Source organism: Dasypus novemcinctus, chromosome 19 (assembly GCF_030445035.2).
Source record: "Dasypus novemcinctus isolate mDasNov1 chromosome 19, mDasNov1.1.hap2, whole genome shotgun sequence".
Taxonomy (NCBI): Eukaryota; Metazoa; Chordata; class Mammalia; order Cingulata; family Dasypodidae; genus Dasypus; species Dasypus novemcinctus.
The window spans coordinates 11714468-11858134 of NC_080691.1; the positions used below are offsets into that span (position 1 = coordinate 11714468).

The 143667-nt window shown below is 51.4% G+C and overlaps 1 pseudogene; it reads left to right on the forward strand.

Moving 5' to 3' along the window:
• The first annotated feature begins 135714 nt into the window (after window positions 1–135714).
• Window positions 135715–135794, forward strand: LOC131274706 (U4 spliceosomal RNA; annotated as a pseudogene).
• The last annotated feature ends 7873 nt before the right edge of the window (window positions 135795–143667 follow it).

Sequence of the window (143667 nt, forward strand, 5' to 3'; positions counted from 1 at the left end):
CCCTCTACTAGACAAAGGTGGACCTAGCAACCTGGACCCACTCCTGGCTGCTCTTTAGAATCACTGGAAGGGCTATTAAAAGTAAAATGATCAGCTAACGCCATGCCCACCCCCAAACCAGCACTATCCACTGTCAAAGATCCTGATTCAATTGGTCCAGAGTAGGGCATGGGGATTGGAAGTTTTTAAGTTTTCCATGTGATTCTAACGTTTGGTCAAAGTCATGGGCTTTTTTCTCCATGGAATCTAAAACACAAGCACAGAGACAAGCAAATAAAATGGTAGAGACTCCTTTATCCCAACAGTGGCATCCTGAAGTAGTCAGACATTAATTATAAGCTCAGGAACCATGGATCTGGCAACTTCCTGCTCTTAGGAAACCTTCAGCTTTCCTTCAGCACCATGAGCTCCCAATCCCTCATTGCTTAGGTTGTGTGAAAATAAAGGCTTCCAGAGAATTCAGTCAAGAAGTGGCAGAATAAAAGCTCAAACTTCAGCCCCCGTTTCTGGATACCAAGCCTGCCTAATTAATCCAGAAGCGTAATTTCCCCATGTTGCTGACATGAGAGTGTTGGGGAAGAAAGAAAAACATTTGAGAGAGAGACATCATAATCTCCTTCAAGTTTTGGGCTGCTTTAGGATCCCAATCACCTTCGAGTGTGAACCTAAGTGGGTTCCCGATGGCCACACTCCTAATATGCCATTAGAAGCATCCTTAATCAGGAAAAAAATAATATGTACACACTGCAGAAGGCAAGAAATCAGTCACTCTGGGAGAATGACTTGAAGGCACTGTCTTGGAAATTTTACTATTTCAAAACTCTGGCTGAGTTGTAGTTTACCTTTGGCTTAAAATTGCCTTCCCCTGGAAGGCAACAATTTCTAAATACCAAGGGCACACAAACAGGACAGTTCAGCACAGAAGTTGGGGAGAATAAGGTTCTACAGAGAAAACAGTTTCAAGAATATTTTAAGTACTTACTCACATAGAAACATAGGCAATGTAATTAAACATAATTTTTATCCTTCATTAAAATATACACAGATAATCTGCAACTCATTTCTCTTTGCCATACTGAAGATGTAAGAGTGCATGCATATAAAATGGATATACATAGGTTACTGTGTAAAAGACAGGGAAAGGGAATTGGGAATACACTCTTTCAGGATTCTTACACAACATGAATCAGGATAGCATAATTTGAAAGTAGGCTTAGATTAATTTAAGATGTATATTGTAAAACCTAGGGCAATAACTAAAATTTATTTATTTTTTAAATTGTAACTTTTTTTAAGATTTATTTTTTTCTTTATTTCTCTCCCCCTCCCCCTCCCCCCATTGTCTGTTCTCTGTGTTCATTTGCTGCGTGTTCTTTTTTTTTTTTTTTGTCTGCTTCTGTTGCCAGCAGCACAGGAATCTGTTTCTTTTTTTAGTTGCGTCATCTTGCTGTGTCAGCTCTCCGTGTGTGCGTCGCCATTCCTGGGCAGGCTGCACTTTCTTTCACGCTGGGCGGCTCTCCTTACGGGGTGCACTCCCTGCGCATTGGTGTCCCCTGCACGGGGGAAACCCCTGCGCATCAGCACTGCGTGGCAGGGCACTCCTTGCGCACATCAGCACTGCACATGGGCCAGCTCCACATGGGTCAAGGAGGCCCGGGGTTTGAACAGCGGACCTCCCATGTGGTAGGCGGATGCCCTAACCACTGGGCCAAGTCTGCTTCCCTAAAATTAAATTTAAAAAGAGATGTAAATAATGGGCCAATAGTGGAGATAAAACAGAATCATAAAAATATACTCCAAAAGCAGGCAGAAAAAGAACAGCTAAAATATAAAGAAAACAATGAGAAAGAGAGTAGATTAATCCAAACAGATCAATAATCACATTAAAAATAAATGGTCTAAAATACAATTAAAAGATAGAGATTGTCAGATTAGATAAACAAACAAGATATAACTAAATGTTATCTATAAATAACCCACATTAAATATAAAGTCAGAGAGGTTGGAAGTAAAAGGATGAAAAAATATGTTACTATGCAAAGACTAATCAAAAGAAAGCTGAGCTGGCTATATTAATACCAGATGAATTAGACTTCAGAATAAGGAATATTTCCAGGAATAAAGAGGGACATGACATAATGATAAAGGGATTGATTTAACACAGAGCCAAACAATTCTAAATGTATGTGCAACTAAAAACACACTTCAAAATACATGAAATAAAATCTGACAGAATTGAAATGAAAGAACAGACAAACCCACAGTTTGGATGGAGACTTCAACACTCCTCTCAGTAATTGATAGAACAAATAGATAGAAAATCAGTAGGGATATAGGAGACGTGAACAACACAACACACACTTAGAGAATCTTCTGACCTTGGGTTAGGCAAATATTTTAAAAATGTGACACTAAAAGCATGATCCCTAAGAGAAGAAAAATTAATTAAACCTTATTAAAATTAAAAGCCTGTTTTTCCATTGACTCATACTGGTAGAAAATACCTGCAAAATACATATCTGATAAAGGACTTGTGTTCTGAATAGACAAAGCACTCTTAAAGATCAATAATGTGGAAATAAATGAAAAAAATGGGTAAAAAGTTTGAAAAAGACGCTTCAAAGAAAATATAAGAATGGCAAGTAAGCCTATCAAAGAATGTTCAAGTGCCAGTTAAAACTTCATTGAAATATCAGTACAAAACTATTAGAATGGTGAAACAAAAGCAAACAAAACAAAATGGATACTATCAAGTACTGACAAAAATGCAGAAACAATTGGAATTCTTACATGTTACTGGTGGAAATGCAAAAATTACAACTGTGTTTGAAAAGCGTGCACAGTGTCACACATACCACCCACTAGTCCCAGTTGTAGATATTTATTTACCAAAGAGAAATGAACAAAGTGTTCACCTGAAAACCAGTCAGTGAGTATTTAAACTTTCTTTATAATTGCCAAAAACTGAAAGTAATCTGAATGTCCCTCAGCCCTTAAATGAATACACACAGGGATGCATCCATTGAATGCAGTATTATTCCACAATAAAAAGAAACACACAACTGCTACACAGACAACTGTCAAATGCATTATGCTAAGTGAAAGAGAGCATACTGAAAAGCTGCACACCGCATGACTCTATTTATATAGCACTATCAAACAGGCAAAGGTGTCGGGCCAGAGGACAGTCAGTGGGTGTAGGGGCTTGGGCTGAGGGGAGGAGGTGGCTGCCAAGAGGCCCAGAGGAATTTTGGGGGGCGACGGAGATGGTTTTTACTTTGTGCTGGCATTTCCATGTCTATGCTTTTGTCAAAACTCAAAAGAGTGGATTTTATTCCATGTGAGTTATAATTTACTAAACCCAGATTTGAAAAAAAGTAGATGGCTGTAAAAATATTCTATAAATCAGGTCTTCCATTTCTTCCATTAACTCAGCAATACCCTCTTTCGCTGCCAATTAATATACTGAAATTTCATTTTTGTTGACCTTGACCTCTGCTTGAGGAGGTGATCCTTGCTCATGGAGCTGACGCATCTGCCTGATTCTGGCCTCACCTGTGATTCAGTGAACAGTGAGCGGGGAGCTGAAGAAGAACTGGAAGCAAAAACTCAAATGCCTGAGGAAAGGACCTGGGAGGTAAGGGGGGCTGGGTGGGTGGGGAGGTCTGGATAAACGTCCCACCCAGAGGGGGACGCCCCTCTCACCTACGCCCCTTGTAGCCAGGTAGGAATGTGTGCCCAAGGTCAGCAGCATGCACACATTGTTCAGAGAAGCTGGGAATCCTGATTTCTAAATGTGAAATCTCCCACCTGTTAAATACCGGGGCCCATCTATTGTTTTTTTAGCATTGTGTGGCCAAAAGATGCAATGATTGTTTGTAAGCATTAGTCAAGAGGGTTCACTGCAGAGAGGACCAGGACAGCGGGGCCCTGCGGTTTAACGGCTCCCAAGAAGCTGAAACCCAGCAGGGAGCTCCAACTGGAGGGACAGGAAGGGAAGGATGGAGAAAACTGAGGTGTGCTTTCCGTGTGCCAGGGCGCGCGTGTGCTGAGTGCGTGGCCCTCAGTGGTGTGGCGATCGCCAGTCCGATCGTGGGAGAGCCGAGCCAGGCCTGTCCACCCCGACAACCCACTCATCAGACTTGCCAGGCCCCAAATCTCTTACCAAAACCTCAGAATTTCCTGAACTCTGACATTCCAGATTCCTGCTCCCCCAAATTCATTTGTGGCTAATACTGACCTAAAGTGACCTGAGGCTATGTTGCATCTTAACCATCTCTCCCCCTTTACATAAATACCCATGTTTCATATACAGTCACCGATGTTTGCAATCACGGGGTAAACTCGATGTTTGCGATTACGGGGTGAACTCCAGACCTAGTTTGGGGTGTCATCCATAAGTGGATATGGCCCTATGTTGCTTTTCTTTCTTTTCTCTTCTTTGTCTCTTTCTCCTTCTCTGTGTTTCTCTTTCTATTTCTTGCCTCTCCAAAATTTCGATAATTCTGAATCTTGAAACACCTCCGGCCCCAAAGATTTCAGAAAAGGGGGTGTGGGCTTGCCTAGCGCCCCAGGGGTGCCATATGCAAATGGCAACCATCTGGAAACTTCTGAGGGTGCATCGGCCACCCCATGCCTGCCTCGCCAGGGTGGTCCATCAGCTCTAACTCCAGGAGGCTCTGCCCTCTCTGAGTCACTCAACTCTTACAGTGTAGGAGTAACTCCCTTCCTTCTACGTCCTGTCCTATTCGTGGAACCTGCTAAGAACAATTAAGTATTCTAAGCCCTGACGAACTGCAAAGCCTCTAAATCCGCAGCCTAAATATTCCTTCAATTGGTATTAAAAATTGATCAGCCGTTGCAAGGGCTCCAAATATCAGCACTTAAATCCTTGCCCAAGAAGAATCAGAAATGGCATTTCTTCCTTTTCTTTTTTTTTTTTTTTAAGGCAGGAGAAATTTGAACAAAGGTCCGAAAACTTTTCCCTCTGTAAGAAACCTTATGTAGCAGATGTTTTTTTTTAAAATTTTTATTTTATTTTATTTTTATTTTTTGAGAAGGAGGACTCAGAAGGGGAAGGAGCTGATGCTTTTAATCAAGAGAAAAACTGAAAAATATTTCACAGAGCATGAGGGCAGCTCCAATAGCCCCCGACTCAGGTGGTGAAAATTGTGAAGCAGAAGCAAGGAGAGAAAACCGCACCAAATCGAGGGTGCACGAAACCAGTGGGCAGGGTCGCGCTGGGGTGCCCTGTGCCGGCACCCCACTGCACCACCCCCTTTCTGTGCACGCGGCAGCCTCCAAACCAGCCCCAGCCCAGTTCTCCCATCAGACCGCCGCCCCCGGCCCCTTCCCCACGGAAATGTGGAAGAGCCGCTGCCCTACGTCAAAAGTAAAGTCCTCCAGGTAGGGAAAGAAACGACCGGCAGCTTTCATCAAGCCAAGTCAACAGCACACTTTAAAAAGGAGCTCCGGTGCCGCTGATTAAACCGCTCCAGGACGCCCGTGTCACCTGAGGAGGGACTCTCTCCGCGGCGCAATGTCCAATGACTCCACCTGCTTCTATCCGTGAAGTCACTGGATCATCAAAGAGCCGCGGCGAAGGGGTTTTTCGCAGGGCCACTTTACATTTGGGGAAACTGAGCCCTCGCCAGAAGGGAGCCCGAGCTGAGGGCAGGGGTCTGCGCGGGTTTTGCTGCTTCACCCAGAAGGGGCCGGAGCCCCAACGCCTCCCCCCACACACCTGGAGCCCCCGGGAGAAAGGGACACAAGGACAAACGGCAGTTGCATCTCTGGGCTGCCTGAGAACCTACAGCCTCTGGAATTTCTCACGGCGCTGGATGACTCCGGGGAGCGAGCGCTACTTTTTTTTTTTTTTAATTGATTTTGTAAAAATATTACATTAAAAAAATATGAGGTCCCATTCAACCCCACCACCCCCACCGCACCCCTCCCCTCCCCCAGCAACACTCACTCCCATCATCATGACACATCCATTGCATTTGGTAAGTACATCTCTGGTTATCTCTGCACCTCATGGTCATTGGTCCACATCATGGCCCACACTCTCCCCCATTCCATCCAGTGGGCCCTGGGAGGATTTACAATGTCCGGTGATTGCCCCTGAAGCACCATCCAGGGCAACTCCAAGTCCCAAAGGCGCCTCCACATCTCATCTCTTCCTGCCATTCCCCATACCCATCAGCCACCATGTCCACTTTTCCCACTCCAATGCCACTTTTTCTCTGTGGTCCTTGGATTGGTTGTGTCCATTGCACCTCTATGTCAAGAGGAGGCTCAGATTCCACATGGTTACTGGATGCAATCCTCCTGCTTTCAGTTGTAGGCCCTCTAGGCTCCATGGTGTGGTGGTTGTCCTTCTTCAACTCCATCTTAGCTGAGTGAGGTGAGTCCAATAAATCAGATTGTAGGAGCTGGAGTCTGTTGATGCTCAGGGTCTGGCTATCATATTGTCAGTAAAAAGATTCAATCCCCTAAATATATCTTAAACCCCAATACCAACTACAATTCCAGTAAAGTAGCATGATAGTCTTATGAAAAGAGATCCCCTCTGGGTCCAGTTTCATCACGCAGAGACACCAGCTCCAAAGAAGGGCCATCTGACATGGCAGTGAACCCTATCTGCCATGACCATAGAACCCATGGGTCCCTTTAGCCCTCAAAGGAACCAATACCTGGGGATTGTATCTACTTTATCTGTCTCTTAGACTCTGCTCAGTTGTGCATAAGGGCAATCCTTCTGACAGCCTCCAGACTCTTTTTTTTTTTTAGAGACTCATAGCCATATAAACTCATTTCTCCTTTCTATTTCCCCCTTACATTAGATCAAACAGCATTTTAAAGTCATATTATTCTGTGTAGACAGGGATATTCTGCTGATCCGCATCGAACCTTCAATTCAAGGTCATTTTCCAGTTGCATTATCAGTTGTTAGTTGATAGTGATCCCCTGGTGCCAGGGAGGCTCATCCCCGGGTGTCATGTCCCACGCTGGGGGGAAGGCATTGCATTTAGATGATGAGTTAGGCTTCGAGACTGGCCACATTTGAGTAACATGAAGGCTCGCAACTTGTCTCTCCCCATCCGTTCCCAGCCCGGCTTGGGGCGCTCTAGGCGGAGCGAGGCCCTGCTTTTCACCGGTGCGATTCGCGTTGCTGCAACTCCGAGCCCAGGCTGCGGCCGCCGACGCCCACCAGGCTGGGCGCAGACGCCCCTCGCGCCCACCCGGGTGAGCCCGGTGCACCCGCCGCCCCGCGGTCCCGGCGAGGGCGCAAAGACAGCGACTTTCTCGCTCCCGCTCTGTCCGGCCCCCACCCCTGGGCGCGCGGCAGCCGCGGAGGGCGCAGCCGCCGTGCCGGGAGGCGCGGGGCCTCCAGCCTCGGGGCCCGCGGGAAGGGCGCTGGGTGCCGCGCGCCTGGGCCAATATCGGGCATCAAAGAAATCCCAGCAGCTCCCTCTGGGGCGCGCTCTGGGCGCCTGCGTTGGCTCCCCACTCTCTCCAAGCTCGGGGGCAGCAGCATCCTTCCCATTACAGAGACCAGGACACTGAGGCTGGGGCTGCGAGGAAGCCCGATTCCCACCGCGAGGCGCGCGGAGCCCCTGCCCGCGATCGCAAACCGCACCGGCCCAATCTGGGGTGCCTGGAGTCCCGGATTTGTGCCAGGCCGGGGCTCCCTGTGAGCTGCGCTTCGAGCGAGCCTTCTCCTGGGCCGGGATCGGCTCTCTGCACCCCACGGAGGGAGGAAAGGGCGCAGAAACCCGGGTGTCCCTCCCTGGATTCCCAGTCCCCCAGCTGGATTGAGCTGGGCTGCGGTTGAGACCCCAGAGTTGGGAAGAGGGGGTACAAGGAGCCTGGCCCCCTGCTCCCGGGTCCCCAGCTCCCCGGCCTGACTGCTGGCGGGGGGAGATCCCCTGGACCTCGGGGTGGGGGGCAAGCAGGGTCCCAGCCACGCCTCCTCCTCATCGCGGGCCAGCACCCCACCGGCGAGCAGTCCCGGGCTGGGATCCGGAGACCCCCGCCCCGCCGGGCCCGCCCATGCAGGAAAGGGGCCGCCCCGCGCCCCGCAAAGGCGCTCCGGCGCTGGCCGAGGCCCCCAGGCCGCCCGCACGCCCCCGCCGCCCCCGTCCGAGCCCCGCGGCCCCGGGGAACTTGCCGCGCGCCCGCCTCACCTCTGCCGAGCAGCGCGCCCAGCACCAGGCTCAGCGCCCCGCACAGCGGCGCCGCCGGCCCGGGGGCCGCGCCCTCGGAGCGCATCCTCGTCCCGGCCGCTCACGCCGCCCGCGCGCCCGCGGCCCCCGCCGGCCGCCCCATGCCCGGGCCGACCCGGGCAGCCAGACGCGCGGGCCCCGCGCCGCCACGCCGCCCGCGCCCCGCCCCTGCCCGCCCCTGCCCGCCCCGCGCCGCGGCGGCTGCGCTCCCGCCCCGACAACTTTTCTCCAGACGCAGCTGCCGCCGCCGGCGCGGCCGACCCCGCCCCGGGCCCGCCCCCGGCCCCGGGCCCCGCCCCCCGGCCCGCCCCCTCCCTCCCCCGGCGGGAGGCGAAGTCGGGGTGCGGGAGCCCAGCGCGCGCCTGGCGGCGGCGGGGTCACAGGCCCTCCCGGCTGGGCCGGCAGTACCCGGGGAACAGACGGCGACCTCGCGCCCTGGGCGTTCTGCCCAGACACCCGCGCCTCCGGATGGAGAGCGTCCCTCCCCTGGCCACCTCCCCTGGCCACCGCGGGGCCGGGCGGGGGTCGCGCCCCAGCGCTCGCCTGCACAGCATCGCCTGCCTTTGCCCTGAGAGCAGGGGACCTTTGGGAAGATCTGGAGGTGCTGCCATGGGGCAAAGCGACGTGCACTGCAGGGGCTTGCGGGAGGGGCGGGGCTGGCCGCGGAGGCCCCGTCGCTGCGGGGCTGTGTGCGTGAAGACAGAGGAATCGGCATCCCCGGGGAGGGCGCTGGGGCGCTGGGGCGAGGTTAATTCTGCACTGTAAGTCCTTTCCTGGGGTGGCTCGCCCTCCGCAACGAGCTCCTGGTCCTGGGGGTAGTCTGCGCTCAGGCCATCGCAGTGTGCCTGCAGAATCCGCCAGGGCAGGGGTGTCCTGCCCGCACCCGCCTGGGGCCCCGGATCTCTCTGTTCTTCCCAACGCTGCCCTCTGAGCCACCTCCGGGCAGGACCTGGCCCTCTGGTGTCTGGAGTGACAGGCAGGGCGCGGGAGGGCCAGCCGCCCCTTCCCGGGCGCACTCCCCAGCCCCGCCGCCGCGCCAGGGCGCACCCTGCCTCGGTGCCCTTGGCCACCACCATCCCGACCCCGAGAACCAGGGGGGTTTCAAAAGAAAAGCAAAGCAAAACCCTTGATTGAATGGGAAGAAACCGAGTGAAACGGGAAGCACCGCTGCAAACCCAGTTTCTTCTCCCCCCACTCGGGGACCCCAGGAAACGTGGGCCCCGGGGACCGAGACGCGGCGCTGGGGCGGCGACCCCTCACGGCTTCCTCCCTGGCTTCTCTTTCCCGCAGTGGGAAACAGGACAGTCTTCACCCGAGGGTCCCTGCAAGAGCCACGGCTGCCTTCCTCCAGCTAGAGCAGACCCAATCTTGGGGAACGCCGGCAGGTAGACCTGGCTCTTAAAATGGAAGGCGTAGTTCCTTCTGTTTTTTAGCCTGAAATTCCCTCGAGAGAAATATTTCTCATTTCATTGTTTCTAGCTTCCCATGGCCAGTGAGAAAGAAAATATCCCATTATTCCTGACCTAGGAAGCGGGGCCTGCTTCACTCTCCCTCCCCTCAGTCTGATGATATGAACCCCAAAAGCCCCCAAATGTGCCCCCTGCCCTTCTTTGCAGGCTCATGACATCCCCCCCCCCCACACACACATCATTTCTTTCCTTTTGGGATAGAATAGTGCCCCCCCACTGCAAAGCCAGGGCTGGGCCTGGATAGCACTCCAAGGAGGAGAGAATATAAAAGAGGGGAAATCAGAACAAATTACAGCAAAGCACACAATTCAAAGTGAGAAAACAGCAGCGCATCCTCAGTCTGACAGGCCCACGTGCCTGTCCTCGGAGCACCCGCCGCTGTCCTCCCACCTTCCCAGGTCTCCGCTCTGAGGTCTCTCAGCATCACCTGCAAAAGGCTGCCTTGGGGGTCCCCCTGGAATGGAAACAGGAGATGCAGGGCTGGGTGCTTCTCTTCTCCACTGCGAGCCTCAGCAGAGGGCCCAGCTGCTCTGTCATGCTAGCACCCAGCGACGCTGTCATCTTAGGACTCAACTACTCGGTTGCAGGCTGGGACCCATCTACTCTGTCATGGGACCTTCTGAAAACCACTCAAGCCTACAAAACCAAACCAATGAAAGAGAAGCTGTGGCTGCTCATCTTTCTTAGGTGAGCCCACAAAAATGGAGGTGTGAACTCAGAGGTCCCTGGGTGAAGGAAGTTTCCTGTATTGATTTTTATGAAACCCATCTGTTGTGTAACTCAAAACTCCCCAATGCCTTAACTTCAGTGACCTCCAGATGCTCATCTGAATTTCACAAGGGACATCTGAGACCAGTAATCTCCTCAAAGGCTACTGCAGAAGTCCCAACTGGCTTTGGGCACATAGGGGCAGTTAACGTCCCATGCCCAAAGTTCCACAGCTGACTCGCAGCATATAAAATCAGCCTCGCCCTGGTCCTCAGGACGGGCTCTGCTCTGGAATTTCATCTCCCCTAAAGGAAGCCATTCTAAGTGCTCGGACAGCGTTAACCCATTTAATACTCGCACCAACCTGATGATATTCCAATTGCTCAGTTACAGAGGAGGGAATTGAGACACAAGGGCAGGTAACTCATCCGGGATCTCCCAGCTACTGAGTGGTGGAGATGGGACCCGACCCCAAGTCACCTGGCTCCAGAACCCCTGCTCCCACTTCTATGTGTAACAAGTCACCTAGTGCCATCGGGAAAATGGCGATTCTGACCCAGGCACCAGGGGCCACTACACTGCATTTCAAACAAGCCCCAAGGTGACGTGGCGCTGTGGTCAGAGAACCACACTTCGAGTAGCAAATGTCCTCACTCATTATCATATTCTGCTCCCTAATACTTGCTCAAAGTCATTTTAACCAAGTAATATTTATCTGAATATCTCACCAAGGTTGAATTCTTTCCTGCTTCTCAACACAAAGCCCTAAGAAGAACCTTTAGTGCCTTCTGTCGTCCCAGGAGATTGGTCACTTCAGTGTGCAATCAAGTAATCACATCTATTGAATACTTACCTCTCACCAAACCCAGTATTTGGAACGGGCTGCTCTGCCAACCAGGCAACCCCAGAGACCTCCAGGAGCAGAGTCCCCTGCCAATCAGCAAAGGGCACAAAAATTGAGTGAGAAGTGAATATTTGCTGTTTTAAGCCACAGGAATTTGGGGATTGTTTGTTACTGCACCATCGCAGAACCCATCCTCACTTAAACACCCAGGCATTTGCATTTGTCACATGATTCAGTCACTCAGCTGTGTCCCCATTCAGAGGTTTGTGTCCTGTGTCCTGCTTGCAGGTAGAGACACTTTCCTTGTCTAGTCACTTTTTAATTCAATAAGGCACTGCCACGGGGCTACCATGGGCAAGCACTGGGGAGGTGATGGGGAGATGCACGTATGCATGACCCTCTACTACATGTCAGAAAGCAGCCGTGACCCGAACCGTGTCAGAGCCCCGGAAGTTAGGGATGCTTCACCTGCCCTCCGTCCACGCCGACCTGTTCTGTTCCCCGTAGAGATGTGCCCATCTCTCCCCTCAGAGCCCCCGTACCCACTGTCCCCTCCTGAAGCCCTCTCCCTCCCCTTTCCCTCTCCACTCCAATGCTGCCCCCTCACAGAGCTCTTCCCCCACTGTCCCATCCACAGAGGGCAGGGACGTTCTGTTAGCCGTGGCCACATCCCAAGAGCCCAGAGAATGTATTAACACAGTGGTGGATAAATGCTAGACGAGAACAGCTTCGGGGAAGTAGGAGATTAACAGTCGACTAGGGAAGGAAGGAAGAAAGGAAGGAAGGAAGGAAAGAAGGCAGGAAGGGGTCTGTTGCAAATATAAGACAGGAAAACGGGGACAACCTATAAGGAGGAATGGAAACTGCTGCTCCCCATCTGTCCCCATGACCACCCGCCAGGAGATATCGATGTAACTAACATTAAATAGTTTAATAAATTAAATAACGCAAACAAAATACTTTATCATTCATAAAATTTTAATTGAACTTTGGCATTGGGGGTGGGTCAGCCATTCTACTGATTTAGTCCCCTCAACACGTAAGTCTTTGTTTTCGTTTTAACATTTTATGGTCATCACTCTTTAGGACCCCAGGTTGGAATTCTCAGCAGGAAATGACGCCATTTGAACACGCTCGCCCCTGTGGGATGTGAGATGTAGTGCGACACCGAAGTCACAAAGGCCACCTGCCTTTCAAGGGTCCCTCCCTACTGGCCCGGTCAGCCCTGGAGGCAGCACAGGGGCCTGGCCAGTTTCTGAGGCAGGCAGCGGCTGGTGGCTTCACCTGTGAGGGAAGCACCTTTCTCAGGTGCAGACAAGCCAGAAAACGGAGCATCCCAGCTAGCCCACCACACTGTGCTTGCAACCCGTACAGCTCTGATGGCCTGCTCAAAAAGATGTCACTTCAGATGAAAATCTACCATCATTTTATCATTTTGACACTAGGAACTAGGCAATGAGAATTCCTGTTATTTATTACAGGTGAGAAATACTGCCTGGTGGATGGTTCTAGAGTAGACAGTGCCCTTGGTGGCCATGACTGGCATTTGCTGCAGGCCCAGGAAAAAAAGAGGGAACACTCAGATTTCTGAGTCTAATCAAAAGTGACAAACAAATCATAAGAACGGCAGTGAGCTCAGCAGCATTTCACACTAATTAATATCCTTCATCTGCAGTCAGCAGTGGTCCTTCGTCTCTGGATATGATTTCAGTAGGCAGAGACTCCAGTTTAAATCAGCGGCCTTTGCAGAGCCGCAGGGGCTGACAGCGGATCTTTGCAGAGCATTCCCGAGGTTAGAGCCCAGGGCAGCGGTGCTAGGAGGAAGTTTGGTGAGAAGAAAGGGCGCCTGCCAACTGCAAAGGCATTAAGCATACATCCTTTAGGTGGTCATTGTCTCTATTGATGGAATTCAAATGCCACTGTGTTAGTCAAGGTTCAATCAGCCAAGCAGGATCGCTTTGCGTAAGGCATTTATGTTAGGAATGAGACCTTACGTAATTGTGGGAGGAGCTAGAGAAACAGCAATCCAGCAGGGGGAGATGGAGGATAAGCAAATGTCACTCATCAGCTTTCTAGACCTGGGGACAAGATGCAGGACAAGCTGAGCCTTCAGGATTGTTCAGGTGAACAAATCAGAACTTGCAAAGGAATTGGGGTAGCCAGAAGTGTCAGCGACCAGAGTAGGATGGCAGAAGAGGAACTGGCCAAAGGGTCTAGGAAGGAGTTCACTTTCTGGTGTGGCTAAGTAAACGCCTACTAATTTGACTTCACGCAGATAACAATATATATTCTGCATAAAATGAAAAACAAAAAGAGAAACAAAGCAAATGAGCAAGAAAAACTTCATGACGGTTCTGAAGAGGGCAGGAAAGCAGACAGATTCTGGCGGGGACTGACCCTTGGAGCAAGAGAAAGGCGTGGGTAAGTTTCTGTTTAGTCTGAGAACAGACCACAGCTACTGCTGCGTGGAGCACCTGAAACTCCGTGGAAACCACTGCCTTCTCTGCAGAACCAGAGGACAAAGTCTGGAGCAATCACAGCCACTGGAAACTGGATGGCAGGACTCCAGCAAGGTGAGCCCCAGAACTGAAGCCCCCCACGTTCTGGGTATACTTTGCCCAAGCCCCTGGGTGATTTCTGAACCACATGTCTGGGGGGCGCATTCTGAGCTGCACAGCTAAGGATCAAAGAACTGAACTGGTTTGAGCTGCCTCCCCCCCAAGGGGCATTCTGTCATTTGGGTCCAATCAAGTTAATTACCTGTCAAAATGAAAGTGTTACTAACATGCTTCAGAGGAATATAACAGAATCCGCAATTGCCACAGAATGCATAATCTCATACATACAATTTGCAATGTTTAGTGTATAACCCAAAATTATTTGACATTCAAAAAGCAGGAAAATGTGAGAGCTTCTCGAGAGAAAAGGCAGTCTGTGGAGGCCAACCCCAAATAACCCAGATGCTGGAATGAGCAGACCAAGATTTTAAGGCAGCTGCTGTAAGTCTACTCAATTACAAAATGAAAAACATGTCGACAGTGAATCAAAATATAGGTCTTGTCAGCAAAGAAAACAAACTGTAGAAAAGAGCCACATAGAGATGATCAACTAAAAACATATGATATCTAAATTTAAAAATAACTGGATGGAAGTAATGGCAGATTGCTGATGAAAAGTCAGTAAATTTGGAAATATATCCAATCTTTCAAACAGAGGAAAAGATGAAAGGAAAATGAACAGATGTGCTGTGGTGTGGAGATAGTATCAAGTAGTGTAACTAGCATGTACACAATCAGAGTTGTGGAAGAAGAGGAGAGAGAATGGATCAGAAAAATTATTTAGAGAAATAATGGTGGACATTTCCCAACTTTAGTGAACAACATCTACTTCCAAGTCAGGAAGCTCAGTGTAACTTAAGCAAGATAAATACAAAGAAGACCACACCTGGAAACACCAGAGGCAAACTGCTGAGAATCAAGGAGATCTTGAAAATCTTGAAAGCTGAATACAACACACTGCCTAAGAGGAACGTCGATAAGAATGGCGGCCAACTTCTTGTCCGAAAAAAAGTGGAGGTCATAAGACAATGGGATGACAGCTTCAAAGCACTGAAAGTGGAAAAAGTAACTATCAACCCAAAATATGTATCCAGTGAAAATATCCTTTTAATGTGACAGTGAAATAAAGTCATTTTCTGATAAACAAAAGCTGAGAGAATTCCTCATTGGCAGATCTGCTCTAAAAGAAATGCTGTACAAATGTCTTCAAGTTAAAAAGAAATTATATGAGACGGGGACTCAGAAAGCAATGAAGAACAATGAAATATCTTGGTAAATGTGAAAGATTGTGTTTTCTTCTTCATTTCTCTAAAATATATATGACTGTTGAAGCAAAACCAATGACATTGTCTTGTGGGACATGCAAGGCATGTGGACTACTATGTATTACAACAGCAGCGTATGGAGGGGGATTAAATACAATTTATCACGTGATATATTAGCTCTGCACGTGAATATTAGCTCTGGGTAGACTGAAAGGGTAACAATGTATATTGTAATCCTTAGAATGACCATTAAAAAATAAAGGAAGTATAACTTAAAAAGTCAATATGCAAATTATAAGGAATTCTACAATGATTTAACTGATCCAAAATTTGTCAGAAAAGAAGGAGCAGAGGACTAGTCATTAAAAAGTAATTACATGGAAGAACTTGTAACACTGATATAAAGGCAGTCACCAGAGATTCTCAGGGGAAGGAGAGGGAAGAATAGGTGTAGCACGGGCATTTTTGAGGCATTGGAATCATTCTGTATGATACTGCAGTGGTGGATATGAACCATTACACATTGTGTCAAAACCTATAAAATGGTGTGGTGCAAAGTATAAATCATAATGTAAACTAGAGACCATGGTTAATAGAAATGCTTCAATATGTTTTCATCAACTGTAACAAATGCACCACAATATTGAAAGATGCTGTTAATGGGGGACAGTGCGGGAGGGGGAGGCAGTAGGGGGTATAGGAGTCCCCTATATTTTTGATGAAACATTTATGTAATCTAAAGCTCCTTTAAAACTAAAGAGAAATAAAAAAGTAATTGTATTACATTTCAATAGAATAAACACTCCAATTGAAAGGCAGAGATTGTCAAAATGGATTGAAAGGAAGACACAGCTTGTTCATAAGAGACATGCTTTAAATTCAAAGACAAAGACACGTTGAAAGGAAATAGGTGGAAAAAGATATATCATGCAAACGGAAAGTATAAGATGGCAGAATAGCTATATTAACATCAGATAAAATTTACTTCAAAATAAAGACGAGAACCAGAGATCAAGAGGAGCTTTTGATAAATGTTAAAAGGCCAATTAAACAGGAGGACAATAATCATAAATATGTATGTACCTAACAGCAATGATTCAAGAAGCAAAAATTGACAGAATTAAAAGGACATATGAACAATTCCAAAATAATCATTGGAAAATTTAAATACCTCTTTATCAGTGATTGTGAAAGGATCCAGCAAAAAACTTTGTTTCAGCTGCAGAAGCTCCTCACGTCCTTCTCAGCCACCTTGATCTAAGCGATGGTTGCAGGACCCCGTAACTTGGAACCATAGAAAGCATGTTCTTTTCTTGTTCTTTTCAAGTGTCCTTGGTATGTTAGTCAATATAGGCCATTTGCTGAGCCATAGAACAAGTTTTAATAAATTCAAAAGAATTAAAGCCATTCAGGAAGTATAATCTGACCAAAAATGGAATTAAATTAATAATCAATTATAATGAGACATCTAGAAAAAGCCCACATATTTATACGTTAAACAATAACTTCCAACCAACACATGACCAAGAAGAAATCCTAAGGAAATTTAGAAAATATTTTGATCTGAATGATAATGAAAACACAATATAACAAGAAATTTCCATAACGAAATTTGTAGAATATGGCTAAAGAAGGACTAAAAAGGAAATTTATAGAAGAAAGATTTAAAATCAAGGAACTAAGGCTCCACTTTAAGAAGCTGGGAAACAAAAAGAACAAAGCAAACTTACAGTAGAAGTAAGGAAATAAAGATAAGGGCAGAAATCAATGAAAGAGAAATCTACAGAGAAAATTATATTTGACAAGGGTGCCAAGACTGTTCCATTGGGAAACAATGTTTTCTCAACAAATGATGCTGGGAAAACTGGATATATGCAAAATAATGAAGGTAGACTCCTGTACCAGTCAGGGTTTTCTAGGAAAACAGAACTGTCAGGAGATATCTGTAAACAGTAAGAAATTTTATGTAATTTTCTCATGCAACTGTGGGGATGCACAAGTCCAAATTCCACAGGGCAGGCTGCGGCCAGGAGCTCCGATGAAGGTCCTCGATGAGTTCCCCAGGAGACGCTGGTCGTCTGAAGCAGAGATGGGAATTCTCTCTCTGACTGCTGAAGTCACGTCTCCTTTTAAGGCCTTCAACTGATTAGAGGAGGTGACTCTCATGGCCGAAGGCCATCTCCTCCATAGATGAAATCAGCTCATTGATGATTTAAGTCCATGAAATGTCCTCACAGTAACAATCAGACCAGTGCCTGCTTGACCAAACAACTGGGCACCATCACCTGGCCAAGATGACACATGAGGCTAACCATCACAACCCCCACTTCCCATCACATGCAAAAATGTACTCAAAATGGATCAAAGACCTAAATATAAGAACCAGAACTATAACTCTCCTGAAAGAAAACACAGGAAACCATCTTCAGTACTTGTGTTAGACAGTGCTTTCTTCAACTTTACACCAAAAGTACAAGCAACAAAAGACAAAATAGGTAAGTGGGACTTCATCAAAAGTAAAAGCTTTTGTGCATCAAAGGACTTCATTATCAAAGTAAAAAGACAAGCTACAGAATGGAAGAAAATATTTGGGAACCACCTATCCAATAAAGGTTTAATATCCAGAATATATAAAGAAAACCTTTAACTCCCAATAAAAAGACAAATAACCCAATTAATTAATTAAACAAATGGGCAAAGGACTGGAAAAGACATTTCTCCAAAGAAGATATACAAATGGCCAATATGCACATGCAAAAGAGACACCACATCATTAACCATTATGGAAATGCAAATCAAAACCTCAAGATATCATTTCATGTCCATTTCTAATGACTGCTACTAAAATAAGGAAAATAACAAGTGTTGGAGAGGATGTGGAGAACTAGGAACGCTCACTCATTACTGCAGGAATGTAAAGTAGTGTGGCTGCTGTGGAAAAGCGTTTGGCAGCTCCTCAGAAAGTTAAGTATAGAATTACCATCTGATGTGGCAATCCCACTTCTTGGTATATACCCAAAAGAATTGAAAGCGGGATTCCCACAGGTATATGCACACTGATGTTCATAGCTGCATTTTTCACAATTGCCGAAAGATGAGAGCAAGGCAAGTGCTCCTCACCTGAGGAATGGATAAACAAAATGTGGTCTAGCCATGCAGTAGGATACTATTCAGCCACAGAAAGGAAAGCGGCTCTGACACATGCAGAACATGGATGAACTTTGAAGACATCATGTTGAATGAACTATGCCAGACACAAAAGAAAAATACTGTGTGAGCTCACAAATAGGAAATAATTTGAATAAGCAAAGTCATAGAATGAGAAGCTGGAATACAGGTTACCAGGTGCAGGGCTGGGCGTAGGGCATGGGCGTTATGCTTAGTGAGTACAGAGTTTCTGACTGGGGCTATGGAAAGTTTTGTCAGTGTGTGGGGGTGATGACGGCACGGCACTGTGGGAACAGCACTCAACTGCGTATCTGAATATGGTTAAAAGGGAAATCTTTGGTTGTATGTGTTTTACCTAAAGTTAAAATTAAAAAACAAAAGACAGTACAAACAGTGAAATGTCAGGGATGTAAATGTAAATGATGGGCCATAATTAATAGTATAATTATCATAATATTTTTGATCAAAGGCACCACACTAGAGCAAAGTGCTGACTGTGGGCGAAGGGGATAAATGGGAATTCTGTATTTTCTGCATGATTTTTCTATAAACTTCTCTAATAAAAATAAGTAAGTAAATAAATACAACGTGTAGAACATAAACAGTTTGGGAGGTTCCTGTCTAATTAGATTCTACTTGGCCTCCACTCCTCTTTCAGCTCCCTTCCTGGATTGTTTGAAACTGGAGGTGGACCATGGAGGCTCCACCAGTTTCCACGGCCGTGGCCCCCACATGCCCTTCCTGGAGCGCCGACCCCACTCTTGGGGGACGCTCAGCAGAGGCCCTTCCTCAGATGTTAAGACTGGGGAGCCCTGGGAAGACGGGGAGCTCTCTGTCTCCTGGCTGCCATGACAAATGCCACACAGCAGCTGGCTTCAGCGATGGGACTCTGTTGGCGGGGTCCGAGGCCAGAGGTCCAGGGCAGGGTGCTGGCCGGAGGCGTGCCTCCTCCTGGGCGGGTGGGGGCCCTGCCTCGGGCCCACGGCGCCCCACCCCTCTCTCCTGGGCCCCAGCTGCCCCCCAGGCCTTCTCTGGCCATGTCGGGTGGTCTCCTGCACCTCATTGGGTTGGCCCCTCCTCGCCTGAAGTCCCGCCTCCAGGACGCCCTGCTCGCGGGGGTCTCACCCCCTGCCCCCTCCTCCCCCTCCCTCCATAATGGCTTTATTCCCTTCGCCGCCTGATTTCTGAGCAGCTGGAAACAATGCTCCTGGGCATCTTGCAGCAGGGAGGGCCTTAGGGAAGGGGCCTTGGGTTAGCCCCCAGCCACAGCTCCAGCTGCTCCTCACGCCGCTGGAGCCAGAGGTCATACCAGGGACCGGTGCTGGCGGTCAACCCCGGGGTGTGCGCACGTGCGTGTGTGTGTGTGTGTGCAGGTGTGTGCAGGAAGGGAGATGGGAAGGAGGGTGCCTCCCCAGGGAAGACGTGGCTCTTCCCGTGAGAAGGGGGGGGAGTGGGTTAGAGGGACCCACTCGGGTGTGCTGGAGCTGGGAGTCCATCCGTGAAGTCCCCACCTGCCTTCTCAACTGTCTGGGGGCTCAGAAGCTGTGGGGCGTATTGAGTTGCCACAGTGCCTGCTGGGACTACCAGAAAACTCAGCCAGCAGGGCCCTGGGGCTGGAAACCGCTGCAGGGAGGGTGACCGGCCACCCCAAAGCCCCGAGGGTCTTTGCTGAGAGTGTGTCCTGGAAGGGGGCCTCGCCAATGGCAGGGGCCTCCCCCCTGGCATTCAGCGGTCCAAGGACTACTTTCCAACGGCTCACAAGCACGGAAGAGGGGTTTCACCTCACTCTGCAAATAAAACGCGACTGAGAGTGACAGCTAAATGTCGAACCCCCACCCACCCCCCTGGGAAGCGGACTTGGCCCAGTGGTTAGGGCGTCAGTCTACCATGTGGGAGGTCCAGGGTTCAAACCTCGGGCCTCCTTGACCCGTGTGGAGCTGGCCCATGCGCAGTGCTGATGCGCGCAAGGAGTGCCGTGCCACGCAGGGGTGTCCCCTGCATAGAGAAGCCCCACGCGCAAGGAGTGCGCCCCGTAAGGAGAGCCGCCCTGTGGGAAAAGAGTGCAGCCTGCCCAGGAATGGCGCCACACATGTGGAGAGCTGATGCAGCAAGATGACGCAACAAAAAGAGACACAGACTCCCAGTGCCACTGACAAGAATGCAAACAGACACAGAACACACAGTGAATGGACACAGAGAGCAGACAATGGGGGAGGGAAGGGGAGAGAAATAAATAAATCTTAAAAAAAAAAAATATATATATATATATATACACACACACACATATTGAACCCCCAAACAAAAAGCCTTTTTAGACCTTACCACGGAGAAGGAAGCGACTGAGGTGTGTAGGGATTATCTGGGCTTCTGAGGGTTGTGGAAGGAAGAGAACGTGGGAGTTTAGAGAAAAAAATGTCAATTTCACAGCTGGGCTCGGAGCGGCCCGCGCCTGGTGAGGGGGCACGAGGAGGGCCCCTCCCAGCTCCGGGGCAGCCGCCTCTGCCACCCACGCCTGCCTCGGGCCAGAGGCGCCCCGGGTGGGCTGGCCCCAGCAAGCACCCATTTCTAAGCATCTCGTTAGAAGCAAGCCCGAGCGGTGCCCTTCGCTGTGGAAGCACTGCCCAAACAGCATGCAGGAGAGGGGCTCAGAGGACGCACCTCTGTCCCCGCAGACGCCCTGGCTGCCACCTGCCCGCGCCGGGCGCCACCTGCCCACTGACACTCTATTCCAGAGGAGACCCACGTGCAGCTCTGCACAGGAGCCGGGCGTTTGAGAAGCTTTACAAGCCTTCCTTATTTTCGTACGACTGTAAGTGCCGGGTGTTAGGGCGAAGCTGTTCAGTCTTCATGAAGGAAGCAATGTCTTGTCTTCAGAGGGAGCGACAGCCGCTGGCACCCGGTGCCTCGCTCTCCTTCCGTGGGGGCAGCAGGTCCTGCCGTCCTCTGCCCGGGTGCTGGCTTCATGCGGTGGAATTGAGGTTGGCTGAAGAAGCCACTTTCCCCCAGATCCTGGCTCGTCCAGTTACTAGGTGGTCCACAGACACAGGCCCCGAGGTGACAGGTTTTGAGAAATGCTACTTTAAACTGCCATGTCGAGGTTCCACAGCGCGTGGGCTGCGTAGGTCCCGGTGAATTGTCCTGTGTCCACAAGCTTTGGGCTCAAGTGCATGCCCGGGTCGCCCTGCCCGCCCCCGCTCTGTTCTTTTACGTGAGTAAAGCCGTCCTCGCTCTTTTAAAGGGCAGCCCAGCCACACGGAGGCCGCAGGAGCCTCTGGGAACCCCTGGCTCAGGTCTTTGTATTCCAAGTGCTTTCTTGGGAATTTCTTAGTCTTTCTGTGCCTCGGTTTCTTCATCCATCAAATGGTGATTATAGTAGGGGCAATCTCATGAGGCTCTTTTGGGACTTAAGGGAGATACATTTGGATCATGGTGATGTACCTGCTCCCCATTAGCCCCCAGCCAATGGCAGTTATTCTTCTTATTACCTATTAGCTGTTACTTTATATCATGGAATTTAAGAGCACATTGCTGCAAGCAGAAGAATTGCATCCATCATCCATGTGGAATCTAAGCCTCTCTTGATCTAGAGGTGGAGTGGGCATAACCATCCCAGGGTCCACAGGATGGAGGAATAGAGTATGGACTAGAGTGGACCTACTGGTGTTCTACTATGGAACTATCGTGATGAGTAATAGAAGAAATTTTAGCATCGAGGTAGAGAAAGGGGCCACAGTAGTTGCTGAGGGCAGGGAGAGGGAAGAAGAGATGTGATGTGGGGGCGTTTTTAGGATTTCGAGTTGCCTTAATGATATTGCAGGGTCAGATGCTGGACTTTATATATCCTGCCATAACCCACTGAATGGACTAGGGGAGAGTGAACTACAGGGTAAACTATTATCCATGTGGGCAGCAGTGTTCCAGAATGTGTTCGCCGCATGCAATGAGTGCCACAGTGATGGGGGAGGCTGTTGCTGTGGGGTGGGGGGTATACGGGAACCTCTTATGTTTTTTAATATAACATTTCTTTGTGGTCTATTAACTTTAATTTTTAAAAGTGTAAAAAAAATAGCACATTGTGTCACCTTTCTCCATCTCTCATATTGGAACACGTCTGACAGTCACTGTTAGACTGTGACTAATTGTCAGTGTAGCTCCTTTCTTGGTGGTATATAAAGGAAAGATGCCCCTTGCCCTCGGGGGCTTGGATTTGTTAGAAATGACCACTGGTGGACTGAGGGGACTCTTAGGGCACTAGGCTGCTAGGACGAATGCCACCCAGTGGGCTGCTGGAGCTCACAGTGAGTGGAGGCCAGAGCCCTAAGCCAAGGTCCAGCAGGCCCCGCTTTCTCCTGGGTCGGTGGTGTCCTGGCGCTGCCCAGCCACCATCGGGGGCTCCTTGGGGTGCAGCCCTGCCTGTCCATGGCCTCTCCCAGCTTCTCCTCCTTGTGCCCGGTCGCCGGGTCTCTGCCTCCACTTCCCTGGCTTGTAAGGACACCAGCCCTGGGATTAGGGGCTGATTCCTTTCTGCCTCATCTCAGCAGGAGCCGGAAGATCCGACTGACTGAGGAGCCCACACCTTCTCCGGGACCTCCAGGGGTCCTGTTCACATGGGCTCAAGCCCATGGAACGGGCTTCGGGTTAAGAAGGAGTCTTCCGATGGGGGCCGTGACTCAGCTGACCCCAGGGGACAAACTATATGGACGTGTCAGATAAAGCATAGCAGAAGAGAGAAGAGAGATGGGGGGTGGGAGATGGATAGAGTCAGAGAGGGCCTGTGGCAGGGGAGGCTTCAGAAGCCCACAGGGCAGTAAGCCAGTGCCCGGCTGGCCTCAGGGCTCGCTTCAGTGTCCAGCACCGGCTCGCCCGCCGGTGATGCCAGCTGGACCGCTCGCTTGCTCCGTGACCTCGGGCAGGTGGCTTGACCTCTCTGGGCCTCGGTGTCCTCCTCTATGATTCTGACAGCACCGACCCCACAGGGGGCGAGGACGAAGGATGAGCTAACGTTGGCCGAGGACGGGAACTTGGATCTCGGGCGGCATAAATTCATCAGCCTGGGCTCAGGCATCCTTCTTAATGAGATAATAGATTCCAGGAGCATTTAACCATGCCAGCTCAGCCCTCTGTTACTGCAGGTGTCCCTGGGAAGGGCAGGGGGCTTTCTAGACCAGCAGGCTCCTCCTCACTCTGCTGCCAACCATCTGCATAACTTGGAGCTCTCACCCAACCCTGTAGCTTCTCTTGATTTAATTTCTACACGAGCGCATCCGCCAGACAATCTCCAAGGACAGTGATTTCCTGGGTGTGATTTGTTTGGTCCTCGTGGGATTAAAGGACCAGGGTTTCCAGCAGCAAAGAACCTGGAGGGAGCAGAAGGGGCCTGTGGTATGTGCCAGGCACTTAATCCATCACAGCTACTGTGGCAGATTTGGTATTGTTTATGAATTCCAAAACTGGCTTATGTTTGTAAACTGGTTGGTTCCTCTGGCTTGATCAGCCTCTGATTGTGTGAGACTCAGCTGAGACGTCTGATTAACTTATGCTGAGATTAGGGCTGTGATCCAACCACATCGTTAGACTGTGATAGCGTTGAGTCTGGGCTGATAAAGCAGACACTCGCATGGAAGTAAAACCTACAGAACCAGATAGGCCGGAAGAGAGAGTGCTCTGTAGACATGGCCCTGGGGGAGAGATGAGCCTGAGAGTCCACAGCTGACCTTTTGGAGAGAGCAGGGCGGCTGAGCCCAGAAAGAAATGAGTCCAAGGAGAGAGACGAGCCCTGTGCCAGCCCACAGCTGAGACAGGAAGGAGCTGGGGCCACGGAGCCTTAGGAGGAAGAGGAAGGCTGGGCCCTCGCAGACATGCCCGCCAGCTTGCTCTAACACATGGCCAATGAGTTTGGATGAGAAAGTATCTCTTACGGTACCCTGAGTTGGACTCTTTAGGGCCTTGTGACTGTGAGCTCCTCCCCCAAATAAATCCCCTTTATAGAAGCACCCACCGTTCCGGCAGTCTGCCTCGGCACCCCTTTGGCCGACTACTGCAGCTACCACACCAGGTGTGACACTGGTCTCATTTTACGGTTGATGGACCCACGGCCCACAGGGGTTTCAACCCTTGTCCAGGATCACATGCTGATGGTGATGGAGCAGGGCTTTGGATCCAGGTCATGGAATCCTGGCGCCTGTGATTTGCTCTTTCCCGCTGTCCTGGAGTGACGAGTATTCCCCAACTTCGGGTCCACCGGCAACCTTGGAATGCCACCTTATTTGAAAGCCGACTTGGCAGCTGTAATTAGGTAAGAAGAGGTGGTGGGTCCTAAATATGTGACCCTTGTCTTTATAAGAGGTCACAGAGAGGAGAGCTCCTGTGCAGCTAGAGACAGAGAAGATGGGAGTGGCGCATCTCCATGGCAAGGGAGGCCAAGGAGGGCTGGTACCTGCAGGAGCAGGGAGAGGGGCACCGGCTCTCCCTCAGGGCCTCCTGGGCAGCTGACTTGGCCAGCACCGTCATTTTGGACGGTGAGAATAAATTCCTGTGGCTCAAGTGTCCAGTGTGCACACGGTCTTTCGTGGAGAGGGGGGGATAGCCCTTCCCTAAGACCTCCGTGGGAGGAAGGCTTACACGCTGCAGGCGTTTCCAGATCTCAACACTCTCGTGCTACTCTTTGCACATCTAGGCACCACGATCAAAACAAGATGCTCAGAGTGAGCAGAGAAAAAGAGCCACAGAACCTTCAGCATTGAGCAGGACTTCTGATCAGCCCTGACTCCAAAGAGGCCGTCCCTTGCTGATCAATATTGCCAGACCACAGGGATCTGATCACCACCCCATTAGTCTGATCAGACGGAGAGAAGACACTTTCCTGGTGCCTTTGGAAAGGGGTTCCATTGCCGTAATTAAAAAGGGTGCATGGATGAGCAGTCAGGGGACTAGGGTGGAGTCTCCAGGGTATTAGAGCGAGCCGTGTTTTATTTTCTCAAATCGTGTTAACCATGATCAAAACATCTCCTGCAAACCTAGAGAAGCACATGATGGGGACCCGACAGCCTGCTGAGAGGGGGAGCCACGGGGCCTGCACGGGCCTGCCCTCCCCTTGGGGAGGGGCCACGGGCCATCAGGCAGCGGCTGCTCCCATGGGCCTCGGAGAGGGGTGCCAGAGTTGGGATGGACTTGCACCCCCACGGCGCATGGGCAAGTCCTGGCCCTCGTTCCTGTGCGGTGAGCCCCTTGGCCAGCAGGAGCTTTAGAGATGTTAGTCCAGGCGGGGCTGTTCCTGCAGAGGTGAGGCCACGTCGAATGAGTGCGCCTTCCTCCTATGGCTGGAGTGTTACAAGAGGAAATCGAGACGGACAGAAGGAGAAGCCGAGGGACAGAGCAGGGTGGCAAGGCAAGTTACCCCGAGGAGGACTCCTGGAGAAAGCCCGGCCTGTGGGGACTGTGATCTTGAGCATCTGGCCTCTGAAACCGTGAACTCCCATCCTTTCAGCCAACCTGTTGTGTGGCGTTGGTCATAGCAGCGCTGGCAGACTGATACCGGCAACGTGGAGCAAATGCTTCCAGGTTACAGGGTCACGGTCTCTGCCAAAGGAACAAAACTCCTATGCTGTCGCAGTAACAGCTCCACAGGCGATGGGCCTGGCTGGGCTGAAAAGGGAAGGCTTGAATGCGGAGCCTTCTTTATGAGAGAAAAATCAGAACAAACTCTGCTCAGATCTCTCGAGCACCTGAGAGAGTTACATTACCTGTCTGACCTTGCCAGGGTCCTCGCTGGCAAATGGAGAGAACGAGGGGCTGTGATTTGCTGTGCAAGCAGGTGCCTGAATTCGGATGTGCAGTGGGCTGGGGAGGAGCCGACCTGGCCGCTGAGAGCTGGGCTGGGCCGAGCCGACGGCCGGAACCGGCCGAGCCGACGGCCGGAACCAGAGCCCTGCAGCCGCCTTCTGCTCTGCTCCCCTTCTGCTGGCTGTAGCCCCCTGGCCGAGAGCCCTGCAGCCACCTCTGCTCTGCTCCCCTTCTGCTGGCTGCAGCCCCCTGGCTGAGAGCCCTGCAGCCGCCTTCTGCTCTGCTCCCCTTCTGCTGGCTGCAGCCCCCTGGCCAAGAGCCCTGCAGCCGCCTTCTGCTCTGCTCCCCTTCTGCTGGCTGCAGCTCCCCGGCTGAGAGCCCTGCAACTGCCTTCTGCTCTGCGTCCCCTTCTGCTGGCTGCAGCCCCCTGCCCGAGAGCCCTGCAGCCGCCTCTGCTCTGCTCCCCTTCTGCTGGCTGCAGCCCCCTGGCTGAGAGCCCTGCAGCCGCCTTCTGCTCTGCTCCCCTTCTGCTGGCTGCATCTCCCCGGCTGAGAGCCCTGTAGCCGCCTTCTGCTCTGCTCCCCTTCTGCTGGCTGCAGCCCCCTGGCTGAGAGCCCTGCAGCCGCCTCCTGCTCTGCTCCCCTTCTGCTGGCTGCAGCTCCCCGGCTGAGAGCCCTGCAGCCGCCTTCTGCTCTGCTCCCCTTCTGCTGGCTGCAGCCCCCTGGCTGAGAGCCCTGCAGCCGCCTCCTGCTCTGCTCCCCTTCTGCTGGCTGCAGCTCCCCGGCTGAGAGCCCTGCAGCCGCCTTCTGCTCTGCTCCCCTTCTGCTGGCTGCAGCTCCCCAGCTGAGAGCCCTGCAGCCGCCTTCTGCTCTGCTCCCCTTCTGCTGGCTGCAGCCCCCCAGCTGAGAGCCCTGCAGCCCAGGAGGACGGAGGGGCAGGGTCTGGAAGCTGCTGTCACCACCGTCTCCATCCCTGATCCGCAGGCCTGCGTGAGGACGGGTGGGCTAACCCACCTCCAGGGGGTTCAAGGGCCAGGGCTGGTGGGCAGAGCCTGTCAGGAGGACTGACAGAATGTTAGACTACAGATAAGGGGTTACTGGAAGCACCTTGCAAAGACTCAAGGGGTCCAGGCTGTGGGCAGCCGCTTGGTTTCATCTCATTTTTCTGCCACCATCATTATCATTTGGCTACATTATGGCTGCAAGACAGGGGCTTCACCTCTGGGTATTGTGTGCAGGCAGGACAGCGTGGGGGGTGGGATGTGGCAAGCCTGTCTGTGGTAGCCCCTCCCCCCAATTTCCTGCCTAACGCCCAGACTGTGACTGCCATGGGATGTCATAGCCGCTTCATGGCAAGCAGAATTTTGACTTTGAGTTGATCAAAAGGGCGGGTATGCCTGTGGGCCGACCTAACCCCGTGCTTCCTTGGAAAGCAGTTTTCTTTGGCGGGCGGCAGAGATTTGGAAGGTTCTACACGGATTCCTGGCTGTAAAGGTGGAGGGGAGGTGGCCACGTGCCAGGAAGGCTTTAGGGCTGAGGCTGACCCCAGGTGGCAGCCAACAAGAAGCCGGCCTCCTGCATCTCCACTGCAGGGGAAGGAGCCCTCCCGAGAGCGGGTGGGGGGGCAGCACGTTCTTCCCTAGAGCCGGGGTGACACCTCGATGTCGGCTTCCTGGGATGCTAAGTGAAGAACCCACCGAGCCCACCTGGACTTCCGACCCCCAGAACCGTGGGCAGCACTCCAGAGACCAGTAAGCATGGCAAATGCAACCCCGACTGGCCGCGTGGCCTCCCATCGTGACTGCAGGTTTAGCCTCTGCCCCCAGCGGGTGAAATCCTGCACGCTCCAGCACGTCACCTTTGCGGCGCCGTTGCGGAAGTCAGGCTGTGGGCCCCGCTGCATCATGCGGGAACCTTGCTTGCTTGATATCAGCCCCTCGAGGTCGGGAACATGTCTGTCTTGTTCACTGTTGGGTCCCAGCACCCAAAGTGGCATTTAGCTCCACTCACAGGCGCAATACATATTTGTTGAATAGGGTGTTCATAAAACAGTCCCTTATGCCAGAGGCTGCAAACTCAGGGCTCAAGAGGCCAGCTGGACAAAACCGATGCATAAATTGGGCTAGGCATCAGACAGTGAGGAGTGGTGGGGACTGTGGCAAACTGGAACGCACCCATCTTTGCTCAAGGGCAGCCAGTATCCAGCTCTGGTGAATTTTTGTGAATGGAAACCCAGTGTAGTCAAGTCATATGAGTTTTCAAGAAAAACCCCAAACTTGAAATTTCAGATAAAATGTCCCAGTGCACATGTGCTGGCCACTAATTCAGTTTCTTTAAATCACTAAATAAGCTTTTAAAAAAATCTCTGGGCCTATGAGTTCTTCTGGCTGCTGGACTGTGATTTCTGTCCTAAAACCCAAGTGCCAAGGGGAATTCTGCATAAAAATGCTCACAGAAAAACCTGCTTGCACATTATGCCTTCCAAGGTCCTGTTTCTGCTGTTAATAGCACGGGAAGGCATAAAGCCCAAGGCCAGAGCTCGTGGACTCTTAGAAGCCCAGTTCCTCCCTGCTTTCCATAACTTGGCTGACAAATGTCATCAAACCGTTTGAGGAGGAAGACGCATTGTTTTGGGCATGGAGAGGAAGCCAGCTGCCTGGGAATCTGTAACAAACGAAGAGTGTGGGGTCAGGGAAACACGGAAGCAGGGAGAGCCAGGGGCTCCCCGCAGATGTTGCCTTCCAGGATGGGGAGGGGTGCGCTGGGCAGGGGCTCTGGCTATTTCCGCGTCAGAGAAGGGCAGAGGCCACAGAACAAGCCTGTCTTGAGGTTCATCCCTTAGATTTCCCTGAAGAAACGGCTTTCTCTCCATCACGGTTTTTTTTTTAATTAAGGTTTTTTATTTTTATTTTTCACACTTTTAAAATTAAAGTTCATAGATCACGAAGGATGTTACATTAAAACACATTAAAAAAAACCCATAAAAAACCTAAGAGTTTCCCATATACCCCATCCCCCACCCCCACCCCATCATTTTTGTGAATTGTATTTTTTGAAGGTATATACATCCCACAAAAAAAGTCACATTAAAAAATATAAGAAGTTCTCATATACCCCCCACGCCCCCACCCCTCTCCTCCCACACCAACCGCCTCCCCCTTCATCGTGGCACACTCATCGCACTCGGTGAACACATTTTGGGGCACTGCTGCACCATGTGGATAGTAGTTTACCCTGCAGTTCACACTCTCCCCCAGTCCATTCAGTGGGTTAAGGCAGGATATATAATGCCCAGCATCTGTCCCTGCAACATCATTCAGAACAACTCAAGTCCCTAAAATGCCCCCATGTCACGCCTCTTCCTCCCTCTCCCTGCCCCGGCAGCTCCATCACGGGTTTTGATACATCTGTGGGCGAGGCAGACACTGTCCAAAGAGACGGTGCGTCTCTCTCCCTGGGGGGCCTAAAGGCAGAGCTACGCATCTGGGGGGCACGCTTGTCCCTGCCGGTACCACTCGGGGCCCCGGCAGCCGGGACACGGTGCCCAGGCTGGAGCGCGGGAGGCGGTTCTGCCTGTGCCTGCGTGCAGGGGGCAGGGTGAAACTGCAGGGCCAGCGCGTCGAGGGCTGGGACGGGGAGGGCTCCCCCAGACCAAGGGGAAGGGGGGCTCCTGGAGCCTGGAAGGGGGTCACGGCAGAGGCCCCCCGGCAGGGACCATGAAGATGCTCTCACAGGGGTGGAGCTGGGGCTCGCACCTGCCCCCCGCCCGCAGCCAGCTGGCCGCAGAGGGCAAAGGGCCCTTTGCACAGAGCAGGGAGGACGCTGCTGGGGCGTGAAGGAAACGGCCACCTCAGCGCCCGCTGGGGGACACAGCAGCTGGCAGTGGAGGAAGGCCTCCAGGACGCGCTCAGACCCGGGGAAGGGCCAGGGCTCTCCCCCTCTCCCCGCAGAATCAGCCACACCTGCCGAGTTAGAGGCCCAGAGCCGCCCTCACAGACGGTCACCGCCTGGGGGGCTGCGAGCAACAGTAATTGTCCCCTCACAGCCCAGAGTCGAGGGGTCGGGGTCGGCAGGACACGCTCCCGCTGCGGTGCCTTCCTGCTCCGGGCGGAGCAGTCCTCCCTCCGGGGCTGCATGCTGTGTCCCTGTCCTCTGCCCTCTCCTTCAAGGTCACCGGTCATGGCACCGAGGACCTGTCCTGCTCCAGCACTACCTCACCTTCACTCCACCGCATCTGCCAAAACCCAGCTTCCAAATGAGAGCCCGTTCCAGGTTCCAGGTGGGGAGGAACGTGGGGGAGAACTGTCGAACTCGCCGCGCCATGCGGGGCTGGGGCCTCCTGGTGGGCCCCAGAGGGGGGAGAGGGGAGGCAGGGAGGGGGGAGAGAGGAGGCAAAGAGTGGGGGAGAGGAGGCAGGGAGGGGAGAGGGGGGAGGCAGGGAGGGGAGAGAGGGGAAACAGGGAAAGAGGGAAGGCAGGGAGGGGGGAGAAGGGAGGCAGGGAGGGGACAGAGGGGGGGCAGGGAGGGGACAGAGGGGGGCTGGGGGTGGAGGCAGGGAGGGGAGAGGGGGGCAGGGAGCGGGGAGAGAGGAGCCAGGGAGGCTTCCAGGAGGACAGTGGTGGGGGAGGGCTGGCCCCATCAGCTCTCCCTGAGATTTGCCTCCATCACGTAACTTCCCACCAGCTCTGAATTCCACGAGGCCGTCCCACTGTCTGAACAGCGTTGCCAGCCAGCGCAGCTCACGAGCCATCGAGATGGGCTCACAGATCAGGAGGACAGAAGACACTTTCCTGGCCCTTGAGGAGTGGGCTCCATTGCCCTTCGCTTGTCTGTAATTAAAAGCCTATGTTGCAGCACTGATGGCCACAGTAGCTGCTGAGGGCAGGAGAGGGAAGAAGAGGTGTGATGTGGGGGCATTTTCAGGACTTGGAGTTGTCCTGGGTGGTGCTGCAGGGACAGATGCTGGACATTGTGTGTCCTGCCATGGCCCACTGGGTGGACTGGGGGAGAGTGTAAACTACAATGTAAACTATCATCCACACGGGGCAGCAGTGCTCCAGAATGTGTTCCCCAAACACAATGAACGTCCCACGATGATGAAGGAGGTTGTTGATGTGGGAGGAGTGGGGTGAGGGGGGTGGGGGGTATATGGGGACCTCATATTTTTTTAATGTAACATTAAAAAAAAAATAAAGAGAGAGAAAAAAAGCCTGTTTCAGGTGAGCCCCTCCTCCTGCACAGGTAGGAGTCGGAGCGTGCCGGGGAGAGGGGATGCGGGCTGAGCACGTGCACCCCCCGCCCCTCTGAATGGGAGGTGGGAGGTTTGAGCAGCCTCCCTTATAAAGCAGAACCGGAGGCCTGCACAGCAGGGGCCAGCAAACAGTGGCCCGTGGGTGCACCTGGCCACCTGCCTGTTTTGCAGGTAGAGTGTTCCTGGACGCAGCCACGCCCGTGGTGCCTGCGTTCCCACCGCTGCTTGCCACAAAGCTGGAAACGCGCACCCTCCGGCTCCTGACAGAGACGGCCTGCCGCCCTGGTGTGTGGCAAACAGCACCGGCTCTAAAGCTCCTTCCAGCGGCCCCCGAAGGCGGTGCAGGCTGCTCAGCGGTGTCCCCGGCGAGGCTCACGGGCGCTCCACCACCCACCGCTGAGGACAGCCTGCACCCGTGCCCCTCGCTCGGGGGGTGCAGAGCCCTGTCACCTCAACAGCCTCCGCCCCTCCGTCTCAGCAGGGAGCTGCAGGTGCCCTTGTGTGCGCTCAAAGTGGAGTCTCCTGTAGAAGGTGTTCAAAGAGCCAGCCAGGACCTGCGCGGGGAAAACCATACAACGAACGCATCAAGGGGCGGGAGGAGAGCCCTGCGGCCCATCCCGTCACCACATCCTCATCCCATCACCGCGTCCCTGATCCTGTCACTGCGTCCCTGATCCTGTGACGGCGTTCCCTACAAACCCTGAGGCTCTGCTGTCCTGGGCATCCCAGGTAAAGACACACCTGGATGTTTCACATCATCCTTCGGCTACGTAGAGTGTTCTGTCCCTTGTAGTCAGATGCCCTGTCTACCTATGAATACAGTTATATCACATTTTTAACAATCAATAAACATAAGCCCAGAAAAAGGTCAGAAAGGGAATAACACTAAAAGCTACAAGTGACAGAAGCATGGGTGATTTTTTTTCCTTTTTACCCTATCTTTTAAACCCTTCCCATCAAGCATGTATTTCTCTCATCATCAGAACAAGAAAATCATGTAATTTAACTAATGTTGTCTGTCACCCTACAACTCCAGCCGCCGCCCCAGGAGAGCTGCCTTTCCGGGGGGGTTTCAGTGGTTCCCTGTCACCCCTTTTGGAAGCTGCCCCTCCAGGGACACCCTGGCAAGCGAGGGGAGAAAGCAGATGCCGCTTCCTGGACGTTTCCAGAAGGATTTCGGAGAGGAGGGATCCGTGACAGCGTGTGGGAAACGGCAAACGATTCAGCAGAGAAGCCCCCGATTTGGTTATTTGCTTCCAAAGCCCCCGACAGCCCCCCCCCCCCCGTGGCTTCCGCCCAGCCCCGCGCTTGAGGGGTGAACCCGCCCGGCCGGTAAAGGCGAGGCGCGAGCGGCCTGGGGGCTGCGTCGTCTCCAACGCCCTAACATCACCCCCACGGAAGGGTCGTGAGTGTGCAACCCCTTAGAGCCAGGCCCACCCTGCCGGCCCCTGACCAGGACGGGGACGGCCGCGCTCGTCCGCAGGGATCCGCAGCACGTCCCCGTGTCCGCGGAGGCACGACCCGGTCCCCCATTCTCACAGGGGGCGTGACCCCCGGGGGCCGTGACCTTGACCTGTGTGTGCTGAAAAGCAGGGATGGCCGTGTGCACCCCGCTGTCTGCAGGGTGCCTCGGGGGCCTGTCGCTGTTCCAGGCTCCCCTCTCCCCCAGGCCCTCGGCTTCTCACAGCCCCGCCGTGGCTCTTCCTTGGGGGCAGCGGGGGCCACATAGCCTGACTGCAGAGCCCCCATGCGTGGGAGATGACGCCCCTGCTGGCCCGGGGGCTCGGGAAGACCAGCTGAAAGCCCGGGCCCGGCCCCAAGGCAGGACAATGCCAGGTAGCCAGGTGGGGTGAGGCGAGCGAGGTATCAGGGCACAGGTCCATGAGGCAGCGCTCCTAGGCTCACGTGGGGCACAGGGTGCGGCGTGGGCACCCCTCTCGTCCCACCCCAGCGCTAGCCCTGCTGCGGAGCAATCCACGGTCCTGTGGGACTGGGAGGAAGCCCCCTGCGGGGTCACTGGTCTGGAGTCGCCCTCCCCGCCGGCTCCTCCAGCTCTCTCTGAGCTCCGGCCCTGGCCGTCGCCTGCCTCGGTTGGCAGACTGGTCGGACGTGCTCTCTGGCCTGGTTGGCTCCGTTACCCAGCACTGGACACACCTCTGTGCCAGGGGGCCATGGGTGTTGACCTCCCACCCCAGCCCCCGTCTGTCCTTAGAGCCATGGAGCCTTGGCCACCCAGGTTTCGTGACCTGAGCGGAGGGCGCAGTGACTCCTGGAGGGGAGGGGGGGGGTCTGTGGAGAGGGGAGAGCAGGTGCAGAGCCCACCCAGCAGAGCCGTGTCCCCTCTGCTGTCCCCGCAGTGGAGCAGACCCTCAGGCGCCCCAGCAGCGGGGCGGGGGGCTGGGACCTGGGAGAGGAGCTGTCTTCTGCACCTGCTGCTGCTGGGAGTGGCCGCTGTCACCACTGTCCCCTCTGTCACTCAGCTGTGAAGAGGGCAGAGCGCCACGGCAATAAAAAGGTTTTGCCTGACGTGGTTTGACTTTCTGGCCATGGTGTATCCAGAGCTGCCCATCCACAGAGCCGCAGCTGCAGGGCTTCCAGAAGATTCCTGCTGTCAACTCCCTCCTCCTCCCTGTCTTTCCTTCCCCTGAGCAGTCCTCATCGTCCTTTACTAAGAGATAAGAATTTGCACGTCCTTTAGGGGAGGAACGAGGCCATGGACTAGGAGAGGGGACTGAGGGAAGGAGGGAGGAAATAGGGAGAGGAGGGCAGAGCAGGTGAGAGGGTGGAGCAGATGAGAGGGTGGAGCAGGTGAGAGGGTGGAGCAGGTGAGAGGGTAGAGCAGGTGAGAGGGCAGAACAGGTGAGAGGGTGGAGCAGATGAGAGGGTGGAACAGGTGAGAGGGTGGAGCAGATGAGGAGGGCGGAGCAGGTGAGAGGGTGGAGCAGATGAGGAGGGCGGAGCAGGTGAGAGGGTGGAGCAGGTGAGAGGGCAGAACAGGTGAGGAGGGTGGGGCAGGTGAGAGGGTGGCGCAGGTGAGAGGGGGAGCAGGTGAGGAGGGTGGGGCAGGTGAGAGGGTGGCGCAGGTGAGAGGGGGAGCAGGTGAGGAGGGTGGGGCAAGTGAGAGGGTGGGGCAGGAGAGAGGGTGGACAGGTGAGGAGGGCAGAGCAGGTGAGGAGGGCAGAGCAGGTGAGAAGGCAGAGCAGGTGAGGAGGGCAGAGCAGTGAGAATCAAGACTGCCCTGCACCACATGGGGACTGGTGGCTCATTAGTCACTCAACTATCGTGGAAACTTTGGGCAGGTTCCCTTGTATCTCAGAACCCAAATGTTCCCTTCTGCAAAGGGGGTGATCACAATGCTAGCCTCATACGCCTGTGGTGAGGATTAACTGTGACTCGAATGGAGATAGCCCTTGGTGGCCACAACCGATGGCCATCACTAGATGGGAGCAGAGGGGGTGGTTGGGGGCAAGGGAGACACCCTCCCCGGGCAGGGAGGCAGGGCTGGGGAGGGACCCACGTGGACTGCCCTGCTCCAGGATGTACCCGGGGATTGGCACGCCGAGTGGATAGATTTCAGTCCTCCAAGTCAGGAGTGAGAAACACAACTTCATTAAACCCCCTTACTTCCGCTGGGGGCGGGGGGGTCTCTAAATCGCAGCTCGCCTGTTTCCGTGCCTTTTGTCTATGTTCCAGGGAGTGCGTGGAACAGCAGGGGAAGGCCATGCTGTGGGATATGGACCTGGACTCTTGTGCCCACGCCTGGGCCGAATCCTGGGTCCGCTGCTAAGGGTGGAGGACCAGGGTAAGCCCCTGCCCCGCTGTGCCCTCTGTCCCCCTGTACTGGAACAGGAGCCCCCTGCAGTACTGGAACAGGAGCCCCCTGCAGCGCCAAGAAACAGCGGGGGAAAGGAGAGCCCGCGTCATGGGAACGCACTCCGAGGTGCCGCCCACTCCCAGGAGTGCCATGCAGGACGGCTCTTCCAGAGCCGTGGCCCTCGGGTGTGGACTGAGCACGGGGGAAGCCGCCCCATCCCAGGAGGACAAACGCTGCTGGTGAATTTCTGGCACCATCTCAGGGATGCCCAGAATTCCCATCCTGCAAATCTCCTCCTTGGCTTGCCACGGAGCCTCAACTTCCTGGCATTAGAGTCGCTTTTGGGGGTTCAGTGCAACACCTAGTGATGCGTATTGAACATGTGCGTTTGCCCTGAGCAGGAATGTGGTGGCACCAGGTGACCTGAAAAGGTGTCAGTTCTGGACTCAGTAAATCTGGGTCTTGCTTCAGACCATGCAGTTTGAGCATCACTTAACCTACCCAGTGGCGTTCCTTCTGGAACTCTCCCTTCTCCCCAACACCTCCACTTGCCCACACACCCACACACCCACACCCACAGTTTCAACTCTAATTTTGAGTCTACCTGAGCAGGAGATACTCTCCATGCCAAAGACTTAAGGCATGTGACAGGGTCCATTCTAGGTGACAGGGTCCACTCCACATGATGGAGTCCCCTCTAGGTGATGGGCTTCACTCTACATGCCAGGCTCCACTCCGGGTGACGGGATCCGCTCTACGTGATGGGTCCACTCTAGGTGATGGGGTCCACTCTATGTGACAGGTTCCACTCTACATGATGGGCTCCAGTCTAGGTGACAGGGTTCACTCTATGTAACAGGGTCCACTGTATGTGACAGGGTCCACTGTACATGATGGTGTCTCTATGTGATGGGTCCACTCTACATGGCAAGGTCCACTCTACATGATGGTGTGCACTCTATGTGATGGGTCCACTCTAGGTGACAAGGTCTACTCTACATGATGGGATCCACTCTACATGACAGGGCCCACTTTATGTGATGGGGTCCACTCTACGTGGTGGGGTCCACTCTACATGACAGGATCTACTCTATGTGATGGGCTCCACTCTAGGTGATGGTCCACTCTAGGTGATGGGCTCCACTCTAGGTGACAGAGGGTCCACTCTACATGATGGGCTCCACTCTAGGTGACAGGGTCCACTCTACATGACAGGCTCCACTCTAGGTGACAGGGTCCACTCTAGGTCATGGGGTCCACTCTAGGTAACAGGCTCCACTCTAGGTGACAGGGTCCACTCTAGGTCATGGGGTCCACTCTAGGTAACAGGCTCCACTCTAGGTGACAGGGTCCACTCTAGGTGATGGGGTCCACTCTAGGTGGCGGGCTCCACTCTAGGTGGCGGGCTCCACTCTAGGTGACGGGCTCCACTCTAGGTGATGGGGTCCACTCTAGGTGATGGGGTCCACTCTAGGTGGCGGGCTCCACTCTAGGTGATGGGGTCCACTCTACATGATAGGGTCTACTCTACGTGATGGGCTCCACTCTAGGTGATGGTCCACTCTAGGTGACGGGCTCCACTCTAGGTGATGGTCCACTCTAGGTGACAGGCTCCACTCTAGGTGACAGGCTCCACTCTAGGTGACGGGGTCCACTCTAGGTGACGGGCTCCACTCTAGGTGGCGTGGTCCACTCTATGTGACAGGGTCTACTCTACTTGACAGGGTCTACTCTATGTGATGGTCCACTCTAGGTGATGGTCCACTCTAGGTGACGGGCTCCACTCTAGGTGATGGTCCACTCTAGGTGACAGGCTCCACTCTAGGTGGCAGGCTCCACTCTAGGTGACAGGGTCCACTCTACATGACAGGGTCCACTCTACATGACAGGGTCCACTCTACATGACAGGGTCTACTCTAGGTGACAGACTCCACTCTAGGTGACGGGGTCCACTCTAGGTGGTGGGGTCCACTCTAGGTGACGGGGTCCACTCTAGGTGACAGGCTCTGCTCTACATGATGGGCTCCACTCTAAGTGATGGGGTCCACTGTAGGTGACAGGGTCCAGTCTATGTGACAGGTCCGCTCTAGGTGACATCACTGGGCTTGAGGGAGACAGCAGAGGGAGGCCCATCTTGGTTGTGGTCAAGTCCTCTAATTCTGTGATAGGGAAGAGAACGTCAAGGTACTCTCGATGGACGAGAGCAAGGGACAGGGGTGGAGCAGCAGGTCTTCTAGAGCGGTAGTGCCTCACCTGGGTGGCTGGGGTTCCGAGCCAGGCAGGATGACACACAAGGCCACGTGCGCCCAGGGCCTGCACAGCTTGCAGTGCTGCCGTGTACACTCGCAGGATGCTCCTAGAGGAGGACGCCCGCTCGAGGGCGAGGCCTGGGACTGAGGCATCTGGCTGCCTGCTGGTCTCTGAGCATGGGGGGCCTCCTTTCCCTCATGGCCTTGGCTGTAGAGGGCTCGGGAGCGCTGCCCTGTCTTATGAAGACAGCACCACGTGCACCTGACAACACATTTGAGGCGTGTGGTCCAAGCAGCTCACTCTCCTTTGGAGTCTTGCTTCTTTCTCTTTTCCTTTCCTCCTCTTCCCGTCCTCTCCTCGGCCCTTCCTTCCCTTCACCTCCCTCCTCCCCCTTCCTTCCCATTCCCTTTCCTTCCTCCATCCCTCCTTTCTCCTCCCTCCATCTTCTGCTCTCCCTCTCTCCCCTTCTTCCCGGCTCCCCTCCAGTTTCTCCTTGACTTGCCCTTGGCGGGTGGACTGAACACTCCAAGTCAAGAAGTTCGCGTGCGAAGATCAAACCCTCCTGAGCCCACTGAGAAAAGTCAAAGCGCTTAGTTTCTATCAGAAAGTGCGCGGCCCCTAAGTACTCCCCAAAGTTGTCCATGGCTCTGAGAGACCCAGCAGGAAGAGAGGTTATGTCCAGGGCAGCTGAAGGAAGCCAAACTTCTGAATAATTCATGTGCGCATCTGCAAGGAGAGATAGCAGGGAAGCTTGCTGGAGAGTGACACCGGGAAGGTGCAGCGGGCGCAGGGAGGTGCGGGGCTGGATGAGATGCACATATTTTTCACACTTGCGTTGCGGTCCCCGCCTCTGTCCTTTACTTGGCTGGGAGAGTGGATTAATATTCTGAGGTCCTCAGAAACGCAGAAGCATTTCTTTTCTCTTCTATTCCTGGCGGGAAATCAATCCTCCTCCTCCTCACCTGGCAAAGGTGAACACGCTGACTCTTCCACTAACTCCAGTGCTGCAAAAGTTCCTGAGAGTTGGTGCATAACTAATGAGCTCCTACCTGGGGAGAAGGCGACATGTCATGATAAACCAACGCTGGCATCCATTAGCAGAACCAGGAAGCGTTTTCTTCCTGATTAGCCACCCTGAGTGGGAGGTGAATCCCCGCACCGCGAGGCAGTGCCCGAGCCCGATGGGGAGAGGGGACCCGTGCGTCAGCGCAGAGAGGGTCACCTGGAATCCACTTGCAGCTCGTACCTTGAGCTCAGGGCCGAGGCACAGGAAATTTTACGTATTTTCCCAAAACTTTCTGTGCTGAGTGGGAGTCATCGCTTCCATAGAAGGATGCAACTTCCCCAGCAACGTGCTCCGTTGCTGAGCCTGGGGGCTGCCGCTGCTCCCCCCGTCCTGGGGGCTGTGAGAGGTGGGACCCTCCCCTGCTCCCTAACCCCGGGGCACCCTCCTCGCACACCCAGACTGTCCTCGAGCCCCAAACTCAAAAAGCAAAGGGTCCAAAACAGGCAGAATTGGCTTTCCTCCCTCACTTTTTTTTTTTAAATATTTATTTATTATTATTATTTTTTTAATTACATTTAAAAAAATATATGAGGTCCCATTCAACCCCACCGCCCCCGCCCCCCACTCCCCCTACAGCAACACTCTTTCCCATCATCGTGATACATCCATTGCACCTGGTAAGTTCATCTCTGAGCATCACTGCACCCCATAGTCAATGGTCCACATCATAGCCCAGACTCTCTCACGTTCCATCCAGTGGGCCCTGGGGGGATCTACAGTGTCCCGTAATTGTCCGTGAAGCACTATCCAGGACAACTCCACGTCCCGAAAACGCCTCCACATCTCATCTCTTCCTCCCGTTCCCCACACCCAGCAGCCCCCATGGCTACCGTTCCCACACCCATTCCACATTTCCTCTGTGGACATTGGATTGGTTGTGTCCATTGCACACCTATGTCAAGTGAGGGCTTAGATTCCACATGGGTACTGGATGCACTCTTCCCGCTTCTAGTTGTAGACACTCTAGGCTCCATGTTGTGGTGGTTGACCTTCTTCAACTCCATGTTAGCTGAGTGGAGTAAGTCCAATAAGTCAAAGTGTAGGAGCTGAAGTCTGTTGAGGCTCTGGGCCTGGGTGTCATATTATCAGTCCAGAGATTCAAATCCCCTACATATATCTTAAACTCAGCACCAACTACAATTCCAATAAAGTAGCATGCAAGTCTTGTGAAAAGAGATCCCCTCTGAGTCCATTTCCATCACGCAGAAACACCAGCTCCAAAGAAGGGCCATCTGTCATGGCAGTGAACCCCTTCTGCCATGACCATAGAACCCGTGGGTCTCTTTATCCCTCAAAAGAACCAATACCTGGGGTTGTATCTACCTTATCTGTCTCTTAGACTCTGTTCAGTTGTACATAGGGGTATTCCTTCTGACAACCTCCAGACTCTTTTTTAGAGACTCACAGCCTTATAATCTCATTTCTCCTTTCCATTTCCCCCTTACATTAGGTCAAACCGCTTCCCGAAGTCATGTTATTATATGTAGACAGGTATATTCTGCTGTTCCGCATTGAATCTTTAATTCAAGGTCATTTTCTAGTTGTTTCTTCAGCTGGTATGTGATAGTGATCCCTCGATGCCAGGGAGGCTCATCCCCGGGTGTCGTGTCCCACGCTGGGGGGAATGCATCACATCTACACGCTGCGTTTGGCTGTGAGAGTGGCCACATTTGAGTAACATGAAGGCTGTCAGGAGGAAACCCCCAGGCACAATGCTACTCTAGGCCTTGTTCTTATTGCAGGTGCATAGGCTCAAAAGTGTAGCCATTAGTATCAAGAGCCCACTATTGGGCCCTCCTTCCTTCCTGGTTCTTGCCGTTGCACCTGGAGGATTGCCGCTGCTCTCCCAGGGCCCACAACAGTGACCCCCCGGCCAGGAGCCCAGTACTCCCCCAGCTGTTGTTTTTAATTGTTTCCACTATGAGTATATATAGACATTACCATATACCCTGGGCATATGCCCTGTATAACTCCCTGTCAACCATATATATCCTGTCAATAACATCCCATATCAGTATTCCTCCGCTGCCATTGTTGAACCACTCTGTGATCCAAAACTTCCCGTAAAGTGAATCCCAACATAATGTCAGCTTCAGAAGAGTCTTAGATCACCAAAATTCATATATACAATATACAGTATTTCCCCAGATCCACCATAAAACCTTTTCCCTTCCACAGCAATAATCTTTTAACTTATTCATATCATATTTCCTGAAACTGATGCACAGATTCCGAAACTATAGTTTTCAAACAAGGTAACATTTGTGCTTTCTATGTGGTCCATACTTTAGGTTGTACAGTTTTCTAAATTTTTTAGTTATCCTATGTTTTGTCTTATGGTTTTCATTATTAGTCTGTCGTCCCCTATATGTTTTTGGTGTAATATTAGCTGTTTTATATTCATCCTCGTGTACTCTCACATAACTCCTCTTTTGCCCCCTTATTTACCTTTGTTCTATCCATTGCACGTCCATTTTCCCCTCCCCTTAGGGCCCACAACGCCTGCCAATCTAATGCCCAGGGAGCCGTCCTTTCTCACAAGAGATACAGTTCTCTCTATTCGATGGCATTAGTCTTCCCCAGGATATGGGTCCACCCCACCCAATGGTAGAACCCACCTTGGCACAATGAGCCTTCAGCTATTCCCTCCGGAGTCCATCCTGCATCAGACCATACCCCCTGAGCATCCTAACCAGGTGACCCTCCTACTTATACTTTGATACGTTTTACTCAACATTTAGTTCTCAGCGAACTTCTGGCACTCTCCCATGTTTGTATGTTGCCCCTCCCTCCCACCTATTTCTTGGACCATATTACCCCTCTTCCCATCCCCAGCTCCCCTCAAACCCAGAAAACCCCACCCGAAGGTAACCCCTTGCCCCCATTTTGTCCCTTCTTTGTGCTCATACTTACCCCCAGCTCATCACAGATTCCACCCCTACAGACATTAACTCACATCCTTCCTCCACCCCCCAATTTCCAGTAAGCCACTTTTCCAGACTCTAGCTCTCTGAGGCAGTTAACTTATTTCATATCATTGAGGTCATATAGTATTTGTCCTTCAATGCCTGGGTTGCTTCACTTAACATAAGATTCTCAAGGTTCATCCATGTTATCACGTGCGATTGTAGTGTATTGGTTCTTACAGCTGAGTAGTATTCCATTGTGTGTATATACCACATTTTATTGATCCACTCATCTGTTGATGGACTTTTGGATTGATTCCAACTTTTGGCGATGGTGAACAATGCTGCTATGAACATTGGTGTACATATATCGGTTTGTGTCCTTGTTTTCAGATCTGATGGGTATATACCCAGCAGTGGTATTGCTGGGTCATATGGCAAATCTATGGATAATTTTTTGAGAAACTGCCAAACTGTCCTCCAGAATGGTTGGATCCTTCTGCATTCCCACCAGCAATGGATGAGTGTTCCCCTTTCTTCGCATCCTCTCCAGCATTTGTATTCTACTGTTTTTTTCATGGCTGCCAATCTTATGGGAGTAAGATGGTATCTCATTGTAGTTTTGATTTGCATTTCCCAGATAGCTAGGGATTTGGAGCATTTTTTCATGTGCTTTTTAGCCATTTGTATTTCTTCTTTGGAGAAGTGTCTGTTTAAATCTTTTTCCCATTTTTTAAATGGGTTGTTTATCTTTTTGTTTTCGAGATATATGAGTTCTTTATATATGCAAGTTATAAGTCTCTTATCAGATATATGGTTGCCAAATATTTTCTCCCATTGTGTGGGTTCCCTTTTTACTTTCTTGACAAACTCCTTTGAGGTGCAGAAGGCTTTAATTTTGAGGTAGTCCCATTTATCTATTTGTTCTTTTGCTGCTCGTGCTTTTGGTGTGATATTCATGAAGCCATTTCCTATTACAAGGTCCTGTAGATGTTTCCCTACACTGCTTTCTAAGGTCTTTATGGTCTTGGCTCTTATATTTAGGTCTTTGATCCATCTTGAGTTGATCTTTGTATAAGGTGTGAGATGGTAATCCTCTTTCATTCTTCTACATATGGCTATCCAGTTCTCCAGGCACCATTTGTTGAATAGGCCATTCTCTCCCATTTGAGAGGGTTTTGTGGCTTTATCGAATATTATATGGCTATATACATGAGGTTCTATATCTGAACTTTCAATTCGATTCCATTGGTCTGTGTGTCTCTCCTTATGCCAGTACCATGCTGTTTTCACTACTGTAGCTTTGTAGTATGTTTTGAAGTCAGGAAGTGTGATTCCTCCTATTTCGTTTTTCTTTTTCAATATGTCTTTGGCTATTCGGGGCCTCTTTTTATTCCAAATAAATTTCATAGTTAGTTTTTCTAGTTCCTTAAAGAAGGCTGTGTTGATTTTTATTGGGATTGCATTGAATGTGTAGATCAGTTTTGGTAGGATAGACATCTTAATAATATTCAGTCTTCCTATCCATGAACAGGGAATATTCTTCCATTTATTTAGGTCTTCTTTGATTTCCTTGAACAATCTTGTATAGTTCTCGATGTATAAGTTTTTTTACCTCTTTAGTTAAATTTATTCCTAAGTATTTGATTTTTTTATTTACTATTGTGAATGGTATTTGTTTCTTGATTTCCTCCTGATCTTGCTCATTATTGGTGTATAGAAATGCTACTGATTTTTGCGCATTGATCTTATAACCTGCGACTTTGCTAAACTCATTTATGAGTTCTAGGAGCGTTTTTGAAGATCTCTCAGGGTTTTCTATATATAGGATCATGTCATCTGCAAATAATGAAATTTTGACTTCTTCCTTTCCAATTTGAATGCCTTTTATATCTGGTTCTTGTCTCAGTGCTCGAGCCAGTACTTCCAAGACAATGTTAAATAGGAGCGGAGACAATGGGCATCCTTGTCTTGTTCCTGATTTTAGAGGGAAGGATTTCAGGATTTCGCCATTGTAAACAATGTTGGCTTTAGGTTTTTCATATATACTCTTTATCATGTTCAAAAAGTTTCCTTGTATTCCGATCTTTTGGAGTGTTTTTATCAGGAAGGGGTGCTGTATTTTGTCAAATGCCTTTTCTGCATCTATAGATATAATCATGTGGTTTTTTTCTCTCAATCTGTTTATATGGTGTATTACATTGATTGATTTTCTTATGTTGAACCATCCTTGCATACCTGGGATAAATCCCACTTGGTCATGGTGTATAATTCATTTAATGTGTTGTTGAATACGATTAGCAAGTATTTTGTTAAGTATTTTTGCGTCTAGGTTCATTAGAGAAATTGGTCTGTAATTTTCCTTTCTTATGGTGTCTTTGTTTGGCTTTGGTACTAGGGTAATGTTGGCATCATAGAAGGAATTAGGCAGTGTTCCTTCTGTTTTGATTTTTTGGAATAGTTTCAACAGGATTGGTGTTAGTTCTTTCCGGAATGTTTTGTAGAATTCACCTGTGAAGCCGTCTGGCCCTGGGCTCTTCTTAGTTGGGAGATTTTTAATGACTGATTCTATCTCTTTGCTTGTGATTGGTTTGTTAAGATCATCAATTTCTTCTTTCATCAGTATGGGCTGCTTATGTATTTCTAGGAATTTGTCCATTTCCTCTAAATTGTCATTTTTGTTGGAATATAGTTTTTCAAAGTATCCTCTTATGATAGTCTTTATTTCTGTGGGGTCAGTGGTGATATCTCCTTTCTCATTTCTTATTTTGTGTATTTGCATCTTTTCTCTTTTTTTCTTTGTTAGTCTTGCTAAAGGTTTGTCAATTTTGTTGATCTTCTCAAAAAACCAGCTCTTGGTCTTGTTTATATTTTCAAGTGCTTTCTTATTTTCTATTTCATTTAGTTCTGCTCTTATCTTTGTTATTTCCTTCCTTCTTCTTCCTGTTGGGTTACTTTGTTGTTGTTTTTCTAATTCCTTCAAATGTGCAGTTAATTCTTCAATTTCTGCTCTTTCTTCTTTTTTGATATATGAATTTATGGCTATAAATTTCCCTCTCAGTACCGCTTTTGCTGCATCCCATAAATTTTGGTATGTTTTGTTATCATTATCATTTGTTTCAAGGTAGTCATTGATTTCTTTTGAGATTTCCTCTTTGACCCATTGTTTTTCTAAGAGTGTGCTGTTTAATTTCCAAATTGTCGTGTGAAGTCTGGGTCTCTGTCCCTTGCAAATTTCCAGCTTGACTCCACTGTGGTCAGAGATATTGTTTTGTATGATTTCGATCTTTCTGAATTCATTAAGCCTTTCTTTGTGGCCTAGCATATGGTCAATCTTGGAGAATGTTCCATGTGCGCTTGACAAAAATGTATATCCTGCTGTGTTTGGGTGTAATGATCTATATATGTCTATTAGATCCAGCTCTTCTAATATACTGTTCAAATGTTTTGTTTCTTTAGTGATTCTCTTTTGAGATGTTCTGTCCAGAGTTGATAGTGGTGTATTAAAATCCCCCACTATAATTGTAGATGCATCTATTCTTTCACTTAGTTTTTCCAGCATTTGCCTCACATATTTAGAGGCGCCCTTGTTAGGAGCATAAATATTTATGATTGTTCGCTCTTCTTGACAAATCGTCCCTTTCACTAAAATATAGTATCCTTCTTTGTCTCTCACAATTGTTTCGCATTTAAAGTCTATTTTGTCTGATATTAATATAGCTACTCCTGCCTTTTTTTGGTTGTTGTTTGCTTGTATGATTGTTTTCCAGCCATTCACTTTCAACCTCCATGAGTCTCTGTGTCTAAGATGTGTCTCTTGTAGGCAGCATATAGATGGGTCGTATTTCCTTATCCAGTGTCCCAGTCTGAATCTTTTGATAGGTGAGTTTAATCCGTTGACATTCAGTGTTATTACGTTTAGAGAGTTATTTATGGTAGCCATATTTTGGTTGGATTTGTGTTTGTTATATTTTGTTTGTATTATTTTATTTTCCCCTTCTATTTTTGTCTTTCTTGTTGCTTTTACACTCTCCTCCATCTCTGACTGTCCTGTTTTTTCCTTTCTTCCTGCAGAATTCCCTTAAGAATTTCTTGAAGGGGAGGTTTCTTGTTGATATACTCTTTCAGTTTCTGTTTATCTGTGAATATTTTGAACTCTCCATCATGTTTGAATGCTAGTTTAGCTGGATAGAGTATTCTTGGTTGGAGATTTTTTTCCTTTAGTACCTTGACTATATCATACCACTGCCTTCTTGCCTCCATCGTTTCAGATGAGAAATCAGCACTTAATCTTATGGAGTTTCCCTTGTATGTGATGGTTTTCTTTTCTCTTGCTGCTTTTAGAATTTTTTCTTTGTCTTGAGCATTGGATAATTTGACAAGTATATGTCTTGGGGTGGGCCTGTTGGGGTTTATGACCAGTGGAGTGCGCTGTGCTTCTTGGATATGTACATCTGTCTCTTTCAGTAGATTTGGGAAGTTTTCGTTCATTATTTCCTGCAACACTCCTTCTGACCCCTTTCCCTTCTCTTCTCCTTCTGGAATGCCTATAATACGTATGTTTGAGCGTTTTGCGTTATCATTCAGGTCCCTAAGTCCTATCTGGATTTTTTCTACCTTTTTATTGACCACTTCTACTATCTGTTTGATTTCCAATGCACTGTCTTCCACATCACTAATTCTCTGCTCTGCCTCTTCTAGTCTGCTGATATTTGCTGCAAGTGTATTTTTGATTTCTTGAATTGTGGTGTTCATTTCCATCATATCTGTTATTTTTTTGCGCATGTCTGCAATTTCCCCTCCAAGTGTTGTCTTCACGCTGTTAACCTCTTTCATTACTTCATCAAATTTGTCGGTGATAAATGTTCTGAGATCTTTCATTGCTTGTGCGAAGTCCTGCCCCCCTTCCTGATTTTCAGTTTGTTGATTGGATTCAGCCATGTTTTCCTGATTACTGGTTTGGTTTGTAGATTTTTGTTGCTGTCTTGTCAACATTTTTTCTTGACGGGTTTAATCAGTTCCTTAGCTTCTTTGTCTAGTCTTGGAGATTAATTAGCTGTTGTTTTTGCGTAAGTGTTATATCTTCTCTTTGTCACTTTGTTCTTCTTATTCCAATTTCTTATTGCTAGTTAAGCTCACTTTAAAGGAAAGTATTAGTGCTGGGGAAAGTCAATTGTGTAAGGAAGGAAAAAGTGTGAAGTAGTATTGGTGATATATGTTTACAAAGCAACAATATGAGTTCTGGGAGGATGGAGGTTAGATCATGTAAATTGTGTAGAGTTATAGTAGTAGGAAAGTACCTATAATGAGGTAGACGACTGAATATGGGAGGAATGTGGTACGTACTAAGAGGCAATTGTTTTCGTGAGAGAGGGAAAGAGAAAAGAAAGGTAATAGTTTCAGGGACGAACACCAGATGGAAAACTAAACAAAGGTATTAGAAATTAAGAGTTAGACACTTTGTGGATCAAAGAAAGGGAGATGGAATATAGGAGAGATAGCAGATGGTGGAGGATATCAAGTTGTAGGGGAAAGGGGATAGTGTAGATAGGCTAAATCTATTCACAGAGAAATGAGGCAGTGGAGGGTGAGGAAACCCAGCAAATGTGAGGTATTTCCTGTAGGACCTATTGTATTGTTAAGGTAAAATAGTATAAGAAGAATATTGGGGACAAGAAAGAGAGGATTGAAAAAAAAAAAAAAAGAACAAGAACAACAACAAGAACAACAACAACAAAAAAACAAGAACAAAAAAAACCAAAGAACAGAAACCCTGCCGCCAGGCTCGGCTGGGCTCAGCTGGGCTCCGGTCCCCCTCCCGCCACCCGCCGCAGCTCGGCTGGGCTCGGCTGGGCTCGGCTGGGCTCGGCCGGGCTCGGGTCCCCCGCCTGCCGCCCGCCGCGGCTTGGCTGGGCTCGGCTTCCCCTCCCGCCGCGGCTCGGCTGGGCTCGGCTTTCCCGCCCGCCGCCCGCCGCGGCGCAGCGCGGCTCGGCTCTCTCGCTCGCCGCCCGGCGCGGCGCGGCTGGGCTCGGCCGAGCTCAGCTGGGCTTGGCCCCCCCGCCCGCCGCGGCTCAGCCGGGCTCGGCCAGACTCGGCTTCCCCGCCCACCGCCCGCCGCCGCGGCGCAGCGCGGCTCGGCTCTCCCGCCCGCCGCCCGCCGCCCGCCGCGGCGCGGCTAGGCTCGGCTGGGCTCGGCTCCTTCGCCCGCCGCCCGCCGTGGCACAGCGCAGCTCGGCTCTCCCGCCCGCCACCCGCCGCGGTGCTAGCTGCCTCGGCTCTGCCTACCCAAGGAGGGAGTCCTCCACACGTAGCTGGGATCTCCGTGTATATTTCACAGATGGATCCTCTCTGTTACCTTCCCTCCAAATCGATGTCCAGACACCTCCGGACCAGGAAAAATCCCGAAACAGCCGGTCCCAAAGAGTCTCCGACGCCTCCCAACCGATTCCCCCCAGGAGCTAGTAACCAGGAAGTTCACTCAGCCGCCATCTTGCCTCCCCCTCCTGAAAAGTCCCAAATTATATCTTATAGACCAGTCCTTTCCATTACCTTCCCACCAAATCGATGTCCAGACACTTCCTGCCCTGAAAAAATCCTGAAAAAGCCTGGTCCCGGAGAACCTCCAGCGGTGTCCAGCTGCCTCTTCCCAGGAGAGACGGCAAGGCAAGCTCACTCAGCCACCATCTTGCCGGAAGGCTAGCCCTCACTTTTTAAATCTCTTTGACATCATTTGGCTTTATTTTTTTTTAAATGTTTTTTAAAAATATCCAGATTCTAAATCGCAACAACATAAAACTTTCTGTTTTAAAAATCAATCCTAATCCCTCACTCCCACTGTCTCTGGGGTGATTTCCAAGCAGGCATTTGGGCTGATTCCGAAACCCCTTCCTTTCCCTCATCACTTGGTAAAAGACTTGGTAAGGGACGGTGGTGGTGGAAGCACCGCAGTGTGGACGTAACGAACAGCGCGGGTTACAGCACATGATAAATGTGAATGTGGTTAAAAGGGGCATTTTAGGTTGTGCTCACATTACTAGAATAGACATTTTTTAAAAATCCATGCAACTGCTTGTCACAGTGAGCCCTAAATTAAACCATGGGCTATAGGTAATAGTACAGTTAGAAAAATGTGCTTTCATAAAATTAATCCATCAATAAAAAGGGCTCTTGTCCTCAGGTCACGCTGATTCAGGGGGCAGGCCCCCGCCTCTCTGAAGCCTGCTGACACTCCTTTCGGGCTGGGGTTTCTCCATTTTGTCTCACACCGTGTCCGACTGGGTCCTCTCTTAGGCCACAGAAGCCCCACATCTCGAGTGATGGGGTGGGGTCTGCACTGCACAAAGAGCTCGTTCCTCACTGTATTTGAAGAGAAATGGGCAGGGAGAGAGGTGTGTTCCCTGGTTATGCGAGTGAGCGAGGAGATGGTTAGTGAAGGTGAGCGGGCAATTCCTGCAGCCCCCCCACGTAGCAATGCTTCCCTTCCCCTCCTCCCATGAGATCTTTCAGCAAACTGGCAGTGCTTGGAGGTGTTCTGCAGAACAGGTTCTGAGAAGGAAGTGAGATTAATACTGATTTATTGGGAAGCGGATGTGGCTCAAGCAATTGGGCTCCCATCTACCACATAGGAGGTCCAGGGTTAGATGCCTGGCGCCTCCTGGTGAGGGTGAGCTGGCCCACGTGATGAGCTGGCCCACGTGGTGATCTGGCCCATGTGGTGAGCTGGCCCATGTGGTGAGCTGGCCCATTGATGAGCTGGCCCACGTGGAGTGCTGCTCCATGCAGGAATGCTGCTCCATGCAGGAGTGCTGCTCTGTGTAGGAATGCTGCACCACGAAGGAGTGCTGCCCCACAAAGCAATGCCTGCCCATGCGGAGAGCTGGTGCAGCAAGATGATGCAACAAAAAAAGACACAGAGGGGAGATAATAAGATACACAGCAGATCAGGGACTGAGGTGGTGCAAGAGAATGATCTCCTCTCTCCCACTCCAGGAAGTCCCTGGATCAGTTCCCAGAGCAGCCTAATGAGAATACAAGCAGACACAGAAGAACACACAGCAAATGGACACAGAGCAGACCTGGAGGGGGGGGTGGGCAAATAAAAAATTTTTGGAAAAAAAATACTGATTTACTGAGCACTTGCTATGTGCCAGGGACTTGTCTTAGGGTCTTACTTCCGTGAACCTGTTAAATCCTCACAATGGAACCGTGAGTTACTGTCATTAGCCTCATTTTGCAGAGAGAAATCTGAAGCTTGGATGTGTTCCATTTCCCATGGCCAGTGAGAGGCAGAGCTGGAGTGTGTTTCCTGTTGCTGCCGTAAGGTGTAGCACAGACACAGTGACCTGAAACCATGCTAATTTATTAATGTACTGCTCGGGAGGTTAGACGTCTGCGATGGTCTCTGTGAGATAAAATCAAGGTGTCCGAGGGCTGCCTCCCTCTGGAGGCTCTAGGGGAAAGTCCGTTTTCCTGCCTTTTCCAGCTGGAGGCTGCCTGCTTTCCCAGGCTCAAGCCCATCACCCCAGCCTCTGCTCCATCCTCACAGCTGGCTCTGCCTCTGAGCCTCCTGCTCCTCTTACAGGGACTCCTGGGGGTACACTGTGCCCATCCATGTGATCAAAGCTCATCGCCCATCTAGGAGTCCTCTTCATCACACTTGTCCCATCGTCACAGGTCTCTGGAATGAGTGTGCCAACATCAGTCCATCACATCTGGTTTTAGCACTGGAATCCTCTTCTCCAACCACCACACTGCCCCGCATCCTGGCATGGCACAAAGTGCCCAGTCATGCTGGGAAGCTGAGGCAGGTGGATGAGAGCCTTTGCGTGGGTGTGCAGATGTACGTGGCATCTGTAGCTCAGTGAAGGGTGGGATGGGTGGTCCGTTGACTCTCCAAAGAGACTTCCTTCCTCCATGTTGTCTTGCTGCCAGGAATTGGCTGTACTTGGCATTTTAGAGCTACAGAGGACTGTCTTGCAGCCAACCGAGGGCCTTTATGATCCATCTTAGCACAGAGAATTAATGTTGATGCTTCCAGATGCAAGTAACAGAAAAAAAACCACACAACTCAGAATAGCTGCATGATAAGGAAAATTTAGCATCTCATATATCAAGAACTCCCAAGGTAGGGAGGTTACTTCATAGCAGTTTGACCTAAAGGTTCGTTCCGTCCTCAGCTTAGTCTTTTTCCTCTAAATTTAGCAAGATGGTGACTGAAGTTCCAGGCAATCCATCAAGATACAGACGGGTTCTGTCTCCTTTTATCAGCAAGGAAACATTTTCCAGGGACCTCTGGGCACATCTTCCTCCACAGGTCATTGGTTAGAACTGGGTCCCGTGCCCATCCTTGATCCAATCACTGGCAAGGGCAAGGGATGACTGGCTTAAACGCTTCTGGCTTCACCCCTGTGGGGGGTCGATTGGGTTTGGAGTAGGAGCCAACCCCTTCTGCCACGTGTGGGAACACAGCGTTTGGACTGCAGGTGGAGGCATTGAGGGTTCAGCTCCAGTCATCCCCCATGGTCCCCTCTACCACTTCCACAGTTTAGGGGTGCACACTGGGGGCTCTAATTCACTCACCAGCCAGCACCTGTTCAGGGAGTGTGCAAGAGCTGCAGCAGCCACTTCTTCAGGAAGGATTCACCTTAGGTGGATCCACACTTCCAACAGCAACTTCCAAAAAAGATGCCCCAGGAACACCAGAAGGTGTTTTTTGATAGCTGTTCATAAACATGGTCATTGCTTGGGAAGCTGCCAATTTGGTATGGAATTAGATTACTGCATTTAGAAAGATTTGATTATGAGAAATGGATGTGGCTCAAGCAACTGGGCTCCCATCTACCATATAGGAGGTCCAGGATTCGATGCCCAGGGCCTCCTGGTGAGGGCAAGCTGGCCCATGTGGTTAGCTGGTCCCCGTGGAGTGCCGGGCCATGCAGGAATGTGGCCTCATGCAGGAGTGCCTCCCTGTGTGGGAATGCCACCTTGAGCAGGAATGCCACGCTGTGCAGGAGTGCCGGCAACACAGAGAGCTGGCGCAGCAAGATGGTGCAATGAGAGACAGGAGAGAAAATAAGAAGACGTAGCAGAACAGGGAGCTGAGGAGGTGCAAGAGAGTAATCGCCTCTCTCCCACTCTGGAAGGTCCCAGGATCAATTCTCAGAGCTGCCTAATAAGAATACAAGCAGACACAGAAGAACACACAGCAAATGGACACAGAGAGCAGATAACAGGGAATAAAAGAAATCTTTAAAAAAATAGAACAAATCTTCAAAAAATAAGAATAAAAATATTTGATTAGCTGATAGAATGAAATCTCTCTCCAAATCACACCAGCACATCTCTGCTTATGGATGTCGCCTATTTCTTATCTGAAAGAACAATTTGGGGTTTTGAGAAAACAGACTTTTACTCATGATTCTGTGACAAGCAAATGCTGAGCAGAAAGCATTTTTCTATCCGCAGCTCTTGACGAGGGAGGGAGGCTTGTAAGTGGTTCACTGATTACCAGGTCTAGTGTCCCGGGGACTGTCACCCTTCACCACCTCCAGTGGTGAAATCAGCAGGAGAGGGGCTGGGCAGGCCACTAGAAGCTGACAGTGTTGCTCACAAGCCCGTGGCAGAGTCGATGTTACTGCTGCCCTCCAGAGTTTCGTTTTGTTTTCAGGACACTCCTACCATCAAGTCAGCAGACCCCTGGGCACTGCACACACCTCCCCTGGACTCGAGTCCACACCCCAGAGCAAGCCGCCCAGCGCCCAGGGTCCAACCGAAATCATCCTTAGACCCTGGAGAGAACGGAGAGCGGTGTGACGAATCCCACCACGGCTGGACCCAAGCTTCAGAGACCCTAACTGCTGTACTTGGAGAATTAACGAATTCAGGGATGGCTTTTCATATTCCAGAAGGTTTTACCCTTCATTTATTTATTTATTTATCTATTTATCTATCTATTTACACTTTTTAAATTAAAGTTAATAGATCACAAAGAATGTTACATAAAAAAAGTAACAGAACATAAAAACTTAAGAGGTTCCCATATAACCCACTCGCCAGCCCCCCACCCCATCATTTTTATAAATTGTATTTTTTTGAAGATATATACATCACCAAAAAAATGTTACATTAAAAAACATAAGAGGTTCCCGTATACCGCCATCGCCCCACCCCACTCCTCCCACATCAACAACCTCTTTCATAATTGTGACACACTCATTGCACTTGGTGAACACATTTTGGAGCACTGCTGTACCACGTGGATAATAGTTTACCCTGTAGTTGACACTCTCCCCCAGCACATTCAGTGGGTTATGGCAGGATATATAATGTCCAGCATTTGACCCTGCAATATCATTTAGGACAACTCCAAGTCCCAAAAATGCCCCCACATCACATCTCTTCTTCCCTCTCCCTGCCCTCAGCAACTACTGTGGCCACTTTCTCCACCTCAATGCTGCAATTTCTTCTATCACTAGTCACAACAGTTTTAAGGTAGAATATCAGCAAGTCCACTCTAGTCCATATTTTATTCCTCCATCCTGTGGACCCTGGGATGGTGATATCCTTTAAATGTCAGCTCTTCTAACACATAGCCTTACATTTGTTTATAGGTCATGAGCCACATGCATCCAGCTGGCCCGAAGCCTATTCCTTCGGGAAAAGCATGAAAAATTTAAAGTTAGGTTTTCTTGGAAGGTGTAAAGGGAGACAAAGTTTTTGATGACTTAATGTATGTCATGGGTCAAGGGGAAGAGGATTTGCCCAATGTCAGTGCAAAGACTGAAGGCTGTGTCAGTGATATAAAAGGGTCCTTGGCTGCTGGAAGGAGGTCAGGCGTCACCAGCAGCTCTGTCCTTGGGGACCTCCTCTGTTTATTGCTTTTCTTTTCTTTCTTCGTCTCCACTAAAAGCTGGCACGGGCTCCCTAGGGCTCCAGGAAGAGCCGCCTTCTCTCCTCTTCCCCCTTGCTCCTTCCCCGCCCCCTCGCCCATGGTCTCAGCCCCACAGCCTTCTCCTTCATCAGCGCTTCACCTACACTTTGCATAGCCACATGTTAAAGTCCACCACTGCTGGAAATGACCCCTCCCGAGGGGGCCAGGACCCTGGGTGGTCCTGGTTCTGCCGTTGCCTGGACTCGGGCCAGCCATTGGCATCAGGGCCTCGGTTTCCCCGCCCGCATTATAAAGAGGTTAGACATGACCATGACCAGAGCTGCCTCCAGCACTAACATTCTGCGATACCAATGCACGGGTAGCTCGTTTCAGCCTCCGTGACGCGCAGCTGCAGCCCGTGTTTGGCTGTGATCAGAGTGCACAGGGGCAGCTGATGTCTACAACTCCAGGCCCTGCCTCTCTGTTTTAGAGTTTCAAGCCTCCTGCACCTTCCTGTAAACTATTTCTTTCTTAATTACTAGGGATAAATTCATTAGGAGGGACTGTAGGAAATGTGTGTCCATTTTGGGGACAACCCAGCCTGCGAGAGTTCCCGCTTTGGCTGTAGCGCTAACGATGGCCATTAAATCGCGCGGCAAAGTCCCGACCCGGCGTTTCCTGTGGGGTGGAATCAATGGCTAATGAGTGGCTTTCAGGGAAGGAATTCCGTGCCAGATTCGTGCGCTGACGTGGGGAGCTCTGGAACCTCAGCTCCAGGCTGCGGAGAGCAAAATCAGGGCAAGGGCCCCTGCACCCTTGGACAGTGGCTCGGGGGCAGAGCTCAGCACACTGTGCAGGGAGCAGAGGCTCAGGCTTCTCTCTTCCAGGCCAGGCTCCACCTTCCCTCCTCCAGGCCAGCTGCTCCACCTTCCCTCCTCCAGGCCAGCTGCTCCACCTTCCCTCCTCCAGGCCAGCTGCTCCACCTTCCCTCCTTCAGGCCAGGCTCCACGGGGCTGGCCGGGTCCCAGTAGCCAGGCGCGCCCCTCCCGCCTTCTCAGACCCTCTCCTTGCTCCCTCCCTCCCCAACATGCTACCCTCCAGGTCAAGCTTGAAGCAGATTCCCCAGAACTTACCCTCGGGGTTCTTCGCCCTGAGTCACTCGTCATCGGTGGGGCCTGTTGTCAGTATATACGGAGAAAGGTCTCCCCGCTTCGAATCGCAGGTTTGGAGAGAGGAGCTCTGTGCCCGCGGTACAGCCCAGGTGGTCTCCTGGGGGAGACCGTCTTCACCTGCCCGCCTGCGCCCGCAGACTTGCCTCTCTACATCCAGAGGGCCCCCTACCTCCCCCCGGGCCAGGGCAGGCCTGGGTCTGCAGTGAAGGTGACCCCAAACCCTCAAAGCCGGAAAGCTTCACCGCCCCCACACTCCTTGGGGAGCCACCGACGTCCCCGGGGCGCTGTGCCGGGAAGCAAGGGCTCAGACAGAAGCCTGGGCCGGGCCAGGGGGCAGAAGGACCCCCCGGGGAGCCCTGCCCGGCTCCTGTCTGGGAGACCCGCCCCCACACTGCGCTTTTGCTCCGCTAGGCTTTCAGCTCGTGTGTCCCGCGGCAGCCGAGAACCAAACCACGGCCCGTGGCAGGTGCACCAAAGCAGGAGCGTGGGAGGTCCCAGGAGCGCAGCCCCCTCTGCTAGGGGGATGTGGGGGCTCAGCACCTCCTCGGGAGCTGGGGTCTGAGGCGGCGAAGGGGGCCTCACTTTGGATCCTGTTTTTACCCAGGATGGTTTTGTCCCCACAGGGGATGCTAGGCAGTGTCTGGGGACAGTGGTTGGCATAACCAGGAAGTGCTACTGAAGTTTTGGTTGGCCTAACAGGGTGCTGCTAAACTTCCTGCAATGCGCAGGACAGAGAATTATCCAGCCCCCGATAGCAAGGGCATAAAATAAATACAAACCCTGCTTCGGGTCTCACGGTTCTGTAAATTTTGGGTATTTAATTCTTCATAGTTGACAGTCGCCACATTCTTACAATTTCTAAAATCTTCCTCTAGTCTTCTAGAGATATAAGCTTGTTGTGCTTTACCTGTCCGAGGTTGTGAGACAAAATTAAGAAAAGAAAAACAAAGGCTTCAGAACCGATGGTTTCCAGCATCCGCGCTGCCTGAGAAGCCTGCCCTGGTGCTTAAAGCCCCCACGGGGCTAGCTTCATGCCCAACTTAATTATGAGAAAATGAAGTTAATTGTTGCAGGAGGCATAATTAAAATGAAACATGAGCTATGTGGTTTGTATGTATTTTAAAATTGTATTTTATGTGCTAAAAATGTCAAAGGATGTGGAGCTGGTAAGTCTAATAAAGTTGACGTAGTTTCTAAATTAAATGTTCTTCTGCCACCTGGCACATCGGTGCCCTGGGATAGGGACTTGCGACGCTGTGCTGGCTGAGCGGACCATGGACGTCCTTTGAGGCCGCGTGGGTCCTTCCTGGGGCCCTGGGCGCTGGGTCTTGGAGTCGGGTCAGGAAGCAAAGCCACCCTCCACGTGGAGCAGCTCCGAGAGCCGGGTGTGGCCGGCGACCCTGGGGACCTCCCGCTGTGTTCTGGGACCTGCCCTGCCCGTGGAAAAAGAGAGGACCTGAGGGGCGTGATGGAACTGCTGTGCCAACCGCAAAACTGATGGAAAGATCCGTAGCTGGGTGAATGCAGGTAGGCAGAGCAGGAAAATGAATGGAAGGAGCAAGAATGTATCGAGGTTAAAAAAATCGTTTAATCTTGGATAGCCCTGGTGAGAGACTTCTATAGACAAAAATTATTCTTTGAAAGTTGTAAGGTAGTCGCATTCTGTAAGTTAGTAGAAGTGCGATGATAATTGCTTCTACATAGGAGGCAACTTCTTTTTTCATGTTCGACACTGCTAGATCACATTGTGATTTATGAAAAACTTTAAAAATGTCCATACTGCCTCATGACACTTTTACTGCCATCTGTCAGAAAAGGATTTTAATACACTGTTTCTTAGAATAAGGAACTTCACAGCCTTCAGAGAGAAAATGTGTCATAAGGAAATACTATATTTTATCAAAACTAGATTAGTTCAATTGTAAAGTTTACTGGTATTTTACAGACCACTATACAGTTGCCAACGGCCATTGTTTTAAGATGCTTCCCCATTACAAGACTGTTAGAGTGTGAAAAGTGCAAGACACAGGCACGTGAAAACCCTGCGCTTTCTGTGTATATACTGACTTTCAGGTCAATGTTTGTCAGGGCATGCCACAGCACCTGTACTAGTCAGCCAAAGGGGTGCGGATGAAAATACCAGAAATCAGTTGGCTTTTATAAAGGATATTTATTTGGGGTAGGAGCTTACAGATACCAGGCCATAAAGCATAAGTTACTTCCCTCACCGAAGTCTATTTTCACATGTTGGAGCAAGACGGCTGCCGATGTGTGCCAGGGTTCAGGCTGCCTGGGTTCCTCTGGGCCTCCCCAAGGTCAGCTGGAGACGATCAGGCGAATGGCTCTGCCTCTTTCCCTGGGGCTCCAGCTTAAGACATCAGCATCAAACTCCAAATGCAAACTCCAATATTAAGTACCCTCCACTCTGTCCCTTGCAGGGCCTTTTATCTGCAAGTCCCCACCCACCAAGGGGCAGAGGCTCAATGCCCTAACGACGTGGCCCAATCAAAGCCCCAATTATAACTCAGTCATGCTCAGGTACAGACCAGATCATGAACATAATCCAATATCTACTTTAGGAACTCATAACCATAGCAAACTGCTCCACCGCCGTTTGTGGGGGTGCGGCAGACTTCTCGATGCTCGTGCGCAGTCCTCTTCTGCCCCCCTGGACGGCTTCCCTGTCGCCTCGGAGCGCAGGTGGCCAGCATCACACCTGCAGAACGGATGAAGTCCCAGGTGACACTGAACATACTGGCTGGGTCCTGTCCAGGCTTCCGGCGCAGACCCTCGGTTCTAGGACGACGTCGTCTCCTTTGACCTTGGAGGAGGCCGACCAGGCTGGACCCCTTCCAGATGCCTGTCCCAGGCACCTGCTGAGCCTGCGCCCTCGGTTGTGATGATGGCACATGGCAGAGAAGGGGGTCCTCCAGGACTCAGCACAGCCATTCTCAGGGCTCTGATCAGCGCCAGTGAACAGAAAGGCACACAGGGCGGAGCCGCAAGCCCAGGCACCACCTTGCGGAGCCAGGTCCCCATGGCTCACAGGACACGCGTCCTTCCTCCGGCTCAGCTTTGACAGCAGGTGGGAAACGTCTCCGCGAGGCCCGGTGGAAACTCAGTGCAAGGTTTTCGCTGGGGGCCGGTCCCGTAGCCCCCTCTGCCTGGCCTGTGCTGAAATGCTAGACCCAGAAGGAACGCGGCGCGCAGCGTGGACAGCACCGTTCCGGGGGGGGCTGAGGCATGGGGAGATGGGGCTGCCCTTCCCTCGCGTCCAGGCCCAGGGCAGGCAGGCCTTTCTCAGGCAGCAGCTCAGGCCTGCGCAGAACTCGTCCCCGCACGCCCTTGGGGCTGCGTGCGGATGAGAGAAGGGGCCCCACGCCGAGGCGGGTGTCAGTGGATGCTCCTGGGGTTCCCCCCTTCCTCTGTGGATCAAGCCTGAAGCCCCACCCGCTAGTCTATAAACCAGGCTGGCATATGAGGCACATCCCATCTCGCAGGGGAATGAAAAATCTAAGTAAGGCGGTGGGCTGAACAGTGTCGCCCCGAATTCGTGTCCGCCCGGCACCTCGGAATGGGGCATTCTTTGGAAATGGAGTCTTTGCAGATGTGATTGGTAGAGATGAGCTCATCCTGGATGAAGGAGGTCCTACATCCAACGGCCTCTGTCCTTATCGCAAGAGGGGAGGTCACGCAGGGAGTCACGCAGAGCGGCCACGTGGAGACGGGACAGCGAGGGGCACCGCTGCCGCCAGCCGAGGACCTGAGCCGCTGGGAGCTGGAGGCGGCAGGAAGGCTCCTCCGTGGAGCCCACCCCTCGATTTTAGGCCACCCAGTTTGTGTCACCTGTTAAAACTGCCCCAAGAAGCCAGCACAGTGCTTTACAGCGTCCACACAGGGGAAGCAATTTTAAAGTGGCTTTGTCAGGAAAAATGTAGAGTTTCAGGCAGGCCAATACAATGTATTCTATATTGGAATGTGATGGGAAACAGTCCTGGATCTGAAAGAATAGCACTGCAGCCCTGGAAATAAACTGTAAAATCGTATAGCTAAAATAAATATATCGGCAAGAGAGAATTCTGGCATATGGCAGAAGATACATCACATGCATTCTGGTAATGGCATCTCCTACCTTATACATTGTATTTTGAAAGCAAGGGCCAGTTCTGTGGTGCAGAGAATACTGGTGACCAAACAGCCACCTCCAACATGGAAGAAGTGAAATTAAAGGAGTTCCTCTAGTCTACCTGCAGGCAAAGCAAATCAAGAAGTAACAATGGGGGAGGTGGATTTGGCTCAACTGATAGAGTGTCCACCTACCACATGGGAGGTCCAGGGTTCAAACCCAGGGCCTCCTGACCTGTGTGGTGAGCTGGCCCCCTGCGCAGTGCTGATGCACGCAAGGAGTGCCATGCCACACAGGGGTGTTCCCCGCGTAGGGGAGCCCCCCATGTAGGGAGCCCCACGTGCAAGGAGTGTGCCCTGGAAGGAGAGTTGCCCCACGTGAAGCAAGTGCAGCCTGCCCAGGAGTGGTGCTGCATACACACATTTTATTGCAAGATGATGCAACAAAAAGAGACACAGATTCCTGGTGCCGCTGACAAGAATGCAAGAGGACACAGAAGAACACACAGTGAATGGACACAGAGAGCAGACAACTGGGGGTGGGGAAGGGGAGAAAAATAAAAAAATAAATATTAAAAAAAAAAAAGAAGAATGGCAAACACCCCCAAAAACGTGAATGAATGCCTACCCAGATTGCCCCTGTACATGTAGACAATCCCGTATTTCAGTAAAAACCAATGCAAACATACAGGGAAGAATAAAGAATCCCAATCACACTCAAGCAGGCAGGAAAAAAACATCCCTTGGATTGTTAGGAGACTGGTCAGCAGGGCAGAAATGAATGACTACTACTGGAAACTGGCCTAAATCCTAGCTTCAAGAACTTCCTAGAACTTCCATTCCTCCTTGAGCGATGGGCTGTGGCTGTAAGAGATTTAATCTAAAATGTGAAGCAAATAGACAAAGCTCCATCTAATTACTTCACTATCGGGGGGACTAGAAACAGTTACATGTGACTGGTAGAGTGCCTTTCGATGGAAGCTTCCTGGGACGGGGACTTTGTCTGCCTTGTCTAGGTGTAGCCCCAGCACGTGGAACAGTCCTCGGCTTGGAGAAGGTTGATTGAATGGATGGATGAATAAGTAAGAGGGAACCTAACTCCACAAGCAGCCTCAGAAATGTCGGGGAGATACATTGAACTTACTCTGAGATGTGGGAGAAGAGACTTAGCCAGTTGGTTAATTGAACATAAATGTCAAAGGTCAAGTTGACCTTGACTTCTGAATTTGTGTCTGTGATTATGTGTGCACGTGCAGGTGGGTGCATGTGTGAGAGAGCGCGAGAGAGATGATCAACAAAAGACTGTTAATGTCCATCTATAGTGGTAGATTTGCAGGTGATTTTAAAAAGATTTGTCTTTGACAATGGACATATGTGGTATTTTATAATAAATTAAAGCTATGTTCATTAGAATTTTAAAATCAGCATCCCCAAAGCAATGCCAAAAAAACAAAGTGACAATTGAGCAGTGGACAGACAGGACACTGGCCAAATCTGGCTTCATGGTGATTTTCACTCTACAGTACCCAAGTGCTGATTGGGGCCATGATTCCGAGATGACTTGTAAGAGCGGAACAGAAATGAAGCAAATGGCACTCCATGAGCGATGTGCATGTCGGGGGCTGTCCCTCATAAGGGAAAGCTGTGGTGTCAGTTCCAGGCCTCCTGCCACCACCTATCCCTTCTCTTGGCCCATATTTCACATTACATGCCCGCCAGGCTCCACCTACGTGTTCCCAGCAGCTGCTACCTGGAGTGGAGCTCCAAGGTGAAGCATTATTTTCCCAGAGGAGGTGGAGATAAGCCTAGAAGACAGCCAGGGAAATGCAGCTTCTTTCCTCTAAGACAGGGGTTCTTAACCTTTCCTATTCCACAGACCCCTTACTCAGTCCACACTCTACTGTGTATTACTTAATAAATACATCACACCTGCACCAACACGTCTCCACAAGAATAAAGTTTTGTTTTGTTTTGTTTTGTTTTTCACTAAAAGTCAAGCTCACAGACCCCTTGTTAAGAACCCTACAAAATGTGACCTGGAAAACAATATTTCCCTTTTGGCTCACATTAAGCCCGGAGCTCAGCAGTGGGTGGCCAGGCAGAGGGCGCCTCTCCTCCATGGGTCCATCCCCCAGAACCTGTTTCTGTGCCTCTGTGCCCTGCTGGTCCCCAATGCCAGGACCTCTCTCCGCTCCCCGGGCTCCTCTGCCTCCCTTCCATCTCTCTCACATGCAGGATCGATGTGGCAGCTTCTTTTCTGCTTATACATCTATTTATATCAGCCCCAGCAAGAGTGGGGAGCCCAAGCTGGCTCACACCTACTGACGTGGTCCAGCATGGGTATGGATTAGCTCAAAAACATTATCTTTCATTTTTTGGGATTCACAAAGTGTCACAGGAGGCAAATAAAAAGTAATTACATTGCAAAAAGACACAGTGAACATACAGGTCTGTTCAAGTCCATTTTCTTTGATTCTTCAGGCAACCGCTCTTCAAAAGTTCAGATTCCTCTGGTTTGGCCGAGCTGGAAAGGGGGAGAAATAGGTTCTCTATGGAAGGTATTGCGTACTTCTGCGTGCCAGCCGCTATTTCAGACTGTGCATGGCGAGCACATCGTTTGATCCTCACACACTCCTGAGTTGGGTAGTACTATCATTTCCATTCTGTGAATGAGGAGACTGAGGTAGAGAGTATTTGGTTCCTCACCCAAGGCTGCAGCACAGGTGGACTCTCTGGGGGGAGGTGGGGCATGGGAGGGGGAAGATGCAGGGGAAAAGCTGCCCACCCAGGCAGCCTCCTCCTGGACTGAGCCAAGCCTTAGCTGCCCACCCACCTGCCCAGACGACCTAAGCCGGACCACGTTTCACCCGTGCTTCTCAGGCTTTAGCACCATCCCCGAGTTCTCACACCTCGGCCTTCTCTTTCCCTTGGTGGGCAGAGCATTTCTAGACAGAAGAGCGTCCCTCCCTGCGGAGCCCGCTGAGCTAGCCAGTCCTCTGCCGGTAACCATTGTTACAGCGGCATCCGTCTTCCAGTTCTCCTGTCCTCATCACCGTCACTGAATGACGCCAGGTTCAATGTGAGCCAAAAGGGAAATATAGGTTTCCAGCTCTGGGAGGCAGTAGATTCTGGAGGGCAGGCAGGGACCTCACCCGGGATCGGCCGCCATCGTCACCATGTGGCAGGACGCTAGGACCACCAGTAGCTGACTGTGGGGACAAAGCATCTCTGATGGTGCCTTGATTCGGACATTTCACTGTCTCAGAACTGTAAGCTTTTGCCCCAATTAAAATGTAGACCCTAAGGAAGGAATGGAAGTGATTGCCTTGCCACTGTATGTGCAGGGAAACACCTGTTACTGAGATGAAACGCAAAACATCAAAAACAAAGTTTTATGATATTTTCCATTTTTTAATACCCTGATTTATTTTTTTACTTTATTTTAGGTTTTCTGAATTATTTTGTACTCTGTTTCTAATCTTTAAACTTGCCAATACTATTTCATTTTCCTACTCATTGAATTTGGCATTATATTAGGCTTCATTTTTTAAGAAGTTTTGAATCACAGAGGGGTTAAACTATGGCAGGGGAGGAGCACTTATGTGGGGTGTCATTGATGCAGGATGCTTGGGTGGGAGGGAGTTCTCCAGGGCATGCATATAGGGTATATAGATATGTTTGGATGTTCATTGAGTATTGTCATAGTGAATAGAGTTACACATGACAACTGAGGAAATGCTGAGTTCCCACTCTGGGTAGCTCTGTTGCATTCCCCAATAGAACAGCAACAATCCCCCAAGTGCAAAGACAAAGACCAGTGAGGAAGAATGGTCCAATAATGGGCCCTTGATACTGATGACTGTGCTTATGAGCCTGTGTGCTTGAAAGGTCAACTAGGCCTAGAGCTACAGGGTCCCTAAGAGGTACCTCCTGAGAGGCTCCATGTTGCTCAAGTGTGGTCACTCTCTAAGCCAAACTCAGCATGTAAATGCATTATCTTCCACCCAGTGTGGGACATGACTCCCAGGGATGAGTCTCCCTGGTGCTGAGGGATAACTACCATCACCAGCTGGTGATGCAACTAGAAAAAGACCTTGAATAAAAGGGGGAAATGGTAAAGACAAATGAGTTTATATGGCTAAGAGACTTCAAAATAAGTTGGGAGGTCATCAAAGGGGTCGCACTTACACATGTCTCAGCAGGATCCCAGAGATAGCCAAAGTAGATACAACCCCAGGTACTAGTGCTCCTGAGGGCTACAGAGACACACAGGTTCTACGGTCATGACACATGGCTCTGGGGTTCATTGCCTTGCCAGTAGGCCCACTTTGGAATTTGTACTCCTGATTGTGGTGGAGTTGGACTCAGATGTGACCTCTCTACACATGCCTCTTCTGTCACTTTTACTGAACCTGTGATTGGTGCTGGGGTTTGTGTATGCTCAGGAGACTTGAATCTCTAGACTGTCTATGTGTCAAGTGGACCCTGAGCCTCAGCAGAGTTGCAACACCTACTCTCCAGTTCATTGAATTTACCCAGGTCAGCTAACAGAGAGGTGAGAATGGCCAACCATCACACCATGGAACCGAGAGTGTCTACAGATGCAAGCAGGAGAATTTCATCCATCAGTCACATGGGATATAAGCCCCCTCTTGATTAAGAGGTGAAATGGATATCACCATCCCAGGGTCCACAGGATGGAGGAATAAAATATAGATTAGAGTGGACTTACTGATATTTTACTATAGAACTGTTGTGACTCTAGCAATGAAAGAAATTGTATCATTGATATGGAGATGGTGGCCATGGGAGTTGCTGAGGGCAGGGAGATGGAGGAAGAGTTGTGAAATGGAAATTTTTGGGACTTGGAGTTGTCCTGAATGATACTGCAGGGATGGATGCAGGACATTGTATATCATGCCATAACCTGCTGGGGGAGGATGTGAGCTACAATGTAAACTATGGTGCATGCAGTGTGGCCATGCTCCAGGGTGTGTTCACCATAGGCAATCAATATGCCACACTGATGAAAGGGGGAGTGGGTGGTGGTGGTGGTGATGGTGGTGGTGGTGGGAAGTGGGGTATGTGGGAACCTCTTATATTTTTTAATGTAACATTTTGTGTGATCTATTTATCTTTTTTAAAAAAGACAATAAAAAAGTCCCCATTATAAAAGCCAACCTGTTGCTGGTACTTTGCACTGACAGCCCCCTGACAAACTAAAACACCTCAGTTTTTTTATTTGTTAGATATGGATTTTACTATCTCTCCCACAGTGCGTGTGAAATTTAAAAGGAGGCAATATGTCATAGAGATTTGAGGCACCTGGGGTCAAATGCGATTTCATCAGAGTGACCTTTCCAGGTATCTTCTTTGGAGACACCTTACACGCTGATTCTAAAATTCACAGGTAATTGCAAGTGCCCTGGGAAAGTCAAAACAATCTTGAAAAAAGAAGAACATAGTTGGAGGACTCACAATCTCTGATTTCTAAACTTACAGGAAGCAAAAGTAATCAAGACTAGAGAGACATTGATCAATGGAACAGAGCCTCCAAAACCCTACATGTTGATGGCCAACCAGTGTTCCACAGAGATTCCAAGGCCATTCCATGGGGAAATCATTGCCATTTAAACAAATGGTGCTGGGACAACTGGAGAACAACATAAAAATGAGGGGAGGTGGATCCTGACCTCATATTACATATAAAAATTAACTGAAACTGGATCAAAGTACTAAATGTAAGAGCTCAACCTATACAACTCTCAGAAGAAAATAATAAAAGTCAATTTACAAAACCTCAGATTTAGCTATGAATGCACAAGCAACAAAAGAAAAAATAAATAAATTGGACTTGATCAAAATTGTAAAAATCATGCTTCAAAGGACATAGTCAGGAAAGTGAAAAGACAATCAGTATGGAAGAAAATACTTACAAATCATATATATGATAATGGACTTCTATCTATAATATATAATGAACTCTTACAACTCAACACTAAAAGACAAATAACCCAAATTTTAAAAATGGGCAAAGGATACAAATAGCAACTTCTCAACAGAAGATATACAAATGGCAATAAACATAAGAAAAGATGACCAACATTATTCATCATTAGAGAAATGCAAATCGAAATCACAAAGAGGTACCAATTCACATACTTTAGGATGGGTGGAATTAAAAAGACAGATAACAAAATATTGGTGAGGATTTGGAGAAAGCAGAATCCTCTTACACTGCTGGTGGGAATTTAAAGAGGCATGGCTACATTGGAAAATGGTTTGGCAGTTCCTGAAGTGGTTTAACAGACCTAGCAATTATTAATACAATTCCAGATATATACACCCAAAAGAAATGAAAACCTATGTTCATGCAAAATCTTGTATGTAAATATAGCAGCATTACTCAAAATAGCCAAAAAGTGGAAGCAACCCAAATGTCCATCAGTAGATGATAGATAAAAAAAATGTGATCCATTCATCCAATGGCCATGAAAATGAATTGAATGAACTGCTGGTACATGCTACAACGTGGATGGACCTTGAAAACGTTGTGCTGTGAAAGCCAGTCACAAAAGACAATATATTCTGAGTCCACTTAGATGACATGTCCAGAACAGGCAAATCTATAGAGAAAGAAAGTAGATTAGTGGTTGCTTAGGACTGGGTGGGGTAAGGGGGCAGTGGGGTGAGAGCTAAAGTGTGTTTTTTAGGGGTGTGGTTGATGAAAATGTTCTAAAATTGATGGTGCTGATGGTTGCACATATCTGTGAAGAAACTAAAACCATTGAATTATACACTTTAAGTGGGTGAATTGTATGGTATGTGAATTACATCTCAGTTAAACTGTCAAAAATCAGTTGATGATAATTGCGCGGTGCTTTCCTGGGCTTTGTGTTCTAGTCCACTGATTTGTGTACATATCCCCCCAACACCCCACGGTCCTGATTACTGTAGCTAAGAATAAGCCTTGGAATAAGATAGACTGATGCTTTCTACTTCTTCTTTTCAAAAGTGTTTTAGCTCTTCTAGGTCCTTTGTTTTATCCCATATACCTTTTAGAACAGTCTTTGTCTATCTTTACAAAACTTTTCTTGGGATTTTGGCTGGAATTGAGTTAAAACTGTTTATCCGTTTGGAGAGCGTTTTGGCCCTTTTATACACCCTGGTTTACTGACTTAGAGCTTCATTTACTGCAGATCCCAGCTACTAAAATGTGGAAGTCAGGACAATGTAACCTGAGTTCTGTTGAAAATGGCTTCTAAGGGACGATCTCGTCACGACCCCCAGGCAACAACTCATTATCCGCTGGATGTAAAAATTGGTTTCCTCGGAATCGGGCAGAACGTGCGCGGTTAGTGGGGAGAAAAGTCACCGAGGTGGTGCTTGGGCCACGCGGTCCTGATTAAATCTGAGCCTGCAGCGGGTGCCATCGTGTTCCAGACCCTCCCTGGAGAGCGAAGCTGCAGTCTGCCTATGCAGTCCCTCTCCTCTGGGGGAGCGAGGGTCCCCCACCAACGTGGTCTCTGCCTCCTGGGGCGCTGTGGCATGCCTTCTGCCGCCGCCTCCGTGCAGCGTCTGCCGCCGGGCCGACGTTTCCCTTCCCACCCGAGCATGCGGTTCCCAGCCACCGGGCTGCCCTTCAGGTGGCGGCGTGGCCGAGGCTGCTCTGCTGAAATGCCCGCGCCCTCTCACAGCTGCCGGCCTGCCCTGCGCAGGGTTTCCACACCTCCCCTCGCCCGAGGTGCAACTGTCCTGATTTATCGCCCCTTCCGGGGATCAGGGAGGCACCGGCTGGAGGAGAAGGACCGTGGAGCCCCAGGACAGGTGCCCCTGCTCCCCCCCCGGGGCTCGCCTGCCCCCCTCCTCCTCTCCCCGAGCTGGAGCGCTCACGCCTAACGGGAGTCAGAGGGAGCACGTGGACGGGAGGACAGTGGAGTAAACAAGCTCCTGGCAAAGGAAGGACGGTGCCGAGGGAGGAGGGGGAGCCCCCACCGGGGGGTCGTGAGAGGGGCTTGCACCCCCAGTCTAAAGGGCGGGGGGGCCCGCGGTGGGGGTGCAGAGGAGTGAGTGGACAAGGCAGCTTGTGGGAAAACAGCTTGGATAGGAACGTGGGAACCTGTCTTGCAGTTGAAACGTTTCCGTAACGCAGACAAGGAGCGTGGGCTTAGAACACCCGCCTTGATGGGGCGGACGCTGCCTGCCAGCGCGAAGGCTGTCTGCATGTGGAGACGTCTGACCTTTGTGTGGCCGGCTCCCCAGCACGCGGGGCTACAGCCTCAACAACAAGCGGCCCTGAAGGTAGACACAGATGACACTGCTTGGTAATTTCTAATAAACACGATGTGGGACCTGGGGTCGAGGCTCTCAGTTCCTGAAGCTGTTGAGCCCCCTGGTCCCATCTTTATTTTCTCTCTCGTGTCTTTCTTTCTGTCCTTTCATTTCCTCAGCTCTGCGTCGCTTCCCGTCTTGCACACCTATTGCTGCGCTGGTCTCAGCAGCAGCTCCCTCAGTCTCCCCCGGGGCCCCTCGTTGGAAGCCAGGGCACAAGGGAGCCCCCGAGGCAGCCCCTGGCCAGCTTCCCAGGGCACAGGGCAGCATGGAAGGCGGGAGGGTGGGCTTGGGGCCAACAGAAGGCCCCCGGCGCCCACTCGACCCCAGAGCCCTCTGTCACGACAACCAGGACTGACCTGGTGATGTTCCAGCGAACATCAGCTGTGCGAGAAGACGGAGGCACCGCGCTGTCCACAGTTCTTGTTCTCAGGGGCGAGTCGGAGTCCCACATGGTGAAGTGGCTCATCGAGAGAAGTTCAGGCCCCGCGTTGGTGATGCCGTTCTCGAGAGGCTGGCAACGGCTTCCTTCTCACACACTTGCTGTCCTTGGCCACCACCATGGGTAAACCGAGTCACTGGTACCATCAGCCCGACTGGCGCCCTCAGGAGCCTTGTGAGCGCGGATGCTTTCTGTCATTAACCTTTTCAGTCGCCAATCGGTGCAAAGGGATGGCCTCAAGCTCGGGCTGCGTTTCATTCCCTGAGGTCTCCCCTCCCGGTGAGGCGTGGGGAGGTGGTTTCCCTGAGCACGGCAGTGGCACGGCCACTCGACGCAGGGCGTGGCAGTGTCTTGACATTTGTTGCAGTGTGCCCGCCCTGTGACACTCTATCCCGCCATGAGTAGGCATCGTTAGAAGACACTACAGGGAAGAATTAGGAATTTCACAGCCTGGTATCTCAGATCCAAAACGAAGACCCGTTTTCATTAGGGCTGCAGGAACGAGCCAGAAGATGTTTACATGGTTGTAATCTGATCTAAGATCTCTGTGAAGCTGATGTTTTTTCATTTTGCGTATTTGCCATGGTTTGTTACCTTCATTAGAATCAGCACGGGTATCTCTATATCCCATCTTATCCCTTCCCTGTACAAATACTTACCTCCAGCTTATCATAGACTTCACCCATGGAGGTGTCAGCTCGCAACCTTCCTCTCCCCCCAACTTCCTTTAAGCCTATCCTCCAGTCTCTAGCTCTCTGAGACAGCTTGGTTTACTTATTTCATATCAGAGAGGTCACGTAGCTGCTGAGGGCAGGGAGAGGGAAGAAGAGATGTGATGTGGGGGCATTTTCAGGACTTGGAGTTGTCCTGGGTGGTGCTGCAGGGACAGATGTTGGACATTGTGTGTCCTGCCATGGCCCACTAGGTGGACTGGGGGAGAGTATAAACTATAATGTAAACCACTATTCCTGTGGTACAGCAGTGCTCCAAAATGTGTTCTCCAAATACAACGAATGTCCCACGATGATGAAAGAGGTTGTTGAAGTGGGAGGAGTGGGATGAGGGAGGTGGGGGTATATGGGGACCTCTTATATTTTTTTAATGTAACATTAAAAAAAAAAATAGAGAGAGAAAAAAATTAGCATGGGGACCTCCTGCCTGTGATTCATACAGCAGTGGCCCGAAGTGGGACAAACAAAAGTGCTCAGGGCACGCAGTCTTTGTCCTCAGGGCAGGCTATTCGCTGCCCGGCGAGGTGGTGGCTGCAGGCCCAGCTCGAGTGGCCGTGGTGGAATGCCCAGCACCAGCTCTCGAGCTCTGTCTGAGCCCAGCGCACGGAACCCCACGCCTTCTCAGGCTCCCGAAGCTGCATCGCTGATCTCCTTTGTCCTCGTGCTCTGGGAACCCATTCTGGATGTCAGATCCTTCTCCTTCCTAGAAAGCTCAGAGGCTTTCTCCAAAGGCAGTTCAGGAGGGCTTCCCCACAACCCCAAACCCACTGCCCTAGCCGTGGCTCCGACCTTCCCAGGTGTGCTGGTACCTACCACCCCACCCACTGCTTGCGAGGCCGCGATGAAGCAGCTGAAGGCGGGCTCGGGCTTTGAATTCACCTCTTCTCCAGAGGACAGCGAGCACTCCACAGGTGTCTTGCAAATATCTGGATTCAGGTGATTTTAATTTTTTCCTGGTAAGAAGAAATTGCTAAAATTTGCAAACTGTCCCTTGCGACTGACTGAAAATTAAGTGGCTGTACCTACTTCTTTGACCTGTGCACAGCGTTGTTGAAAGATAGGATCAACTGACGTCAAATGTAACGGACACTGGAGACGACGCGGGCAAGGTCAACCACCTACTCCTGTAGGGACCCCTCTGCCTCCTCTGTCACACAGGGGCCTGGGACCATTCCTCTGGAGAAGGACGATGGGCAGCCTGGAGTTTAACAAACCCTCGGGGAGGTGAAGCGTCTAGTGTCAGGCCAAAAACAACACAGGAAACGAGAGCTTCTCATCACCCGGCACACGGAGGTGAGAGGGGGTCAGGAATTCTACCTGACACCTCTGGGGGGCAAACCGCTGGCCGCCCGTGGGCAGTGAGGCGTGGCGGCCGATGCCCACTTCGTCAGGCTCCCCAGCCCGGAGCTCGCCCCCTGCCCCTCTGGGGAAACGTGCTCCCTGCCCCGTCCCTGCCCCGCTGCCCAGAGCAAGGGCTGCTGAAGGGCACCTGGAGGTGAACCTGCTGGACTCCAGGGGCGTGGGGACTCAACCTGGTCCAGGGGGCAATGGCGCCTGCGCCAGGGTGACCGCCATCCCTCAGGCGACGGACACCGACGGGGATGACAGGCCGCGGGCAGGAGGTGGGCCAGGCTTCACTAGTGACCGAGGTCACCTCCGGGCTGTGTTTCTCCCCCAGTTAAAGAATCTTTCAGATCTTTGAAAGATCCACCTGCTGGAAAGAAGAAAGCAGGGTTCTCGGGACTGACTCTCATCTGGATCACCTGGACCCGATTGAGGCACGGAAGTGGATCCCTCCACCTGAGCTTTCTTCTCCCAAGCTTCGGTCTGTGGCTCTTCTTTTGTTGATGAGTTTCCTTACTTAGGAATATAGAAAATATAATCTCATTGAAACTCCAGATGGAGCTTATTTAGACAATTCCCCAGCCTTACAACTTGCAGGGTCATGAGCAAATGTGCCCGCCAGGGCTGGGCAAGCCTAACACTGACCGGCAGGTGCGGGCGGGCAGCAGGGAGGGGGGGTGGCTGCAGCACACACGCGCAGGTGGCAGGGGCAGCTGGCAGAACAGCGGAGCTTATGCTCCCCTTCTGAAATGTGGAGTTGGTCCGAGGAAGCGTCCTCAGCCCCCATCACACGTTGCAGCCCCCGGTGGGACGAGGTGACTAGTTCTGGCAAAGAGAGTATGGATAAGGCTTGTCAGGGCGCTCTGTTCAACCTGACTTTCAGAGAAACAATGAAAAAAAATGAGCATTCGAATGCCCCACGCAGTGTTTGGGCGGTATAGAATTATGCTCAACGTGGGCTGGAACGTGCCCACACTAACATACGTATACTTCGTATCTGAAATTCCGTATTTCCGCATTTCCCTCCAGGGCGAGGGGGACGTGCCCACTGTTTCCTTCCTTTGAGACTTTGGAAGCCGCGAGGAAGACGGCAGCGCTAGAAGGTCGAAGGCGCTGGGCTCCCACGGTGTCGCCTGGTGCCTTCTGAACGACAGCTGCTCCAGAGAGCTGCGGAGCGCCGATTTGGACTTCGTGTGCGCCGTCAGCTCCGCCCTGCCTGACGCTGCCAGTTTCTCTCCATGCCAGAGACTCATTCTGGGGAAAAGAGAAATCTGATTGCTGGCAACATCCAGCACGACACTCGGCTCAGCATAATAGTTTTATCTGCAAGTAACCTGGTGTGCCCAGACAGGGTCAGATAAAAACACATACACCTTTCAGGGCACTTCAAAGTAGCAGGAAAACAGAAAACGAGCTGGGATCTGGCCTCAGTGTCATCCAGGGACCTGTTATGTGAGAGACGGCACCCTGCAAGAGGTGAGTGGGGAGGGTGGAGGGAAGGGGCTGGCCACGCAGCTGTGGTCGGAATTAAGGGACACCAAGGGGGGGCGGCCAAGTGCACGGGGTGAGCAGCAGCGAAGCCCCTGGCCCGGGATTGAAGAGCTGAGCGGCGGGCAGGTGGCTGGAACCTGGAAAGCCTTAGTGGGCTGGGGGGTGCCTGCAGGGAGCTGACCACCCTCAGAGGGTGGCCCCCGAGGGGCCCAGGCGTCGAGGCACAATCCTCTGCTCAGCATCCGGCTTCCCGGGGGTCCCCAGAGGGCTGGTCCAGCAGCCATTTGCCCTTGATGCGGAGCTCGCCGTTCGCAGGACTGATCTGGAAGGACTTTAGCGGCCTCGGGCCACTGGACAGACCTAGTGTCAGAGCGACCCAGCGCAGAAGGGAGGAGGACACTGGGGGCCTGGGCCCCAGAAGGGAGGGAGCTCGCCTTCTCTTCTAGGGCACTGGGTGCTTGTCCAAAAGAGAGACCCTGACGCGCCCCTCTGGGTGAAGTGACAGCTGGACCTCGAGCTGGGTGTTGGCTGCACCATTTAGGACTCTTCAATTCCACCCTGGAAAATGAGAGGAGGAAACACGCAAAGAGACAAGATCAAGTTAAATACGACGGGTTTTTTACAGAAAAAGAAAGAACAGCACCAGGCACCGAATGCAGACAGAAAGGACGGGAAGGCTAGACATAGACTGTTCACGAAGCGCATCAGACAACAAACGTGGTTGGGGTGTGGAACGCGCAAGAGGCCTCAAAATTCACAACACATTAAATACACTTGAGCCAGAAAGCGTAGAACCACAAAATGTCCAGAAGAAAGCACGGGAGAGTCGTGCACGAGACACAAGACATTCAATATACAAAAGGCTTTAGACTGGTGCTTTATGCCCTTAGCCTGGGAAATGCCCGATGGCAGGCTAACCGACGTGCTGCAGCTCCCGGCAGATGCACCTGCTCCTGCTGCTCTGAGTTCCAGCCAGTGTGCGTGCTGGTGCCCGGCAGCTCCCACTTGCTGCGCTCCCTCGCCCAGACGTCCTGACGGAGACTGAGAGGGAGGGGGGCGGCCATGGAGGGAGAGCGGAGGGGGCGAGAGGGCGGGAGGCAGAGAGAAGGCAAGGTCCTGTGACAGCGTCACCCAGTAGCGCGGCCTTCCTGTCCTAGCGGAAGGGCTAGCCTGCCCTCTCTCCCCTTGCTGCAGCTTCTTCTTCAGAGAACAGCTTTATATTTAGGTAGAACTAGGACATAATTCTGATCACATAAAATTCACCTTTTTAAAGTTATACTTCGGTAGTTTTTTAAAATCCTTTTTTTCAAGATATGTAGATCGCACAAAACATTACATTAAAAATACAAGAGGTTCCCATATACTCCACTCCCTGTACCCCCCACTCCTCCCACATCGACAACCTCTTCTCATTGCGGCACATTCATTGCATTTGATGAGTACACCTTGGAGCGCTGCTGCACAGCATGGGTTATAGTTTACCCTGTAGTTCACACTCTCCCCCAGTCCATTCAGTGGGTTATGGCAGGACATATACTGTCCAGCATCTGTCCCTGGAGTACCACCCAGGACAACTCCAAGTCCTGAAAATGCCCCACGTCACCTCTCTTCTTCCCTCTCCCGCCCTCAGCAGCTCCCGTGCCACTTTCTCCCAGGGTCCTCAGGTTGGAGGAATAAAATACGGGCTAGAGTGGACTTGTTGGTCTCCTACGATAGAGCTAGCGTGACTCTAGCAATGGAAGACACTGTCACTGACGTGGAGACTTCAGTAGTTTCTAATACACTCCGAGCTGCAAGCGACCATCATCTCCACTCCACGGCCCCCAAAGTTTTCCCACACCCTGCAAAAAGAAACGCCCACTGTCGCCGGTCACTCCGGCCTCCCCTCTCCCTGCCCGGCCCTGGACAACCACTGGCCTACTTGCCCCTGTGATTTGCCTGCTCTGGACGTGTCACAGAAGTGGACGCATCGGAGACGCGGTCTCTTGCGACAGGCCTCCTCACCAGCGCCGCGCTTCCCAGCTTGCCTGTGCTGTAGGCCTCGGTGCTTCATTTCTTTTGTTGGGAAACAGGCCTCCGTGGTATGAGAGCCACCGTGTGGACAGCGACGTGGGGCTCCCCTGCCTCAGTCAGCGGCCGCGCGGCGGTTCGCACGTTTGCGCTTTGGGGGTAACGCCGCTCTGGATACTCGCGTGCGGTTCATGTGCTGCCCCTGCTCGCCGCCTGCTTTTCATGAGACGTGGCTGAGCATCCTGATTCGAACCCCGAGGGTTTCGGCTCCATCACCTCTAGAACTGGAGGTTGCCCTTCGTCTAGGTAATTCCCCCCAGACGCTTTCCCTGCGACCATCCAATGCCACCGCCCAGAGCGCACTCGGATGTGGGTTTTCTGGGGAAAAATGGCCAACGCGCTGGCGGTAACCGAATAGGAACCTCAGAGCCCGACGTGTGGTGGAGCTGATCCAGTCATCGCAAGGACACTCCCGCGCGCACGCACGCGCAGAGCTGGAGCACAGCTCCCGCCCCGCATCCCGGCCGCCCTCCCCGCCCCGCCCGTGGCTCTGGGCGCCCGGTGCCCCGCTCCATGGGACCTCGCGGCCCCCGAGCTGAGACTCGCACCCGTCTCCCCGTCACTGTCTCTGAAATGCCCGCTGTGATTAAGAACTTGAAAGACTTGTCTCCTGCACGGCTGCCTCTTTCCGAGTGCTAATTACCCGCTTCTGACAGGTGCCCCAGGCTGAGCGGGATCGACAGGCGGTCATTCGTCTGGAGAAGTTGACTTCTGCCAAGTACGGGAGTCGAAACGGAGTCACCTTCTCCGCCGCAACCTTCCCCCGTGCTGATATTTACGGGATGTCACCCCACTCCAAACCCTGGTCACCCTGGCCCACCCGAGGACGGCTGACCCTTCCGGAAGGATCTGGAGGCCATCTGCGTGGAGAAAGGACCCCGAGCCGCTGCTACTAAGGAAGATGTCATCTTCAGGACAGCCGGGCAGTGTGTCCAGAGCTCCTGAGAATTAGGTGGCAGGGACCTTGGTTCTTCCAGGCCCCTGGGCCAAGGCAGCAGTTCACGTTAGTGTCCCTTCCAGGGCAGACCTGAGAGCGAAACACGACACTGTTACCAGACGGGCCGTGAGAGCAGGATAAGCTGTGCATGCCCTGCGTGAGCAGGTCATGCAGATGCTGCAGGGGCTTGAGCGGCGCACCCCAGAATGGAGCAGCCGAGCCCGAACCCTCTCCCGTGGGCGCACAGCCACTGTCGGGGGACCTGGTGGTGAGGCTGTTTTGGCGAAGGTGTGGTCGATGGAATCACGGGGTGGGGTCTAATCCTCCTGCTGAGACTTCACAGAGGAGCTGCAGAGAGAAGCACCGGAGAAGCCAGAGCTGGACGTCAGCAGGGCCTGGGAGAGAAAGCGGAGGGCGCTGCCAGGGGCACTGCCACGGGACAGGAGAGCCGGGGGACCCGAGCACGGCTGGCAACCAGCCAAGAATGTGCAGTCTTCTGGGAGAAAGCACCGCCGCTGGGCCCTCAATTGTGGACATCGCCTAGCCTCAAAACCGGGAGCCCATCAGTCCCCTTTGTGTAAGCCAACCCGCTGCGTGGTAGTTGCTGTAGCAGCCGGGAGAAGAGCGCAGGTGTTTCCACCTACAAACGTGATTGGTCCGTGGCCCTTGTTAGTGCTCCCGGTTATCGCTGCGATTCTGTGGAAGCTCTGTTGGCAGGTGCACGCGTGTTTAGGATTGTACGGCTTCCTCGTGGGTAAGCTTTCATCATACGTGCTGTTCCCGTTTATCCCTCGTCTTTTCCTTGCCTAGGTCTACTCTGTCTGATGTCTGTACAGCCACCCCGGCTTTCTCTTGAGGGGTATTTGCGTGGTAGGCTGGCTTCCCCCCTTTGACTTTTAACCTACCCCTGTCGTCACGCTCACAGCGGGTTTCTGGTACCATAGGGTTTTGTTTTTTATGTGTTCAGACCTCCTCTTAGTTTTTAGGTTTTGTTACACTGCGCGGTGTTTTCTCCCCATACTCTTGGGACCACAGTTCTGTAAGTGGAAAGAAAGCCCTGCTCCAGGACTGCAGGTGTCTTTCCAGCTTCCACTACCACTGCCTCAGAAAGGAATTTTCCAGGAGCTGGGCCGATGAATGCAAAAAGGGAAAAAACACAGGAGGCTTATCTTGCTCCTTTTAACCATAGGATTCTTATTTTCTATTCCTCAGACCAGAAAGCGAGGGTTTCTCTTGAAACTTTCTGTCTCAGTTTCCTGCTGCCCCTGAGTCTGGACCAAGAGGTGGTAGAGGGAACAAAGGGGAAGCTCACCATGCTTTTGAATTCTGGTGTCCCTTCCCAGTCTGCCTGACACCACTGACTTCCTTGTGTCCTCAGACGGCTGCTGCACGCATCCCTCCCCGGGCTCCTGTTTACATTCAGTGTGACAGGTTGGATTGTGCTAACTCTGTCTTGTCTGGAACCAGAATTCCATTTTGATGGATATTTGACCTGCCATACTGGCACGGCTCCCGGCAGGCCTGGGATTGGATTCTGCCACATCCTGTCTCCAAGCCTCAGTTTCCCCACCTGTGAAAGCGGTGATGGCAACAGCATGGGGTCCACAGGGTCGCTGCAGGGATTAAACTGCTTACGTGATCATTTTCTCCCCTTTCTTTTCTTGTCTCTCTTTTTAGAACTCTTTTTATCCAAACATTAAGATTCTTTTTGTTGCAAAAAACACGGAGGAGCATGCAGCGAATGAACACAGAGAGCAGACAACAAGCAAGCTGCAAGGGAGAGGAGAAGTAAATAAATACAGACACAGAAGAAAGCACAGTGAATGGACACACAGAGCAGGCAGCACGCAAAATGTTACAGGAGGCGGATAATTTTTTTTTTAAAGTATTTTTGAGCACCTAGTATCAGTCATTCCCCCTCCCTCCCTCTTTTAATTTGATCCTTTCTTCCTGTCTTTCCATCTTGCATTCATTCATTCGTTCATTCATTCATTTACTTACTCACTCAACCATCTTCACAGCCACACTTGCCTGTGCGTCTTTTGTTTGGACGTCTTCTCTTTCCTGAATTCAGCCTCTGGCCGTGTGGTCAGCTCTGGGGTGCTGTGCTTGGCAGATCCTGATCTCCAGGGGCTCAGCGCAGAGGCAAATACAGGCGCAGCTGCAGCCTCTGCGCAAGCCCCAGGCCCAGTGCCGGGGCCTGCTCTCAGGGCCCCTTTCCTGCCCCCGCCCACTGGCCAGGCGCTCTGGAGCCCCCTCTTCCTGGGCTGGGTGCCAGGCTCTGGGATAGCCCTCACCAGTGGGAGGAAGGCGTACCCACTGGGCCCTCGACACCTGTCTCCCACTGCTGACAAGGGGCTGGGCCAGGTGTAAGCACCGCTGCAACCACAGCTCAGGGCCCAATGCCTGGCATGCAGCCGGCGCTCACTAAGTGGCTGGGAATGGAGGGCTTCCCTTTACTCATCCCAGCAGCTCTTCGCAGAGGGGCCACTGGCCTCTCCAAGACTCAGGAGGAAAGTGGCCCTAGCCGGGACCTTCACCTGCCCAGTCCACAGCAGAGCTGCTGGAGCCGACCTTGACACCCACATTAAGCCTTGTCCCCCACCCCAAATCTTGGCTCCCGTCCTAGACCTAACGGAGATGAGTCTCCAGGGCCAAAGCCTGGCATCTGTGGTTTTAACGACGTCCTCAGGGGAGTCTTCGGGTCGGGACGTTCGGCACGTTTTATTCAGTGTTCGAGTCTGCAGAGGTGCCATGCTCCGTCGCATTAACTCCCCAGCCCTTGTTCAAGGTCGAGGCTCAGCGGCCATCTCCGCGGGAGCGCTCACCTCTCGCTGACCGATAAGCGCCGTCTGCCCCTTCCATGCACCTCACCCGTTAAATGACCAAATTACCTTAGAGACGATCTGCCCATCGCTACCACCCCCTCGGGGCCACGCTTCAAGGAGACCAGAAAGAAGAAAATAGAAGCCGGTGGACACAAGTTATTTCTGTTTCGGAGAGAGGCAGCACGTTCGCTGTGTGATCTATTCAGAGTCATCCGAGTTGCCGGGGCTGGGTTTAAGTGGGATTTAATCACCCACCACCCTCCGCGAGAGGGCACGGAGGAGAGCAGGCCTGGCACCTGGAACCGGTTCCTGGGGATGACGGGGGCGAGCCCTGATCTCGCGGGAATCCCGCAACGTCCCTCATTTCCACTCCCGGGACCCCCGGTGGCCTGAGGCAGGGGACGGGGTGCAGTGAGCCGGCCGCACCGCCATGCTGCCTGGGGACGCAGAGCTGATGGCGACCCTGCGGAACCCCAGGCCAGGGCAGCCTCCCTTCCTGGAGACCCCAGGCAGGCCCACTCGTCCCCAAGGCCTCCTCCTCCCGGGCTGAGGGCTGAGCTGGACCAGCCGCTTACCCCGAGCCCGCGCGCTCCCGCCCGTCTCCACCCCGGCCTGGGGGAAAGCCGAGCCCTCGCCAGGGCCGCCCAGGACCCCCGACGTCCTGCCCAGGCCGGGCAGCTGGTCATCTCCAAATCCAGTGCTGACTTTAAACGGTGATGTCAGAGAGCAAAGGGAGACGGTGGGAATTTGCCAGCAGAGACGAGTGGGCTTCGGGCTGCGTATCAGGACGTGCCCCAAAATAAACCAGCGCAACGGAAAACTCAGACAAAGTGGAAAAGGAGAGCTTGAGAGAATTGGGGAAGATTTTGGAATGCTTCACAGTGAAGCAATGCTAGACTACCTGGCATTCTTAAATAAAACATGCATTCCTCTTCAAGGGCTGCTTTCCCTTTAAGCTGTGTGGCCTGTAACAAATCAATACCTCCTTCCCTCCTCAGGAAGAGCATATTTCTGTCTGTGTAAGAGCTGCACTTGGCACCTAATTAAAACATTAGGAGACGCCTGCGAGGAAACCCGAGGTCGTCATCCATCTCCACACGTGTTCAGTCTGCGCTTCCAAGGCTGTTTCTTCCAAGGGTTGACGCCTTTAACCCTTCCTGTGTTCTCCTTCAAATGCTACGATGTGCGTCTAGCTTTTTCTTTGCTTAACCAACTTTAGATGAAATGCAGTCACTCTTCTACCAAAGATGAGGCATTTTCCCATTCACAAACCTCTTCTTTCTCCTTCCAGCTCCGAGAGAGCTGAGGCGGTGACTGCCCCAGCCCCTGCTGGCTCTCTGGTCTTTTAAATAAGAACTCTAGGGAAGCGGACATGGCTCAAGCGACTGGGCTCCCGTCTACCACATGGGAGGTCCAGGATTCAATTCTCAGGACATCCAGGTGGAGGCGAGCTGGCCCACACGGTGAGCCGGCCCACATGGAGAGGTGGCCGGAAAGGAGAGCTGGCACAGCAAGATGACGCAACAAAGAGAGACACAGAGGAAGGTCCCAGGATTGATTCCCGGTGGCACCTAAAGAGAAGACAAGCAGACGCAGAAGAACACACAGCGACACAAGAGAGCAGACAATGGGCGTGAGGTGGGTGGGGGGAATAAATAGTCAAATCTTAAAAAAAAAAGAATCCTCACGTGGTCAGCTCCACACAGAGCCTCGACTGGCTGCCTGTAGAGTGCAGACCCCTGAGCTCCTGGACTCTCCTCTCCCCCCCCACCTGGACCACCTCCCACCCCTGTCAGTTCCTCGTTGACCCCTAGCAGAGAACATTACGCAGCCTTTGCACGAGGAGCACATGCCATCTCGCTCGTGGGTCATGAGGAACCCCGGGACAACAAATGTGAAGAGCTCAGTCCACGGTCTCCCCGTCGCACTCTAAGTGCTTGGTCAATAGAAGCTGTTAGCAGACATTACCCAGCCAGGAACTACTCCTGATGCAACATCCTGTTTAAACCTCTCTTCTTCTATCTCCAGGAATAAGCAGTGTTTCTTGGTGCTCTGATGCTAAGCTTTGCCTTCACCGCCAAGCCTTCTTTGCTTCTGTGAGCCACGTGTGAGATGGGATGTGTGTGGTGAGACTGGGATGACACCACTTGCTTAACAGCTGGTCCTAGAGTTGCTCTGCAGTGCATGGGAAACTGCACATAGCTCAGCTGTGAAGGAAATGCAGCCTCCTCTAGATTCATGTAGTTCCATGTCTCTTTGGAGCACCCGTTGTCCAGAATGGCAGAAAACGTCAATCTCAGGGCATGGAGGGTTCCCCCACAGTCTCTTCTACGTGAGATTGTAACTTAGTGAAGGATTTTTACGTAGCGGTGTGCCCCTGTCATCTGGTATGGTGACATTCTCTGAGAACCCATTGTCCCCCCCTGGCCTTGGCCTTTGGTCACCAAGGCACCAGGGAGTTCACCTCCCTTGCAGGTGTCTTCAGATTTGGTGCCTCTCTTTGGTCATTCGTGTAGTTCTTGGGTGTTGAACAGGCTCCAGGGGAGGGGGCTGGCTCTACCTCCTTGCCACGTTCAGGTGCCGGGCCCCGCTGCTGGCCCCCTGTCAGGCCAGGCAGCACTTTGGGAAGTTGCCCAGGCTCCGGTCCCAGGGGCTGGACGTGGTCTGGGCTCTAGTGGGACGGTGGGCCAAGTCCTGTTTGCTCTCACATCCCACAAACGTCCGAGAGTCCTGCTTCCACCAGTGGCAGGGAGGCCAGGCCAGGACCCCAGCGCAGGGACGGGCAGCGCTGGAAGCGCCCCTCACTCACACACACCCTCCTCCAGCACCCCTACCCGGGGAATCGTGTTTCTAAGAACTCGGATCTGATTCACCGCGAGTTTCCTCAAACCCGAGTTCAGTTTGTTGATAATAGGGGTATAGCAAAGACACTGAACAATCAGCGGCGAGCACGCGGGGACAGGGGCCCACTGCTGTGCCCCGGGAGTACGTGCTAGTGGCCTTCAGCTCTGCCGATGGCCCTCTGGCTTCTGAACTTCCTAAGAATTTTCTCTATAAATCCCTTTTCTGAGACCACGTAATGCCATCGGGTAAGGCTTCGCAAAGTCAGGAAAGGCTGAGGAGTCTCAGAACGAGAGGAAAACTCCGCAGGTTTTTTTTACTGCCGCTCCTTCCCTGGAGAAGTCCCCGTTTGTTAGGAGGCTCTCCTGGCGAGCTTGCTCTGGGAGAAGGCCGAGCCTCCCTGCCCTGGGTGCTTCTGACATCGAGGCCTGAGCAGAAGGACTTGGCGCAGCAGCAGCAGCAGGGACTCTCTGTGCATCAGGCGTGTCCCCAAGACTTTATACAAATATCTCATTTCACCTTAACAGCCACCCGATGAAGTAGGCCCTGCTGTTTCTCTATTACTGCAGGTAAGCCATGGAACTTACGCAGGGCCACACCAAGAGTAAGGGGAGGAGAAGGGTTCCTATTTTGTCACTCTGACTTCTTGCCTAAACCGTGAATCAGTCAGGACAGATCATGTTATACTGTAGTAACAAACACACCCTTGCCGTCCACACATCTCAAATGTTTATGACATAAAAAGGACCTACACCTGCTCATGCTCTATGTCTCCTGCTGGTCGGCAGGGCCTTTGTTTGGCCTCATCCTCCTTCCACTGTCCACTTCCACTAGGTTGCTGAAACAGACACCGTCTCGAATATCTCCAGTCCCTGTGGACAAGGGAAGAGCTCTGGAGGCCTGAAACTGTCAACAAAACAACCCGTCCCAGAAGCAACAGACGTCACTTCCAGTCATGTCCAATTGGCCAGAACTAGTCCCGTGCCTCCTACCCCACCTGTGGGCAGGTGTGCCTGGGGCGGGAGCTGGAAAGACTTGGTGAGCAGCAGACCAGGGGTGCCTGGGAGCGAGGGGTGAGGAAGGAGCCCGTGGACGTGAGGCAGCGTGCTGTGACCTGGCCTCGCTCCCCGGCCCACCATGGTTTTAATAAAGTCTTAAACAAGTCTCAGCACAATGAGAGAGACTCATTTTCTTGTAGACATAATAGAGAAGCTGAGCTTGGCCCTGAGCCGCGTCAGGCCACGTGGACATGGAATCTGCTGACATTCGGTGGCTCCTCTTTCTCCACTGGCACTGCCATTGCTCTAGGAGCAATCTGCTTCACTGCACAATGGACACATATTCCTGGGGGAACAGGGGACGCTTTCCAGCCCCTTCCCAACCATCTGCTCCAGCAGCTGCGGAGCAGGCCACAGCAGACCACACGAGTTGTCAAAATCAACCAAGTGGGACGTGCACACGGCAGATTTTCTGGAAGGGATTCCTCTGGGAGGCACGCCTGTTGCATGGAGTGTGTCCAAAGACAAAGCTCCCGGAACCCATCCTCATTCAAATTACCCCTTGACGTGGCTGCCCTGCGCCAGCAGTTCCCGTGGCCCGGGGCACCTGTGCTAATTCTTAGGCCGCGTCAATGTCTGCGGAAGGGGGGGCCACACAATGGCCATCGTTGGCCAGCGGCTCCCACCAGGGAAGGTCTTCTCTTTGTCTGGGGGGGAGTGGCTGTTCTGAGTGGGTGGGTGATCCTGACCAGGGGACCCTCCTGCCCGAGAGGGCCACAGGTGCGACAGGGACGTGCTATTGGAGACCGTGCCGAGCATTCATCAGGAACCGGTGCGAGGCACAGGCCCAGCCTATGTGGAGTAGAGAAAACTGAAGGATGCCAGAGGAGCCGGAACCAAACTAGACAGAAGACATCCACGGCAGTCAGGGTCCCAGGAGGAAGCAGACGACACGCGAGCAGATCGAGGTAAGTTCAAGGCAGGGGCTATTTACAGCGATCTCGGCTGGCTTGAAGCGAGCAGGCAAAAAGTGAGGGACCCTGAGCTAGCAACGGAGGACGTCCTCAGCTCCCCTGGGCCGGTGGCACGAGGGAGAGGGCAGGGCCCAGCCCGGGGGGAGGCCGGCCCTGAAGGGGCAGCCTGGCAGGCACGGCGGGCGGTGTGGAGAGACGCGGCCCCACGGGAGGAGTGGGGGACACATCATGGCGCGCTCTCCACCACCCTCGGTTCTCCCGCTGGGAGCCCTGAGATCTGGTTCTCATCAGAGCGGCTACCCAGGAGGGGGACAGGGCTGCACAGAGTAGGGCAGCCTCCTGGGCACAGAGGAGGGGTGGAGGAGAGGGTGCTGAGATCGAGGGCCTGCTGATTTTCTCTAGAGAGTGGGAGCCTTTCCGGCGAGTTACAGGTTCTCTTTGGTGACCATGTTTCCTGAATGGGGATTTCTAAACTTTTGTTGGTCATTAAGTCTGTAATTATAAAATAGAAAATGAGAGGGAAAGAGCAAGATGGGTATAAAAAAGAGAGGAGTGAAATTAGCTAAAAAAAATTACTGAATGCAAGCTAAAATGTGTCAAAAGGAACTTGTGGTTTTGTGCCAGAGTCAGGCGGCTCTAAATGAAAAACCCCGTCGCCTTGGGAGTTTTGCCAGGCTTAGTAAGTAGGAGGTGGTGGCTGGTTTATACTGTTTTGCAATGAAGAGTATTTAGTCCCTGAATTGCTCTGTGTCCAATGTCCAGACGCTTTGGTGACAGACAGACTCACTGAGATGCCTGACTGATCAGAACAAAAGAGAGCAGAGAAAACAGAGACATCAGCTCCTGGGCTCAAGGCACACAGCATCATGTGGCTTTCCAGGTGGAGGCGTGGGCTGGGGCAGATGGCCAGGTGAGGGGGTCCAGGGTGGGGGCCGGCGCTCAGGCCTGGCTGTGGCTCAGGTTTTAGAGCCACCCCATTGGCCCCACAGCCTGTCATTCAGCTTCTAACGTCTCTGTCCATTCGCTCTTTATCACTCACCTCCTGGACTAGGTAAAGGCCTCCTAACGACCCTGTGCCCTCCCCCCCAGCCCCCCGACTGGTTCTTGAGCGCATGAGCAGAGCCACAATGAGATCCGACTGCGTGGCTTCTTCCCGCTCAGAACCACAAAAGGCCCCAGCTCCTCGGCACCAGCCCCCACGCACACCAAAGTCCACCCTCATCTACCTGCCCATCTCTGGCCCTGCCAGCCGCCCCCTTCTTCACCTGTCCACGCCATCATGGAGCCACCTGAGGTCCCCTGATCACCCACGGAGTCTCACCTGCCATTACCCACTGTTCTCTTGACACCAGGTCTCTCGAGTCCAACTGCCTGAGTGGGAACTGAGCTTCCCCACGTGGTGGGTTTCTGAGCCCCTCCTCTCCTCAGGCTGATGCTGAACGGGGAAGATGGACGAGGAGAGCGCAGCAGGCATGGATGAGACGCTGCACAGAAGAGGCAGGCGGTGCTCACGCACCATCAGCATTCCATGTAAGGTCGCATTATCTGAACGTGCATTATCGCTGCCTGCTCAGAATCTCCTCCAAGCACTGGCTCTGCATGAAACCCTCCCTGCTGCCCTCACCCTGACTCCCAGCTCCTTCTTGGGTGCACCCATCTCAGGGTTGTGCAGCACATTAAAGCTCTTTTACCAGTTCCTGGGGTAAAATAAGGCATATTGGCCCTTTCAGTCTCCCCTAGTGGACTTCGGTAGACTGCTTGAGGGTGAGGCACCTTCTCATTTTCATTTTGTGTCACAGGCCTTAGAAAAGGACTGGGCAGTTGTAGGTTTGCGTCCAGTGGACGAGGGCTGCACTGACTAGAGCACACCAGGTGCAGAGCATGAGCTCATCTCAGCATCTTAGAACCGAGATGGGCAGGAACTTCCTTGGGTACCTGGATTTTCTAGGTGAAGGTAGAACACTCAAAATCACACAAGTGGCCCCCATATCACACCTGTTTTTTCCTCTCCCTGCCCTCAGAACCTCCAGTGGCCACAACCTCTATAGTAATGATACAATTTCTTCCATTGGTAGAATCACAATAAGTCTATAGTATAATAGTATAGTATAGTATAGTTTAGTAAGTCTACTTTAGTCCATCGTTTATTCCCCAGTCCTGAAGACTCTGGGATGGTGAAGCCCACTCCACCTCTAATTGAGAGGGGGCTTCAATCCCATATGGCTGATGGATGGGTCTCTCGTGCTTACCCTTGACTTTCTCAGTTCCTTGGTGGAGTGGTTGTCCATCATCTCCTCCTTGTCCTGGAAATCCCCTATATATTATTTTATGTAACATCTATGTAATCTAAGTATCTTTAAAATATATATATATTTAAAAAACAAAAATCACACAGGTGGACACTGTGAAAGAGACAAGCAGGCAGGGATTGACAAAGGCACCAACTCGCCGCCGTGGGTTTTGGAGTCAGACAGACCTGCGTGTGGCTCTCGGCGCAGCACCTCGGCAGCCACCGCTTGGCCTGGGGCCCCGAGCACGTTCTCGACCACCAGCCTTCACTTTCCTCCACCTCAGAGGAGCAGGGTGTGGTTACATGAGAGAATGCCAGCGAAGCGCTGGACAGCGACTGGCAAAGAGCAAGAGCTCAGTAAATGCCGGCTGTGCGAGGGGGAAGAAAGAGCTGACTTTGGAGCGGAAGGAGAGAGTTGGAACCCAGAGGGTGAGTCTCAAAATCCAGTCCTGCAACACCAGGAGGAGGAGGCCTGGACTGCACCTGTGGACAGGAGTCCCACCCACCTGCTTCAGATTCTCAGACTTTCCAGGGACCATCTGCACTAGAGTCACTCGAGGTCTAACCTGGCAATATCGAAGTGCTTTCCTGGCCATGTTGATGGATAGGGTCATTTGAAAGCCACTGCAAAAGAGAACAAATGTTGAAAAAAGAAATAGGAAGACATTGAAAGGGCCACGTGGCCTATTCATTAGGCAGCTGGGTCAAAGGCCCACCATCTCCTGTTCCTGAGGTGGCGTGGGGACGGTAGAATTGTATCAGGTGGCATCCTAAAAGGAAAAAAATGGGACATTCACATCTGGACACAATTATTGACCAAGGAGCTAATTACACAGATGTGTGTGGATGGAACCAGAGGCTTCCAAGCTGTGGCTGCAAAGCCCTAGATCAGAGTTTCTTGTCATAGATGGCCTGGCCACCAGCTGCTTGCATATTCGGCCTCTTGAACGTAACACCTACAAGATCCCTTTTTCTCTTCCATACAATGGGGAAAATACAGCTTACCTCTGAAAATGAAATACAGGTAAGTACAGAGTCTGCAGATTCCCATCCCATGAGCTTTCCTTTTCCCTTTCCCAAAGATGCCCTGTCTACACCTGGGCAACTTTGGACCCTCTACTTGGTGGCCCCTCGTGATCAAATGACTGTGACTCTCTCTAGTCAATCCAGTCTTGAGAGCTGCAGCTAGTCCAAGATACTTTCCCACCCCAACAGCTCGTTGTTACAAACACTATGCTGGAGAAGCCGATGCGGGATTGGCTGCCAAATGGCTGTGATCAGGAAAACACGGGCTAATTCAGTGTGACCTAGACATGAATGTCGGTGGGAAATGTTAACAGAGACCTCTGTCCCCACGGAGGACGGCCACCTCCACAGAGCTGCCTGGTCTAGGAGCCAGGCTTGCTGAGGGCACCTGTGCCATCAGCACAGCACAAGTACCTACCTGGACCAGCCCACCCCACCTGGGTCTGCTCACCTACCTGGGCCAGCTCACCCACCTGGACCAGCCCACCCCACCTGGGTCAGCTCACCCACCTGGGCCAACTCATCCACTTGCACCAGCGTACCCCACCTGGCCAGCTCACACCACCTGGGGTGGCTCACCCCACCTTCAGCAGCCTGCTGTGCTGCACCTGCTCCCGGGAGCTCTCCTTACCCACCTGAGTGGAGCCCAGGCAGCCAGCAGCTTAGCACGCTGCAGCCCTGCACGCCTCAGCTCAAGGGATCCTCCCAGGTAGCTGGGGCAGCAGATGCACGTTGATGTGCCCGGCGGGGCCACGTAAATGGAATTGATAGCTCCACAGAGCATTTCTCTTTCACAACCATCTGTACAATGCAATCAAGCACAAGCAATTACCGTAGCATGATTCGGCAATTTGTTTCTTAAACCACAAAAGTTTGGAAGAGGATGTGCAGAGATTTTTGATTCTGTTTTGAAAGTTATTTCAGTTCTGAGAAATAAGTGCCCTGGGTTATCCACTGGAAAGATGCCCGTTTGTTTGGTGTGCCATGTGGCCTGGGCTGAAATTCTATTTTTCATGGAAATGTGAAAACATCTAGTTTGTTCATTCATCTTTGATTTAATGAAATTTTTTGGAATGTATTTTGTGCATCAGGGACCAAGTCAGGAGTTTGTGATAACGTGGGGAACAAGGTAGCCTCCTCTGCTCCCTCATGGAATGTAACATCAAGGAAGGAAGGAAGCCAAAAACCAACTTATTTCCTAATTATTCAAGCAACTGTGGTTAGAGCTACCAGAGAGAAGCAGCAGGTAATGTGAGGATGTGTAACTGGAGCCCTACTCTGCGCAATGTGCGCAGAAATGTATTGGAAGGAAGATAGAGATGCTTTCTGCTAAAAGGCGCAGATGTAGAAATAAATGAAGACCGTCCAAACGAGAGCAATCCAGGGTTTCCTTTATTTATCCAGCTTGCAGTGGTAAGACAGCCAGTCCCCACCGCTGTGCTTGGTAGAGACCCGAGGCAGGCAGGGGAGAGGAGAGCTTTATAGAGATGAAGGGGAGGCTCAGGTACGCTGTCGGAAGGCTCTTGGCACAGGGCAGCTGGACGCAGGCTTGCTGGAAGCAGGGCATCCCTTGCGCCTGGTTTGGGGAGCGTACTTGACTTTGGTCCTGAGTCAGAAGTGGAGCGAACATTAGGGGCAAAGTCCTGCTCCCGCTGGCTGATTTCTGCAGCAGCTGTGGTTTGCCTTTCTGGGCTGGTTGCTGCTTTCTGTGGGCCAGAGCTTGCTGCCATATATGGGGTGCCACTGGCCGCTCTCTCCTCAGATCCCAGCCCAGGACGCTCAAGTGCAGGGCGAGAGCTTCTCGACAGCTCCATGGTGCCACGACAGTGGTCTCCATATTTGCAGTTCTCTTGGTTTTTCCTCCTGGTGGCTTGGGGCTGCACAGCTCTGAGCATCACGCCCTTCCACGCCCGCATCCCAGGATGGACGGAGAGCCAATTTCCCCGCCTCTACTTAGGGAATTCCTCGTCGGTGTTTAAACAGAACCAGGAGACATTTCTCCCTCTCGTCAGAAGTGTCACCCTCCTCTGTGCTCCAGTCTTACTTCCGGTGGCCACCATGAGGCATGAATGCCAGCACCTGCCAGCGCCCTGCTGGGTGCTGGGGACACAGTGAGCAGGGCAGGGGCAAATCCTTAAGGAGCGTGTCGTCTGGCTCGCACTCTCCGTGCTCCCCCTTCCTGAGCAGGTGAGCAGAGCGCTGCGATGGGCTGGGCTGCTCTGACGTAGGCACATCAGCCCTTCCAAGGGCCCCTGGAGCAGGACGCTGACACCGCCTACCTCTCCTGCCTGCTCTGAGGCTTTGTCCGGTAATGGGGGAGACCGGGGTTGTCAGAGAAAAACTGCATCAGACAGTGTTAAACAGCACAGCGTGGCTTGATCCAAGGCTACTGCAGTAGGGGAGAAGCCAGAAACCAAGTGTGAACTTGACTCTGCCGAAAGGGAGGGCCACGGCGTTGTTTGGAGAGCTGGGGGTGGCCTGGGGGAAAGCACGAGGATGCAGGGGTGATGGCTGGGACGGGCGAGTGGCTTCCTGAGCTTGCAGGTAGGGCTATTTGGGTGGGAATGTGGCCTTTTACTGGGATTGGACCCCCTGGGTCACAGCCGGGGTGGGGTGGAGGGAGCTGGGAGGGACCGCGGGTCAGGCACTTCTCAGGGGCCTGGATAGGGGAAGGGGGGGAAGGGGCGCCAGGGAAGTGGGGAGAAGCCCGTGAAAGCCTAGGGACCTCCTCTCTTTTGGAGCTTTAGGGCTGGGACAGGGACCAGCCACAGGGATCGTGGAAGATGTGTCACTTCCTGGTTGACGTCGCCATGACACCTGGCACTCTGTCACAGAGCCGCAGAAACACGTTCTGGCAGATCTAGAAAGCCACGTGCTCACCTGCCCAATGCATTCGGAGAGTTTTTGGAAGGGCATTTAAGAGTTTCTATCATGATGCATGCGATCATATCTAATAATTCCTTCTCACTCATTTTCTGGGATCCCACTTAAATGCAAATCTGATACAAGCCCAGAAACTCCATCTCTCCCTGAGATTCCTTTTTAAGGATCTGCTTCTCTGGGAGGTGGTAGCAAATTTGATAACACAAAGGTATGAACAACTTAGCAGGTTTACACACTCTTTCCTTCCATTATTGCTCAAAATTCCAAGTCACACCATCTTTAAAGAACAGCGTTCCGGCCACTAAAACAAATAGCATGCAATGGGTTGGTTTATCCAACAGGAACTCACCGGCTCGTGGTTTCGAGGCTGGGGAAGCCCCGCAGTGAGGCGGCAGCAGGTGACGCTTTCTCCTGAAGGTGTGGCGTTCTGGGCTGGGTGCCGGAGAGCCAAGTGACCTGGACTCCTCTGTCACGCGGCATCGCACATGGTGGCCCCTTCCGTGTCTTTCTCCTTGTGTGACTGACGTTCATTCCACTTATTAAGACTCCAGTGGTAGGATTGAGACCCCTCCTGATTCCGGGGGCCACACCTTCACTGAAGCAGCGTCATCAGAAGGTCCCATTGACAATGAGCTCACACCCATCAATTACGATTAAGAGCATGCTTTCCTGGGGCGCCCAGCTCCAAGCCAGCCCCCTAGCGATGGTTTCCTTCTTTCTTTGCTCTTGCGAAGCCCTTTCCGTTCACCAAGCCCTGAACTGAGGCGCAAGGACAGAAGGCTGGACAGTCTGTGTCGCCTGTTCTCCGTGAGCTCGCCTTCGACCAGGAGGCACCCCTACGCGCAGGGGAGGCTCACCCAGCACGAGCGGCCAGCCTGCAGGTGTCCCGTGGGCAAGGTCCGGAGACCGCCCACGATGAGCCCCGGGCTGGTGTCCCAGGAATCAGGACACTTGATATGTAACCAGATAAAAACTCTCTATATTTATAGGAAGAGAGAAGACACACTTGGTGCATTTTCATCACAAACAGCAATAATGAAGTGAAACTGATACTCGGCCAAAACTCCACTATGCTGTGACTGGCATTGGCCAATCTTTCCCTTCTCTTCAGGGAACTCAGAGTCAGTGTGTGACATGACCCGGCCACCTGGCCAGAAAGACGTGTCTGAGAGGTTAAATGAGACAGGGGAAGAACCCTGGAAACACCTCTTCTTAGCTCATATAGTGGACTTACCAGACCGCACAGTACCAAACTGCATCTATTTTGAAAGACCAACGTGTTTTACTTTTTTTTTTTTTACATTACTGATGGATGTTTCTAAATATTGGAACAAATGAAACAAAAGTCATGCTGTTTATTTTTAAACATACACATATCCAAATGCCCCAAACCAAGGGCCTCTCACCAAGATCCTGGAAAATTGAAAATGAAGATGTGCCAAAATAAGGTTAGAAAAAGTAGTACATATTTTGGCTATTTATATTTACACATTAACTTGCAGAATTGAAAAGCAAAATGCCATCTAATTGTGAGATTCTCCAAATAACTTAAAGACTGGAAAAGCATATTTGTAGTTCATCCTGCTCCGTATTTGGCTGTGGGTTTAAGGATTTGGTGGAATCTTTTCTGCCAGCCCTTTTAGTGGACTGGACTTGAAGCCACCCTGTGTCAATCATGTCTCAGTCTGAGTCTTCAGAAATTTGTGGCAGGGGCAGGGAGGGGGCAGGCAGTCAGGTCTTCACACTGTCTGTCTCAGAGACAGAATTTGCATGGAAAGAGAAGACTTTCTAACCCTTAGAAATCTTCAAGGTAATCAAATATGTTATTTAAATACTGTTTTCTCTTACCTTTAAATTAGAGAAAACATATATAAAAATTTTTGTAATCTGTCTTTCAAAATTTAGTTCTCCTTATTTGCTGGGTCTGCAAAGGCACTTTGGCTGGGTTGGCTTTGGGTAGATGCTAAAAATGGGGCCCTGGAATCATGCAAGGAAAAGAAAGAGGGAGGTACCTTGGATATTACCGGTTTGGGGGAGAGAGAGGGAGTTTCCTGCCAGGTGAAAGTGTTTGTAACTGGTCTGCCATCTGAATACTTGTTTTATGGCTCTGAACAGGGAACGCCCACTGGTGAGATGAGAATATAAGTCATGTGTACTCAGAGTCAAAGAATCTTGGGTTAGTCCCTCCTTTTCCTTTTAGGGATATCTTAGGCATTAGTTTTAACAAAGGATGATTGGATGAGTGAACAGTTGGGGTGCTTTATGTTGTAACTGGGCAATACTGCCTTCTGTGGGCATTTAATTGTGTGAGTTGACAAATGTATTTCTCAGAATATAGATTTGGCTACTGTACCAAAAAGATGCCAATTAACCTATCGGGTAAATAGTTTAGGGGTGAAATAGCCACTCCACAATCTTCATGAACCCTGGATTCTTCTATCTTGCTGTTCTGCCTCTTCAACACGTATTTCCAACTTGTAGTCCAAGATGGCTGCTCCTGTACCCACCATCACATGCACATCCTAGGAAGGAGGAAATGAGGGAGTAGAGGACATGGCCCTTCCTTTAGGGGCACAGCTAGAAATTGTGCCAATCACAACAATCACACCCCTTTTTCTAGGACTGAGCTTACTGACTGTGTCTACTTACAGGGAGACTGGGAAAGGTAATCTTATCTCAGGGGCCCTTGGACCTCTCTAAAAAGTCATCAAAATGGGAAAAAAAGGAGAATGGAAATGTGAAGATTATTGAAACAATAAAAAATCCTTATAAGAATGGGCAAAAGATTTGGACACAATAAAAAAATGCAAATACATACATAAAAAATCCTATCAGTAGGGAAAGAAAATAAAATCACAATGACATAGTATTATATACCTATTAGAATTTTTCTGTAAATGACCAATAACAAGTGCTAGAGAGCATGCAGGATGAATGGAACTCTGAGATACAAAATGCTACATCTGCTTTTGAAAAGAATTTGTCAGTTTCTAAGGAAAAGATGGACCTAATCCTACAACCCAGCAATCCCACTCTACGTAATTACTCAAGAGAAATGAAAAAACATGATCACACAAAAACTTGAAAGAAAATATTGCTAATAGATATATTCATAATCACCCAACTGCAAATGGCTGCAATGTCCTTCAACTGCCCATAAACCCTGGTGTGTTCATACGACGGACTGAAACTCAGCAACGACAGGGAACAAACAACGGCACGGAATGACTAAGACCAAAATGCGTGTTGGTAAGTGACAGAGCCAGACTCCACGGGCACTGGGTGGACACTGCACGAGTCCATCGTGTGACGTACTGGATACGGCCAAGCTCTAGGGACAGAAACACTGACGCTGGTTCTCGGGACCAAGGCGCCGGCTTAGCGGAGAAGCCCAGCGAGGTGTGAGGGGCCTGGAGAGAGGGCTGGAGCTTTTCTCTTTCTTGACCAGGGTCGTGGTGGCATAACTGCACACGTGTCAAAACTCAGAACTGGACACTGAAATAGGTAGCTTTCACTGCATGTAAATTAAACTACAAAACATCAGTATCACTTTCACTGCATGTAAATTAAACTACAAAACATCAGTATCGCCTCCAAACAAGATAAAAAGAGACACACATCAGGCGAAGGAAAACAAAATGATGAAGAAATGAGGCAGTAACTAACATGGCGTGTTAAGTGAAAAGAAGAGAAAAGAGAATCCTGGAGCGCTCACCCAGGAAGGACGAGGGCCTCTCTAGGCGGCTGGGTACAGCTGGGCCACTTGCAGCGCCACCTGCCATCCAGACCCTGAGGCCACCCAGACCCTAAGGCCACACAGACCCAAAGGTCATCGAGGACCCTAAGGCCATCCAGGACCCTGAGACTAGGCTCTGCCAAAGTCGTTTTCCCTAAATTCAGCACCTCGAGCTGCTCTGCCAAACCCCTGAGCAGCGCTGCCAGACCTCTGCCCAAACATGTGATTTTGATTCAGATTCCTTCTCCACCTGTTAATGAAGTTTTCCTTTTCCTCATTTCAGACATTAATGCCCTGTGCCTCCCATTTCACAGCTTGCACCCTGATTTTGTGGCCTTTAACGCTTCCCTTAAATTAACAGTAGTGCAGGCCCCCGCCGCTCCCCTCGGTGCTCCTGGCAGGTCACGGCCAGAGGGGGCGGCTTGTCCACACCCTGCTCCTCACCCTCCGTGAAGGTCCTGGGCCTCAGCGTCCACCTCTGGATGATTTTAGTCCCGAGCCCTCAGGCCCTGCCCAGCTCCCCGTAAATTCGGCTTTTGTAACTAAAGCACACGGGTGGCTCAGTGCCAGCCAGTTAACCACCCTTGTCGCAGCAGCTGGCGCCCAGATGGACGGTGGGATGTGAATGTTCCCCCAGGCAGTCCTCGCCTAACTGGGAAATCAGGGTTCCCACTGAGCCAGCAGCCGAGCCCAGCGGTCACAGAACTGGGCAGTACAGAAGGAAGGTGCTGGAGCGCTTCTGGGAAGTCCAGTAACCGCATGGACTTTCAGCAAAGATGGGACGCCGAGCAGTTTGGGAGGGAAGGCAAGGGGAGAATTTTCCAGAGAAGAGGATCTGATTCTAATTGAGACATCCTGTTGCGTTTCATTGCTCCTTTCATTTCATTTCATTTCAATGATGGATTAAGAAAACCTCGACCGACCCTCTCACCCACCCCCACCCCACCCCTCCCACCCCCACCGCCAAGAGCCAGATGAACAAGGTTGGTCAGGAAGGGCAGCAGGGGAGCTGCTTGAGGAGAGCACCGCGGTTTATGCCCCTCGCTGCCCCCACCTTCCGCCAGCAGAGACTCTTCTTGCCTGTGTCACAAGTGCACGAATGGAAAAGCAAATCCCAGTGCTGGCTTTTGATGTGATGCCCAGGGAACAGCCTAATTGCTGCCCCGAAAGTTCCAGGTGGATGTGATGGCTTAAAAGAACCTTCGCTGCTAAAACTGCCCTGCCCTGCCCCACCAGGTGCTGGGCTGCGTCTTGGTTTGGGACCTCATCGTCTCCTTCAGGGCCTTACGTCGTGCCATTACAGAGGCCTGGTTTTCAAAATGCAGGTGTCCTGTTAAACCACCTGTTGTTCTGCCTGGCACTATCATTTGCTCAGAGTTTACCCTCCCAATGGAATGGAGCACAGAGTAATCCAAATCCTTAGGAAAAAATGAATGAGAAGCTATTGCATGATATTCTAACTATTAAACCAAACGATAAACCTCTCCAAATGGTGGGATTTTTTTCCTTCCAGTATCCCAGCAAACTAAGGACTGAGAATGCACAGTTAAGCTTCTGGTAGGTCCTGATGCTCCATTACAGGTATGGGAACACAGTGCCCGTCGGTTGTAAGTTCACTCACAAGTCATGCTGCCAAACCTATTACATTTAGATGTCATGACAGAAACGACTGAATTTTAGAGCTCATCTACCAAGATTAATCATCATGGGTATCACATGGACATCCAGTGGTTTGGAGAGAGGGGAGGGATTTGTAGGTACGGAAAAATTTTGCATTCTGTGACATTTAAAAGGATTGTATCTATGCCCACAATGTGTGTCAAACCCCAGTGCTCTTTGAGGAAAACTTCAGAGGTAACATTTACTTATTTATTTTTCCCTTTAGTAGCTTGCATGGATGATATGTAACTCATGTCAAAAATCACTTGGCTCAACAGAAACTACTTTGGTTTATCCCTTCTAATGAAACTTCAAACACACATATGACAAAACGTATAGAATGGGGACAGGTGTGACTGTGTGTGAGGGCACAGGAAGCTAAATTCAGTATTTCATTTCAGAGCTTTCAAGGGTGCTCAAATAGAATTTTTTGTCCTAGTGTGAAAGTCTTGGTTTATTTGTCTCGAATTATATTCAATTTTAAGCAGAGTTATCTATTAGCATTATCAAAGATAAGAGAACATGAACTAGGGTATCTTTCTCAGATATTGAAATTTCCATGCTAATCATTGTGTAAAAATTGTAGAATAACTAGTAGTTTCCTACTGTACAAGAGCCTGTTGTAACTGAACACTAGGTAAGGGGCACTATTGTATCTACAAAGATGGATTTTGTACCTTCTACAGAGAAGTATGCTGAAGAAAATTCCTGTCTGCAGACACGACTGCTATCAAGTTTTCTCAGAAGATTCCTCCAGGAAGGACTGGACATATCACATTCCCCCCCAAGAAAGAAGCCCATGCTGTAGCTTTCTTTCAACTGGGTCTTTTTTTCCCATTAAAACAATTTTATTGAAGTATATCCTTCGTATATGAATATGTATAAACAATGAACGTATAGTAAAAGTTGTGAACTTACAAAACAAGCATGTGTGTCATCATACAGGGCTCCCATACATCACCCACCAACACACTTTTATGTTTTTTCCCCAAATAATAAACTTTATTTATAGAGAAGTTTTAGATTGCATAAAAGTTATTACATCTAAAGTATAGGGGATTTCCACATACCGCACTATACTACTCTCCCACATTTTCCCCTATTAATAATGTCTTACATCATTGTGGTACATTGTTACACTTGATGAATAAATATTGAAGCTTTGCTACTAACGAAGGCCTATAGTTTACCTTATGGTTTACACTTCTGACTGCACAGTTTTATAGGACTTGACAAAAAGTATAACAGCCTGTACCCATCATTGCAATATCAGGCAGAACAACTCTAACACCCTAAAAATGCCCTATGTTCCACCTCTCCTTTCCTACCCCTCCCCACAGAACCTCCAGCGAGCACTACCTTCACATCAATGTTACAAGTTCTTCATTACTACAATAACGGTAAGTTTACTTTCGTCCATGGTTGTATCCCCCCTTATGTTTGTTTGTTCATTCTTCAGTCTTGAGGATTTTGGGATGGTGATGTCCATTCTGCTTCAGACTGAGTGGGAGGTTAGATCTCATGAGGCAGATGGAACTGTTTTGCTTTCAGTTGTAGATACTCTTTGTTTTGTGGGATGGGGGTTGTCCATCATCATCATTTTGCTAGTTTTCCTGGGCAAATCTGATGATAAACTGGGGGTAAGAATTGGCCACAACTCTGCTGAGATTCAGGGTTCAACTAGTATGTGACCAAAGATTGAAGTCTCTGGCACATATGTTTAATGGGCCAATTGTAGGTTCAAATAAATGGGTAGAAGAATCTTGCATAGGGAAGTTATAAATGAGTCTGTTACATTGGGAAAATAGATTCTCATATATTCCAGGTAAGGGCTACTGATGGGGTGCTGATTTCATGGGGTTTGTGCATTGCCTACAGTGTCTGGATGTTTCTAGACCCCTCAGGAGCATCCCTGTTTTGGTTTTATTTACTGTGGCAGTGACATCTGCTAGGATGTGTAGAGGTATAACACCTGAACCGCCCTCCTGGCTCACTCTGAAATCTCCTCGTCTTAGACACTCTTGTATTTACTATTTCCCCCTTTTGGTCAAGGTCTTTCTCTGAATGCATCCTTGGTTGGTGTTCGGTGTTAATCCCTCGTTGCCAGGGAGGCTAGTCCTTAGGAGTCCTGTCCCACACTGTGGGAGAAGGTAGAGTCTTTATTTGCTGGGTTTGGCTTAGAGAGAGGACACATTTGATCAATGAGGTTTTCAGGAGACAACTCTTAAGCAATAGATATTATTAGGTTAATATCAGTTTTACAAGAATAAGGTTCTTAAGTACAAGCATTACTATCAAGGACTGCTGAGTCTTCACCAGTGATGGAAAACTGCAGAGGAGGGGACCCAGCAAGTCACAACCACCACGCAGAAGGGAAAGACGCAGCAGGCTAAACCAACTAAACACGGATAACCCAGGAAGCGGTTCCTGGCCCACAAGTTGTTTCCACGGAACGAGCAGAGGGCCCTGGGCTGCGGAGAGCTTTTGGGGAGCACCGGGCAGGTCACCCTGGAGAAAAGAGGGGAACACGTTCCTCAGGGGCCTGGTTTGGTGAGAAGCGCTGGTGGGAGGAGGGGCTGGGAGCCAGGAATCCAGGACCACCCAGGGTACGCCATCGTTTACAGGTTTCTCTTTGTCTAGAAGTGAGGAATGAAGGCTCTCCTTGCATTCCACCATCTCATGCAGCTACTTTTTGGGAAAAATATTTCATTGTCATTGTTTAAACAGGAAGTAAGAAATCAATCTGCATGACAAGGACATTTTTAAAGGCTAATTTAGTGAAAATTATATGAAAAAGTAGAAAATCATTTTTTCCCAAGTAGCCCGGATCTGAGTACTTTTCTATTTATATGCAAATGCAGGTTGCCTGAGCCTATTTTAGATTTTACAATTTTGAAATATTACCTATTTCATAAAAGTTAGATTAATGAAGTCCTGAAAGGATAGTGAGGCTTTTTGGAAAGCAGTTTTAGAATAAGCATTCCTGAATGTAAATTCTTCAACAGGCATTTCCGTGCTTGGCAGAAAGCCAGAATGAATATTTTCATTTTTATCTATAATGCATCCTAATTCTTTCACAAAAAGAAAAACAATTAAATTTCAAACAAACAAATAAACAAACACCAGTCGCCAACAGCACGTTCCCCTGGACGCCGCTCCACCCTGCCTGCCATTGCCCGAAATCTTCCATCTATTTAATGACTGGTCTTTCCTAGTCTTCAGCATTTCCTGGAGTCTTCTTTGATTGCCTGAGTTTTAACTGTCTTTAATATCCTCTCTACAAGAGAAAATTAGAATTCCAATTAGTTCTAATTATTTGTTCTTATTCTACCGCTGCATAGTGAGAAATTATAAAACCACTTGGTTCGTGCAAAGAGATCGGTTTCCATAATGCAATTGTGTGCTTTATTTTTAACCACTTTTTTTTGCAGGGCAAGAAAAGGCCAACTGTGCGTCCCTGAATTCTGTGACTCAGAAACGTGTCTGGACTAGGTAAGCCAGAGGGACAACAAAGCAGGAGCCACTGGTCTTTCCCAGAGGTCTGCAAATTCAGAAACGGGAGAAGGACGCCCATGGAAATGGGTGCTGGAGAGCCGGCCTGGGCGAGGTCAGGTGCCAGGGGAACTTCTGCAGAACCCCAAGCCTTGACTCGACTGGGCTTCAGTCCTGCTTTTTTTCCCTCCCCAGCAAAAATGAAATCAGCTTCCTCTTCCCCAGCCCCCGTTAGCGAGAGGCTTTGAGGTGAAAGCGTGGGAAGGAACGAAATCGTCTTCGGGCTGTGCACCCCTGCCTTAGAGGCCACCGTCCAGTGCTCTGAGCAGCCCAGGGACCAGAGGCAGAGAGATGGCTGGGGGATTGTGTGCACGGGGACGCCGATGGCGAGCGAGCGCCCCGAGGGTGTCATCCACTCTGGGGGTCACCTGCAAGTCCTTGAGGTATGCGCTGCCCTTTGAAGGCTTAGCTTATTACGAAGGCTCCTGCTGGTGAGGAGGCTCCAGTTCTCCCCGCGGCTACCCCTCCCTGTCGCAGCGGGCTTTTTGCAGCCCCGGGACGTGGAGCTGCTGGACACACAGGCAGGAGCTGTGAAAATGGGGGCTGGACAGGGAAAGGAGGCTTGACCCGTGGTCACGGCCACTGTGGAGGGCACGGGGTCTCAGTGACCCCCAAGCTCTTGCCCTCCGAAGCCCGGGCTTTCCCCACCTGGGGAAGCCTCCTGCCCCATCATTTCTTCCCTCCAGTCCAGGGGAGGCAGACACCACCGAGCGGTCACTCTAACGTCATCCTTTCTCTCCAGAGCCTGGTTTCTAAAACACGGGCGGGCAGAACTGGGCTGATGCGACCAGGGCGGGCTGGGAATACTTAAGACACAGGTCTCGGGGGTGAAGCTCGGAGCCTCGGCCTTTTCCAGCGTCCACAGCGCGACGTCACCACCACGGCCGACTGCCAGCCGGGACTCCCCTGCCTGTCCCCAGCCACCTCCGCGGGCTCGGCTGCACGCAGCCTGCCTTGGTGGCCGCGCTGCTTCTCCTGCTCCGTCCCTGTCCCTCCCCACTGGGGCGCCCCCACGCCAGGTCACTGATGCCCCTCCACGCCCGGCTCCACAGCGCTCCTCACAACGCCGTCCGCGGGGGGGAGCTGGGATTGACAAGACTCGCGAGGGGCGGGCGACTCTTCTCCTCTCGGCCGGCGTCCTTTGAGACCTCGACGAGCCCCCGGACCACCAAGCCCCTCCTTCACGCCCCCTTCACCCAGGCCCACAGGCCCTTCCCCAGACCCCCGGGGGCAGTGAGGTTCAGAGTGAGCCCAGGAAGCGCTGGGCGTTAGGGAGGAGCAAGCACCACTTGCTACCTGACAGTCCAGGTGAGGTCCGACAGTGCGCCACAATAACACAACTTAAGGTTTCTACAGAAAACCCGGGTGTATTCACTCCAAGTGGGATAAAGACCAGCAGCCTCGTATCAGCTCATTGCCAAATGAGTCTGGATCCCAGAAGCATCAAAATACATCTTTGTTTTGGGGTGTAGGGTAGTGGCTAAGGAACTGCTGACTTACGTCAAGGCGACACACGCTGCGCCTTGTTCCCCAGTCCCCAGCAGGTGGACATGAGGTAAGGGCTTGCTCAGATGCACAGGGCTACAGGGCACATTCTCGGGGACAGCTCTTTGGGTGCCTGGGCGAGACAACCCCCGGACCCCAACGTACGCCACTGTAAAGGGTTCAGTAAGATGAAGTTTGGGTGCTGCTTCCTCCAGGAGTTTACTTTGCTGTGTGGAAAAGAAAACAAGAGGAAAGGCCAACAACAAAGCTGAGAGCATCCTGAAAACAATGAGATTTTCCCTGATCTAAAACGTACTTGACTTTGTAATTTAAAAATTCCAGAATTAAGTGGGCGGTTCCAGCCCCTGCTTATGCTGTTTGTGCTGCGTTTCTGGCAGATTGAAAATGAGCCATCTAGACACAGGGGAGGATAGAAACAGAGCCTCTTCTTCTTCATTACATGTACCCAGCGGAAAACCGATGCGGTGCTGCTGAAAAAGGCAGAGCAGGGCCTGGCAGGCGTACTGGTGAGGGCAGCAGCTGAGCTGGTTGAAAACCAGGGTTTCAACTCCGTCCACCAGGGCCCGGCGGGGAACCCAAGCAGGCGGGTGAAAACCGAAACGGGTGGGGTGGGACGTGGCCCGCTGAGCCGTGTCCAGCTGAAGTGAGAGGGTCCCACTTCCCCGATTCAATTCCCTAAGACAATAAAACACATTTTAAAACCTAAAATCTGTGGTTGTGGCTGAAACATGCATAGTTAGGGTGAAAGAGCCATATGTCCACGCTCAAAGCTCATTTTTTAAAGTATTGTTCCCCTCGTTCTTTTTGTGGCCCAGGTCTTTTGTTTTCTTTTTCACTCATATTTGGAAAACCCCAATATAGCTTCCGACAAGCTTCTCACTGCACTAACGTCACACAGGCTTGCCGGGTCCCGGGCTAACTTGGAGGAGGGAGGCGGCTGGCCTGGGAGGGGGCCGGGGACCTGGGGCTGCCGGGCAGGGCCCATGTGGGAGAACGGCCGGTGCCCTTCGCCCCAGCCTGCGGCTACTGCGGGAGACGAGCCCGCCTCGACAGGTGTAGGCGCTGCAAGGGTGGCGAGACTAGCCGTTCCCATCCCACTGACGGTACTTGCTGACACGCCTCGAGGGTTTGGTATGTTCTAGAAGCTAGTCTGAGTGCCCTAAATATATTAATTCCTTAATCCTCAGCATTCTATGAGGTCGGTGCTCTTGCCAAGCTGAGACTCGAACCCAGGCTGCTGGGCAGTTCTCAGTGGTCCTTAAATGAGCCACAGGCGAGGACCAGACCAGGATGTCTTTAGCTTGTCTTTTTTTTAACCCTATCACAGACGAATATAAAAGTTTTCTAAACATTTTCATTTCATTTCATAATTGTCTGGTGGCCGAACGTGAGGGAGAGGCCGAGGATCAGCTCCCCCGCCCCCCATCCTGCTTTTCCTACCTTAAAAAGCTCCCTCTAACCCATGTGGGGCAGCAAGCTCCAAACATATTCACCAAATGCGACGAGTGTGCCGCAAGGAGTTAAGAGGTGGCTGCTGTGGGAGGAGTGGGGTGCGGGGTGGGGTATAGGGGAACCTCTCCTATTTTTTAATGTAACATTTTTTGCAATCTATGGATCTTTAAAAAAAAAAAAAGATTTAATAAAAATTTTTAAAAAAATCTCCCTGAGCTGAACACAGCACCCCAGGTGACGCTGAGTCAGGGAAGAACCTGCCCTGTGCCGCCTCCAGGCAGGCCAGCAGCAAGCACCCTCCTAGGAAGCGCTTCGTTTCCTTAGAGCACAGGCAGCCTGCTGCCACTCGTGCACGCCCTCCCTTGCCTGTCGCCTGCAGACGCAGGTGAGAAAGCTCTCGAGGTGCCCCGAGGGCTCCCAGAGGACAAGGCTTCCTCGTGGCCGCGTGCCACAGATGGAAGGTGGCTTCGCGGCAAACGTCCCCCTGCACCGGTGGGTACCTGGTTGAAAAAGTTACAACACTAACGCGTTAAAACCACAGCAAGTTCAGGGGCAGACGCTGGCCAGCGGTCAGTGCAAAGGGGTCTTGTCTCTCCCGAGAAACCTCCGCTGTGGACAGGAGTCAGGAAGTGGCGCCTACCGGCCCCGAGGCCCTGACGTGGCACTCGCGGCTCCTGGTGGCACTGGGTGGGAGTCGGGCTCTTTGGCACCTGACACAGCCTGACCCGGCTCACGTGGAGAGCGGCTGCTGCACTGGGGCTGTCCTGGCACACGCCAGCCGCGGTCGTCTGTGGACAGTGGCCGGTGGAGAGAGGCCCCCGGGGCGTCGAGGCTCTTATTAGCCTGTTCTGCACGGACTCACTCGGGACCAGCAGCAGCCCAGGGACAAGCAGGTGCCAAGGGTAGGGACAGCGAGCAAGCACGTGGGGCCGCGAGGAGCTGGCTCGGGCCGGCGGGGAGGTCCAGAGCGGGTGGCCTTGCCAGGCTCCACAGGGCGTGCGGGCCGCATGCTCTTCCCCCAGGGTGGCCTTGCAGCCCCCGCCCCTGTCTTCAGGCTCCCCTCCCACTGACTCCCCTCAGCGGGGCATCCGCGGCTTGCCTGTGAGCTGGCATTGCTCCCCAGATCATGGGGATTTGGGGCTTCGGCTCTTCCTTCCTCACCCCAGCCCCGATGGCTCCCTCGTCTGTGTGCTTGTGGTTTGTGCTCGCTGTTTTTGCTCAATGGCTGCTTGCTGTTTGCTTTGTCTTCTTTAGGAGGCACCGGGAACTGAACCCAGGACCTCTCGTGTGGAAGGCAGGTGCTCAACTGCTTGAGCGACATCCACTCCCCTCAGCCCCTTCTCCAATTGCTCACTTTAATTCACACTGCCACGAAAACTTTGCAGGCGTCACAGACTTTACTGAGAGCTCTGGGAGATGGGAAGTTTGACTTTTTAAAGCCCCAGACTGCAAAGTTGACTCTTGGACATCTCTGGTGTGCAAGGAGCCCAGGCCCCTGCAGCGCAGCAAGCTGCAGGCCCTCCCGGCTTGCTCAGATCTCGCCACCCAGCTCTGCTCACGGTGTCCTGAATCCTGACTCTATCCCTGACCCGAAAGTCCAATTTACCCTGTTTTCCATCTGGAGGGAGAGTCGTTCTTTTCCCCTCTGCTGCCCTGAAATTCAGTTCCGGCCTCCTTCTGGGCCTCGGCTGAAGGGAACTCAGTTTGGAAATCACTCCCTGCAGATTTCTATTAAGCTCCTAAACACAAGTACTATTTTTCTTCTGCCTGGGTATGGAGAAGAGGTGGTTTCCCTTTCTTTTCTCAAATATATTTGTAAAACTGCATGACTGTTTTCTAAATCAGGGGTCAGCAAATTACAGCCCTCGCCCAGACCCAGCCATCAGCCTGTTTTATAAATAAAGATTTATTTAACACAGTGATGGCTGGTAGTTTACTTTGACCTGTGTCTGTTCTCCTGCTACAACGTTGCAGACACAATCTGAGCTGTAACATTGAAAAGATTTATCATCTGACCCTTTCTAGAAAGTTTCCCAACCTTGCCCTAATCCTAGTGGGATGCGTCCCCTTGGGCGCTGACACAGAGGGCCAAGGTGGTGTAACTCGGTCGGGTGAAGCAGGGTTGACCTGCGTGCTGGAGCTCACCGAGGGGGAAATGGCTTGTCATTAATTCCAGCGTAAGTACTCTAACTGCTTTGACCTATATGGAGGCCAAACGTCAAATCCAAGTGCTGTAGAACCTGGGCAGGCTGCAACCTAAAAGGTCGGGATTTTACAGCTAGAACAGACTCCCCACCCCCGCCCCCACATCCCCCTCATTCCAACTCACTACATCAAAATTAACATTTTCCAATTCACTGACCTCATCCCAGCAACTTTCTTAGCAAACAATGCTTTTCTTTTCTAAGGGCTTCTCAGAATTGCATTTGGCTGCATCAGCTCTAGGCAGCACAGAAGAAGGTGCATATTTATTTATGAATGCATTTGTAATTTCTTAAAAATGATTACTATAGCCTCAATCTCAAATGCCACACTTTTACATTATTTTCCCACATTTATAATTGCCTGGAAAGTTTTTTTAGAGCATTTGCACTTTTATTGAGCCAGGAAAACAAACAAACAAACTTGGCATGACCTAAATTTCATTTATCACCTATTGTTTATTTCTGTTGCGAATGCAAAATATGAGAGTAATTTAAGATCCTGCTGAGTAGTAAAATCAAAAGAGAAATGGCAGGCTTGCTGCTTTTTCCATTCTGTCTAAACAGACGCAGAGAAATCTGGCAAAATTGTATAAGACAAAATAGAAACTACAAAGGAAAGATGCAAGAGGAGGATTAAAAAGCAAAGGTTGAGTACGATGAGGACTATTGATGGGTGAACCTCTAACGAGTCGGGATTGGAGGGATAACAGCCCAGTTAGAAACACTTGCTTGACCTTGTCCTCCAGGAGAGGCTGGCCGGGTCTGCCGCTGGGTGAACGGGGGCACAGACCCCTGCCTGGCAGCCTCTGTGACCTCCACAGCCAGTGGAGGATGGGGCGTTAGGGGTCCCTGCTTTGCCCTCTCAGCCTGAGCAGGGGCGGGAGCTGGCAGCCAGTGACCTTCCCCCAAGGTCAAGGAAAGGCAACTGTCTTTATTGTGCGCTTACTCTAAACACCCCAGAGACAAGAAGCCATACATTGGTCCTCAGTATTTCATTTGAGGAACCTCAAAGCCAGAAAGATGCAGGAACTTACCCAAGATCTCACAGACTTGGGATTTTGATCTGGGCAAGAGTCAAAAGAAGCCAGACGTTTGCCGTCGGGCTGGGTTTTCAACTCCAGGGAGCCTGCTGGTGTAGCCAGAGCAGGGATTTAGGGGGTGTGTTTGAATTCCATCTCTGCCTCGGACCAGCTGTGTGGTCCTGGGCAAGCTAAGGACCTTCTCTGCCTCTAGGTCCTCTCGTAAGTGGGAACAGAGGTGCTTCCACTCTATGGGTGCATGTCAGGTAAACTAAACAGCACGGGGAGTATGTGCTTCAGGTTCACGGCTGATCCCAATGTAATCGAACCGTTACATACCTACTCCAAACTTGACAAGCACACGGTCACACCATGCCCAGCGTGTAGCCCTCGCAAAGGCAAGGAAGAGGGCCCTGAAGACGCTGTGGGGTTGCACCGGCTTTGCATGTTGACCCACGAGTTATGGTTTCGAATCAGGCTCTAAGTGAAGGATACAAACTTGTCATTTATATCATGGAATCCAAGAGACCAACCCTCTCTACAACATTCCATTAAACTATCTCAAGATTTCTTGGAAGAAATTTATTAGTATTGCTAAGACAAGGCTGAACTATTACTACATGATGGACAAGACTTTTGCAGCCTCTCAGGACCCTGCACTCTGGAAGGTGCCTTGTCAGGCCATTGGGTGCCCCCTGCTCAGGCTCTGTGCCAAGCACCTAGTGGTCATCTCCTTCATCTTCTCCACTTTCCCATGAGGCGGGAGCCACAATGTCCCTCTACAGATGGCGAATTAGAAGTAGGAAGGTCGGGGACTCGTGGCAAGGGGCCTTCCAGGCCATTGAGTTAGACACAGACCTGGCAAGTGGCAGAGCTGGAGTCCAGCCAAGACTTTGTCCAACCCAAGACACCAGCCAAGCTGTCTGGCCCCATGTCCCTGTGCCCTTTAGACAGGATCTACTAGGGGGAAGGCACAGACACACATGCACACGCACGCACCATGTATGTGCACATGCACACAACACGCCTGAGGTAGAAGCACACTCCTTTCTAGGCACCCCAACTCACATCCTGTTCTGTTTACCCAGTCACACTTGGTTTCTTGGTCTGGCTCCTACTTTCTTAGGTCACCTTCCTGTGGCATCTGCATTACACTCCAGCTCAGGTGCCCCCCTGCAGGGCGCTCCGACCTGCTCACTCATCCTTCAGGTTAAATAACCTTCAGGTCAGTGCCGTTCCAGGGAAGGACAGTTATCCCAAGGAAAACACACAGCTGCTCTTACTCTTTTAAGGGTGGCACATCACCAGCCTCTGTCTGCCCTCATTTCCAATGGCAGCTGTTGGTGATCATGACAACATTAACAATAATTGGTAAGAAGACTTGCTTTCTAGGTCCAAGGCACATAGTTAAGTTCTTTACACATCTTGTTCTCCTACAATAAATACTTTTAGTCCCTATTTCACAGATGATGAAATTAAGATGCAGAGATGCCACAAATTTGGCCAAGACCTTTTAAGTAGCAGAACCATGATTTGCAAACAGCTCTAGGTCTGACCCCAAATTGTGTGCTCTTCACACATTTAAGAATTGGCATCTACCCTTACATTTAACCTATAGTTAGGACTAGAGTTGATAGGTTTTCATCCCAGAGACTTAAATCTTTGGGCTTCCTATGTGCCAGTCAGGTCTTGAATCTCAGCAGAGTTGCAACATCTGCTCTCCAGTTTATTGGACTCACCCAGGACAACTAACAAGGAAATGATGATGGACAATGACCATCCCAAGGAACAGAGAAACTGCAAGCAAGATAGTCCCGTCCATCAGCCTCATGGGATCTAAGCCCCCTCTCAATTAGAGGTGGAGAGGGCATCACCATCCCAGAATCCTCAGGGTTGGGGAATGAATGATAGACTAGAGTGGACTTACTGTTGTTCTACTATAGACTTATAGTTATTCTAGCAGTGGAAGAACTTTTATCATTGATGTGGAGGCAGTGGCCACAGGAGGTTCAGTGGGGAGGGAGAGGGAAAAACAGGTGTAATATGGGGGCCTTTTTGGGACATTGGATTTGTCCTAAAAGACGTTATAATGACAGATAAGGGCCATTATATATCTTGTCATAACTTACAAAATCATGCAGGAGAGCATTTGAACTGTAATGTAAACTACAATCCCCAGTTGGTTGGAAATGCTCCAATACATGCTCATCAGTTGTAACGAATGTACCCCACTAACGAAGGATGCCGTTAATATGGGAAAGTGTGGGAGGGGGAGGGAGTGGGGCACATGGGAATCCCCTACATCTTTTATATATCAGTTATGCTATCTAAGTTTCTTTAAAAAGTTAAAAATTAAAAATTAAAAAAAAGAATTGCCATCTACTTCCCTTCCCTGGGTATCTGGGCCAGCTTTAGTGATTCAGTGACTGTAGAAGGATGCAGAAAAGTTTCTTGGGCAGCTTACTCTTGGCACACTTGTTCTGAGAACTAAGGAGCTATAGTTCATCTCAAAATAGTAAAGAATTTCCTTTTAAAAGGCAGAACAAACCTCTTTGTGAGGTAGTGAACAAACCGTGACTGGAGGCAAGCAAGCACAGACTAGATCAGGGCTTAGGAAGGTGTGGGCTGTGGGAGGAATCAGAAAGGCTGTTTGTCCTGAGTCTCGTGGTCACAAGAAGCTTGCAATGCAGACTTCTGCAGTTCACGATGTGCCGGCAAAGACACGCTGACGTGGCTGAAGTTCATCAGACACCGTCGCCGAGGGCTCTTCCCCAGTGCCTTAGCCCTCCAGAGCAGAGGCAGGGCACACCTGTCGTCTTGAGGCTTCTGTGACGTTGGGTGTATCTGTGGGAGCATGAGCCCACCCTGATCTCTTACAGGGGAGTATTCAGACACATCCTACAAAATCAAAGCCCCTGTTTTGGAATCTCTTAATTTAAAGCAACAGCAAGTGTTCCAGAGCCTCGGCAAGCTGAAGGGCCCAGGTTTCCCTCAGCCTCTGAGAGGCCATTGGCCGGTGACCGTGTCGCGTGGCTGTGGTGGACATCACGACTGGTGAGCGCGGACCAGCTTCGGTCCCTAAGGCCAATCTAATCACACGGGTCCTTAACACTGGAGAGCTTTCCTGCTGACTTCAGAATCAGCGAGAGACGTGGCTACGGGAGGATCATCCGAGAGGCAACGTGGTTAGTGCTGAAGATGTAGGAAGGGGTCATGAGCCAAAGAACGGGGGCGGCCTCTGGAAGCTGGAACGGCCAGGAAATGAAGCCCCCCGAGCCTCCAGAAGGAACGAAGCCCTGCAGACACCTCGATCTAATCCCAGTGAGATCCACGTCAGCCTCCACAGAGGCACCTGCTACCGTGCTTTTGGCCATGGCAGCCCTCAGAGATGGGAAGGAGTGGAGAAAAGGTGTGAGGGCAGGCAGTGTCTGCGCCAGGGTGCTCTGCCGCATCACCCAGAGTGATTTCGTGTCTTAGCTGGGCTTCGGGGGCTGGCAGCCACTCCACTGATCTCTCCACGTTCTGGAATTCCTTTCGCATCTTTCGTTATGGAGACACTTAAAGGAAGGCAGAATAGAGTGACCTGAAAACATGGAAACTGCGTTAAGATCGCAATTTAGAATCCCTGCCAGTCTCCTGATACACAATACATGAAAAAATCCACTGAAGGGAGAGAACTTGGTTGCAGTTGCCATTTTTTGTCCTCTCAGCAGCCTCTCTGGATCCTGGCCGAGGCTGCTGGAAGTCCCTTAGGGGGCCCAGTCTCCTTCCTTCCCAGGCTGCGAGGTGGGGGCTGGGGGAGCCCCCTCATCTTCTCCCCGCTCCACAGCTGCTCACACCACCCAGGAGGTCGCGTCCGCTTCTCCACCTCCCGCTCCCAGCGCTGAGCCCGGGAGGAGCAGAGGAGCCGGGACGATGGGTGAGCCCCAGGATTCCTGCTCCGCCTGCTGAGAGCCCCCGGAGGCAGCCCTGTAGCTTTCTGAGGCTCCCCAAGACAGAGCCGAGCCAGGCGCCCAGAGCCGAGAGATGGGGACAAATCCGACGGCCGTGTGGGGTCCCTGGCTCCACAGGAGCCGGCAGCCGGTCTGTCCACATCCCCTTGCTTGAGCCGGTCTGAACTGGTCATTGGAAATCTCTCCATCACCATGTTCAGTGATCAGGAGCATTTTGTGCAAGTGTTACTCATTTTGAAAAAGGACGTTGAAAAATGGAAACATTTCACCATCTTTCTGCGCAGAAGGCTTCAGGGTGTGTTCACACTCAGCAGCAGCCACCGAGGCTTTCTGGTCCCTCAGTCCACGGCCGCGGCTCAGCGGCGGATCCCACGGGAAGCTGCTGCAGGCAGGCGCGTGGACGGAGGAAGTGACGGCCGGGAGGAGGCAACTGCGCAGCAGTAAAGACAGAGGTGCACCACCCGCGGGACACTGTTCAGTGTAGGGACAGACGACCCCCCACCCCCGAGAGGCCCCTGAAGCACGGCACGCCCGGTACTGCTGCAGTGGGCGACGCGGCACAGACCGCTGCTCCCAGGAGCTGGACGCCCACTCTCCGTGCTCCCCAGGACCTGACAGGAGAGGACTGTGCCTATCCTTCTGCCCTCTTCCACCCAAAAAAACTCTCTTCTCCCCCTGCCTTTTTTGCTAGAAACAACAACAAACAAAACCCACCGATGACATGTACTTTCTTTCCCTGCTTAACTGTCCCCGCGCGATCCCAGCGCAGCGGGCTGGCTTACCGCAGGCCTGTTAGCTTGGGATGGAGGTTAAAAGAAGCCCACACTCGAGCTGTCAGCAAGGCCGGGGCTCTGGCGCTGGCCGCGGGCTCTCCCGGGGTGCAGGGCTGCAGCTTCGCCCCGTCGTGAGGCGACACGCTCTGCGTTCTCGCTTCCGTGTCTCCCCCACCAGAGCCCGGAGTCCAGATGAAGACCCGCCCTCGTCCCGCGGGCCCGCCTGGACTAGCCTGGACGTCTCCAGGACGCCCGTTTGCAGTGGCCCCCGGGAGAGCCAGGCAGCGCAACGCGTTTTCTCTGGGCGCACAGCTCGTCCGCCACCACCAGGCCAGAGGGCCCGAGCCACTGTTCTCCAACTGTGGTCCTCAGGCCCTTAGCAGCATTGCCTGGGAACTGCCAGAAATGCACATTTTCACCCCCTTCCTGTAGTTGCTGAATCAGAAGCGCTGGAAGGGGCCCGGGGTTTGTGTTTCCACCAGGCCTCCAGAGGGTTTAATGAGCAGCACAGCCGAACAGCTCTTACCAGCTGACTATGAACCTGGAATTCAGGCACGGGAGTAGAGGAGACTTTTGGCCAAGGAAGCATGAGAAGATTCTTGCTTAGGAGTTCTAGAGACGGTTTCCTTACTCTTATCAACAGACAGAGGAAAGGGCCAGTTCCCCTTGGTCTCTGTTCCTTGTTGGATGAGAATGGGAGTTCTGGAGATACTGCAGCCATTCTGTAACCACGAGGGGAGCTGCCTGATGGGGAATCCAAGCAAAGTGCAGAGAGGAGAGTCCAGGGCCCTGAGATGCTGGCGTGGGAAACGTCTCCATCTAGGGCCTTTTCATGATGCAAAAGAATGCAGCTCCTCTGTGTTGAGTCATTTGTAAAATTGGATTTTGTGGCTAAAATAATTCGGACAGATCAGGTCAACCAGAAAGGACCAAATGCCATTCAGCAGCCTCTGGTCAGGAGGACAGGGCAGGGCTCAAGTGCGCCATGTGGTCCCGTAGCGCCTGGACAAGGCTGCTCTGTTCATTCTTGTAGACTCCAGCACCTCTCCCTTAGCACGTTCTTGTGACAGTCACAAGGCAGCACACTGTGCCATTAGGGGTTTAAGACCAGCCACCTTCCTGGCACGGGCGCATCCTGCTGCCCTGACTGCTCTCCCCCATGTGGGGTGGGTGCTTTCCATGCTCGCTAAATATTTGTGCAAGGAGTGAATGAATGAACTGTTTGATTTTTAAAATTACTTTAATGGAAAAGCTTCATTTTTCTGGAAACGTATATTATAGGAACGCTGCATCTCGCTTATGATAGTGGACAGCCGAGACATCAAATCAGCTATTTCTTTGGGTAATTTGGTAATTCGATTGGGAACTCTCTGCCTAAGAAAAACCCCAACCCCTACACCCAAGTCATGACCGATACTTTGGAAACCTTCCGTCACACAACAGATCTCTTGTACTGAGGAGAAGAGACAGATTCAGAATTCAGTCCTCCCCGTTTAAGTTTTTATTTTATTTTTGAAATTTCAGGCAATTTTCTGCCTTACATGCTGTGTTGGAAACCTGCCTTTACAAAAACTTTACTTCTAACTATCAACCCTTGAATCAGACTTGACTTCCTACCTATGGAAGGAAATGTACATAGTTGTTGATGTGCAAATTAAGCTCCTCTGTGCGTGTACCGCTCAGATGCACAGGTCCCAGCGGCGTGGGAAGATATCCCCGCACCTCTTTTCTTGATATCCGGAGCAAAGCGGAGCTGTCGGTGGGGAGGCCCCGGCCCCCTGTGGGTAGTCGGCCTCTCCCTAGGGGGAGCGCGTGGCTGAGGCCTGCCCTGAAGAGAGCCCGCGCTCCTCCTTGCCACAGGGCCTCTGCCACTGCGGACCCTGGAACCTGCTCCCCGCGCCGTCAGCGGCCGCCTGCCCAGGCCGTGGCCGCAGCTCCTCAGCCGTGAGCTCCAGCGCTCGCCCCCACGCCGCTCTGGCCACACACGCGATGGGGTCCCCAGTGCAGAGGGTCTCCCACCGACTCAGGCAATCCCAGGGGACGCGAGTCATTGAGGCCAGGGACGCCGCGTGGAAGACGCTGGAACGCGACCACCAAGGACGCCGCGCTGGAGGGGCTCCGGCCCCTGTGCCTCACCTGAAACCCACCCGCCTGCCTTCGTGGCTCTTGCACCGAGCCATTAGAGCTCCCACCCCCTTCAGAAATTCATCGCTCCCCTCAAGCGCCCAGCGCTCCTGCCCCCGGGCCGGCCTGGGCGGGCTGGAGGTCAGCCCTTCCCACGAAGGCCCGACAGGCCCCGGTGAGCGCCAGGGGGCTTCGAGGGAGGCACGGCCTGAGGAGGTGCAGCCCTTCCTGAGCGAGGAGCATCCTCGGGCGGGAGCACGCGTGGCGCTCGGGGGCAGCAGGCCGGGGCACCGCGGCCGAGGGCGGAGGGGAAGTGGGGACGGTGGGCCGGGGTGGCACGGGTGACGGTGGCTGCGCTCGGCCCTCCTCCTGGACTGAGGGGGCCGGGGCCAGGGGAGGGCGGGCAGGGAGTGGCAGGACGGGGCTGCCTCGACAGCGGGGAGCCCCTGAAGAGTCCCTGCCCGTCCCGGGGGGCTGGTGTCCCGCATAGCGGACGGGAAGTGAGGTGGTGCCAGAGGAGAGGCGGTGGGCGCGTCCAAGGCCACGTACTTAGTCTGCAAGGCCAAGTGCAGAACGGAAACGGGAGGCCCCTTTTCCAAAGCCCTGCAGAGCTAGGGGCAGGGCTACACCGCGGAGCGTGGATGACCTTCCGTAGTTAGCAGCAAATACTTCACAACGGTGGAGGTGGGGGTGGGAGATGGTGGGGGCCTGCACGACAAGGTGCACGACACCTGGGTAGGTTCAGATTTTACTCTACACGTAATGGGTATGTGTATGAATATTTCAGTAAGAATTTGTAAAAATGAAAACAAAATTAAAAATCTGAATTTCAAAAATGTGTCTGTGGGTGCAGGCCCAGAGCCAGCCTGGGGGCGTCCACGGAACCCGCTCACAGCGGTGAAGGGTGAGAGCACAAGGGGCGTTCGGCCAAGGAATGGACTGCGTGGGGTGGCAGCGGCTGAGAGGGGAGGGCTGCTGGAGAAGCGGGTTTGGAATCCACACGAGAGGTCAGGGGAGGGGCGCGCACGGTGAGCTCCCGGCTCCTCCAGCACCCAGAGAGCCGACAGTGAACTTTTCCAGTCCCACGGCAAGTTTGTTTCACGTCGCCTCTGCTTCATCTCCTCAGACACATTTGGAAGGAAGAACAAGACGTGTGTGCAGGGGATGCGCGCGCTGACAGTGGTGGAATAAAATTATATCGGGGCCTCACCACCCTGCCTGGTCTGGCCATGGGTGCCCCTTGAGCTGACCACCGGGCAGCCCTGCCCTGGGCATAGCCGTGGCCAGCAAGGCCGCACCCCCGCGTACTTGGGGATAAAGCCCCCCGTCGCCTTTGCACTGCGGAGGTCACCAGCAGGGTGGGGGCCCTGCATGGCCTGGACGACAGGAGCTGCCCTCAGCCTCCCCAGGCAGCCCTCCCCGTTCTGCTTTCCACACCCGGAGCGTGAGATTCTAATCCCACCCCCACCCCGGGCCACCGTAAAAAATAAAAGTGCTTCGTGACATTCTCAGCATGCTGCAACTTTTGAAAGTAAGACTTCAACTTAGCAAAATACTGTAAGTTGATAGAAACAATTCAGATTTAGACTTTCTACCTGAACGAGAAGGGGGATTTTTACAAAATTTATAGTTTAGAGTAGGCAGTTATGTAAAAAATTATACCAATTCCCTTGCATAAAAATCGTCTGTGGAGAAGTAATTGTTTTATAGGAAGCCAGCATTTTAATATATTTTTGTGTTATCTACATTCTTCAGTAGTCTTATTTTTAATATTTTAATAGAGTCTCTTGGGATTCCTTACAAATATACTGTCTGCAAATTAAAAAAATGCTTTTGCTTCTTAGCCAATATTTATCTTATTTTGTTTTACTAGGAACTAATGGGAAAGACTTTCTCCATGATAGCTGTAAAACTTGAAATGGGCAGAAATGAAAAATAAGCAAATTGTGTGCATGAATTATATGAAGGAAAGTCTAGAACTTTCCTAAGCAGCCTCCAAGGAGCAATGGCTGGGGAGTGACCTTTCATGGGGTAATTTGGCATCACGAGCAAGTCCTTTCTCCCCACATTCATCTATGTATCCAAAGCTGTTCTAGTAGAATTCTCACGGGCTATTTACTAAAACGTGAAGAGTTTCAAACGTTCATTTGACAGGGAATTTCTAAAAAGTGAGAATATCCCAGAAAATTTTATTAGAAAACAAAGAAATTGTGAGGGGATCAGCCTTATTAGATCCTTAAGAAATGAAGTGCAAGCAGTTCAGTCAGTATTGTACCAATAAGGCCTCCAAAGCCACGAAGCAGCCCCAAGTGTATGTTTTCCCTGGAACATGCTAGAAGAGGTCCATCAAGTCCATTGGAGTGGGGGGAGGGGCTGGGGGCGAATTATCGGATTATATGACCCACTACGTATTTAGAGGGAAAAATGGTGGCTCCCGACCTCATCCATTTCATGGGGTATAGCTCAGAGTAATTACATTTTTAAATGTCAGATATGAGACTGTTCATACCAAAACGGTTGGAGTGGGCAAGACTTTTCTAAATGGACAGGAAACCCAGAATTCAGTGGGTGAATAAAGGGAAGAGAACGTAGCGGGAAGCCAGCGTCGCGATGGCCCATGGTCAGCGCCCTGGGGGTCGAGGCTGGTGGGGAGGGCAGGCCACTGCAGGTGGGGGGGGGCTCGTGCAGACCAAGCAGCCCCCGTGAGCTGCCCATGGCAGGGGCCCTGGGGGGGCGGGGACACCTGCTCCCCGCTCCTGCCACCGGCTTCTTCACCGGTTAAGGGAGGTGCTCTCCCCGCTCTGCCGCCCACCCAGGCCTCCCCCAGCAGTGTGCGGCTCACGGACGTGAAAACTCCACGCAGACTGCAAGGGCGGGGGTCCCTGCTGCAGGGACCACCACCAAGCCTGAGTTCAAGTCCAGCAGCCTCGGGATGAACGGGCTGCACGAGGCACTGGTTTCGTGTTTCTCATTTCTTAGGTTTTAATGCATCAACTTAACTTCAAATGAAAATTTGTTGGAATTTATTTGCTCCAAGTAGATATGGAAATACATAAATGAGTATCATGTCTGCTGGGGAAGGAAGAGGCTCACTTGATTTCGGCTGGCCCATTTCCGGAAGCATTCTTGGTTTCGCCCATGTCGACTGACTTCTTTTAGCCGGTTTCTTCCGCCCTGGGGAAGCCAGGCTGGAATCACCAAGCCCTGCACGTGGAAAGCTCTCCGCGGGACCCGGGGGTGAAGGAGGGATGGCAGGGGGAGGTGGGAAGGTGGCGTCTGCACCTAAAGAGGCGAGGGCTGCACGTGCAGGCAGAGCTGACACACAATTGAACTCTTTTGCTTAACTCCTGGAGCGGCTGGCCTCCTCCAGCCCGAGCCCTAAGAGCGCCTCCTTTATGCCCCGGGGTCTCACTCAGAGCAGGAAACCAAATAAACAAGCCAGTGCCCAGAGCAGCTTTTTAGTTTCAAAGTAGCAATTTCAGACTGCAGCCAGGGCCAGTGGTCTTGAGGGAACCGCCTTTGAGCTGTAGTCACTCAGGCTCCTGGCACTTCCATTTTAGGTTCAGATTTAAGCAGAGAGAATGTTACTCTGCTTTTTGAGCACATCTAGGACTGCTAAAGATCCAAACGCCTTAGTGGGAGAGCGCCTCAGGGGGCGAGTGAAGGAGGGAGGGTCTCAGCCGTGCACCAGCACCCCGAGGTGGTGGGACAGCACCCGGCACCCAGACTGGGGGGGAGCCCCTGTGGCCGCACCCCCCCCCCCTGGAGCTCCCCAGGCTGCCCTGGTGTTGCAGGGGAGATGGACACATGGACACTCACGCAGGGGCGCCGGGGACACTGTCCCACCTGAGGCAGGGCGAGCCCACCTTCTCCTTCGTGACGGCGGGAGGTCAAGACACCACCTGGAGCAGGACGTCGAAGGTGGGCCTGGCGCCTGAGGCCGGGACAGGGCAGAGCCCTGGGCTTGGGGCCTGGGGGAGCGGCGGGCAGATGGGACACGGTGCTTCCATGGGGGGCACGGCTGTGGCTGTGTGGGGAAGGCTGGGAACCACAGCACTCTCCCGTTGAGGCTCCACTTAACTCCCAGAAACTTAGTTCAAGTTCAAAGAGAAGGGGAGGCAGAGGGCTGTGATGAGCTATAGTGAATGCCGCTGAGTCGTCTGGGACGGTCTGAAATAACAGTGATGAGCTCGTGCCTTCGGCCATCACGGAATTAAGTCGAAAGCCTGTGTAGCCACCACTCCTAAGTGCGTGGACTGAATGGAAGCTCTGTCTATACTCAGGACGGAAGCGACGACGGCAGCGAAAGGCTCTGTGCTCTGTGGACATGTCGGCTTCAGCAGGGTTCCACCAGAGACAACCAGGATGCCCACGGAACACGCAGCGGCGCCGTGGCTATGGGACCACACGGCCCAAGGCCCTCCGTGTAACGTGCAAATCACGCGAAATAGCAAACCCCGGTACTCAGTAAGCATTTCTCATATGAACATATCCTTCTTTTAATCAGGCAAACACTGAGGTAACTCAGGTAAACAAGTAGAGAAATAGCTTCATTTTAGCTCTGCCTTGTTTGCTTGTTAATCATGTCTACCTGGATTGGTGTGTTGCACTCACGGTAAACAGGCTCCTGCAGGACACAACCGTGGCAAGGAAGTGGCCCACATGATTGTGGGGCTGGCAAGGTCCAAAACCCACGGGGCAGGCCACCAGGAAGGGAGGCCACCAGGAGGGGCCACTGGGAGGGGCCACCAGGAGGGGAGGCCACTGGGAAGGACAGGCCTCAGGAGGGGCCACTGGAAGGGGGAGGACATCGGGAGGGGCCATCGGGAGGGGCCACTGGGAGGGGCCACCAGGAGGGGAGGCCACTGGGAGGGACAGGCCTCAGGAGGGGCCACTGGGAAGGGGAGGACATCGGGAGGGGCCACCAGGAGGGGAGGCCACTGGGAGGGACAGGTCACCAGGAGGGGCCACTGAGAGGGGACAGCTGCAAAGCCCAGGGCAGGCGTGGACACTAATCCCCAGGTGGACTTTCTTCCCCCTCTAAGGGACCTCAGTTCTGTCCTTAAGGTCTTCAGGCCATGAGCTCGGTGCCCCCAGATCATCCAGGATCATCTTTATGCAGTCAGCTGATTACAGATGTTGAGTGCACCTGCGAAATACCTGCAGGACAACATCTGGGCTGCTGCCTGTGGGCGTCCGTGGCCCAGCCTGGTTGGCCGAGGTGACCTCCGCACTTACTCAAATGCGCTGCCCCAGCCGTGACTTGTCTGCCTCCACCAAGCCTGTGGCTTAGGACAGTGGGTGGTGCCCGCGGTGGCCTGCCGCGAGGTGCAGCAGGGGACTGGGCCCGCGTGGGGGCGGGACGGGAGGAGCGCAGAGACAGGCACAGGTCCCCACACAACGGCCGGGAGAAGGCTGGCGGGCAAGAGGGCACACACGGCTGCAGGCGTCCAGGCACGTGGGTGCCGCTCACGGGCCTGGCGTCCGGCGGCCTGGACGCACCTCGCCTCCACCTCCTGCCAGGGGTGTGGGTTTCTCCAAGCTGAAGAGCGTCCTCGAGCCTCAGTGCTTCTTCTCCAAGAGGGAGAGGGTAACAGCCGTGCTCCAGGGAGCATTTCGATGAGGACCTGGGCCCATTACCCCTCAGCAGGTGCTTTGGGTAATAGGCCTTAGAGACGCGGGCAGGATGGCAGGATCCAGGGCAGCTTCTGTGGGGCCCGGGGAGCCTGGGGATGTTGGCTGGAAACAAAAGACACAAGGGCAAGTGCAGAGGGAAAATGGAGCTGAGGGAGGAAATCTTTCGGTAAAACAAAGTCCGAGAGCAACTGTCTGCAGGAAGAGGAAATGCCTGCAGTAACCATTTCCCAGTTAAGAAAGGGACAATGGGCTGACGGTCGGTTCCTCTTGCAGGACTTTATGTATAAAAAAAAAAAAAACCAGAACGTTAGAAGCGACGTGCTGTAGGAAATAAGCACGGCCGGTGAGCCGATGCCAGCGGCCCAGGCAGCGGGCAGGTTTGCTGAAGGATCAGGACAGACTTCGTGGAGAACTAGGCGTGGAGCTCCTGCTGCCTGTTCACGCAGGGGTTTGATGAAGGAAAGGAAGCCGTTACTCAGCCTTCCGGTAGACAGCCTGTTAGGTCATGACCTGATTGTCAAGGCTCGATTTTCATGGGATGAGGAATCTGAGGGACTTTCAAAGAAAGGATGCGCCGGGTGGGATCAGGACCTGCCGCGGGAGGTGGGGCCCTCGTTAAGGAGCGTCCTCTCCATTGCACGAGGCTGAAAACCGAGTTGGTGAAGATGTTTGGCCCATAAGTGGCAGATGTGGGTTAGAATCCAGACACCTGATGACAAACCCCTGGCTTTTGGCCATTTTCCCGCGCAGAGGCACTGGGATTTGTCCCCACGCGTTGTCCTCACCGCAGCAGCACAGCCTTGTGGACGGACAGTCACCCAGGAGGCTGGGGGTTGGACCTGGGCTTCCAGAGCTGGACACACAAGTGACAACTATCACGGCAGCACCCCAACATGCCGACAGCCTCCGGGAGCCCTGCCTTAGGCCCTGGGGCCACGGGACACCCCCCTTGGACTGTAGGAGCCCTGCCCGTGCCCCATCCAGGCCACTCCTTCCTCCGCCCACCACCCTTCCCGCTGGCTTTATTTGCAGTGCACACGGCAGCAGGAGGACAAGAGGTTGAGCCTTTCCCGGGACAGACATTCTCGGCCAGGCTTTGAGCAGCTCCACGGCAGGTCTCTCTCTTCTTGCTGCCTGTGAAATCCAGCACATTATGCCAAGAGCCTAATGAGGGCAAGACGGGCTCCTTCCTGGACCCAGAGCCCTAACTCAGCACAGCTGAGGGGCCCCGCCTCGGTCAGTTTTCCTAACAGTCCTCCCCTGTGCAGGGTGCTAGGCCAGCACCTCCCCACGGAGCTGCTCCTGGTTAACGGTTACTGCAGGGGAAGGCACGGTCGGAACCACGTCTAGCCGGGGGTATCGTTCACCATTAGCTAATTACACATCGGCCCAGGCAAGCAGATTGTCACACAGGTGCCAAGACGCCATCCGTGCCAAGCCAGCTGCAGAGACCATTGCTTTCTGTACATTTTCCTGTGATCCCTGCCTCTGTGCTGGGGAAGGGGAGTACCGAGGAATGAACTTGAAATGGCCAAGGAAAAAAGAGAAAAACAGTGGCTAGTGAGATGACAAGTGGCTTCTCTTATATTTCCTAGAGGTAAATCTGAATCATCTGCTTGGGTAATAAAGAAGCAAACCACCTCCCCATGTGGCCCTGCGCTTTCTCCTTGGGACCGCCGAGAACTCTCCCCGAAAGGAGACATTCAAGGCGAGACTCTGGAAAGCATGGGGTTCGCGGTGGACGTGGGAAGAGGAGGAGGGTCCCCGCTGCTCGCCCACCCAAGCCCCTCCTGCAGCTCCTGGCCCCGCGGCCGCCTCCGCCCCAGGCTCGCTGGAGGCTCCCCTCCTGAAGTCCCCCCACAAACCACCCTCCCAGCCTGGGCCCTTCCCGCCTCTGGTAGAACCAACGCTGTGCTCGTGGGGAGCAGGGAGGGGCGGTACCACAAGGGGCCTCCGACATACCCCTCGACGGGCCTCAGGATGTGGCACGGCAAAGGGGAGTCGAGCCTGCAGGCAGCACATTTCACTCCCGGCACCACGGGTTTGATGCAGCAGTAGGAGCCAGTCCACCTGCAGGAGCCGAGGCGCCTTGGGGTTCCAGCGGGGGCGAGTCGAGGAGGTGGCTGACCCGCGCTGGCGGGCGAGGGCTTGCCCGCCTTGGGGGCCGGTGGGGGGCAGGGGAGCTTCATTTTGCACTGGGGCTGGACGGGCGCTCTGGGTCGGCTGTCCTGGTGGGGATTCCAAACGCCAGAAGATAAAGAGGGACCTCAGGAAGGAGCTCGAAAGGAGGGCTCCAGCTTCGGGCTCTGAGGGTCCCCAGGGCTTTCCCTATACCATTCACCTGGGTGATGGGTTCCTCCTGGGGTAAACGGACAGAAAGTTCTGGGCAGAGAGGGAGGGTAGCTTGAGCCGCACACTCCCGCCGGGCTTAGGGTCTAAGAAGAGGTCCAAGGGGGAAGCCAGGCGAGATCAGACGAGCTCAGCACCCCCAGCGTAGCAGCTTCCCCCCAAGGGGGATGAGGAACAGGCGTAAGGCAAAATGTAAAATAAAGAAGGCCTGACTCTCCTTGTGGAAGCGAAGGGAAGAGTCCCCTCCCTCCACCTCCTCGTAGTAACTTTAGAAAAGCTGTAAAGGTAAATTCCGCCTTTGTCCTTTCTAAATAGAATCAAGGAAGTCATCACCCCTATCTTCCCGTTTCCTGTAACTTCCAGGGCCCCCGGAATCCAAATAGTAAACCTTCTCTGAACGGTCTTGAGAGCGAGTGTGGAACGAGCTGCATCCACTTAGCCTGCAGAAGGGGGGCTCCCCGGCATTCGCGGCCTCCTGGGGGCTCGCCTGCAATGCATCGCGTTCTGTTTATGTTTATTCAGTAACAAAACACTTTTGTTTTTCTTCTAATGTTGCAAAGAGGTTTTCTGGGTTGGGAGAGGTGTTTTTTTTTTTTGTCTTATTTTTTTAATGTTACATTAAAAAAACATGAGGTTCCCACATACCCCCCACCCCCCTCACCCCTCTCCCCCCATAACCACAACCTCCTCCATCATCGTGGCACATTCACTGCACTTGGTGAATACCTCTCTGAGCACCGCTGCACCACAGGGTCAATGGTCCACATTACAGTCTACACCCTCCCCCAGTTATATTTCCTGAACATGTGCCAGCCTGTTGTCTGGAAAACACGTATCTTTCCCAATTCCAGGGGCTCTAAATGCAGAGCGCTGCTCCCCCAGCGGGGCCTGAGGCCCGAGGGCAGGCCAGCACTGCCAAGTCTGTCTCTCTCATCCCCGGGGGCAGATTTTAACAGATCCAGCCTGCGCTTCAGCCGGAGAGCCCAAGGAGCACCTCGAGAGTTCACGGGGACCGCCAAGGCCGCACGTCGCGGCCCCGAAGGGCAGCCCTGCGAGTGGACGGCAGGCGGGGCCCCGAGGCCTGGGAACCTGCCTTCTTCCTCCCACGGAAAAGAGAACGCTGCCCGAGGCGTAAGTCTGGAATCCTGCGTGGGGAAGGCGAGGACGGCCTGGTGAAGTGCATAAACACACAATGCGCTTCTTGCTCTAGTCAAGACAATGGCACACGAAAGACAGACAAAACGTGTGCCAGTCATGGCTGTTTCCCAGAGCGCTTTTAGCTCTAGTCAAAAATAGATCCCCCTTGACAAGTCCTTTACTGTCGGTAAAAACCCACTCTCTCGTGGATTCCCTCTCCCAGCGCAACGCGTGGCCTCTAAGGGAAGTCCTCCGTCCTCTGGCTTCTCTTCTCGCTCCCTGTCCTGCCTCGGGTTCACAAACAAACGCCCTCTTGCTGCCTTCTCTTTGAGCAAACTTGCTGGCTGGTTTGGGGAGCGTTTCCAGACTCCACAGAAGGTGCTGCAATGCCAAAAATAGTTCGGATGCTTTGGAACCACGGGAAGAAAGGGAGCCCAACGCGACAGCGATGTCTGCTGGCACTCTTGGCTCTCGGAGCAGGACAAACCCCCGCCAGTGCCCAGTGCCAAGAGGAGAAGCCAGGAGAGCCGGGCTGGGAGGCGTGCATGGCAAACACAACTGCTCCCCTTTCCACAAGGACAGAGTGACTGCCTGTTCAGAGCTTCACAGAGTCTCTGATCTTCACAGGGGCAGGGGGGGATCCTGAGTTGCAGCTGCTTCGGGGGGTTCCAGGCTCTCCCTGCCTCCAGATCTTGGGGGGCTGTCGGGAGGTTTAGAGCCTTGCGCTCTGAGCGTCCACCCCTCCCTCAGCACGTCGAGCGCATCAGGTCGAGTATTAGGCACATGATCTACCTTCTCAGCTCAGCACCTGTGACCGGGGGTGGGCGCTTGACGTCTGATGAGCTTTTGGCCTTGCCAGCCTTGTCCCGTGTCATTGGCTGGTCTTTGGATGGGATTCAGAATATCTGCAGTCTGGGTGGTTAAGCTTGGAATATTTTTGAATTGTCTTTAAAAATGGCTTTAAAATGAGCCTATGTTATTTCTAAAGTTTAGGGAGTATATATGGCAGAAAAGATTTATTTAAGTAAACAAAATAAATACAGGGCACCATGATGACACGCCTTCTGAAGGAAGCGGGGCAAGATTCGGGCCGCTCGGCTTCAAGAGACAGAAACGACAAACAGGTGGGGGTGAGCGCGCCGGGCCTCTCCAGCGCTGAGCTTCTGGACTCGGCTTCCTCCGCTGTGGCTCCCATCCTTGTCGTCTCCGCGTCAGCCAGCCCAGCGTGGGGTCCCGATCTCTCACTGCCCACCAAGCCCCAGGACCCAGCGTCATTGGCTGGGGCCGAGACATGTCCCCATCCTGAGCCCGTTGCCATGGCAGCCCTCGTGTTACCCCCCTGGAGCCAGAAGGGGGTGCAGTAAAGTGGGTGGGGGACTCGCGTCACCTGCGCAGCAGCGGGGGCTCAGGCGTCAGCGCCCATGCCGGACGGCTCCGGGACCCTGCGAAACTTTCAGAACGTGCGCTCCTTCTGTTCCAGTTTTCCTCTGCGCCTCCCGCCCAGCTTTGCTCACTTTTCTTCTTGGCGCTTCGAGAGTGGGGAAGGGATCGGTTCCTAAAGTGCACTTGAGGGGCTGTTTAGAAGAGGAGGTGCTACTCAGACAGGACACAGAGGAAGCAACGACCTCAGGGACCAGCGGCTCCCGAAGCTCACGAGGCGGGCTCTGCCCCAGGGACTCAACGCCTTCAGGGGATTTTGGAAAAGTCCACCCTGGGATGAGAAGCTTCCCAGGCCACGGGCTAAGGGTGGTGGTGAAAGTATCAGGGCATGCTTCCGTTAGGAGGATTTTGGAAGCACGTGATAAAATACTCGGCTTAAAGTGTCTTCACTAATAAGGCTTGCCGTGTTTCACTGGGTAAGAGACCTGGAGGAAGCAGTCCCAGAGCAGGCGTGGTGGCCCAGCAAGAAGACCAGGACATTTCTGTCCTTCTGCTCAACTGTCCTCATCACATTGGCTTCTCGTCCTCAGGCTTCCTTCTTCATGGTTGCAAGATGGCTGCAGCAGCTCCGGTCACGACACCTTCACAAAGCATCAGTCACAGAAAGGAAGAAAAGGGAGTGGAGATGAACTCTCCTGGTACATCTCTTTCTTTCTGTCAGGGAGGAAAACCTGTCTCAGAAGCAGCAGGAAGATGACCAGAGCTGGGTCTTCAAGGCCACCCTTCCCTCTAGAGGAGGCCGAAGAAGAGCATGTCTCTACAGTGGACAACAGCTTTGCCCATGGGGAAGAGGGAGGAGAGATCAACCCCAGAACCTGGAAACGGCCATGGTGACTGAGAGCTGGTTCTTGAGAATACTCAGGAGGTTCCAGGAAAGAGGCTTACCAAGCAGGACAGGAGTACTGTTAGGAAGCGGACTTGGCCCAGTGGTTAGGGCGTCCGTCTACCACATCGGAGGTCCGCGGTTCAAACCCCGGGCCTCCTGACCCGTGCGGAGCTGGCCCATGCGCAGTGCTGATGTGCACAAGGAGTGCCCTGCCATGCAGGGGTGTCCCCGCGTAGGGGAGCCCCATGCTCAAGGAGTGAGCCCTGTAAGTAGAGCCGCCCAGTGCAAAAGAAAGTGCAGCCTGCTCAGGAATGGCGCCGCACACACAGAGAGCTGACGCAGCAAGATGATGCAACAAAAAGAAATACAGATTCCCGTGCCGCTGACAACAACAGAAGTGGACAAAGATGAACATGCAGCAAAATGGACACAGAGAACAGACAACTGGCAGGGAGGAAGGGGAGAGAAATAAATAAAAAATAAATCTTTAAAAAAAAAAAAAGAACACTGTTGAAGGCAGATCGGTGGATGAAAGCACCACGGGGCAGAGAGAAAGGCAGGGAGTGACTTTCTACCCAGCCATGAAAGGAGGCAGGGGGCTCAGGTAGACGAGGGAGATACGGCTGGGAAGCAGCTGGGGTGAGAGCAAGGCAGATGCGCAGGCCTGGAATCTGGGGTCTTTCGCATGTAGGCCTGAGGCTGCAGAGTGGTGGTCCCCAGAACGCGGCCAGGGGCGTACCGCCCTGTGATGCTTGGGGATATACGTAATTTCCAACGGTGCTGATGGTAAGCCCATTTCCAAGTTCATTTTCAAGGCATTCTTTAGCTCAGGTTCACCATCCCTGTGACAACTGACACATTCCCTTTCTAGTACTTAGATCTGGCATATACTAGATCTGGCACATACTAATTACTCAGTAAATATAAGGTATTGTCATTAGTAGCAAATCCTTCATTAACTCACGTGACAAATATTTATTAAATGGCTCTCTTTTTTTTCAGGACCTGCATGGAAGAGGTGGTAGAGAAGGCACATTTATTCAAACTGAGGGCTAACGAGCCCAGGTTTCATCACTCAGATCGGAGTGGGGATGCCTTAGGGAAGGACAATTTAAGTTCGCTCTGCAAGGTTTTCTCCCAAGCTTACGCATACATCCCAAGCATCCTGAACTTGTATTTAAAACTCTCTGCTCTGGAGTTATAGGACTCACCTTTATCTGTTTGTAGTTGGAGATGAAACCTTCGGGAGGTTGTTTTTACCCCAGAGAGAACAGGGATTCACTCTGAAGTATGCTGCCACCAGGTGGCAGTCAATTCCTTAATCACAGAGCTTGAATGACCAGACATCCTCAGCACTGTTATTCCTGTTTTTATTAAAGGTAACACTAGTACCAGAAATAGTTTATCAGTAATATCAATAAGACTAGTATACTGAGGTTTACCTTGTCACAAATATTTTATGCACATGATTTCAGTTCATCTTTGCAACAATTTTATGAAGTGTTATTCTTCCAGTTTTTAAGCACGAAACGGGAGTTGCAGAGACTGGCCTCACTTACCCGAAGCCACACATCTCTTAAGTCTTGGAGCCAAGTCTTGAAATTGACTCTAAATTCTGTCCTCCTGTTCCTCCACATGAAGAGTTTGCAGGCCTTTTCTATTTCCAAACCTTTAATTAGAATATTCAAGTGCCTGAATTTGCTAGCATTAAACAGCATGTCGAAGGTTATATCGAGAGAAACCTTTGTCGAAAAAATACACCTTGCAGAGTTTGGTACCTTCCTCACTAATTGTGTCTTTGTTGTTGTTCTTCTGTTATGAACTGAACAAGAGAAAATACTCTCCACCTGTCTCTCTTACCTTCTGGTTGGGGTTTTCCGAGCCCCTTCCCTTCCCTCTTATCTGCACATACGCGGCCCACGTGCACCCTGAGCCATCGTTTACGTCTCGGTCCCCAGAGGCCTGGCGGGGGGTCTTGCTTTTGTTTTGTCTGGCTCAAATGCACATTTCCGTGTTGACCGAAGAATTGCCAGGATGCCAAGCAGAGCGACGCGTCACCCGTCCTGCGCCCTTCTCACAGCTCTTTCCCCTTTGGAGGAGGCTGAAAACAAAAGAGAAGAGGACTCAAGTGTCGCTGCACTGAGGGTTCTCGATTTCCCGTGCAGAAGGTGGCGTTTCCCCGCTGCCTGAGAGGACGGAGGGCCTTTCTCCTCCCCGTCAGCGCATAAGGACTCACTCCTGGTTACTGACTGGCAGTTAGCTGGGACATCAGCGCATCAGGGCTCGCTCCTGGTCACTGACTGGCAGTTAGCTGGGACATCCCGGCAGAGCCTTCAGTCCCTGCAGCTGCTGGGAACTGGTCATGTAAACAGGCAGCTGGAGGGTTTACTGGCAGGAAAGGGCTGGGGAACTCCTGCTTAACGCCCTCCAGGCAGAAAGCGTCAAAGGGCCTTTTATAAAATACTATTAAAGCCATTTAATTTAAAGTAATTTAAACTTCCGGACAATTATCCACTTATTTATCTCACCTCCCCTGGAGTCTGTTCCTCACTTTAGTGGCTCAGACTTGAAAGACAGTGAGCACCCCAATCACTAGACACGGGATCCTCCTTGGGGTGATCTTCGCTTCCTGCCTAAGGCATGAACTCAGTTCTTGATGGTCATCCTCGGAATTTTCCTCCTTCCCTCTTCCTTCTTATTTTCTTCATTTCCTCCCTTCCTTCTTTCCATCTCCCTTCCGATATGCTTTGCTCTTTCTTCTTTGCTTTATTTAAGCAACCAATAATTAGGGAACTCTTCAGAGCAAGACCGAGTTCCTGGCTTCAGAGCCTCCTGCTTCCTCTTCTATTTCCCCTTTCAGTTGTACAAATAATTTCTTTCAAGTTCATATTTTGCCTACTTGAAAGTAAAGGATGGAAGATATTTTTTTTTACTTGTCAAAAATCTTCTTTTAAAATCTCTCAGTAGCTAGAAAATAAATACCACTTGGTATGAATAAAACTAATCACTTCTTACAAAAGAGCTGCGTCCAGTTTGCTGAATCAGTTCTAAATTCTAAAATCCTACTGCCTTTATATAGGAAGATATATTTTTAATTGCAAAGTTGCCTTTCCTTTTTCCCGATTTCTTCCTTGACCTACTCACACTAGTTGCTTAATAGCTAAGTAAGGGAGATTTTATCCACAAATTCATCTCTTCCTTCTGTGTTCTCTATCTCACTAATGATTATTCTCTTTTGAAATCAATTCAGGGGGAAATTTAGAATTGCATGGTTTCATCTAAGACCCCAGTTGTCTCCCTTTAAAATAAATTAGAAACAGAGTTATTGGGTATTATTCTCTGCCACGTACTACTCTACGGAAGACGGGGACTTGGAGACAAACAGGACCCAGTCCAGTCCTTAGCAATGACCCTCCTAGAGAGGGAGAAATAGCTACGTGGGGATGAGGTGACAAGGTGGTGAGGAGAGTGCCGTGTGCTCATGTTGTGAAACACAGAGGAAGGGCGCGCCCTCAGCCGGGAAGGGCAGGCGAGTGACTCAGGAAGGTGTCTGAGCAGAGGTGGCGACTAAACCGAACCTTCAGAGATGGCTGGAAACTATCCAAGCATAGTGCTAGAAGAGCCCAGGATGGCTTTGCTATCGAGGCAGTGTACTGTGCCTTCAGATTATAAAAAATAGCAAAATAGTAATACCTGAAATTGCTGGAACTGGCTGGAGTTAGTCTAGACCTGCCATTTCGATGGTCACTCTAAAAAGGTCCCACCCATTTATGGTCATGCTCCACTTAGCCTCTGCCTCGTGCGTACTTGCCATGGGGAAGGTGATTCTAGACTGAACTTGCCTTTGTCTATGGCAGTATCAGAGCGCGGCTCCCCTGTGGCAGTGTGTTTCCATTGCGATGGCAGCACCCCGCACTGCTGTTTGATGTCCTAGGGAACTCCCTGTGGCTGGCCTCTGCTCGTACTGCCCAGAGCCCTGACCCTGACACGACTGTAACTTTGCACCTCCCTCTGGTTTGGCGCCCACCCGCCACGTTCACCCCTCCATGTTACTAAGGAAGGGCTCTGTGTCCAGCTCCACCCACTTACCCGCTAGCACCCGATGGTTTAAATCCCGGGGTTCCTGCAGTTCAGGGAGGCGGACGTGCGATCGTCCACCCCCGGTCTCCCCCGTGAGTGAGTTCTCCTTCCTTCTAGCCTGGCAGGGCGCCTGTTGCTCTGCCGCGCCGAGCGAATGAGCCCAGCCCAGGACCGCCCGGGCCCTCTTCACAGGTGAGGGCGCTGGGGTGGGGGGGACTCCAGGGAGAAGGACAGAACGAGCAGGAAAGGGACCACGTAGGGAGGGCACGATCACGGCAGAACGGCTACCGCAGAAACTACGGCGAGCCTGCGCCCAGGTCAGCTTCCTGGTCTCAGACTGTCCCTGGGTTAGCCAGGGCGTCACCTCCAGGGGACACTGGGGAGGGTACACAGGACCTTCCCGTCTTCTTTTTGCAACTTCTTATATGTCTATAATCATTTCAAAATTAAAAGTATGAGAAAATGTGTAATGTGCTCTGGCAGTCATTAGCATACGGCCAATAGTCAAAATCAGAAGAGCAAATGACATCCCTAGGGAAAAGCAGGTAAAATGTGGAGAAAAATGGGCAGAGAAATGAAAAAGACCAAAAGCAAAAGCCATGCAGAAAACCATCGTGTGAGGGCGGGCGTGGGAAGTGGTGCCAGGGAGGAACCTTCGCGGTATCAGGAAGAGGCGAGCAGGCGCCTGAGGGAAGCCGTGCAGCAGCCACGCGGCATTCTATATCGAAATATCGACACCAGCCTGTGGCCTTAGGAGTCACATACTTGTCCCAGATCGGTCTCTAAGAGTGGCACGAGAATAGCGGTGCCTGCCATGCCCGCAGACACCACGGGACTCCCTGGAGAGGGACGAAGGCTGGAGGAGAATCGGGATGGGTTTGGAACCAGGATGTTTACAAATATATAAGGACAAAGAAACCAACTTCAGTGAAAGCTTCATTCCAGTTACAAACCCCCCAAAACACCGTCTCTCGCTCTATCCCATGGTAGAGTCGCTGGGTCAGGGACTTGGCAGGGCCTCTGGGGCCTCGGCGGGGAGGTGAGTCACGGCAGGGCCACCTGCCTCCTGTGTCCAGCGGTGGGCGCTGGCCGTGGCCAGGACCCTCTTCTTGGGGCGTCGGACTGCTCACGGGTCAGCTCAGGGCTCCAGTGGGCAGGGCAGAAGCGGCACCTTCTTGGCTGGCTGAACCTCAGAAATCCAAAGTGCCACTTCCTCTGCATCGTGTTGGTCACGAGCAAGTCCCCAGGGCCAGCCGACACGCAGGTGGAGGGAGGGTGGCGCCACGCTCGATGGGGGGACGTGCTTTAAACCTGCCGGCTTCTGCCACCCAGGAGTAGGAAGTTGGGCAGCAACAAAATAGCAAGCGTGACCTGGTGAGCAAGCTGAGTCCTTCAAGGGCAATGGCTGGTAATGCTGTCACTATGCTGACACCACAGGGAGAACATGGAAAAGGTTTAGGGATTTTAGTAAGTTGTGGGTTTTTATGTGTGGGTGTTTCGTGTCTTCTCTTAATTGTATGGCTATTTTATAAACTCTTCTCAAAGTCAACATGAGAAATAAGGATGAAATGGATTAATCCCATTGGGTGGAAGCTTTATACCAAGTTGGCCTGTAAAGTCCAGTGAGGGCGCTCACCGGGCCCGGCCTGCCTGGGGATTTCCTGGTTTTACCACTGGACGCCCCCGTCCTGGGAGCCCCCCTCCGCGGTCCTAGGCTCACGGGCGGGGCTGGCCACCCAGGGAAGTCATCCATTTGATGATAACTAGATGTTTGTGTATTCTATTATTTAAACTTCATTAGCACTTGAAAAGAAGAAGTAAATTTGAGTAATTCCCATTTAAAATGTTTAAGAAAATTTATTGTCATTACTGAGGATTGTTTCAGAGCTTGGGAAAATCTGCTTTCAAAGCTTCACCCTTTAAATATAGAAGTGTAACTAAATATACCAGGCAGAAATGGTGGCAAGCCCTTCTCTTTATGCATTTGAATCTCTGGTTGGACATTAGAGAATAATAAATAGAAGTAAAATAAAAGCGCAATGGGGGTGGTCAGAACAGTTAGGAGAACAGGGGGGCCGGCTCAGCAGAAGCCCCGCCTCGGGCAGGAGGTGGCCAATGGCGTGGACGCAGGACTGAAACGGGCCCTCTCGTGCCAACAAGGACACTGTGTGACCTTCGGGGGAGGTGGGAGGACGGCAGCTTCGAGAGAAGCGAGAGCAGCCAGGTGGATGCATCCTCTGTACCAGGGGAGGGTGGCCCTGCTGGCAGGAATTCCACGGGGAGGATTCGCAGTGGGATGGAGCGTGTGGGTCAGTCCAGCCCAGCCCGGGCGCGGCATGTGGACAGATGGAGTGAGATCACGTGCACTCAGGCTGGGGCAGGTGGGCTCCAGCAGACCCCCAAGGGAGGGCGCGGCCTCGAGGGCTCCGCCCACGTGGAGATGCAGGAGAGAGGCTGGGCAGCCGCGCGGTGGTAACCCTCACCAGAACCTACCTGTTGTGGCCCCAAATACCTGTCCTCAGGTGACCTCAGTGAGCTGAGGAGCCGGTGCCCGCGTGATGGGGTGGTGGCTGCCCCTCAATCTGCTGGAGACAATAGAATTATTTCCTTGGTGGTTCTAAAACCCAGAAAGGCTTAAGAATTAGAAAAATTAGTGATGATGAAGTAAATCATCCCTTTTACAATATTTTTGGGTTAAGCTTAAGGATTATTGGGAGATATTTTGAATGTAAAATGTTTTTAATATTTAATATAATTTGTCACGTTAGGTAAGAGAGGAGGAGGGATATCGGCTTCAACAGGAAATTTAGAAATTGATTTTAGACGTGTGGTTTAAATTGAAAGACAAAAGGATTTAAGAGTAAAACTTTGGGAAAGTTTAAGAGAACTTGCAAGCTGTCTGCAAGTTTATTAACTTTACTAGGGCTGTGTAAGTACCTGAGAGATGTTTATTTGTTAATTAGGCATATAAATTGCTTAAAGAGAGGCTAAATATATTAAATTTATGAAAGTATTTTGAACTCTGTAAAGGACTTTAATTCACTAACTCATTAAAACTTTTAACATTATTATACAATACCACATTCATAAACTAAATATTAAAATTCTTCAGTTGAATTTGAGGACTTTAGTAAAAATGTTGTTTTTGCATTGTTAAAAACACTGAATATAATAGAAAGAATAAGAAGAAAACAGAGAGCTGCAGATGGCCTTTTCTAGCGGGGCAGGCAGGGCATCAGAAACTTGAAAACGGGGCCTCTCGGACGTTAGGGCGGGAAGACGAGCCCGCAGGAAGCCCTTAGTGGACCCTGGCGGGAGCGAGGAGGGGGCGCAGGCGAGGGCAGCCGCAGAGCTCCCGCAGTCGCCCCGAGTGCAAACCTGGGGAGCAGGGCCAGAGCCGGAGCGGTGCCATTTACGAAACTTGAAAACCCGGGCACCCACGAATCATGGCTGCGCTCTGCTCGGAGCTGACGCTGCAAGACCCCCGGGGAGGACCCCGGGAAGGGGACCTCTGCTGCAGAGGGGGCGGGGGCACAGCCCCGGGGCTCCCAGAGCTCCCTGCTGCCCTGACGCTGGGTGGGCAATAATCTGGAGCAGCAAAACCCTGGGAGGCCCGGGTTTGCTTGTTTTTAAAGGTTAAAGAAACACACAGAGACGGCGCGCCCTTCCAGCTGAGTCTTTTCCCCTTAGGCTCAGCTGACCTCCTGCAGATGGACAAATACTTGGTGTCTGCAGTTGCACAGAATCACCACACTCCAGAGAAAATTTCCTTTCTGGGTGGCTGTGCCTCTGACCCTCTCCTTTCTTGGACCTGTCCTAGGGTCAGCCCCCGGACGACCCCGAGCAGTGGCGCTGATTCCGAGAGCAGTGACGGGGGTCTCTGCTTCAGAGGTGCGCCTTCAGAGTAGACGTAATTTCCTATTTTTAAGATGTTACTGCTGTGCCCCAGAGGTGTAAAGCTGGAGTAGAGACTCCAGCTCTTCCCTCACTTGAGTAGTTTATCACTTGATGCTCGGTCCTTCCTTTTTTTCCCTCCAAACCGCTAAGAAGTGCTGGCGCTTGATAAGGCCGAGGCCTGCAGGAGTGTCTCTCATTTTGATGTCCTGACAGCTCCAGCTTCTCTCGAGGGTGAGACGCCAGGCAGGAACGGATAAGAACTTTCCTCTAACACGCGGGACCTGAAGGAAGACACTAGGAGGATGAGGGCAACCTACCCTCCTCACCAGTTAAGGCCCTCAGTCTGGGGTGAGCAGGGCGGGCGTCTGTGTCAAGCCCCAGTCGCTTGCCCTGAGCTCGCGGCTGGAACGCACTCCCCAGCCTCCCCGCGGCGTGGCCGGCCCTGGCCTCGGCTCTGCGCCTGTGGGAGATGTGGCGGAGCTGGCCCTCAACCCTGTGGGCTCGTTCCCTGCATCTGGGTGCTGCAGGACGCGCCTCCTGCCATGGAGAGACGGGTGCCCAGGCCTGGCAGGGGCAGGGGCCTCCGTCCTCGGTGGGCTCGGAAGTGGAGAGGCCCCTGGGATGGGGGCTTGCTAGGCGGTCCACACACCCGGCTCCCAGGGCCAGGGCAAGGTCCTGGAGAGTCACCACTAAGCCCCAAGAGCCCAGCAGGGGGGCGCAGCCGGGCCTCAGCGTCCCGCACGTCGGGGCAGCGCCGGGCTAAGGTCCGCGGTCGGCAGCAATGCTTCGACCTGCGCTGGGCCGCTGTGCAGACGCACCCCACCAGAAAGATGCCGCTGAGCAGGCAAGTGTGGGGGTGAGGGGGCGGGGCCAGGGGGATCCCCTGTGTTTTTATGTAACATTTATGTAATCTGAAGCCTCTTTTAAAATAAAAATGAAAAAAACAAAAACCCCGCGCTGAGCTCCCTCCTGCTCGCTAGGGACTTCTGGTTCCCAGAGAGAAACACGCTGGGCTCGTCCAGGCTCCAGGGGAGGCGCCGCTCAAGCCCAGTCCAGACCCGCCCAGGGAGGCTGGCTGCGGTGGCTCTTCCTGCCGACTCCGAATCCCCAGCCTGCCTCATGAGACCCGGCCCTGAGGATGAGGGGCTCCGCAGGGCTGCGAGGGACCTCTGGACAGGATCCGCACAGACAAGCTGCCAGGAGCTGGTGTCCAGCTGCGACACCCTCCCGGCGACAAGCAGGCGGGGGCGTGCTCGGCTGCCCCGCTGGACGCCGGCACCCAGGGGCTGGCCCGTGGACTTGGTGTTTCCAGCCGTGGCCCCGCTTCCTCTTCGACAGCTGGAGGCTGTGGGGCACGGTTCGCCACCAGGCCCCGTGTCCACCCGCTCCCGCCCTGTTTTCACCTCGGTAAGAGGAGGAGTCGATTGGGACCCACCTCCTGCCGCGGGCGAGGATGCGCTTAGAACCTGCTATCGGCTCCTGGTTGAGGGGCCTGGGAAGAGGCCGTGGTGAGCGAGCTCAAGAGCAGCAGCCGAGGAGAGTGGGGCGGGGGTGGGGGGTGCCCGTGCACCGGGTGTAACCCCCACTCTGCTCCTTATCGCCACAAGCCGCAGGCACGGGGTCTGCTAGCAGACATCACCCTGCTGAGAGCGCGGCTCCTTGTTGGAAGATGATTGATTGATTGATTGATTCCCCCCTTGCAGCTTGTTTGTTGCTGTCCGCTCCCTGTGTCCATTCGCTGGGCGTTTTTTCATGTCTGCTAGTCTCCCTGTGTTGCGTCACCTTGCTGCATCAGCTCTCCGCGGCGCAGGGCCGTCAGCTCTCTGTGGCTCATGGGCCAGCTCGCCTGCACAAGGAGGCCCCAGGACGTGAACTTGGGACCTCCCCTCTGGTATATGGGAGCCCAGCTGATTGAGCCGCAGCTGCTTCCCTAGGCTGGTTCTCTTTATGTCACCGTGTCCCGGGAACTGTACAAAGTGCTTCGACGTGCAGAACTATCGAGAGTCTCCACACCCCTGGGAGCTACACGCTGGTGTCCCCAGGCCGCAGCAAGGAACTCGAGCTCCCCGAGAGCCCGGCTGACCAGTGAAGGAGGCAGAATCTGAACTCGGAAGCCGCACTCCCCGCCAGGAAGGGGCCAGGCTGCCTCTGCAGGCGACGAGGGCATCGGCTGATTTAGAAGCTGTTTTCGAGGCTCCCCCGTCGTTGCCTTGCGGCTGTCAGGAGCCCCTTCCTTTAAATCTAGGTGGTCCTCCCTGCGTCGTGCAACTCCTGAGTGCGAGTCCTCCGCGCGTGCTCTTTATAAACAGAGAAGCAGGTCTCCACCTTCGCAGGGTGCCTTTGAGAATCCTGGGACCGGGTCACCGTCGTACAGGCAGGTTATCAGAGGGGACAGAAGCCCTCGAGTGAGGCCAGCAGAGGCGCCACAAGGCTCAGAAGAGGGCACGAGAGCCTGCGGGGCAGGGCGGGGCGTGGGCCAGGGGCTGGCGATGCAGCTTCCCGCTCGCTCAGCCTTCCCAGGTCCTCAGCGCACTCACTCCTCACAGGAGCCCCTTCAAGGGGAGCTTGGTCGCCCACACTTCACGAAAGAGGCGACGTCAGCCCAGGACAGAGAGGCCTGTGCCCAGGCCACAAGGGAAGCCGGTGGAAGGGGATGTTTGCCAGGGCCCGCGCCCTCCGCCGGTGTGAACACCGCCCCTCCAGGCCCTGGGGTCGCAACCAATTCGAGCCTCACGACGCTCTTGTGGGCAGGCCCAAGTGTCCATTTCATTCTTGAGCTGAGGAAATGGGGACTTTTGAGATTTTCAGGCGCCGTGCCTTTCGTCTGAACTTAGCCTCGATAGTTCTGATCACAGTGCCACGATCACACCTGCCTTTTACTGAACCCGCGCCACGTGGCCAGGCCCTTCGGAAAGCGCCTTTGAGCTCCGGTCGTGTCACAGCCTCACGGCGACTCCCACGGGGATTCTCTACTCTCTCCAGCGCGCTCATGCGGGAACTGGGCACCGGGAGCTTGGGAAACCGCCCTGGGTGCGTGAGTGGCAGCAACGGAATGTGGAACCAGGACGGGCTCTGGGGTTGTGCTCACGCCTGCTATTTTACACGGCTCTCCGCGCCCACTCTCTCTTACACACACAGCCTGTGACTGTAGTCAGTAAACTGGAAGGTTCCCAAGCACAGAGGCCTGGGGCCCCCCGTCCACTGTGGACCGTGAGTCACAGGGCTTCAAGCTGCTGGTGAAACGGCTCGACATCGTTCCGGAGCAGCTGGAGACCTGAGCCATCAGCAGTGACGGTGCTGTGACACTTGCCCTTACTGAAACAAGGATTTATGGTTTCTTGGTTTATTGAAATGAGGCTCCTGTCCCACATGTGTCCCGGACTGGAATCTCAGCAGGGAGGTGGCACAGGCCCCTGTGACCTCCTGCCCCTGGCGCTGGATTGGGGTTGCTCAAGCAGGAGCCCAAACGCCAAGCAAGTCAGGACCCCCAGCCCCGCCATCCTCCCTGGCTCCCTCGAGCCCCGCCTCTGCTGCCATTTGGGAACAAACCCCCAGATACCAGTGCACCTGCCTGCCTGACACTGAGCTTCAGCTGTGCAGGGGCTAATCGGTGAGAATTCACACCCCCGACGGGAGCTTCAGCTGTGCAGGGGCTAATCGGTGAGAATTCACACCCCCGACGGGAGCATTCCCAGGCTTAGAGCCTTCTTTCCCAGGTAGTAACAAGTCTGATTAAAATATTTAAACCTCAACTGCTGTTAATACGCCTCCAAAATCAGTTCTTTATTAAAAAGAGCAACTTGTTCATGGATGGAATCTATGTAAAGCAGATTTTTCATTAAACATGCATGTGTGGCTTTGCTTGTGTTGTCATTAAGAGTTACTGTTATTGAGAACTGCAATTTTAGAAACACACCACGAGAATAACGATCTCCCTGGACTGGTTTCTGTGATTTTGCAGGGAGCCCCATGGCCTCCCAAAGCATCATTGCACCTGCTTGTCCTCGTGGGCCACATATGCAGAGGTGATAGCTGCTGTCCTGTCAGAGCCTACAAGCCACCAGATGAGGTTGTGTGGTCAGTGGTTGATAAAGGGGCGTCTTGTGACATAGGGCCTCCCATAGCCACCTTCACAAACCTCCCCTCCTCACTTCCAGGGGCTTGAGCCTGGCACAGATCAGGTTCATGGTGGGGTGGGGGCCGAGGGTGGGATGGGGGCCTGGCAGGTGCAGGGTGCTGGGCTGACCCTGTCTCCTGCAGGTCGTCCCAGCTCGTGACCTGCCCTTTGCACCCTCGCCACTGTCTCCTTGTTCGGCAGGCACCTGGGGTGACCTCATCCAGGTAGGTGCTCCCTCCAGCTGCATGTGCCTGGATGTGGCTGCAGCTCTTCCAGCATGGAAATCATGCAACACTACGCCCATGCCTGGTGCAGGGGGGCTGTGAAATGCTCACGCTATATATACATATGCACATAAATTATTATAATCCCTATTACTCTGCTTCACTTGATGGACAGAACAACGATTACAAGGTAAATGGAATGTAATTGCTTAAAAACATAAAGGAAGTTGTGAGCAGTTCTGTAAATAAAGTTTCAGAGCCAAGGGTGCTGCAGTAAGTGAACTAAATATTTCTTTTTGAAATAAACATTTTCTCAGCTAAAAACTGAGAGCAAATAACGGATTTAAAAGGGCCAACCCATTGAATACCCCTGGCATCAAACCAGGCGCCTAATTGTATTCAGCCCATTAAACAAATGTAGTATCAAGGGCGTCTTAGCAAATGCAATTTGGGACAAAAACAAAGCCTGCCTTTGGGTCCCCCAGGACTTAATGGAATTCAGGCACCACTGGTTTTTTATAAATGAGAGATTAGTTTAACTTTTTAGTTTGGCTCAAAATGTAAGGTGACAGCAAATGGGTTAATTTGACAGATGTAGAGGGGGAAATTGTATTAGCTGAACCCAAGTGATGCAAAGCAGAGCAGTTATTGAAGAGATGGCTACAATGCCAGGCGGAAGGGCTCCAAGGAGCGTTGATCTGCTGGAGGATGGCTACGCTCGGGGCAGCTCCTTGCCCTGCTGAGGCCCCCAGCCGGGCCTGGGGCTGCAGCTATCTTGGACCTTTAGTTGAGGCTGAGGATTTAGGAGCTTCCAGGGCCCCAGGCAGGAAGGGCCAGCAAGACCATTCCAGGAGCTTCCTTCCTCCGGGGTCTCCAACTCCCTACCCGGAGGGGCCTGGTGGAGCACAGGTCAAGGTGGAGAGCTCAGACTCCATCCTGCCCAGGCCCAGGAGCGCAGGTCCAGCGGGGATATGGCCTGGTGGGGCCAGTTCTCCTAAGTGCAACCGGATGGACAACCTTAGATTTTTATAGGAAATCACCTGTTTTTTAGATTTCAGCCACCAACTCAAAACAATTAAAATTAATAAACAGAGTTGGGAACTTCCAGGAAGATGGAGGATTAGAGAGACACAGGACTCACTTCTCTCCCCCAAAATAGCTAGAGGAGAGGCAGAAATGGCCTGGAAGAGTGTCATAGGGTTTAGGGCACCAGGGGAAGGCTGGACACCACCTGTTAGAGAGAGGGACAAAGGCAAGGAATCTCGATGGGAAAACTGTGAGTAAAAGCTGCAGCTGCAGCTGCAGGCGCCCTTCCCCCACCTTCAGAGCAGACAGCTCGGAATTCTCCGGCCTCTGGCTGGTGGCCATGGGCAGAGGGGGCCGCAGGGTCCACCCCCCCAGGAAAAGGGGAGAGAGAGACACAGCCTAAGCTGACTCCACTTTACAACCTGCAGATTTGGCCTGCTGTGTGCCCTTCCAGGCCAGGAAGGGCTGTGCCCTGGGAGCCAGCTCAGGACTAAAGAGAAACCACCCTCTCACCCTCCTTACTGACAGGTCTGGTTGTTGAGGACACAGTGGGGCATAGAATTATTTCCTATGGCAAAGGATGGAGAACAGCCCCTGAGAAAGTTTAATTTGCGAGGCTCTGAACAGCCTTAGGCGGGATCTCTGACACCGATGCCCTCGGAATTGCAGTGAATACACTCCCACCCGGGTGTGACCCGAGAGGGCTGCTAAGAGCTCCATCTGATGGCAGATTAAGGTAATGCATACGAGGAAATTAAAAGTAAATAAATAAGAGGTTTTTTGGTCTTTTTAAGTCTCTTTCTCCAAGTCCCTCAGAGGCAGGTCTTCAACACATTACTGGGTCTATAATCTAAATTAGAACAACTAAACCGGGACAACACTAAGGAGCTAGAACAAGTTGAGCCAAGAATCAAAGAATGGCAGTAATACACAGTCTCCTGCCACTAAATCCCTAAGCAAGAAAGAAATTGAGAATCAGAGTAAACACATCAGCATAATCAGGTGCCCAGGAATCAGCAAAAAATTACAAGGAATATGAAGAAAATGAAAGATATGGCCCTAGGAAAGACAAAGCCCCAAATAAGACAGGATTTCAGACAACTAATCAACACGGTTCATACAACTTTCCTGAATCAAATCAATGAGTTGAAAGACAACAAGGCTAAACAGTTAAAGGACATCAATAGGACACTGGATGAGCACACACACACACACAACATAATTTAAAAACTTGAATAAAAATTACAGAGTTTTGGCTACGAATCAATAAAGTTCATTTTTTTATAAAAATACAGAGTTTATGGGAATGAAAGACACAATAGATGAGATCAAAACTGCGTTAGAGCTTTGCACAGTGGCAGTATTGTAGCCTCTGAGGTTTATCCAAGGTGTGATTATTGCTAAATGAAAAATTTTCCTATGTAAAAAAAAATTAAATTAAAAAAAACATTAGAGACATACAACAGCAGACTAGAAATGACAGAAGAAAGAGTAAGTAATGCAAAGACAGAACAGCTGAAATTGAAGGGAGACAAGAAGGAAGAAAAAAAAGAATGGAAAAAAAATGAGCAGGCCTCAGGAATCTGAATGATAACATGAAGCACAACAACATATGGGCCATAGGAGTTCTGGAAGGAGAAGAAAAAAGGAGCAGAAAGAGTATTTGAGGAAAGAATGGCTGAAAATTTCCCAACTCTCATGAAAGAAATGAATTTTCACATCCAAGAATTTTCACACCCAATCAGAATAAACCCAAATAGACCTACGAAACACACAAACTGCTCAGAATGTCAAATGCCAAAAATAAAGAGAAAATTCTGGGAGGAGTAAGGGAGAAGCAAATCATCACATACAAGGGACAACCGGTAAGACTTAGTGTGGATTTCTTATTAGAAACCATGGAGGCAAGAAAATACTGGTATGATACAATCGGGATACTGAAAGAGAAAAATTGCCAGCCAAGAATTCTATACCCAGCAAAATTGTCCTTCAAATATGATGGTGGGTTTAAAAGCACTAGCAGAAATAACACTGAATGTGAATGCATTAAACTCTCCAATCAAATATATAGACTGACAGAATAGGATAAAAAAACACGAGCCATGCATATGCTTTCTACAAGAGACCCACTTAAGATTCAGGGATACAAATCAGTTGAAAGTGAAAGGTTGGAAAAAATATTCCAATGCAAACACTAACCAAAAAAGAGCAGGCGTAGCTATACTAACACCATAAAAAACATACTTTAAAGGCAAAAAGGTTATAAGAGAAGAGAGAACCTGAAAAATATGACAAGTGAGCTAGACCTAACAGGCATGTACAGAATGTTGCATCCCAGATCTGTGGGTTATACACTCTTCTCAAGTGCTCATGGATCTTTCTCCAGGATAGACCACATGTTGGGTCACAAAGCAGGTCTCAGTAAATATATTTATTTATTTATTTATTTATTTATTTATTTATTTATATTTCCCTCCCCTTTCCCCCCCCCCACCCCACACCACCCCCAGTTGTCTGCTCTCTGTGTCCATTTGCTGTGTGTTCTTCTGTGACCGCTTCTATCCTTATCAGTGGCACTGGGAATCTGTTTCTCTTTGTTGTGTCATCTTGTTGTGTCAGCTCTCCGTGTGTGCGGCATCATTCCTGGGCAGGCTGCACTTTCTTTCGTGCTGGGCGGCTCTCCTTACGGGGCACACTCCTTGTATGTGGGGCTCCCCTATGAGGGGACACCCCTGCGTGGCATGGCACTCCTTGCGCCATCAGCACTGTGCATGGGCCAGCTCCACACGGGTCAAGGAGGTCCAGGGTTTGAACCGCAGCCCTCCCATGTGGTAGGCGGATGCCTTATCCATTGGGCCAAGTCCGCTTCCCTCTCAGTAAATATAAAAATACTGAAATTATACAAAGCACCTTTTCAGATCATAATGGAATAAAGCTAGAACTCAATAATAAGAGGAAATTCACGAATGTGTGGAGGCTAAACAGCATACTCGTACACAATCAGTGGGTCAAGGAAGAAATTGTAAGAGAAATTAGTAAATATCTTGAGACAAATGAAAATGAGAACACAACTTATGAAATCTTAGGGGATATAGCAAAGACAGTGTTGAGGGGGGATTTATAGCCCTAAATGCTTATATTAAAAAGAAGAAAGAGCTAAAATCAGAGACATAACTGAACACCTGAAGGAACTAGAAAAAGAACAGTGATCCAATCCCAAAACTACAAGAAGGAAAGAAATAATAAAGATTAGAGCAGAAATAAATGAAATTGAGAACAACAACAACAAAAAAGAGTAAACCAACAAAACCAAAAGCTGGTTCTTTGAGAAGAACAGTACAATTGACAAACTCTTAGCTAGAAAAAAAGAGAGCTGATGCAAATAAATACAATCAGAAATGAAAGGGGGATGCTTTAGAACTGGCCACACAGAAATAAAAAGGATCATAAGAGGATATTATGAGGAACTGTATGCCAACAAATTAGGCTATCTAGATGAAATGGACAAATTCCTGGAAATGCACAAACAACCTACACTGGCTCTACAAGAAATATAAGAACTTGGCAAACCAATCACATTGAAAGAGATTGAATCAGTCATGAAAAATCTCCCAAAACAGAAAAGTCCAGGAACTGATGGCTTTACAGGTAAATTCTACTTAGCATTTTGAGAATTACACCAATCTTGTTTAAACTCTTTCAAAAAATTGAAGAGGGAAAATTACCAGTACATTTTATGAAGCTGTCATCACCCTTATATCAAAGCCAGTTAAAGATACAAGAGAAGAAAACTACATACCAATCGCAAATGAACATAGATACAAAAATTCTCAACAAAATAATTGCAAATCAAATCCAACAGCATATTAAAAGAATTATGCATCACAACCAAGTGAGATTTATTCCTGGTATGCAAGGGTGGTTCAAAACAAGAAAATCAATTAATGTAATATACCATATTAGCAAATTGAAGGAGAAAAAAACTACATGGTTACTCAATCCTTGCAGAAAAGGCATTCAACAAAATCCAGCATCCTTTCTTAATAAAAACACTTTGAAAAATAGGAATAGAAGGGAAGTTCCTTATTATGATAAAATGAAAAACCCACCAACATCATGCTCAATGGAAAAAGGTTAAAAGCTTTCCCTCTAAGATTGGGAACAAGAGAAAGATGCCCACTGTCACCACTGTTGTTCTATGTACTAGAAGTTCTAGTTAGAGCAATTATACAGGAAAAAATAAAAGGTATCTAAATAGGAAAAGAGGAAAGTAAAACTCTCACAATTTGCAGATGACATGTTCCTCTATTTAGAAAATTCTGAAATGTTTACAACAAAGCTAATAGATGAGTTCAGCAAAGTGACAGGATATAAGATCACCATGCAAAAATCAGTAATGTTTCTGTACACTAGTACTTAACAATCTGAGGAGGAAATCAAGAAAAAATAAATAAATGCTAAAAGAAATAAAAGAAAACCTAAACTAATGGAAAGACATTCCATGTTCATGGATTGGAAAACTAAATTTTGTGAAGATGTCAATCCTACCCACACTGATTTATTGATTCAATGCAATACCAATCAAAATTCCAACAGACTACATTGCAGAACTAGAAAAGACAATTACCAAATTTATTTGGAAGGGAAAGGGCACCCAGATAGCAGAAAGCATCCTATAGAGGAAGAGTGCTGTGAGAGACTTCTTACTGCCTAACCTTGAGACATACTGCAAAACTACAGTGTTCAAAACAGCATGGTACTGGCATCAAGATGGACACATTGATCAGTGGGAAAAAAGTGAGAGTACACCTCTATGGCCAACTGGTTTGTGATAAACCTATCAAGTCCACATTACCGGGACAATTTCAGTTTCTTCAACAAATGGTGCTGGGATAATTGGATATCCATAACCAAAAGAATGAAAAAGAACCTCTATCTCACTTCCTAGACAAGAATCAACTCAAAATGGATCAAAGATATAAATATAAAATCCAGGACCATAAAACTACTGTGTGGTAGATAGTGGTTTCTTAAACCTTATACTGAAAGCACATGCAATGAAAGAAAAAATGGATCAATGGAAACTCCTCAAACTTAAACACTTTTGTGCTTTAAAGGACTTTGTTAAGAAGGTGTTGTAGTAGTTTGATATGGTTATGAATTCCAAAAATAGATACTGGATTATGTTTGTAAACTGATCTGTACCTGGCCCTGACTGAAATGGATAGGAGACAAATCCAACTAAAATACAAGGTCCTTTGACCTCAGTGAAATTTCTAAGTGTCCAGTGGTATGAGGCATGTAGAGAAGTCCCTTCTAAAGTGAAGGATGAGCTATTGCATCTGGCTCCTCCTATGACCAAAAAAAGAGGTACAACACTTAGTTGGTCTCTTTGGATTTTGGAGATAACACAGTCCTCATTTGGTTGTGCCACTGTGGCCTATTTACCAGGTGACCAGAAAAGCTGCTAGTTTTGATTGGGGACCAGAACAAGAAGAGGCTCTGCATCAGGTCCAGGCTGCTGTGCAAGCTGCACTACCACTTGGGCCATATGATCCAGCAGACACAATGGTGCTGGAAGTTTCAGTGACAAACAGAGATGCTGTCTGGAACCTTTGGCAGACCCCGGTAGGAGAAACACAATGCAGACCCTTAGGATTTTGGAACAAAGCCCTGCCATCCTCTGCTGATAACTACTCCCCTTTTGAGAAACAGCTTTTGATCTGCTACTGGGCTTAACCATGGGCCATCAAGTCACCATGAGACCTGAGTTGCCTGTCATGAGCTGGGTATTGTCTGACCCACCAAACCATAAAGCTGGGCATGCACAGCAGCTCTCCATAATAAAGCAGAAGTGATATATATGAGACAGGGCTCAAGCGGGTCCTGAAGGCACAGTAAGTTACGTGAGGAAGCAGCCCAAATGCCCACGGTCACCCCCACCCCTGCCATGTTACCGTCTCTTTCCCAGCCCACAGCTTTGGCCTCTTGGGAGTCCCTTACAATCAGCTGACTGAGGAAGAGAAAACTAGGACCTGGTTTACAGATGGTTCTGCATGGTATGCAGGTACCACCCAAAAGTGGACAGCTACAGCACAGCAGCCCCTTTCTGGGATATCCCTGAAGGACAGCAGTGAGGGCAAATCCTCCCAATGGGCAGAACTTTGAGCAGTGCACCTGGTCGTTCATTTTGCTTGGAAGAAGAAATGGCCAGAGGTGCATTTATACACGGATTCATGGGCTGTTGCCAATGGTTTGGCTGGATGGTCAGGGAACTGGAAGGAACATGATTGGAAAATTGGTGACAAGGAGGTCTGGGGAAGAGGTCTGAAGATAGATCTTTTTGATTGGGCAAAAACATGAAAATGTTTATGTCCCACATGAATGCTTACCAGAGGGAGACTTCATCAGAGGAAGATTTTAATAATCAAGTGGATAAGATGACCCGCTCTGGTGCTAATGCTCAGCCTCTTTCCCCAGCCACTCCTGTCCTTGCTCAGTGGGCTCATGAACAAAGTGGCCATGGAGGTAGGGATGGAGGTTATGCATGGGCTCAGCAACACAGACTTCCTCTCACCAAGGCTGACTTGGCTACAGTCACTGCTGAGTGCCCAATCTGCCAGCAGCAGAGACCCACACTCAGCCCCCAGTATGGCACCATTCCTCGAGGTGACCAGCCTGCTACCTGGTGGCAGGTTGACTACATTGGACCACTTCCACCATGGAAGGGGCAGCAATGTGTTGTAACTGGAATAGACACATACTCTGGATACGGGTTTGCATTTCCTGCATGAAATGCTTCTTCCAAAACTACCATCCATGGACTTACTGAATGTCTTATCTACCACCATGGCATTCCACACAGCATTGCTTCCGATGAAGGAACCCATCTCACAGCAAATGATGTGGAATTCACTGGTTTTACCATGTTCCCCATCACCCTGGAGCAGCTGGATTGATAGAACAGTGGAATGGCCTTTTGAAGACTCAATTAAGGTGCCAACCATGTGGCAATACCTGGGGCAATGTTTTTCTCCAGGAGGCTGTGTATGCTCTAAATCAGTGTCCACACTATGGTGCTGTTTCCCACATAACCAGGATCCATGGGTCCAGGAATAATCAAGGGGTGGAAATGGGAGTGGCACCACTCACTATTACCCCTAGTGATGCACTAGGTACATTTTTGCTTCCTGTCCCTGTAACCTCAAACTCTGCTGGTCTACAGGTTTGAGCCCCAAAGGAGGAGTGCTGTCACCAGGGAACACATTAATGATTCCATTGAGCTGGAAGTTAAAACTGCCACCTGGCCACTTTGGGCTCCTCTTACCTCTGAATCAGTAGTCGAAGAGGGAATTACTGTACTGGCCGGGGTGATTGATCCTCCCTTTCAAGGGGAAATAGGACTGCATCTACATAATGGGGGTAAAGAAGAGTTTGCCTGGAATACAGGAGAACCTCTAGGACATCTCCTAGTACTGCCATCTCCTATGATTAAAGTCAATGGAAAACTGCAACAACCCAATTCAAGCAGGATTAATAATGGCCCAGAATCTTCAGGAATGGAAGTTTGGGTCACCCCACCAGGCAACGAACCATGGCCAGCTGAAGTGCTTGCTGAGGGTAAGGGAAACGTGGAAGGGGTCATTGAAGAAGGTGGTGATAGATATGAACTTCAACCACGTGACCAGTTACAGAAACGAGGACTGTAATGGTCATGAATCTTTCTTCCTTGTTTCATTATGATGATGATTGTATAAGGACACAAAACGAATGTCGTTGTCTTCTTCCCCAAACTTTCCCCTTATCACATAACAAATTGTTTCAGTTTCATGTTATAATATTTGAGAATGTCAAGTTTAAGAGTGAATATTACCCAAGAACTTGTACCCTATTCTGTATGGAATTAATGTATTTCCAGTTGTATGCTGGAGAGCTGAACATTGTTAGTCAGAAATATATATATATCCATGTTTGTTATTGTTTTTACTTAGAGACTAAGTATGGCTTAAGGTAATGTGTATGGTTGACAAGTTGACAAGGGGTGGACTGTGATGGGTAGGCTATTGTGTCAGCTCAGCCAGGCAATTGTGCCCAGTAGTTAGGTCAAGCAAGTACTGGGCTAACTGTAATACAAGGGCATTTATGGACTTTAGTCACCATTGACTTTACTGCAGTGGTAAATCATAGCTAGCTGGTTATAATTACACAATCAGGGAGCTTGCCATCAGTAATGAGTGATGCTTTATCCAAACTGTTGAATGCCTTAAAAGGTAAGTGATTCCAGCATTGAGTGAGAATTTCCCAGCTCGGTCCTCGAACAGCCAATATCTCCCAGAATTCATTAAGAACCTTCATTGGACTTTGACCGCAGCCCCTGGCTGTGGCCTGCCTGCAGAACCTGGACTTGTGCATCCCCACAGCTGCATGAGAGACTCTTATAGAATCACATACTACTGACAGATATCTCTTTTTGATTGTTTCCCTAGAGAACCCTGACTTGTACAAATATGATGGAATATGCAGCTGGTAAGAAGAAATTAAGTTGTAAAGAATGTGACAACATGGATGAACCTGGAAGACATTATGTTGAGTGAAGCAAGCCTGACACAAAAGGACAAATACTGTATGATTACACTACTATGAACTAAATACATTGTGTAAACTCACAGAGTTAATAACTAGAATATAGGCCAACAGAAAAAAGAATGAAGTTGAAGAATGGAAAGCTCAGGGTTAATCTGTGCAGAATTGTAAAAAGATTGTTTGTAAAATCTTTGGAAATTAATAGGGACGGTTAATTTCCTATTGTAAATGGCAGTGGTAAAACGTGTGCATGACAGTGATTGAAAGGGCAAGTCTAAGGTCATGTATATCGCCAGAAGGAAAGCTAAAAATGTAAGATGAGACTGTATAGCATATCAAAACCTCATGTGAGATATGAATTTAGGTATTTCTGCATATATAGGACTGTTTTCTCTTTAAAACTGAACAGATGTATATTAATATTATAAGATGTTAATATCAGGCAGAAATATAATCAAAGCAAAATATGGACAGTAGTAGTATATAGTAATATATTAATAATCATCCACTAAGGGTAAAAAAAGAAAATATGCTAAGTGAAAGAAACTAGACAAAAGGTACTACATATCATTTGACTACATCTTTACAAAATATAAATACAAATAAATTAGAAAGATGGAAACAGAATTGCAGCTATGTACAGCAGGAGACGCATAGTGAGGTTAAGAGGAGATTATTAAGGGGTAGAGATTTTTTGGTCTGTTTTCTGATTA